The following is a 141,246-nucleotide window of genomic DNA, read 5'->3' as shown; positions in this document are numbered from 1 at the left end:
AGAAGAAAGATATACAAATTATATAATAAGTGATCATCAATAGTAACGCATAAACAAACGGATAATTGTAACTATGGCAGTAAAAGGTTAAAATGAAGTAATGGAGGAAGTGGCAGTGATGCAAAGATTGCAACGGATACAAAGGCTTTTCTTTACTGATCAATTCAATTTGTCACTAGTTGAGAATTCCAAATATGCTTACTCTCTATTCATTCTCATCTCTCTGTCATATTGATCATTTAGGCGAGATCGATGCAAACTATTAATTAGATCCAAATATATTATAAAAGAAATAAAAAAAAAGTGTTCTTAACATTGTTTCCACCAGTTTTATTTTAAAGAAATTTAAGTTGGTTCCATTTTATTTCATCTTTCTTTGTTCTGTTGACTGATACAATAAGTGCTATGAGGATTTAAAGACAAAGAAAATTTGCCAATATAAGGTACTCAAGAAAATACAACAAATACTGAGGTAACCCTTACTAAAACATGAACAATTAAGTGAATGAAAAAAATTAATATTTGGATTTGAAATGACATATAAGAGTGATGCAAAAGATCTATAATTAAAAAACGAACCTTTTTTTCAGAGTAATTAAATTATATATTGAAGTAATATTTCCAAATCATCTTATCTATACTCTTACTAGTGGAAGTAACGTCAAAGCCGCTATTGTGATTACCACGGTTCTCACTGCTATCACTACACTCATTATTAGAGTTATTATCAATACAGCATCATGTAGATACTGTTATCTCTACCAATGCTACTACAAAAATGAAAGAAATCGATGAGGTGCTATTTTTAGGATATGTCAGTGTTTTAAAAGTATGAATTCTTGAAAAGTTAGTTTGATTATCACTTTCTTAATTAGCAACAAATAAGTTTAAAACAATCTTTTATGAGTGAGAAACAAAGGAAAATTGTGAAAAAAATAAATTATAATCAAATATAACCAAACCAAAAGGATTACTACATATATCACAGTCGAAGGATAAATATCAGTGGTCAATATCGGCAAACAATATAACATATCTTGACAAAAATGTAGCGAACAAGTACTCGCAACCTCAGGAATAACTCCTTTTAACAAAAACAAAAGTGCCTAATAAATAAGTATGAAAGAGAGAATAGAAAGTGCTTCTAATAGATAAATAAAGAAACATGCAGAAAGGAATTCGTTCAGCGAATGTCAACATCAGAAGATGCATTTCTCTTTTCTATCTCTTCTTTGAAATTGAAATAGAATTAAATTAAAGAAAGGAATGATTAGCCTACACATGTGATAAGTAAAAATTTAAACCAGTCCTTACCAGATTTAATATGCTCTTTAATTATTAGTATTGTTTTCCATGAAATAACTAATATACCAAATTTGCTCCTAATTGAAGCTGGCATTTGAGATTAAGGAGGAATTCAAAAAACGCGCATGCACAAGATACCAAGCAAGTCACATGCTCGCAATATTTGCTAGCAACCAGGACATGCACCAATTTATCCTCAGCATCGTCGCACGTTGCATATTTCTCGCTCATATTCATTTCCAGAACACTGCCCACCTTCGCCATAGCATTTGCGTACCCGCTTCCGGACACCTCTACCGCATGTTTCAGAACACGGTGACCAATAACCCCAACCTAAAAGCTCTTATTTGGTGCCACTGAGTTCGGGTTAGTTCTGATTCTGGTAACTTGGAATAGCCTCAACGACCCATTTCACAAGACTTCAATCTCTGATCTCACAAGAAAGGATCTAAATGAATTTACCTTACCTCTGCCTTCAAACATTTCGACCTTACCATCGATGATATAAGTAAATACTAGGAATTACATAACTTTAGTTTTATAAATGATATATCCGTTGTTTATGTCATCACTAATAATTCTCTAAAACGGATTATCGCTACCTGTAGCTGATATTCTTCATTTTTGCTTTACGATATTGTTAGAAGTAAAGAAAATCTGTTCATATTAATCATAAAAGAATAAAGGGTAATAAAAGCCTTTTAATTAGCACGACACTAATTAATATTGTGTTGCTATCCATATTTACGGAAGATGACAGAAAAAAAAATCTAATTCAATACCAAAGCTAAATACGAGTTTTAAGATTCTGATAAAATACTCCACCACATTAGTGGAATTTTTATCCTAAATTATTACCACATATTCCATTAGATAATAGTGGAAATACTAGAGGTCAATCGTTTTCGTCATTTCTTAAATTGAAAATAAGCGAAAAGAGTCAATTAAATTTGTGTTTATAAGGTTATGCTCGAATATGAAAGAAAGCAAACTGAGAAAGAAAGTTAAAATTGTCTAATGAATGCAGGCTGTTTTTTTGGAAAGGAGGAAAAATCTGCAGACGAACAGAAGTTACTACAGGAAAATTTGCAGTAGTACGGGGTCAGGTTCAGCAGTTCGCGATAAAGAACCGTTACTGAACAGCCAAAAGCGACGAAGATTTCGTTTTGCAAAACTTACATCTGTCAGGCCGATAGAACTGAAGGAATAATTGGTGCCTGATGCAGTTCTAACAGATGGCTCGGTGGTAACTGGACTACTACCATATGAGATCTTAGCCAAGGTAATAGCACCACTGGAAGAGTACTTACCTCCCCACGAAGCAGTGGTTCCTGATGAAAATGACTTGCAATGTTTAATCATGCACGGTAGTGAATCTTTAGATGGACCATTGCATGTCCCGCGTTGACAAAGTCGGGTACGCCTCTTAAAACCACCACCGCAAGTCGTACTACAAGTGCTCCAATCGGACCATCCAGACCACTGACCAACTGTTGTAGTTCCAGCTACCGTACATAGATTTTCGTTGCAATTTAGCTGCTCCAGACCACTTCCGAAACACCCATTTGTAGCTGAACACTTTCTAAAAACAGTTATAAGCATTATTTGAAATAAAGAGAGAAACACAACCTTAAAATTGAGAACTCTTTCTAGAAATTAGTTAATTAAAACTAACTTCTAATGAATTTACTTCTTTCAGACTTTTTATATGACAAATAAATAAATTTTATCAATCAAACAATACAAAGCACTTAGTGAATACCATGAACGCCTAGTTACCTCTTCCTGGTACGTACACCTTTTCCACAAGTCAAAGAGCATTGTGACCATGCTTCCCACTGCAACCATCGGATGCTAATTTCACAAGGACCCAAATTACATGACATTCTCGATTGTCCTGAACCGTCACATGGTTCCTGTTATTTGAAAAGTGTCTTTCAGTATTTAACCCAATGACAAAATTCTTTACAAATCAGAAAACACACTGCACTTAAATATCATTATCGTCCAACTTTAAAACTATCCCACCGGAAACTATTAAATGACTTGGGTAAGCAAAAAAACATTTCAGTAGTGGAATTGCTCATATGTGATATATTGATGTTAACTGTGGCCGTGCTTTTTTTTTTTGTTAACTATTTACCTTAGTACAATAACGATTTCGATTTCGTATTCCCGGTCCGCAGCTAACTGAGCATTGTGACCACTCGGTCCAACTGCCCCATAAACCAACTGTACCCGTATTGCATTCACCCATATTGCACTGCCGTGTTTCCATCGAATTCTCTGAACCATTATTCCAAATTAATTCAGCATTCATATTCTACATGATCTAATCTTCCACTTCCGGAATATAAATTCCAACATCTGAATAGTAGCATTAGGATATATTGATGGTATCATAATCTCGAGAAAGCTTTGTACCTGGGCATGAAAAGGAAAGTGAATTATGCGAACTGAAGCACCGTCGATATCGTGCTTGCGATCCGATATCACATGACACGGAACACTGATTCCAAGAAGTCCATTCACTCCAACTACTTTTCTGATCCGACACTGTATTGGTACCGCAAGCCGATAAATTGCATTGAGTTTTCTCAGATGATACGCCCGAACATTGATTTTTTGTATTAGTGCATGATCGAGTCCTATAACCTTCTATATATAGCATTTCTCATCCCTATGTAATATGAAAACTTAATAGCTAATCAATTTGAATCGCTATCATTTCATCAATCAAAGCTTTTCAACTTAATGAAAATCGAGCGTTCATAAGGACTGTTTGCCAAATGTGTTAGTACAATAATTTTTTCTTGTTGTATTCTGCTTATTCATTCGAAAGGATCCATCAGAAATTGCCAGTACATTTAATTTAGAACTTGATCTTCAATATTTCAAATTTAGTATTTCATACGATTAAGAGCTAGATAAAAAATTTACAGAATTCAAAAACTCAAGTTTTGGTGAGCTATTAAATTTATATGAAAACTTCATCAAGTTAAACATGATTTAGGCGGGGTTGAATATATAAGAAAAACTTTCTCTAACAAGATTACCGCTGTCTATAGCCTATTCCACATGTGTGTGAGCAGGATGACCAGGTTGACCAGGATGACCATCGAGCTCCAGCACTAGTTGATACTGCATTGGTTATTTCGTTCTCCTGACGGCACCATTCACTGGCGATAGGACATGATAAGTCACGTGTAATTAATGCATTATTATCGCAAGACAATGGCTGCAAATAAAATGATCAGAAAAATCAGCACAGCACTCTCTACATATGCATAATATCTTAATTAGTTCGTTTCTCCATGGCATCTCATCTCGTCTGCAATCATTATTGAACAATTTTAAAAAACTAACAAGACATTCGCCATCTAAGCAATATTTATTGGTGCCACATGGAGCACCATCTGGAAGAATATCACCAAAAAAGCGATAATTTCGCTGGGATCCATATCGACTTATCACATCACAAAACACCTAAACTGGCAGCAAACTACGACACTTCACGTAATTTTCAGCGAAATAAACCGATAATCCTATCTTTTACCGTCACGTTCATATTTAAAACTAAAAAATTATGATGCTCGTTTAATGTTTCATATGCCTTCACTCCGACTTTTGCGCAGAGATCTATCTCACACGCGGTAACTCTCAAATTTGATTTGAACTTTAATTGTTAGCAATAAACTTTGCTCACAGTTGGATTACTAGTGTTATGTGTTACTAAGTAAATCCAAATTTGTGTTGTCGGAAAAAAAACCTTGTTGCGATCCTTTTCGTAGCAAAATTAGGCGTATTAAATATTTAAGTTGCATAGAATGGAAACCTTGCATGCACGTTGAGGGTAACGAATCAGTTGAGTGCCACTTCCAGTTAAATCTGAATCACTTTTTAGCCTTTTCTGCTGCGTACAATGTTCTTTTATATGCTGTAAAAGAAGCAAGTCAGCATTAGATTTGCTCTAAAAAAAAAACACTGTGACTACACCGCCACATTAGGAAAAAAAGAAATTTACACATGTATCTTCTATGTGATGAATTCTTCGCTCCTTTTCACAACTTAATCATCATTTTAAATTACCTTATCAACAGATTTGCTGGACGAAGTACACAGACGATTGCATATAATTGCACGCAGTGTTGCACCAACGCACTCTGCACCGCCATTTGCTGGTGATGGATTGCTGCAACGCCGAGTGCTTGTAGAAATACCTATGCTACCAGCTATATCAGCGCAGTTACATGACTGACAAGAAATTGCAGACCACTCGGACCATTGTCCATCGATACGCTGCAGAAAAATATTTCAAACAGATATTGGAATAAACTTTAGAGGTTTTAGAGAAGGCTAAGTTCAATGCAATCAAGTTCTTTAAACGCTTATGAGAATGCAACCTGATATCGAAGTAATGGAAACTATGAATAAATAGACTGTGGATCGAGCAGACAGATTCATGCATTTAAGTGCATGAATCTGATTCTTTTAAATATCTAGAATTTAAATAGCCAAATACCTTAGGTATTGCAGTAGGACCAACACCAGGCCATGGTACACACCGACCGAGTTCGCACCATTTCGATGAACCACAAAAAGTCCCCTCAAGAGCTGGATGAGAAGTAATTATTCGACCGAATGATGACTGCCCGCACCACATCATATAACATATGCCGTCATAATGATCCTGTCGTGGACTGATCTAGAGAAAGAAAAATGTGCTTGCAGAATTTCAGCATGAAAGGTTTGCTTCATGCCAGATGTGTTCCTCCACAACATTTAACTTTTTAACAGAATCTTTCAACAAACAGATCAAATGAGCAACATTTTCTGTTTTCCCTTTGATCTCAAATTGTAGTCTATTCATATGTGACATTTAAGTTATTCTTCAAATTTTGTTTATGAGACATTCAGTTTATTACTTCTCATCGCTTTCGTTCCGCTGAAATTTCTTCATTAATTTTTATTTTTTTTTATACGCAATATCAGATTAGTCTCTCCAAACAATTACTCGACTGAATAATCTATAAAATTTTTTAGTTGTCGCTTTTCGATTAATAATAGTCTAAAATGATATTGGAAAATTATTTTATCATCACTTTTCTATCAACTGAAAAGTTTCTTTATGATTTTCTTCCACTCCTCTTCATGGCGAATTCCACTTTAAATTCACTTTATATTAATATTAATTATAGTGATTTTCCACGATGTTTTCAGATTAATAGTCTAAATCCAGTTAATAGTCTAAAAAATAGAAAAGAGATAGCACATGTAAGGAAATCTTAAAGGAGAAGTGAAATACAAACAGGGCCTAAGACAGATTCATTCCAGGCAACTAGAAACGAATTTGCAGAGTTTATTCCTTCTTCTCCCTCAAATACGAGAATGATGTTCATGAAACCATGCATAATCAATGATTCCAAATGGAGAACAGACAAATCTTAAACCTATCTGATAGCTAAATTGAATCTTCTACATAAAATCAGCCAATTTTACTCCCTCTGAATTACACGACAGAGGTAAATACACAAAGAAAAGAATCCCCAAACAACATGAAATTTTGTGCAGAAAAAAAGATCTTTGAAGATGGACCTTGTCTTTGCTGAAAATTATGAATAAAAGGGTTTTGAAGCTTATTTCTAGTTAAGAAAAACGACAAATCCATTCATATTTTCTGCTTAAAAACAAAAGAATGAGCAAAAGTAATGACTGTCTTCACTTCAAAAAAAAATTTTTTCCCTTTTTACTCCAAGTGGGCTTTTAAACCTCTTCCTTCAAAATCATTACAGTGAGTGAACAGTCTCTTAAATTCACCCACATAAAGGATTCTAATAATAAAAAGTGAAGCAGCCTAAAAAGAGAAAGCTTATTTGATAATATTAAGAAGTTTTTGATTCATAATATTTAAAAGATAAATTTCTGTCAGTAAAAAGTACGGGTGTAGACTAAGCAAAAGTTTATTAATCAGTATTACTTCAGCACTATTCATCTTCTCTACATTTTTAATTAGAATTAAAGTTAAAGATTGCGAGAGTTTGTAAAAGGAATGTCAAAATAACTTTTGCTATAATACTAGCTAAAATGAACCATGCATAAAGTTGGATTTTAGCAAATCTAGTTAAAGATAATATCATTGGAAATTAGGAAAGTAAACAAGTCTCTAAAATGATACGAATGACTGATGGTGCATAATTTACCAATTACAACAAATGAAAATAGCTAAAAATAAGATTACTTTTCATAACAGCTGAGAAAATAATAGATAGATTAATTTATTAGAGAATTTCAAACTATACTAAATCAAAAATGAAATTTCTGAAATTCAGACACTGAATAAATGACACTGCATGAAATATTCTGAGATATGGCAGACTAACTCGGGTATTTACCTTCAAGGACAGTAACAATGCAAAAAATAAATTTCCTTAAGTAATAAAGATCGTCTGAGATAAAACTGCTGTAATGAATCAAAAGTATATTAGTGATCTGTATTAGAAAATTAATGAATTATATTAATGATAGTGATGAGAACAACCTGCCGATAGCCTTGACCATGCATTATATAACATTGCATATCTGCATTGTAAACCTGGCCTGGCTTGAGATCTGTTCTCATTGTTAGCTTTTGTGGTAAGTTGGATACTCGTAAACAGTTCTTGTCACGACTACTGAAAAGCATCTAATCTTAATAACAAAAAAGGCTTAAAAGACAAACAAGCAGACTGAATTAAAAATGATTATCCGTGTACAGAATCTTACAAATGAACCACAAGCTTATATTCAAAAAACCAAATTTATTAATGGTACCCACTCGAGACGTTGCAAAAATACATGATAGTCACGTAAACTACAAATTGACCAAGTTACTTTTCCTGGACCTAGTGATGAACTCATGATGTGCTTTGCTGGACAGTATGGCTCGTCATGGCGCATCCCGACGCTGCAATATTTAGCTATAAGTTATTTCACTACTAAGAATATAATTAGACATGAAATCAGCAAATGTTACGAAAGACTTACCTGTGACCAAGCTCATGGGTTCCAATAAAAGCTGAGGTAAAATCGAGTCCTTCAGCCAAAGTGCAACTATTCCACGGATCACACATGCCGTCCAAACGAGCAATACCGCTTATAGATCGTGATCCAGTACCGCGATGAATATCGTACCTAAAGTGAATGTCGCGATATTCAAATTCGCTTCAGCACAATCAACTACCAGACGATCTTATTTAAGGAGATATAATTCCATGTATTTAATATGTGGCTCAACGTTTAAATTTTGTGCTGTTTTTGATTTGTGTTATTAATCAATTTCAATCACATATAAACGCTTCTAGATGGGTCCAGCACTCTGACAAAGTCACAAAAAGAAAGAGTGGTCAAGCATATAATGATAGATGAACCCTGTAAGCAGAAGAGCGTGATCCCAATCACGTGTGCTCAAACTTCGCTGATACTTGCAGAATCGATCCAGGTATTTCTGAGCATGCCCGCTGTTGTGTAAATGGTCTGCCATGGCACTCTAAAATTCATTCATGTTCAGTGCATATTTTGACTTCTTTCCCATGACTTTGATCCTCCATAGCACTTAAAATTCAGCAATTAACTGCTTATTTCTTATTTTTACTGCTTGATATTATAATACTACATGTTACCATTACCGTGGTTCTGGTAATACAGTGATAATATTTTATTGTTGGAAAGGTGGGTTACCCATAATAAAAATTGGACATGCAGAATTGTTTAATGTAAATAAGCCCGTGCTGATATCTGATCTAGGATACAGTATGCTTGATTATTATTTACTGCAAGTAAAGAGCTGTTTTATTTCGACAAACTGTGTGAACGGAGATAAAGAGGGATTTAATTAATATTTAATTATTTACATTAATTATGTGTTTAATGAGAAAAGTGAAATGAACTATTGAAAATGAACTCTATGATATTCTCTATCCTTATACAGAATGATTTTGTTACATTTTGGCAGTTAAAATAAAATGAATAGTACTACCAGTTCTTTCTGTTTTTTTTTAAAAAATAGATAACTTCACTTCAATTATTTTTACTAAATTATCGATCAGTTTATCTTAACAAGCAATCGATAACATTAATCATTAGAATCTGAGAATTGTGCAGAGAATTTCAGATGTATTCGGTCCTGGAAGATCAGAAAAAGCGGAAGAAAAAATTGATACCGGCTGGATGGTGAGCACTTCGAATCTCACTACATGAAATGATAGCTGTGGAATGGCGCTTGGTTGATGGTACATAATTTGTACATTGTTAAGCATTGTTAGCGCATAATCTCGTAGTTTACTAGCTGCATCTACTCCATATTTACTGCTAAAAAGCTTCCATAACATTTCATCCACGAATATTGCCAATTCTACCTGAAAATTAAACTTGAAATAGTTGGTGCACAGCGATACAAAACTTTAGAGACTATGGTTAGAATGGAATATTTGAAAAACTGTGAATTTTGCGGATTCTAAGCTGCAAGATATGATACCTGCCGAAGTTACGAAATGAAATAGTCACTAAATGCACAAAATCCCATTCCAACTTGTTGAAATTTTTTACACTTTAAATGGAATAATGACACTACAATTTATTATCGCTAATTTTCTTTCTTTTTCCTCTTTTTCTTTATCTTGAACAATCCCCCAAAGAATGTCTTTCCGAAATGATACTACATTTTTTATTAAAAAAAGTGCAATTTCATATTAGTTGTTGAATAAGGCACAATTCATTTGTGCATATTTGCATTCTTGGAATTTTATATTTCTAAAAGAAAGCAATGTGTCATTTAGCGATGTGTCGTCCCTTTCTGATAATTTAGTACCATTCAAATTATCCTTCTTACAAATAGTTATTTACACATCATTGAACTCATTTAGTATTCCAGTTTTCTCATATCTCATCCGTAATAACGAAGTTTTGCTATCATTAACAATCAATTAATCAAGCTTGCTGCTAAAATTACTGATGAATCATTGTTTACTCTTAGATGATGAATTCAAATGAAAGCATTAATTGTTAGGAAACAACTATTTAACGAAGTATTTCCTTTCAGAATGAATATAAATTGTTATAAAAGATTGCTATCGGTAGCACTAACAATATCAGTGGCTACTTTCCTCTTATCTATGAAATAAAAAAAGTAGTGTAATTAGCTCTATGAAAGTAGCAATAATGAAAAAGTAATGGTAATTAGCAGTTAGTAATAATAACTTGATTGATGATACCTCTTCCTCTCTATGAGTTTTATTCCAAAAATATTTTAACGATTTCTTTCTCTTTTGCTACTTTATTCGTCTTTAAGAGTTAAAAGTTGCAGCTAGGAAATTAATATGGTGGACAGAATCTTAAAAGTGTCGGAAATTTGAATTAAGGTTTTAATATAAATTATGTTAAATAACTTACCTACCGATCATCCAAACTCATCTTCTATTTTGTTATTTTTTGAATTATTAGAATAATTTTCTTTTTTGAAGAATATTGGTATATAGTAAAAAAATGTGTGCAAATAAGATTGCAATGTTAGATGCATATCAATCAATTCTCATAAAAACTTATGAAGTTGAAATTTTATGTGCACTGAGCCAATCTATCTTGCACTGATCAAAATTTCAGGCATTACTTAGATGCTGGAATAATTCCATTTGAAAACAAACAATGAGTTCGCCTTCCTCGTTCAGACGTTGTCCAACTGTAAACACATCTTCGCTCACTTCGTTCTCACCCTCGGCGAGTTCAGTCGATGTAATTGTCGATTCCAGGCCGCAAAATTCTTTTCGCGTCACCTCGCGTTTGTAGATAACATGCAGTCCAGGATCTGAGCCTAAATATTTATGCCATTTAATTATGTAAGAGTGATTAAGGAAGTTTATCAAGACATTCCCTCGTCTTTTTATCGTCATTAGCATTTTACAAAACTGCTTTTCAACTAGGTAAAATTGGCAAGGCTATTTAATAGAACAGTCCTTAGGAAGTCGTAGAAAGTACCTTTCCGGTTGTTCTGATCAAATCGATGAGCGTGACGATCGGGTAACGGATGCAACACATAAACATCATCTGTCACTACAATTATACCTTTCTGAAAAAAAAAAAAAATCTATTCAATATCTTAAATTAAAAAATCTTTTAAATTACTACTATAATTGAATATTTGTCGCCAAGTTTTTCAGTGCTTGAAAATTTGAGTAAAGCATCTATTGCTACATATTTCACGAAAATTTTATTATTTTTCTCTTTATAAAAATGAATATTTATGTTAAAACCTCATAATTTAGCATTTCCTGTGCACATTCAACTTTCAATTAAAATTTTTCTCTAAAAAATATATCTTTAGCATAAATATCTTTGTCATACATCTGTCTCTTTGTCTTTTTGAACCATTGCATTTTGTCAAAAAAAATGTTAGTTCAAAATTGAAACAAAAAATTTTGATACTTTCTAATACCTAGGCCTATGTCAGTCTAAATCAGAGCCTCTGTCAACTTTCCTAGCAAAGTTTGATTTTTAAACCATTTTCAATTCACAATTCTTAAACTTAGTTCCGTATACTATACCTCATCTCAAAGGACAAGAAGCGATAAATATTAAACTTAATTTTATATGTACTAAATAAATTTAACATAGTAAATTTTTTAGGAAAAGAAACAACGAATGACCGAGAAGTATTTCTAAAGAATTTTCGCAATCATATTTATACCGCTCATAAAGTTCGCCTGTTGCTATTTCACATAAGTGTCAGTTTCGCAAACTTTGCCCGCACCAGTATTTTCATTTTTTACTAAACCTTACTGTCATCCATTTTATTTTCTTCCATTCATCCACCCTTTCCTTTAAGGAATCAGAGAACGAATTAAAGAACATCAATTAGATTCCAGAACACTTTCTTATCTTTCAATCCTTCCGTTTTGCAAAATAATTTCAGATCTCCGACAACCAGAAATTGATTTAATTAAGGAAGTAATATGAAATTAATGCAAGCTGTAATAGGCACTGACGAGATTCCCATCACAATTGCTGATAGCTGCGTACACATCCTTTGATTTGTGCTGATAATGACAGCTGATCGGTGGTAGTCCAACCTCCAATCTCCCACCACCATGCGCATTCCGGAAAACGGTCTTCAAATGCGGTGAGACAAGCGATTGAATGGTCGGTTGCAGCGTGAAGTTTACTTGCTTTCCATGAATAGTTATGTGAAGCAGCTTTAATTGACCATCTTCTGAATATTCCGCTTCTGGATATAATTCTTCATATTGAGGTACTGTAAAGACATATTATGAGAGGAAGTGTTCTCAATTTTTAATAGCATTTAATTAAAACTAAGAGAAGCTTTATGTATTTTGGCTTGACTGGTTGATTTTTTTCAAGCTTATTTTTCCAATCTTCCAACAGCACTATAGTACATTTGATGTCGCATCATTTTATAAAGATGTTCGGAAATATTTCCTTCCGATGGTTTCATATATGTGCAATGTATTTTTCACAGTTACAACTTAATTAACGGACACTCACCAAAACAAGTTTGCAAAGTTTCTGTAAAAGAAAAATAAAAGAAAAATGTCATATAGCATTGAAATTGCAATGGTTTCTAAACAAATAAACGCCCTAAATCATTCCTAACAGTCTTTTGTCATTTAATGTAATGGTTAAATCAAAGGCTTTTTTATTAGATATTATATTCAGTAAACAAAATTATTTGCCGAAGTTTTAATAGAAAAAAGGAACTTTTTAGTGTGTATTATTTTTTATGCAAGATCAGAAATGCAGATTAAATTTACTTAATCATATATTGTTAACTGATGTCTTATTTTACACTCAAAACTGCATCAATTTAATTAAAAAACTCCTATTGTTGCAAACGAAGGCGATATTGGTACTTCATCTGCCGACTTTTAACCATAATTTATTTACCATCAAAATTTATCAGAGTTTACAAGCGTTTCTAAATCTCATAGTAAGGAAATGAAACCATTTTCGATAGTTACGCATTAACGTCTTCCTCATATAGGTCAAAGTGTATGATAACAACTCATAAGTTTTCTGTGACTGAAATGTTGGTGCATGGTACTACATCAGTATTGGACTTAAAAAAGCAGTGGGCTTAACATACCATCAGGGAAGGTATGAACACCAAATGTATATCGCAATTCTTCCGATGAGAGAAACGGTGCTGTTGTTGATTCTGTTAACTGTAATTAATAATTTTCATTCTGATTAGAACATTATTGTTAATGGCACATTTATTTCCTGTACCTTTTACAATTCCTGTTCAAATGTTGACACTTCATCGTCCTCTACACAAATCTCCTGCTTATTTAATTATTCCTTACACTGCACTGAAAAATCCATCGCATGCTGTATGCCATTTTATAACATCAATATTTTAAAGATTGACAAATGAATGATGTTATGTACTTATTTTCTACATATATAATAGTTATCCATAATTTTATATACCAATAATAGTAAATAATTTCATATTTGTTCAATGTTGTAATTGTCCATCTTGGTATTTAAGTAATATTATGTTATAAATGTTGAAGTGAAATAAAATATCACAGTTAACCAATGCTTGCAATTAATTGCGAAGCATTGAATTCAAAGAAAGGATTAGGAACAGGAATATAATAGAAATAAGACTTTGAATTCAAGGTCTAAAACAAATAAAACGATCAAATAATATACTTCAAGGTCATTTGTCTTGTTTTTTGAGCACTTGAAGTCATTTCTAGATCAGAAGTCATCTCATTTTGTTATAAGTCTTTATAGCGCTCGTCAAATTTTAAAGCACTACGACGATGTAATGATATGCATTATACATGTATATAGCAATGTAATATACAATAATAAACAGACAATAAAAAATCAGGTGAGAAAATATTATGGAGAAAAATGCGAGATAATCTACGATAAGGATAAATTTGGTAAAATAACAAAATGAGTGGTAATATTTGAAATAATTATAAGCAAGTCGTTGTACAGCAAAGAGTAGTATTAAAATTACAGAAAAAGGAATTTTGAATCTTTAAATAGAATTAACTTGTAGGAATAAAACAATTTTAAAGCCAATCAAATGCCAAAACGCTTCTTCGATAAAGATAATAATTTTTCAACATCCGACGAAGGATTTATGTCTAAAATATTCCGGTTAAAGTTCAGATACTCGTGTTGGTCAACGCAAGTCAATTATCAACAATCTCATGACACAGAGTCAACCTTGACACTTGATAATTCATCACCGGAAATATGATGCATTCGCCGTATCACCGGAAATATGTTTTATTTGCAAAAATGCACTTCGACGTGCATTCAGAGCATTTTCAAAAGACATTAAAATGTCTCTCACACTATCAATTTAAAAAGAGTGAACATAACTAAAATCTGTGTTTAATTTTAAAATCTTAAATATAATGTTTTAAAGTAGGAATTATGTAATATTTTTTCAGACTTTTAGCAAAATAGTAAAAAAAAATGTATTTTTCCATTTTCTGCGCAAAATGTAGCGTAATTTTAAATCCTAAATAAACAAAGAAATTAATGACTAATTTATGAATAAAATTGCAAAAAATGAAAACATCATATATTTAATATATTTGTAAGCAATAGATATTTCGTTATTCTTCTGACAACTTTACCTAAGATCGCCACTTACTCCTTCTACACTAATAAAAGTAAAAACGAAATTGTAAAAATTGAGATAAAATCGTGATGGAATATTGGAAAATATTGCTGAAAAAGGATGATTTTGAAGAAATAAGAAAGAGATACTACACTCCAAATAGAAAGTACGTTATAAGGAAAGAACAATAATATTTGGAAATATGAAGTACAGCTATAAATATTTTTATCAAGTAGTGCCTTCAAAAAAAAAAGTTGCTTATTTGCATCATTGTACTGTACAATGATGTAAATAAACCATAATTCTAATAATTGTGAGATTGTGGTACTTATCAACAATATATCTAAATGCTTGTATGATACCTACCTGGCAGTAAAAAGTGAGAAGGAAAAAATGGAAGAGAGATGAGAAAATCACTTCCGTTCCCTTCACACATATAATAAGCGAAAACAATGACTGTTGCATTGTTGTTATTGTTGTTGTTGTTGACTGGCTGAGATGGAAATGAATTGTGTGTGAAACGCCGTGCTTTGGCGCTTCTTTGATATCGAAGATGCAAAAAAAACAGTGCTGAATAGGAGGTGGCACTTTCCACTGTTGGCCTTAGGTGTCGCTACTCACCGTGTCGTGTCTGGTCGTTACCGTTATCGATGTCGTTAGTGTCGCCGCTGTTGTAATTACTATCTTTTGTTTTTGATAATGAAGTTAATGATAGCAATATAGCAGCGCTTTGCTATTCATTTAATCAGTTGATAGTGATGGGGATGGCGATGGTGATAATGGAGGTGATTGCAGTCAAAAACCAGTGAGAGTAGAGTAATTTTTAATTTGGGAAATGCGAGATTGGAAGGCAGAATGTGAAGAAGGAGGAAGAGGAAGAGGAGGAGGAGGAGGAAGGACAACTAGGGGAAGTGAGTTCAGGAGTTCGGAAAGCAGGGAATCATAAAATGAGCAAGATGTGATGCAACAAGGAAGATTTTTGTGCAGGAAAAGTCCTTTGGTGGAGAAGTAGGAAGAATAACTATTTCAAATTAAATTATCGTCCTTTTCTAGTCCGATTAATAGCGATAGCTGCTGGAAAGTGCCGCAGATTTACAAATATTCTTATGGAAATTCTTGCGATCTTGCAATTTTTTCTCTGCGAAATATATTTTTATTTTGGAATGGACTAAAATATATTAATTAAATAAATGGAAGCAACTGTTTCGTCCACATAGTGGACTTTCAGGACAGTTAAACGAGGAGACAGAATTGATTTAAAAAAAAGAGCACTGGGTAACCTTCTTCGCAAACTATCTCATCGATAAATCAAAGTCTGAAAACGAAGTTGCAATTACTGGTCATTAAATAAATATGTGAAGCAAATTAGTTTGTTTGGATCGACTATTGGAAATCTCAAGTCAATCATATCTGTAAAGTAACTGTACAATCGTTTGTTTAAGTTTTCAACATGATAAATTAAAGTTTCCATGGGGAGAATATCGGTGTCAAACTGTGTATTTCGAAAGATCGTCGCTTTTGGTAGTATGGAAGAGAGACGGAAAGTATTCTTGCAAGGTATTTGACATCACTTATGCCTCTCTGAGTATGGTGTGATGTGCATGTGCGTGTGTGTATGAGTGCGTGTGTATGTGCCAATACGAGGATGTATTTATATATCGTCATTACATATACCTTTTTTAAAAAATTTAAAACGGCGACTTAAAATAATGATGATCTTCTATCTAAAGAACAAAGAGTGTAGAGTAATTGTGAGTGGTTTCCAAAAGTAGAAGAACGGTCGCGACAGTGTTGGTAACATATTATAATGTCGTAGAGATTTTTGCTCATCTCTAAGAAACTTGAAACTTTGATTTCTTGAACTTAACACGTACAGAAAATAAAGGATAGTGACAGAAAGTGGTTGTGTCATCAATGGTGTCCCTCGTGTTTCCTCGATTTTTTTTTCTCTCTATTGTTTCAGCTGTGCAATTCATAAAAAAAAAGAAAAAAACGAATTACAAGAAATAGGCTGAAAAAAACTCTAAAACGTGTTTGAAAGAAGCAAGCAAAGAAAACATTCAAAAAAGCATACAATTGAGATCTACAAATTTGTTCGATCACGTCGTCTTTATACTTAAGAATACATTTATTTATAGAGTAGTTGAATAAAGTGAAATAATGTATTAAATTACCGTAATTTTAGCCGTTTAGTTTTTGATACTAACAAACAGGACAACAATTTTAAAAAAGTGCATTTTCAAGGAGAAAAGTATCACTGTAGACAGAGGCGCAAAAGTTATTCTATGTTTTGTGCTTAAGAATAAACTTACCGATTACTTTATTTTTTGGAAAAAATTCTCTTCAAAAATTAAAGCGACATTCTCAACAGTCGAAGTGAGAAAAGCACAAACATAGAAAGCGCCTAGCTTCAATAAACAGAAATAGTAAGATATCAATATTATCATTGCATAAATTTGGTATTATTTAATTAATTGCTTGAACGATTTTGATTAGGCAATTATATTGAATATGTTGATACAAATTTTTTCCTTTCACTTTCCTTTGCACCCATAATTACTCGAAAATTGGAAAATCGTAAATTGCGTTTATGAAGCAATTATTTCAATTTTAAGATAATTTTTGGAACATCCTAAAGATGTTACCTTTTTGGTTCAGTTTCTTCTTATTATCAAAAAGAAATAATTAGAGTAAATTCGGTGGAGAAACTCTATTAATCATTTACTATGTTGCTCACTTACAGTTTGTGACCTCTTCAGTTCTACAAAAACAAAACTATCAATTAAATTCAGGATTTTATCTTTTATTCTTAGCAAGGTATTGAAGATAAATTATTTCAAGTAATATTTCCTTTATCTCAAAAAGAAAAAAATTTTTTTTCGACTTAGAAATTTAGAAAACGATTGCGTGGCGAAACTCTGAAAGATAGGACAAATTTTTGATAGAGCATTTTCCCCTCATTTGTGATTTGATCAGCAAGATAAGCTTGACAATTTAAAAGCTTTTTCAGACCATTGCATACAAACTAATAAGTGACCAATATTTCTAGGTTAATAATAATGAAATACGATAAAATAATCCTTTTGGCAAAACCATATTTCTTTTTGTATTTTTCTATTATTATTATTTCTGCTGCAATTACATTAATATTCATTTCCGGCTGATTACCGATTTATAAACATTTTTCTGTCATCTGTGATTTCATTGTTGTGATCCAGCGGTAAAGACGCTATTATATCGTTTATCGAGAACGTCTTTACCGTCACGTTTACCGTTTCCTATCCTGATGGTGAAACCTAATTAATGCATATGTTTTGTGACTCAAATTCTTCATTTCTTTTCTTTACTCTCTTCTTGATTGCATTTTCAATTTTATTGCACAAAAACTTTCATCTTGCAATAAAAATTTAGTGCAGAAAGAGAAGGAAATGAAAGATTTGACAAAATCGTTTCTTTCTTTTTGATAATTGAATGGATAGCAAATAATAGTAGAAAAAGTGAAATACCGAATGATTGTTAATATTGGCCAGAAATGAATGAAGATTTATTGACTTTAGATGTCTCATTGAGATTAACTCGAATGATAAGCTATTGAAACCCTAAAAGTCGTCCATCGTTTTCTACTGATTGTATTAAGCATCACATAATATATAATGCATACAAATGTGACAAACAAATACATAAACAATATTTCAGACATGCTAAAGATCAATTTTGTATATACTTTTTTAATGATTTAATCATTCTCAACTACAAAAATGGCCATCAAATTTCCTCCTTGAAACTAATAATAAACAATTCTAACTTCCTTTAATAAAAAGGCTTCCATCACAAAACACTAGCATATTTCAAATTTTGTAATAAGAAATTATCAGGAATGAGTCCTTCAAAACTTTCATGTAATGCATTGTAATTGTGGATTCAATCATTAATTGACGGAAGCGAAAGCCTTTTCGCAACAATGCTGTGCACTTGTCAATAACTTACTTACCAATAAGCTTCTTTCATGATGAAATGAATAGTTAGAAAGGAACTTTTTTCCTAGAAAACTGTGTCTCACAACTCATTTAAATAAGTTAGACAATAAATTTTGAAAAAATAATGAACTTTGAGCTATAAATGGACTTTTTCAATTGCCACTCAAATAATTTTTTACACTGATATTCGTGAAAAAGTTCTTTTATATTCCAAGGTTTCATTGGTGATGGAGAACTACTGAGATCATTTAAATGACATGTTTTTTAATAATGTCAAAGATTAATTTGTAATAGTTCTAAATTGCGGGTATATAGTTGTGTGGTCCATTATTGGTCACAGTGATGTGAATCTTTAACATTCATTAAGCTTGTAAATAAGGAGTAACAATATAATTCAATTGTCATCAACATATGCGACGATCGTAAATATAATAAGAATGAAAGCAATTTGCTTCTTTCACTTAGCAATATGTAAAATATGTGAAAAAATTTTCAATAAATATTAGTAAAAGATAATGCAATTCAGAAAACAATTGAATTAATATGAATGTTAATATTTTCGATACATTTAAAATTTCGAAGCAATGAAATCATAATTACTGATGGCGATTAAAGTCACTTCTGTTATAACTGTATGGATTCGATTATTGCTTTGACTTAAATGATTTTGTTGGCTTTTTTGAGTCATGAATCCTAAAATTGGGATCTCACATTTATATCTACAGCTTCCCTATCGTACTATTTAATTGATGTTAATATGACTGCTTTCCGATGTCTATTCCAAAGGTTTAGCTAAGATACTGAAATTTTGAAATAGCCATACTCTATCATTATATGTTCTCGACGTATTTCCGTGACATTTAATAATTGTTAAAATCCCTTTTCAATATCGATTACAAAGTACTTTTCACAATTTCTTTCAATAAAACGAGGTTTTTTAACTTCATTACGCATTTACAATTTACAAGTTGCAAATAGATAACTAAGAATTAAATATTTTAGTTCAATTATTTATAATTTATCTGACCTGATCATATACGTTTTCTTTCATATAGAACACGTTCTATCAGTTCACGCCAATTCTATTTGATACTGTTTATAACGAAAATCTCAGAATAGTTTTATAATGAACTTAAAGGACAATATCGAGAGTGCTACTTGATAGTTAAAAAATATTTGAAAAAAGTTAATGAAATAGTTTGATTACACCAATGCATATGTTTGGGAATGTGATCAACATTTAAGCACTGTATCATTTCAAAGTTTCAAAATCCTCCTTTCCTTGATCTCGCCCTAATGATTTCAATGATCATTTCTCTGTTCTAGTAATAGTTCAAAAGATTTTTTTAAGCAATTTACGAATTAAAGAATAATCAAATTATATTATCTATGCATAAATGGCGGTATGATTTTGATTGGAGCGATGCATGGGAGAAAATATCAAAAATTAACATAAAGGTAATTCAATTGGTTAGAAGCAAAATTTGGAATTGCAAAAAATTAGAAGCTTTAAGTAAAAAATTAATGTACAAATATTTTTAAGTGGGACAACCCAGTTTTTTAAATAGCTTTAAAAAACTTGGTCCAAAAGAAAACCTGCGGTAGAAGGTAAAATTTACCTGCTTGATCAAAATAATGAAACATTTATCGTCTTAGTTCAAAAACCGAAAAGCTGAAAATTGGAAATTATATTGTGGAAATTTGATGCGAAGAAAAAGTACAACAGACAAGTATAATGAACAGAAGAGACGATAGATATTGCAGCAAATTTGTCGAAATTCAAGATGAACAGTAATAAACAGTTCCAGAAGCTTCCGGAAAAAATCTGCAAAATATTTTTAAATAAATAGAAGCCGTTAACTAAAAACAAAATAAATAGAAACTGAAAGCTAAATGAAAATGTTACAACAAAATATAAACATTTTTATCTACTTAAATTTCATTCGATGGAAAAGATTGAGGTCGAATTTTTGAAGTGTATTAGTTACCTTAAGCAGATATCAGCAGTATTATTGATACTAATAAATTACTAGTAGAAGGAAAACTAGAACATAAAAATAAAAATGTTTTATACTCTTGCTTGATCTTTGAAATTTAGAAGACGAAATTCTACTACTTTTACCTCTTTAAAACAATTACCCTATATACCAGCATAATTGGATGAAAGTCAACAGTGATAATTAACGAACTAAATCTCTAAGAACAACAGAAACCAATCATTTTACAATTTATATAATTCGTGGTGTGCTATTGGCGCTCATTTCTGACATTTTTAATTTCAGATTAATCAACATGACATCAAGCTAAGTTCTATCAGTTTGCTTTGCATGATATGTACAATTCTACTGTCTAAAAATGCAGCTGTAATTAAAGCATTTTTGAGACATCAATTCCAAATAGTTATTTTAAAATGTTGTGAATTTTGGTAAAAAACTGAAAGAAAATCCCACAAAATTTTCCACTCAATTATTTTCAAAGTCAATATTCAATTGCTGAAAGAAGTATGAGTTAAGATTGTAATGCGATATTCAGAAAATTCTCAAGTAAAATGTTTGAATCTTTCAGAAAAGTTAAACTTAAAGCATTAGTAAAAGAACATGAAAAAAGCATGAAGAGAAACAGCGAAGGAGCAATAAGTCTACGACAGTGGTAGTCCGATCCGAAAACAAAGTACACAATGTAAAAACTACAAATCCTCATCATCAGCTTCCTTGCGAGTGCAATAGCATGCCAAACCAACTAAAATTGCGAAGAAAAACAGGGCACAGAATAAAAGCATCCAAGTTGCTAACTGAAAATTTAATTCAATATAGAAACCAAATTTGAAAATATTCATTTATTTCGAGTTTCTTTTTGTCCATCATTACAATTCTTTTCAATCTACTGGTCAGTTTCAAGTAGTTCCATCTTTTTCGAAGGCATTTTTTACTTAACCCATCATGAATGTCAAAAAAGTTATGGAATTAAAATAATTCATAGCACCTAAACTACAATAAAATATTTGCTGATTGATCAACTAAGATGTCCTAAAATAATTTCGAAACAAACTTGATAGTCGCCGAGCTGTTTGTCCAGTTGGGCGATACGATGTAAATTTCCAACATCGACAGAATCTAAATGACGAGCATACCAGTTCCAAAAAACATGACCTTGCCATCGGAAACCAACATTCATTTCAGGACTGTCAGTTATCGACAAATAATTTAGTTCATCCACCTTCATTGCAGTCCAGTTGAAGGAAAATCCGGACGATTCCGGTGTCGGAATTCTGAAGTATATTTTTCTTTTCATATAAAAACAAGAAAACGTTATCAAATTTCTAAGGAAAATCTTGAAGCGACATTCTGCTCATTTCCTCTTTTCGATTTTTATATAAAAAATCTTTCAAAGATAAATGCATAAAAACCACAATTTTAGTCTTTATATGATAGTTGGATTCTAGAAAGTATTGTAATTTGTAAGATATCTTAAAAAGGGATATGCAACAATGTGTAAACAAAAAAAAAACTCGTCATTTTCTTTTTGTTTCTTATACAGAAGAAAAAGGTGAAATAAATGACATTCACCAAAAAAGTTCAAGAAAGTGCATAAGAAAGAAATTAATGAATTTTCGGACAATTTGAAAACTGTTAGCTCTCTACAAGAAGTTACAATTTGATGAAGTGATGCCATATTCTTTCGAAAGGAGGCAAATATAGTTATTATCTTTAAGCAGCATTTACTTAAACAGTAAAAAGAGATAATTTTTGCTAAGATAAATCTGATTAAGAAGCATAATTAGGAAATAATTACTTTTATTATTATAAATACAATATTTTTAATTTTAGATGAACCATAAAAAAATGATTTCCATAGACTTTCAGATGATCTCTGAGGATTGAAAAGCTAATGGTATCTCACCCGGTCCTGGCGAAATTGATGATAAGTTCAGCAAAAATTTCTGTTAGCCTCCGATCCAACTGCCAATTTCGATCACGCCTTTTGACCAGAAACCTTGGTTCAACATCAAACAGGAATATTTCATCACAGCCATGAAATGCTCCTATACAAAAAAAAAAAAAAAAAAAAAAACGAGAAAAAATTTAAATATCATCCAATAGCTTTGTAGTTTTATCTCCAGTTTCGAGTATTACTGAAATAGGATAACAATCGATAAGAAAAACAGAAAAAATGTTTTCCGGCAAGGTCAAAACATCCAACAACTTAAGGTATCAGATGTTTTGGCTTTTTCAGGAATGCTATTTTCAGTGCAAGCTCTTCCAGCAGTATTTGTCTTCTATTTGTGTATAATGATGCAATATTACGTAGAATAGATGAATAACTTTAACTAAACAGCGATTGGGATATTTATCGGGTAAGTAGTTTTATGAAAAATAATGTCTCATTTTGGTGATAAGAGTAAAAGTGGAACGTACTGTCGTGATCAAAATTTTCACTTATGTGATCGAAAGAATATAAATAAACAGGTGCACCGCCTTTGGCATAATGTGTCGCAAGTCGTGAAGCCGGCGCATCGTACCAAAAATGCGAATACATCTGCAAAAAAAAATTGAACAGTTAACTGTTGTCATCCAACAATATCTGGTTTATGACGCGCAATTGTTTCAGTAGAAACTTTATGGCTACGGGAAATGTAATTTGAGCTCAGAATTTAAATATGTGAATTTAAATAAGGTAGTGAAAGAACTAAAAGTAGCATGCATGCACATCAGCTTCCTAAAAGTAATCAGTGAGTCGAACTGATGTTAAATTGCCGTAATTTTGGCTATTTATTTTCCGATATCAGCCTCCGACACCCTTACATTACCCACCCGACACCAGTCCACTTTCATCTTTTAATGCTATCCGAGGTTGGATGAAAAGTTGGAATTGATGAATTCGACAAACATTCAACACGGCATCGTTCAATACTGATGAATCCACAGCGGGATTAATTTTCGACCAAATATACTCATGTTTACAACCTTCCATTATCAAACGATGATTTATAAAACCGGAATATGAAAGCGTTAAATTTTCAGCCATTTCTTCCGCAGCAGCTCGTGTCAGCGCATTCATATTTGTATTTTTTTCATTCAAAATCACTGAAATAATAGGTAATTTTTATCAACAATTGTATTTCTCAAAGCAAAGCACAACAAAATGCTTTATTTAAGTAGTCAATTTTTTTTTTTTTTTTTTTTTTAAAGAAGAAAAAAGAGAAAGTAACTGCTAAATTAACTGATATTTATAAACCAAAGTTAATTGATATTTGTCAACTTTTTTAATGAACTTTCGACAGTTCTCTCAAGAGTTAATTAAAAAAAAGTTTGTAAAAATTTATTAGAACAAATTACGGAATTGCAAAAAACAAACAGATTTTCAGCGAACTTTCATCTCTGGTTGTTCCAATCATCATCGGCATTTTTCGTCTATAAGTTGCAAGCATTTCCGGCGATTCCGGCAGTATGCCACCAATACCATCTACTATTGGTACAAACTCTTCATAATCATCATACTTTATCCTCTGTAATTTCAATAAATATTGAAATCCATGAAATTTGATGAAAATAGCCTAAATCAGATACAATTAAACAAGAAAATCAACAATTTAATATCAAATCCATTAATTACAAACAGGTATAAGCACTTGCAGAGGTATCGAGGATTTCATCCTTCAACTGTTTTTTGAAACATTCTAAAAGTTCACTGGAATTAAAGGAACGACAGTGCAATTTGCGATCTAGGATCCATGTAGCATTGACGGCAGTATCACGGACGGCACCAGGTGATAGAGCTGTACCACTAAGCAGGGCGATTTTTTGAAACAAACCTAAACAACATTTGCGTCTATTTTTGAAAAGAAAATTATATATGTTGTAGTATTTAACTTCTTACTGAAAACCACCGACCACTCAAAAATATGAAAACTAGAAGCTGAAGCCATGACAAATTTAAAGGCCATAAACAGAATTCCGTATTTTCTCTAACTGGAACATGGATCTAAAATTCACCTTCCGCACGGGGTGATAAAGCGAGAAGGGAAACACTGGCAGCACCACTACCATGTCCCATCAACAGTACATTTTCAGGATCGCCACCAAACGCCTGAGCATTCAACTGAAGATTTCTTTTCTTAACAAATTACTCAAACAAACATTCCAATAAACCCATATGTCTTAATATTTTTTTATTTCTCATTTTTTTTCCATTGCACATTCCATTACGAGAAATAAAGCGAACATTTCATTACGTTTTTACTACAAGAAGTTTAATAGTTGAAGTAAAAAAATTCATAATAAAATCATATAACGGACCGTATAAATATCAAAAAATAACCAATATACTTTACATATATTTTTTTATACTTTTTAAAAATTCTTTTTACCTTTTTTTTAAATTTATTTTCTTGTTGTTACAGAGATATTACTCAGATAATCAAAGAGATATTACCTAACACTAATATCAGAGATATTAAGATATTACCTGATAGTTTATAAAACAAAGTATAACAGCTATTTTAAAATGGAGCCTAACCTTGACCCATTTGAGAGCTAGAATTTGATCCCAAAGACCATTGTTTCCTGGTATCACTCCATCGCCCGTCGATATAAAACCTACAATGACATTTTATATAAAGTATAATCCGACGAAATGAAACAATGAATAAAGTAAATAAAATAATTTATTTGAAGTATTTTCTGCTTTCGGTAAAATGTAAGCCAAAACAATAGAAAAAAACACGAAAATAAATTGATTCATTATATTATTATAAACATGGAGCATAAGTGGTGCGCAAATATATGAACAACTCACCGAGTGGACCAAGTCGATAATTTATTGATATGAAGACAATTTTGCGTGAAACAAAATTAGTAAGAATTGCCTCCTGCGATAAATCGGAACTGGAACCCGACTGAAACTCTCCGCCATGTATGTAAACGATCACTGGATATGTATCATTGGTAAACTAAAAGCACTGGCATCATTTTATTTTCAAAATACTTGAACTTCAGAAAAATATTTTTATATGTTCAAATTAAAAGAAAAAAAAAAAGGAGGAAATTTAGTTTTTTAGCGTTGTAAACCTTTAAAAACCATCATTCAAGCTTTTATAGAAAAGTAAAGTGAATTCACAACTCTTTTTAAAATAGCGACATAAAGATCCGTATTGTTAACTTAACTCGGTTTTTCTCCTAAAAGTTCCTATCTTCGTTTAAGTTCATGCGTGTTATTGGCAGCCTACTCAAAAGAATTTCAAATTCTTTTCTTTTTCTGTGTTTCGCTATGAATATATTTTCTGCAATCGAGAAATCATTTTATATTATCAATCCTATTGATCATCACGTTTTCACTTTTACTAACATCACATCTAGAATGTATCTCTTCTTTCCTTAATCTAGATGCCAAATTAAGCTCAGTTCTTATCATTCCACTGCAAAATGGTCAAAAACGCCACTATGCTTCATTATCCCATTACAACACTCCCTTTATAAAGCATCTCATTTATTTAGTCAGATAAATTTTATCAGTCCTAGTGCCTTCGATTCAAAGAAATGAATCGTATATCGATTAAGCCAATTTGAGTAAGTATACCAGGCCTAAAATGCATTAAACAAATATTTTGAAAAACATAGTGAGCGATGATTATGTCCCAGACGCACGATCATAGCTTTTCATTGTGTAATGGCAATAGCCATTAATTGCAACTGCAATTATAATTGATATAGTTCATTGATTGGTTGCTGTTTCACCCGAAAGGAAGCTATACCTGAGGGGGAGCGAAAACATTGAGGTAAAGGCAGTCTTCGGAGATATGAATTCGGTAAATATTAACTGGATCTGTCTGACGAGTTCGAGGTTTCTGCGCGCACATGGCCGAATATTGAGTTGCATTCATTACACCCCTCCATTTCGCTGGTGGCTCTGGCATCTAAAAATAGAAAACATTAATAGTTGTTTGCATGCATAAACAACATGCTATAACACTCTTTTAATAATGAAACCATAAATTTATTCTGGACAAACTCCCTTTTCTCAATATTTGGAAAAACTTGAAATTAAAGTTGTAGGCATTTTGTTATAGAATTTCTAATAGCCTTAAGAAAAATAAAATGAAATTTAATTAATGGACAGCGAGCGGTTTAAATGAACGGTTGTTCAGGATTTTTCGTCCAATGATGTTTTTGGAGAAGAGAATGAAAAATATATAGATTATTAGAATCTTGAACAATTTACACAAAAAAAAATTTTTTTTTTAAATTTAATTTACAGTGCCGAACTGAATGAAATATGGCTAATTTATTTACTTGATGTTATACAACACTGTTGCAGAATTACCTGAAAGCGAAGCGAACCAACGGGTGGTGCAGCGTAAGGAATTCCTTTAAAAACTGCAAAATCGTTTGCACCAATTGTCTATAAAAATATAGCATTTCTATGTAATATGACATCTTTAGATGATTAATTTTACTATTTTTAATTCAGTTAAATAGTATTAACAGTATATGTAATTATTGCTCATTATAGCTTCAATATTATGCATAGATTTGAGGTTGATTTTCATCTTATAAAGGAATGAGAATTGAAGATTTGGAAAGAAAACGTTTTGTCGTTTATAACTTAAAGAAAGACTTAGGAAGATTTTTAAGACTAATATGCTCCATGGTTAGCGTGTAGGATGTAAGCCTTTTAGAAGCTTTGTGCATTTTGCTTACCAAATATTCTCCTCTTATGGAACCGGAATCGATGGTAAGCTCAATTGGATGTGTTTGCCGGATAGCACCATTGGAAAGGTTCAGTAGATGTTGAATGACACCGAACAAGCATATTGTATAGCATCCTATCCCAACTTGCATAGCGCATTAGCAGCTGCTTGTCATGTCTTTACTAAACATTTCCATTCTTTTCTACTTTAATTTTTTACTTTTCTTTTCAAGATTTCACTTCCAAGTTTTTGTTTCTTTCACAATTTTTTAATTTTTAAGAAATTCTGAGTGTTGAGAAGTATTTGATACGATTGTTAAATTAAATAAATTTAGCTTAATTAGAATTTCTTAATCGAGGAAAATTGCTTCAATTGCTTCAGCAAGAAGAGTAGTTATTTATTTTGATTAATAAATCACCGAGCTAATAATTCTGATCAAATCGGCTAGCCATTGGGAATAATTTAAAAAGGAAAACAGTAGGTATTAACTGCAGAAATTTGAAAGGGCAGTGTATTTTGTTAAGCAGTGGTGTAGTGATAGAAGCAAAAGTAGTAGCGGTTTTGTCGCAATGGCAGTTCTAATAGCAGCGGTGATATAATAGTAGCAATAATTGTAAGAATGTTTAATACAAAGTGAAAAAAGTTCAATGATAGTTACGAAGAATGAAGATTCATTTACCGCATGATGCATAACTAATAGTGAGATTAAAGGTCCATGTTCAGTGATATTAAAATTGTGAGGAAAGGAAAAATTTTAATAAATCGAATCGATTTAAGAAAGCATAGGACAGTGGGCACTTATTCTGATGGGCAGCTACAATGCAGTAACAAATAAGGACACTTGTCGATTTGCCTGAAAGGAATTTTTATGAATTCACATTTACTCCGTAAAATTCGAAGCACTAAAAAGACACGACTTGACAATTTGTTTAATAATTCTTTGATATATCTCCATCATTGATAATATGGACCATCTTTACAACATTCTAGTTGTAATTACAGGGTATATGAACAATTAATTACCCGAATTTAAGAAGATAAGCTACTAATTAATATTTATATTCTTATTGGAAATGAGTAAGATATAGCTTGAAGCGACTAACATAAAGTAATAATTTAAGAACCATTCGGAATATTCAATTAAAATTAAAATTCTTCCATTCCTCAGTCAATTCCTCAGATTTTCCTTAGAAATTGGTAAGAATGGAATAAAGAAAAGTCACAGAGTAGAACCATTAATTCTTCTCTAACTATATACGAATAAAAGCCAGTTAATTGGAAAGAGAGTATTTGCTTTGAAAATGTTGTTATCTTCCTTTCTTCTAATTTATCAGATCCATTGAAAACAACATCCTTCAAAACAATTTTAACGTCATATAGTGGTAAAAGATGTGATTCATTCGAATTTTTGTTAAATTAGAATTTCAGATTAGTTTGAGACTAAAAAATGATTCATATTATGAAATGTATGATGTGTACGAAAGTATATAAATTCAGTACTCATTAAACAAAAGTAAAAAATGAATTTTGACAAGGATACAGAATGCGCTTGAAACGTTGCTAAAAACAGATGAAAATGGAATGCATAAAACAGAAAGCTAACTAAAATTTAGTGTTTTGGAAGATTTATGAAAAGCATGAATTGATGTACTTCTCTGCATTGGCTTCAAAAAACTTGTTCCCTAGTGGTTCAAAAACAGAGAAGTATTCATTCATGCTTAGCACAATAGTACCACATCTTTTTTTTTTAAAAAAAAATAGCATTAAAATTGAGGAGATCAAATAAAATTTTGAAAAACTAATTCCAAAGGTACAAATTTAAAGAGTGCTTCAAGAATTTTTCAAGCGATTGGAAATCCGAATGGAAATTTAAAGAAACTTAGGGGATGCATAAAAAAGGATGAAAGCAGACAGAAAAAAGATATGGTTAGGAGCCTGGAAGCAGTAGTAGCTTCATCGATTCTCAGTGGACTTTCAAGTTTGCATGACATCACACCAATATTCTGCATTTTTTTCTTTCATAACACATTTTATAGACAGTGCTTGGCTTTCTTTTTTGGAAAAAATCCACAAAGAGCAGTCAGACGCAATCAGATATGCTTGAGTATATTATTGGAAGAAAGTCTAGGTTGATGACGTATATATATATTCAAAACCCAAACACACTCTCAAAGAAGAAGCACCCAAACCAAGTTGTTTTATTAAGAAAATCTAGAAATTAAAAGCTAATTCCAAGTATGAAATTACAAGAATTACTTACATATTCGAGAAATTCGTTTATATATTCGAGAAAAAGTGGAACAATTGCAAAATAAGTGAGTACTTAAATTTTCGCTTTATTAATTTATTTTCAACACTACTTTTATACTGATGTTCCTAAGAATTTTTATAGATTTAAATAAAAAAGTAAAGCGATCGGTGCTATGTAATAGGAGAGTCTTGCTAATTCATCTTGTGGCTTTGTAGTCGATGTCGTTATGTGTGCATAGCAAGCAGATATTTCATTGCAAAGCGAAAAGACGCTAAGAAAGTTGCAAATGTCATTGATTCCGGTAAAAAGAATCAATGGCTTGAAATGGCTGAATGGATGTTTGGGATTTGAAATATTTCATTGCAACGCTTTATACTTCAAAAGAGTTACTCTTGAAATCTATAAACCAGAAAATTGTTAGGAGAAGCATGACCTTTCAGGAAGCCCCATGTAAGGGTTGTACCAATTTGAGTCAGGTAAGAGCTACTTGCACTACAAGCACAAATAGCGAACCTTCTTAAATCATTTTCTGCTTCTAACACTCCGAAAAATTTTTATATTACAGAGCAATGACAACAATTAATGATCTGTACTTGCAATAATTTTTCCTCAAAAGAAATACTGGAAACGAATTTTCTCTTGGAAAAAAGTGGAAATATCAGTGTAAGCACAGCAAACAGTGATTACAAGAAATTTTGCGACATTAGTTAGAATCTGAATCCACTTAACTGAATGTAGTAATGTGGGACAGAATGGAGAATTAATGAGACTTCGTAAACAAAGTTTTCTTGTCTCACTCCGAGCAGCGATAGTTGAACATTCCATACAAAGAGTAAAAATGATATGCATCATTTGCGAGCTTGACATGCTGAGGGAAATACTGAGGCTGGAAGAATTACTACCGGAAGTTAAAAAACAACACCGCATTTCTGAATTTAGCATTTAAACTGATGCCAATCCACCCAGCAATTGATTGCCTGTTCGAGTACTTCTACGGACGAGCATGCGCGTATCTCTGTGCGCATATGTGTGGGTTACATATATATGTGTGTGTGTGCATGTGTGTATATTATTAAGCAATTTGATTATACACTTCTAGCACCCGTTGTTCAGTGAGACACTTCGTCCAAATAGTGAGGGCTAGATGCGACACCTGATTTCGCTTTGCTCTGTCCAAAATGCCATCTCCCAAAATGAGAAATGTGCGACATATTCTCATTCTCATTATCATTTCATCCGCACCACGAATAAATCAATTTATTCATGAATTGTGTTCCAAGAATAAAATCTCAGTATGGCATTTAGCCATAACGAAGATGTGTAGCTAAAAGCTCGGAATATGATCAAAGTTGACCTTTATTTATTGCAGGGAACAGTGAGATAAAATTATATTGTAACTATTTTAAAACGATAGAATTGCTCATGAAGATCAGAAAGTGATATTATTTAGTAAAGTGAGATGATTACGGTTGGCGTTTTACTGATGAATATGTACAAGCAGTTTAAATTGTTTTTTGAATTGTTTGTACCATGAGAATATTGGGACGCATAGGACAGAAGTGCAGCGACATGTCCAGTTTCAGTCTAATTAGGACTAAAATGAACACAATGGTCCTTTGGCTTATACAGCTCAATCAAAAGTACCATGTATACACAAAATTCGAAAATAATTTACTTTTCATTGCAAATAACAGATGCACATTATACTGAATTTTCAAAATTTTTTTCATTTTAAATTTCACTGGCATGATCGCTTCTGATTCATTTATGCAAAATATAAAATAAATAATATCGCTGAGTAGAGATTATAATGAAAACAACTAATAGCGCTTGCCATTGATTTTTATTAACAAACAAAGTTGATGCTGGTGTACCTGTATGCAACGTCACCTGTACAATGTACACACACATATGTATATGCATACATGCACACACACACACACACACACACACTGAAGGAAGGAAGTGTACGCGGCTGCAACAAGGCAAACACACGTTGGTATCGAAATTGTTCAGTATAGACAAGCAATTTTAAAAAATGGAAGCAAAGAGAGAGGAATGGTTGTCAGAAAAATGCATCTGTTATGTTTGCACGTTGTTATAACTCTTTCATTCCCACTTCCGTTTGATGGGATTTATTTGATAGAATTTTTACAAAATTTTGAAAATGTATAAATTGGAGTCTGATATAGAATTGGGGAGGATGTGTCCGTATGTGTGTTCGTATGTTGAATTACTTTTTGTTTATCCAAGCAGCTTTTCAACCATGAATCTGACTAATTTTAAGTCCTAGAAGTTTAAGTTTTATTTTAATTTTAAATTTTATTAAAATAAAAGTTCCTGAAAAGTTAAATGTTCACAGTTAATGATTAGTTTCATGATTTTAAATCAGGAATCTGTTATTGTCACATCTGTCTAAAAGAGTAAAAAGACTGATCTCTAAGATTATACTATCAAGGAACAAATGAATTTGTAAAGGTTATAATCCACAATCCTCATTTTTTTCAAAACAAAAGATAAGTTTTTGACCCGAAAGTAGAAAAAAATTTAGAGATCTTCTCATTTTTATCAATGCGACTACAAATGTTGCTCAAATATTGGCAGCATACTTTTATTTCATTGAAATTTGTTTGGTATTGCAAGAATGCAACAATATTTCAATCACTTCATTTATTTTATAATTTGTAATTTACTGTGAAAAACTTGTCACAAAATATTTCGATGGGAATGATAAATGATGTAATTCCATCGATCCAATCTCTTGAAATTCTTCAAGAAACAAATTTTTTAAAGTTAAAATTAAGTTTTTTTGATTTTGATTTATCAAAGTTTAAAAGTGAGAGATAAGCGCACTATATTCTATTTGTTCTTTGAATTTTTTAACTTTTCAAATTTTGTGCTCACTTTACATAGTGATGCACTGATTTCAACTTATCTCTTATCTCTATCAATTTTTCTATTTTAATGGTCCTATTATATTGTATTCTTTTGCGTGGTGAATACAAAAGCAAAATTTTTTAATCGATGTATTAAGGCCCTGTGAGTGAGACTTTTGTATTTCATTAAAAAATCATCATCAATCAGTAGCATTTTACTTGGTATTTTTCAAAATTTAGTCTTTCTTCTCGGTGTCTTATTATTTCTGTTTGTAATTCCTCTTCCAATATTCTCAAATTTCTGACAAAGCTATAAAATTTAAGTTTAAATAAATTACAAACTAGAGTAACATCCTTAGTGAAATTTAGTTAATATATCATTGCAGTTCTATTAAACAATAAGAAACACTTCAACTTTTTATTCGAATTGTTATTGGTTATTGGTTAATTTTCATTTTTCAGCTATTTTTTTTTTTTTTTTTTATTTTCAGCTATTTTCAATTGTACGTAACTGTAGAAATTAATCGTTTTTCACTTTGGTATCAATGGCAATCCGAGCCCAGTAAAGGTTGATTGCATGGGTGGTATCAATGTACCTACCTGTAGCAGTCCGAGCACAGTACAGGTTGGTCGTATGAGTAGCATTTTCCTACTGCTACTGCCACTAGTATCAGCTAGTGAAGAGGAAACGCACGATCGATTCCTAGATGGATGCAGTTCTCATTGCACCAATAAATTCGATCAGGTTGGATTTTACCAAACCTTTTCGAACTCTTTTCACCCTTTCAACCACAATTTTTTCTTGCGCTTCTACATGAATACTAGTGGAAGTGTAGTTACAGTGAATTATCTTTTTCTTTTCCGCTTCTTTCTCTACCAAACAAAAATGCTGAAAAGCAAGAAAATGGATTTCAGATTATTTGTGGGCTAATGAAATATGATAATGTAAAGAAGTATCACAGGTAATTTCAACCAGTTTTAAATAGTTTTTTTTTTTTAGAATCTGTCGTGTTGGAACAAAACTGCAGAATTTTTTGGTAAAACACTTATGGGTGTATTTTTACGATATGTTACAACACAGGTTCATTTATTTGTTTTATTAAGCACTGCTTAAAATATATTACTAAGCACCGCTCAGTAACATACTTCGACAGCAACGAAATGATAATAATAAAATAGTTTGAACCAGTAAATTGGATATTAGCTAATAGATCATATAAGTTGGCCTATCTTCTTTAAATGTTCTTCAATAAAAATTTGAAATAAATGAAAATACTATTTATTTATAAAGGATCTCCAAGAATCTTAGAAAACATAAAATATTTAGACAAAATGCAATAGCACGTAACTAAGATTGGTCTGGTTATTTTCTACTCATCCTTTTTATTCTGCTTAATTACCCAGGTTTAATGGTTTTAATTTAAGGCAAATATTTTAATTGCAACAAAGGAACATCACGGAAAGTTGCCAACCCCTGACGAAATAGCAAAAGTAAGTTTTAATGTTGCGAATTAAATGACCATATTTTTCAATTCTACATAACCTATTATTTCATGCAAGCTTTTCTCCCCGACCGATCCATTTCATTATCCTTAACTTGTCTTTCCTCTAAAATTACTTGTCAATGTCCACTCACTTCGTCACCTTTTTTTTTAATTTTTAGAGAAGTCTCGACAGAATGACGAAGTATACGGAATACTATCATTTTGATAATGATAGTGGAATTCTGACGACAGGAATTATCAGTAAAACTGTAATGGCTTTTGTTGCTGCCTCTTTCGTAAGAACAATTTTTTTTTCAGCTATTGATAGTAGTCTTAGTGATGACACTTATAAATAAAAGTCAAATCATTTTAAACGTTACTATTCAACTAAAATTTTTGGGCACTAATTAATGTCCAATAATTTTCTCGCAGTTAGCTTTATCGAAGGAACAGTAAACGTGTTAAATTAGCAGGGACAATCAAGCTGTAAAGGTTCGGTTGGTAGTAAAAGAAAATGGTGCTAGCACAAAGTGGTGCTATGCTATTTCCTATCTAGTTATAGAACTGAAGAAAAAAGTTAATTTTCCGTAATCTAATTAGTTTTTAAGTAATTATGAAAATGAAATTATCAGAATTACCATAAGTAATCCTACCTAATAGTAATCTCACCTACATTTCGAACTTGCTACAAATTGATTGAAAATGCAGTAAAGGGAATCATGGAATGATGTTTAGTAGCGATAATAATGTAGCGAATGATGCAAATACCTAAAACCATCCATCTTATCATGTTTAGCTGTACTTAAATTTGAATTTAGCTTTGTACTACAAGTTGAGTATATTCAAATTGTAAAGCTAACTATCTCATAATAAATTACTTTGAAACTGATTTTCAGGAAACGCTTCAAACTGGAAAACAACCAACTTTGTTGACATGTCCGAAAGGCTGTGAAAGGCCATCAAATTTTTGGTTATCATGGAGTTTCATATCTTTGTCGGTTTCTGGCATTCTAATTGCTATCATAATAATTAAAACGTTAGAAAAAGATCGCATGGATCGCAAACATGTCTTAGCTGAAGGAACGGTCAAAAGTGATGGGTGCAAAACGAACTGAATTTTAATTGAATTTTTTTTGCTTTAGGTTACGCTTTCAACTTTCGTTTTTGAAATGATCACATATTGCAGAGAAAAATATGGAAGCATTTTGTAACTATAAGCAATTTTTATTTTCAACTGTTAGAGTGATTTTAAGTGGTTTTAAATGTCTTTGTTGGTATTAAAAGTTGTAACAATATCTGAAAGAAAAAATCAAATAAATGACTTTGTTTCAAGAGGATAAACAGATCTGGATAGAAAGGAAGAGTTTTAAGTTAATCTTATAAGCTTTAACCATTGCACATTCCTTAATATAAATGCAGTTTCATCAATAAATTCCCTGGTTTTCTACCTTTTACTTTGTACTTACTTAATTTCCTTTATAATTGTTAGATTAAATTTCACTTTAATTCTTTTAAGCTATTGTTTTCTATTGATTTCGCCTCTTTTTTGTGTCGTTTTCATGTTTTTCTTTTTAGTTAATTCCTCCCTTTCAATAGTTAGAACTGTTTAATGAATGCTTGTTTATTCTATATGTTTCAAAATCTAAGTTATAATAACTTGTTTAAAAGAAGTAAGTAAAATGTTATATTTTGATTTTCTACCTGAAGAATAAAGGAATGAACACAACTTCTCATGACTTAGAAAATTCAGCAATGTCGGATGGTTCACTTCATATATGTTAGCAGGCTCACTGTCCCATTTTCAAAATTTTGCCAAGCAGAACATTTTGCGATACTGCTATGCACTATTTTTTTTTTAACAAACTCTTTCAAAATAACCTCTTTTTATAAAACGTCAATAAAGGATGCAGTACAAATCGTCCTTTTTTTCAAAATAAATTCTCTCCAGAACCACTAGAAATGTAACCTAAACTATTCAGCCAGTTTTTTTTCAAATCATTTTTTCAGAAAAGGATTGAGATTTAACAATAATTTATATTTTATATACCAAAAACTCAACTGGACAAATTTAGCATTTAAGCGGATTGTTTCTTGTAAAAATAAATTCAAAACATTGCTTACTCTAATTTTGATCTGAAAATTTTTTGTACCTCGAAAACTTACAACTCTCGTTTTTCGAGAAATGTTTGCCACATATTTTTGTAATTTGATAAGCACCTTGCATCTTCCAAATTTATTCGAGTTCAGTTTCTGATAAGAAAATATTTCGATACTTGAATGAACTGATAAAATGCTGTTATCAAAGAATCAGGTATACAATACAATATGTATAGGAAATGATTGTTATTTACAAACATTTGTCGACTACAGATATGCCATATTTCATCTGGCAAACCATATTTACAGGTACTTCAAATTTTGATGTCTTTAATACGAATTATGTTTGATCCAAAAAAAAAAGAATATATTAGAGTATGAGTTGTCAAGTAACATGGAATCATTGTTACAAAATTAGTAGTAGCATTCTTTTGTAGATTAGAAAATCAGAGATTATTTTTAGAGAATTATCCCATGTCTTTAACGTATGAGAGTGAATGATTTGCCTCAGAAGTTCATTAGATTATAAAAACAAGAAAATTCTTTTTATTATCATAAAAGATCAAACTTTTGGGCTACCATTCTTGTCTCAATTTTAAGTCTAATATTTGATTTTGCTAACATACTACAGCTCTAAGCCTTGTGAGGGTTTGCGCCAATGATATGGACACATACGGACGCGAATTTGTTTTCGTATATCCACCGAATAACAGTGGATCTATCGGGATGGAAGCTACATTAAGTATTATCAATCCGAACACAAAGCAAAGTGCGAATGTCATCGTTGAATATCCTGAATTTGATACTAATGGTGATAATATTACAACAACACGACATACCGCAAGTCTGGTTGTCAAAGTACTCAGCAGTGTCCTGGTACTTTCTTTTTTCGTTATTCCCTCAATTCAAACATACGCAAGTGAACGTCAGATCTGCGTAGTCCTCTTCAAAGTTTTTTTATCGATGTGCGATATGTAGTACCCATAATTCTGAAAAAAAATTAATTCTGACAGTGTACCCTTTATCACCGGTAAAAAAATAGTATATTTTGGAATTCCTAAAAGATTCCGGGCACAATTTCTTCTGAGTTTTTCCGTTCTCCCACCCAAGACGATTTTTCCGAAGAATTAGTCTTTGACTAAAATAAAGCTTTAATTTTATAGATGAAAGTATTTTTTGGAAATCTAAAGTGGAATCGCACTAGTTAAAATGACATTCGGCTATACGAAAATATCCAAATAAATTTGTACAGCTTCAAGTGTTTTTCAACTATTCTTCAATTCCAATCGGTTTTTCAGTTCAAATTTAATGAGTCAGTGATTCTGAATAACATCAATGATGGTTTGCATTCATACGTAGATGCCCGAATTGTTGTCCACTCCACCATTCTAATCACTCTTATAGCACATAATGTAGATATCAGTGGTGCACGCGACAGCTTCCTTGGTTTTTTTTTCTCCATTATTTCATTAAGTAATTATAATAACTATGAGCGTATAATATGTTTCAAAATCAAACTAAAATTCTTTAAGAGTTGCTATTTGAAATTTTAACGAAACATTTCGCGAAATATTTCTCATTTTGCAACTTTTATTCGAGTGAATTCGTATTAAAATTAAACTTTCCGAGTAATTTTAGTGTTACCAATATCAATGGCTGGAAATCATTATGCATTTACACTTCCACCATCATCAGCATTAGGTTCAACGATTGTTTATTTTCTGCCAGTGAAAGCTAAACATAATCAGTATGTTACAATTAATTCGATTCGCAGCACATCCTCTTGTTCTTGCAAACATACTGTACAAGTTTGTTTTCTTTCACTGCTTTTTAACAAATTCATTTATATATGCAATCGGCAATGTTAAAAGGATTCTATTATGCAGTAAATTTACATATTTTGTCCTCACCTTCAATTTTCCATATCATGGGAAACAATATTACAGGTAGGTGAAATGTTGGCATTCAGTTCATCAGAAGAAAGTATAACTTTATGGGCACATAGTAACTTCACATTCGTTATTGTTGCCGCTGTACGTAGACTGCCAACAGCAAAAGGATCAGATGTATTCGATTTCGGATGCTTTATGCCAAGCTCAGTACCAATAACGGGTTTGTTGAATTTATTATTTGAAATGTATTTCTCAACTCTCTTTATAAGATCCGACCAACTTAGTACGCAGTAGTTCTATAAATAAAAAACTAATTTGTAGTTAATTGCAATTCCAGAAACAAATCGTTTTTCTCTAAAGGGAAAGATTAGACACTGTATTATAGGCTGCGATAAGTTAAAAGATAACTACGTAATGCCACTGCTTACTGGGAAACATCACTTGCTTACACCGCTATCCGTAGAATGCAAATCAGTGGAAATTTCAATTCATGGTTCGAATAAAATTGTGAAGACAAAGCGCCTGATATCCACTTTTCCTGAAGCAACCAATTCTATAGTACTTGATGAATATGGAAATACGGCCGCAATAAGTACTACGTATGAATTTGCAGTGTTTAGATAATAATAATTTTCACGCATTCCAATGAAACAAATCACTTGTGATATATATTTTTACCACTTTTTACCGGAAAATATCAGTTCCTTGAATACGAAAGAAGAAAAAAAGAAATGAAAATAGTACATTGTGACATAATCATTGCTAAGTTTGATAAATCTGAAAAAAAGTTTTCAGAACAGTGTTAAATGTGATTCGTTATGGTGGATACAATGTTGGGACACTAAACTATGAGGAAGGTGGATACCTAGATGAAGTACCAGCCATTTCACAATTCATTTCCGGAATGATCCCGGTTATTATACCCAGCGACAGCAATCAAGTTACTGTAAATCTTTTCAATATATTGTAATTGTAACAATTACAAGAATTAATCGATATATTACAAGAAATGAATATTCCCTGCATTTTGATGCTACCTAGATTTTTTACGTGATGCAAGTATACAAATGAAGTATGCAGCATGCGACATGATAATCTAACAATCTTTTTTTCACTTCCTAATTCATTTTGCAATGATAGTGCTAAAAGAAAATATTCTTTCAGGTGATAGCAGACTATAAAGCAATGTCAAGTGCTTTCTTTGATAGTGAGATTAGCTTATCATTTGCTACACTACCATTTTTAAATGGTTCACTATATTATTCATCCGGCACTGTATCCCCCGGTTTTCACTTCTTCTATGCCGATGGTCTGTATATTATCTTTATTAGTGGTCGTATGAATAACAGCGCTTATGGATTTGTCCCGGCTTTCAACAGTAAATTTTTATCACTTGATTTGATCAATGTGTCTATAATAGCTGTAACAATTGCATACTAACATTAAGAGAAACTTAGTCACAAATGGTTTTTTTTAATCTGTTTATCCTCTTAACTTTACATTTTCTTTTCTATCTCTGAGATGATTCTAAGAATTTTATTTGCAGGTCGAAAAGTTGTCAAAATAGATTCTATTACACGTGAGTCATCTGGACTTTCATTATTTTGCTAATTGGTACTAGAAACTAATTTATCGCTTTTGTTTGCTTCAGCTTCTTTTACAGAATTTTTGGATGGAACGACTACGACTAAGAAACAAACATTGGTAACTTCAGCAGTGAGAGAACTTATTTCAAATGATAATATCTCCACAAGAAATCATACGTCGTACACCCGCTGTACCTATGGTAGATCTAAAAGTTTATCAACCGAAAGATTTCTAATAAAGGCCTCTTCTCCATCCATTTCTATTGAATTGTCTTTCTCTATTTTGCTCATTTGTATATTTCATATCTTCATCGCATGAATGTAAATGTTGCAGCATCACTGAAGTCTGAAGCAAACAGCAGAATTTCTTTGTAATAAATATTCAAATTTAAGATTTACATGTTTTTTTTAAAGCATTTCTATACTTCAGAAATGGTAGAAAGATTTCCGAAGCATTTTTACACGATGAAGTAAAAATTCTTTAGGAACATCAAAGAGAACAAAATTCTCTGATAACCTCAATGTGGCTTTCTCCAAATGCTTATGTCAGTGTTTAATGCTTAGTCAACAATAAATGCTAGATCCTTTATTAGTCGCTATCCGATTCCATCTCAGTTTATTATTTCAAGTCATTAGATAATACTAACAAATTTAATGCTAAGTTTTTAACTTATTTTTTTATTTTTTCTTAACTTTTAGTTTAATTTTCAATTAGGCAGTAAATTAAAACATTTAATATATTGAAAATATTATGCTCTTTTTTTACGGTGGATAAACGTATGTAGTTTTTTCAGTTGTTATAGATAATGTAATCAAAGAATTCTGGCCTTCTCCTACCATAATTATTTGGAATATTAACGTACTCATAAATATTTATGAGTAATACATCCGGTTGGCAAGATTAAAATTACTGCTTTAACATCTTGAACAGAGTTTCACACTGTATTCAGATACAAACAAACAATCGGAATCAAAAAAACAAATAAAAAATGAACTCTGTTTGTCATTGCAGATGATGTTATTTAAAGGTACAGAGATTAGCAACGTTCTCCCTTTAGCTGATGAAATGAATTCACGCTATTTACAACTGGTAACACACAGGCGATTAAGACATTTTCGCTTTCAGGTAGCATTGAAAAAATTAGTAGTGGTTTCATTCATTTATATTTTTTTTCAGAAATGAAACAGTTCAACCGCTTACTTAAAGAAATAGCTAAAAGTGGATGGAAAGTAATGTATTAATAATAGATTAGTAAGCATTCTGATAAAAACAGTGGTGAATGTCGACCTAAAATCCACGTATGCAAATCATTATTCTTTGCAAAAAGCACTGATCATGAATTTGATGGAATTACTGTCTCATCAAGAGAAGAAGTCGAAGGTGTAAACTTACTTATTTTGTTAAAATTAATAGAGAACTTACTCCACCTTCGTATTGCTAATTCATTCATTTCACTGATGTGATTATCAACATGTCTCGGACAACAACTCTAATATAAATTAACTCTAATAACAGAAATTAAATTTTCCCTTGGAAAAAGAAATGAAGTAACTAACAACTACGTTAACCTCACATTTCTAATATCTATAAAAACATCAAATTCAGCCAAAGCGGCAACTTAAAGTGGTTCTTAAGTGGATTTATAAATTATAATAACTTTTCTTTAAACTATGGAATAGTTCAAAAAGGATTTTTGCATGTAGATGTGCGGCAGAGAGATATTGTATATATAAAATAGGACATGGGAAGAATATAAATAAGGCTAGTTTACTTGCTGAATACAGTGCATGCGTTACAGATATGATTGCTAGTATTATATCATTTCTTCTTATCTATCACTGGTAATTCTTGATCTTTTCAAATGAATTTAACCGCTATTTGAGCATCTCTTTGGTTTATCATATGCTGAAATACAACCAAACCACATTGTTTTTGATCCCAAATTTGTGAACCAAATATTATGAGAGCCCGACCTATAAATAATTTTGCTGCATTAAAATTAAAAACATTCTGAACATCAAAAAATATATTATAGCGCTACTGAAAACTCTAAGTTATTGAAACTTTTCAACAAACCCAGAAGTTTATTAAAACTTCTTTATAAAAAATCATTCGGAAATTTTTTTTTTTTGTTAGTTTGTTAATTTCGATTTTTTTTTTTTTTTTGAAAATTTAACAAACACTTCAAAATTTATGATTTTAACTTTTTCAATTTAAAGTACCTTAGATACTTTCACTTTCATTTAGGATCCATTCAGCCTTTCTGATTCATTATTAAAGTATACAGACAAATAAAAGTTGCAACCACCAATACAATAAATTCGAAAATTGTTAGTTTCGAGCAGCTAATTTAAGTTATATGTAGTTGATGATTGAATTATCGAACTTTATTTCGCATGGTTGTATAAGAAGCCATTTTCAGAATCAGTCGAAAACATCTTTTGACAATGAATTATCTCTTGCGATTATCATTACTAAAAGAGTCTTATCTTACCTGCATGCAAATACATAAATAATATTAGCAGACGCGAGCAAATATTCGTGATCGACAGTAAAATCCCTCGCATAGTATATGTAAGCAAAGGCATTGATATTACAGCAAGCGAAATTGCAGCAATATTAAGTAGAGTAAAGTGAAAGCAGAACATACTAATTTCAACAAACTTCAGGCTCGATTGTCATTAAATTACCTCACAACTGGCTCTGATGATAATATGCTATGAAAAATTGGCACAAATTTTTGCTGACCGATTTACAAAGTGAATTTGTTGAGCAACGATCTTATCGTCACAACCATTGTATAAATCGTGCCCTTCCTTTATCGTTCCAACTGATAGAAATTTCGTTTTATTAAATTACCTTTTTTAAAAAGTGTTTCAATTTTCAAGCTTCTGGAAAAATTATCTACTTTCTACTTTGCCTTTTTAAACAATCATAATAATCAGAGTTCGGTAGGCAAGAATTTGTGTAAACACATTTTTTTTTGGCTTAAATTTCTTTTTTTTTCTAATTCTACGCTTAAATTTCTTTTTTTTTTCTAATTCTACGCTTAAATTTCTGTTTTGCTCTTTTGAATTTACCTACGATTTTGTTATTAATAAAAAGAGGTCTAAAATAACTTTGAATTAAAAGTCCTTCTTTAAATATATGAAAAGCAATTATGCAGGCAGTAATGGATGGATGGCTGAAGTTCAATCCCTTCAGTTGCGCAATTCTAGAAATGATCATCGATGATCCTAAGATGATAACATTCAACGACTATTTATTGCAAAAACTGAATCAAGTAGAAAAAAATAGGGGTTGAGCTGGTACCTCTTATTTACACATTTCAATTAATTTAAAAAAGGTTATATATCATTTTTTTATTTAACCCCATATTTGGATGGAATGAAATCGCTTTCTAGAGATCAGTAATTGTCGTACTTATTTGACTGACTGATAAGCTTCTATTTTGCTGCGGTAATAAAAACTAGTAAAATGTTTTTACTTGGCACATTCAAGTGATGTCCAATTTTATTACCTTAAAGTTTCAAGAAAAATGCCTATAATTTAAAATTCTAACTCTTCCTTATTATTAATGTTACAAATTATATAACTGTCCATTTGCTTACAAATAAGCTGACTTTCTTAAGGAGTTGAATCTTTTGTAAGAAAATAATTTGACAGTGAGTTTGCGAGAGCACCTTTATCATCACTATTAATCTTTCCATTTCTCTTTTCTTTTTTTCTTTTCCATATCTCCTTTCACGAGATTTACGCAATCCAAGGATGGCCTTAACTGATGAAGGGACAAAACACAGTATAATAAAAAATTTGCGGCTCTTCTTTCTTGATTCATATCTCACTGAAAAATTAGATTTTTCCACGACTAAGATTAATCAATTTTTCATGGTACAAAGTCATAAAGATTATTTTTTTTAAAGAAATTTTAAACTGCTTAGATATTTCAATTCCAGGAAATCATTCTTTATACTAAAGAGAAGATATGAACAAGTACTCATTATAATAAACGCATATGTATAATTTGACCACTGAGGATGCAAAAAACTGAGAGGAACTGACTGACTGATAGGATTCAGACTGAATGAACTTTGTGAGACAGTTGAAAGCCAATGAAGGTCCTTTCCAAAATGCATAATTTTTTGCCTCTTGTATGTACTATATTCACACTTAACTCTTCGTAACAATACGAGAATTCACCTCTTGTCAACCATTCAACAAATGAATTATAACGTCTGTTAAATGCTGATGCAAGAAGAAACATATGAATAACTTTCACTTCCGTCCAGTTATGAAATAAAGAACTCACATACGAAAGGATGATAGCTCTTTGCTAAACTAAAATTGGAATTTATAAGCTGAAAAATCAACTAAAGTTTAACTTACTCTTTAAATCTATTAAAATAGTTTTAGGTTTCTTACAAAAATTCAGTTTTAAAAGCTTTTGACCTTATAAATGATATTTCAAACAATCCACTGAGAAATGAAAGAAAAAAACTCGATTTTGAAAAAAGACCAGAGAATACACAAGAAATAAAGAGAGACGATCTGTTGGTCATTCAGACAATAACCATCACTTCACAATACCACTGTCAGCACGGCTGCTTAATTTTAAAATGGTTTCAATTATTTTTTGAAGTTATTCCAAGTATTTGTGAAAGAGAACAGAAATGTAAATCACAGACTTCTAATGAGATTTCTCTATGATGAGGAGAAAATGAAGTAAAATAATGCAACTGTTTTAAATAATGACACCAAAAGTATTTTTAGGAATACACTAAATCTACACGCAGAATAAATAAGTGAATTAATAATAATTTCGTGTATTCGATCATATGCATCATTTGCTGCCAAAAAACAAAAGTGGCTAAAACGTAGCCATAAAGCAAATAAAATAAGGTTGAACATTGACTTGATAATTGGATATTTATAGTAAGAGGAATTCTATTCAGTAGTAAAGGAATTTTTAACGATGCAGGATAATGACAATTTCATCTAAAGTTTATCTTAAAATCAGTAGTGCTCACTTAAGCAGGTAGCAATTTAATATGGCGACATGAAACTTACTAGACTCTGACTACCAGTAATATTAATTCATGCCGACTTAATTAATTAAAACTACTGGATTCAAAGAATCAAATTGATAATCACATGAAGATGGAAGTCATTAAGAAGGAAAATATGATTGGGATGCAAGGAAACGTTGTTCCATACAAATGAACGGTATAAATGATTAGCGAGCAAATATTTGAAGTTATAAGAGATTTCATATGACGGAAGCTATACCAAAGACAATGTGTTACGGAAGTTAAGTTGATATCGTCGAGTTGCTGATCATGCAGTGACTGAACTGAAGGCCGGAAAAAGGAAAGTTGGACGATAGCCGTGAAGGTTAGTGAAACCTTGGCCTCGATATATACAGACACATGTAGCTTTGCCTATCTACTCCTCGTCTTTTCGAGGTCGAAAGTTTGTCCCCCATTCCAACTTCGACCCCAACCCAATCTTCCTTTCTCTTCGCTTATCAAGGTCAAGAAATTTACGGCTCAATCAAGGTTGTATTTGCTTTAAAAGTCCATTACCTATATTTGCATAAAATTTTTTCACTCTTCTTCCTTTATTTTATCTTTGCATTGCATTTTTAATATTAAAGATTTCCACCACTTTATTCCTAGCAGTTTTATAACTTTTTTAAAAAGTTAACCACTTTTTCTTGCAAATTTCATATCTGAAATAAGTTCTCTCAATTGATATATGATCCAAGGGCTGCTATACATTTCCTGCAAAAACCTTTTCTCACTCAGTAACAAAATTTTGGTTGCTATTATTGAAGGCCATGAATCTGTTCCGTTCGGGAACGCTCGGATGAAATTGTCATTCATATTTCGTCGTCATTGTTGTCTCCATCAGTGTCATCAAACACTAACTGTCCTACTCTTCCAGGTAGAAATCGACGAAGGCCTTGACCCCGAGATATTTGGGACATGGTGACAGTGACAGTTCACTACCACAAGCGAGAGCAACCCATCACTCTTCCCATCTTCTCCTACCCTACGTAATTCTCCGACGAGTTTATTACTATCATTACTACTTCCTCTTCCTTTTCCTTTTCTTTCGCTACTCATCCATCTTTTCAGCTACCTGCACACATCTGTCTACCTATCTATTGACAAAAGCTGATCGCTAAAGCTATAAGTGTTGAAAGTTTTGATCGAAATAGATGACATTAATGTGCTCACTCATACGCACCAAACATTTGTATGCATGTGTTTATGCATTTCTCTTTCCTTGCAATTTGATCTCCAATGGATGAAAAGAATTCTCGACGATGGCAGTGCTGATGCTACCTGGTGATTGCAATTGTCCCAGGGCCACTTAACCAGCTCTTCTCTTTTCAAGCACAACTGTCACAACCGGTGACATTTCTGTTCACCAATACGGTGGTCTCTGAGTTGCATTACCGCTTCGTCCCAACCCACCTCCACCCCTTCCTACTTGTCTGTTAATTGCAAGAAGGCATGGATGAGCAATAGTGATGTAGCAGCTTAACTGAAGGAGGTGCATGTGTCAGGTCCGGTATGTACTTTTGTTTGTCTCTGTGTGCGCGTTCGCTAGTTGCTTGATACGACGGCATGCATCAAGTACCACCCACTTTTGCAGGATGATGAGTCGTTGCATGTGATGCGATTTGTTGCTAGCTGCTGGTTCGACTTCCTGGATACCTCAGATTTCGTTCATTCAGCGACGTTCTTCGACTCTCGTGATAATAATTCCGTGAAATGCTTTGCTGGCTTACCAGTCCATACTGCAATTGCTTTCACTACTCGATGTGGTTGCTTGCAATAATAGCAGCTCACCTGTCATAAAAATACAGGCCGCTGTCTACTAAAACCTTCATTGTATGTGTATATTTGTCTGTTAGTAGCAAGGTCAACGCAAAATCAGAAGAGTGACAACGAAGGCCGGAGCGCCGAGCGAATCATCGGCAACGATTGCCATCATGGTTGGCATTGAAACGGCCTTGAAGCTGGACGATCTGAACTGTAAGCCGCAAATCGAGTACGAAAACTGCCCGGTTTGTGGGGATCGCGTGTCCGGGTACCATTACGGACTGCTTACCTGCGAATCATGCAAGGTTCGCGTAATAGTTTAAAATTTCTCCAAATGATTTTATGCTACCATAATCATTTCATGAATTGTTCTATTGCTATTATACGATTACAATATAGACTTAGATGATTGTTCCAAAAAACTTAGTTAAGCTATAGCACTCTTCCTCTTTTTCCAAGTAGCACTAGCTTAATGAAGCATATTCACTGTCTGTTCTCAATTCTTTCATAATACCGTAGTCGAATTCAAAACCATCTGACAACAGCATGTGTAGAAGCAACAATGCTTCTTTTCAACCAATCGTTAATCAGCAAGCCCTGTTTCTATGCTCTTTCGAAATTGTTATCCTTATAATGTGATAGTGTTATTATATGAAATTTTATTTTTTGTATATTACTTGAAATATTTCGAACTTCCTCACATTTCTGAAATGTAAAACAAAGTTACATCATAAAACTATTTTTACGCATAATTCAGTAGCGACATAATCGCTTTAGGTGTGCTTTTAAAATTTCCCGTTGAATTCTTTCAAATTTCACTACATTGGAGTTGAATTATTTTTCAGATTTTTCATTCTTTGCATTATTTTTGGTGGGCTGTGGAAAATCATTTTATTATCAGTGACATTTACTTGCAGGACTATTCTGCAGAAGTCATAAATGTCATCTATCAATCATTTTGTTTCAAATAATTTTTAAAAAAGTCCGTTTTGTCAGAAATCGCTCTTCATTTAAAGTATCATTTGCTTTGTTGTCTTTACTACAAGAAGTTGACACTGCTAAATATTTTAGTATTCGAAGTATTTCATGCCTAAAATTCCAGATTTTTGTTCGTTGCATATATGTTTTTTTAAATAAGACTTTAATTTTCAGGGCTTCTTTAAGCGAACAGTACAAAACAAAAAGGTTTGTTTTCATTCATTTTTCAGAATTATTTAACATTAAAGTTAAAAAAATCTTTTTTTGCCAAGAATTCGATTTTACTTATATCAGTGGTCAGCGGGTCAGAATTGCGCAGTAGATAAAATTAGCAAATTTACAGCAAAAGAAAATTTATTTCATCCTTTGTGCTTCCAGATGAAAATCTTATAAATTATTTATATAAAACAACTATTCACTTTGCATGTAATCATCATAATGATTTATTTTTTCAATTTGAAAAATATTTGTTGTGTACGGGATTATCAAACTCTGTTGTCGAATTATGTTTAATTATAATTACAAAAATTTCGAAATGTCTAGTTTCCAAGCATAGATTGTCAAAAATTTTATTTCAGTCATATCAATGTTCAGCAGACCAGAATTGCGCAGTAGACAAATCATGTCGAAAACGATGTCCACATTGTCGATTCCAAAAATGTATACAACGTGGGATGAAGGTTGAAGGTTAGTAATCAGCTAAATAGAGCACTTTTCAAAAATTTTCTTCATGTTTTCTTAACTTAAACTTCATGATTATATAGGTGCAGAGTTATTCAACAAATTTATCGAGTTTTGATCGTATTTTTCACCTTTCAATTTTAAGAATTGAATGAAAGTTTGAAAATATTGCTTTAATTCAATTAATTGAGCAATACTTTTGAGTTTCTATTTCGATGTAATTCCATGCAATAATTCCATTTGAGCTATATTATTTAGAAATTCTGTAATGAATGTAATGACGGGTAGATGGAAAAATTATTTTTACTCCTGGGCACATATTGGACCATCGAATTACACTTTCCTTATAATATTTTTCATTGAATGGATTTACCTCTTCCAAGGATCATTTTCATTTCTTAAAAAGAACGAAATAGTAGGTTGTTGAATTAACGAAGCATTTTCTTTTCATGCGGTATAATATTCTTTCTCTGCTTATCGCAATAATGACTAATGTATACCGTACCGTTTGTATCTTGTAGATGTATGTGTATGACAACTTTTTGTTTACACACTTCAGAGTTCAGCGCATTCCAATTGTATTACCGTAATATGGTGGGAAATATCACTGCGTACATTATCTTTATAGGAATTGGGGAACTTTAGACATTATCACTTAGCCCTCAAATTATTGAAATGAACTAAGGTGTAATTGCAATGTAATCGAAAATTTATCATTTCTAAGCTAACCTAAGATGTGCTCTACAGACAGGAAAGAAAACATAAAATTGAATCAAATAATCGTCATATATATTTCTTGCTAAAGTGAGTGGTACAGTTGAAAAAGTCACCCACAATTTTTGATCGCTATATTACTATTAAAGCGGCTTCTAAAAAGACTAGGAATTAAATTTCTTCTTAATTATTGCCAGCTGTTTGAATTTTCTCTTCCTTATTAATAACAATATCATTGAAGAATTTCTTGTATGAAATTCATTTTACACCAGTAGATGTTGACGAAATTTTCCCCCAAATCAATTAGACACATAAATTAATCCAGTTTTCCATCTTCACCTTTATCCAACCGTTATGATCCAATCATGTCAATGTCATCTTAGGATTGCCGTTTATCATACTCCTGTAAAAATTTCAATTCTACTCATTTTTTGAAAGGCGGCACTGTAAGATATGAACTGGTTAGTGGTTGCAGATAGTGCAACCAAAAATTCGTCCATCAATTTGAAACTGGAAGTATTCGAATAGAACTTAGGAATAACACAAAGAACATGAAACTGAGGAGTGGAAATGATTGGCGCGCGCGCCTTTTTTCTGAATCAAGTCGAAATCTCTGCCTCATATTAAACAAGGAATTTATCTATTCAAAATATTCAAATCACTAATTTTTAAATATTTAAATAGTTGTAGTAAGCAATGACTTAACAAGCAAGCATGTTCTTCATTTCCTCTTTGTCTTTAAGAAAGGTTAAGACAAAAGAAACTACAGCTAAGATATTTTCAAAAAAATAAAATATAGCTTGATACACTTACTGCTTCAAATTTCTGTTTGAAAGACTTAAAAGGAATTACTATGAGAAATTTTGTAATCTTTATTCAAAAAGACTATTCAAGAATATGGGCAAAAAATAAAAATTATAACTTTGAGTTCTCAAAACTTACAAACTCATAGCTTCAAAATTTTTGACTTAGAAAATTTCGGAATTAACAGCAGTTTTCAAAACTTTGTTTTAGTGATTCAATCAATTCAAATCCTTCAGAAAGTTTATGGCTGACAACAGCGGCTCGATGAATATGATGGTTACTAGCAGGCTGGCTGGATAATAATGACCGGTTTTTTGTGCACACACATGTATTTCGAAAATGAAATTGTCGCTATCGACAGTAGGGGGTGGTGGGCGCTAGGTACCCTCTTCCTCAGTATAAGAATGTTTGAATAATATAGAAGAGGGGGACACAAAAAGTGTTTCAAAAAATGCGATCCATGGCATGGATGATACTCCTCTACCCACATCACACAACGTACACTTTTACTTCACAAGCACAGACACTATGATCGATTTTGAAAAGTTTTAAATGATTTCCACTCCACTGCCATCATTCTTTACAAAAGAAACCAATAAAGGTTAAAAAAACGAAAGGGAAAAAAGTTGAAACACGATGAAGAGATTTTACTAATAAACATGATACGAAATTCTCAACTCACAGATATTTCATCTGTTAGATAAGCTGGTGGCCTCAAATAAACCCAAAAGAACTATGATCTCATGATCATCTAAATCGGTTGTGAAAATAATGATAAAATAAGTAACATTGAAACCGTTGCAAATTAAATCACATGCAGTGCAATTATGAAAGAACTGAAAAGTAAGGACCACCACATCTAATATTCAGAAGTTCATCAAAATATGATTCTCGAATATTGTTAATTAAATTCTAGCTGACAAGTTTACATATTCACCCAGTAATAAAACTAGAACTATCGAATTAATCAGTTATTTTTCTGTCTATTTATAGAATTATAAAGTCTTGTCGAAACTGTATTAGCTCTATAAGGATTTAAGGAATATCATGTATGTAATACATTCATTTAGATATTCATGTTGCATATATATTTGTTTCTATCTAAAATAAATATTTTTCGTACTGCTTTTTGAAGTAGTACATTTTTCGGCTCTTCATTTGCTGTTTCAAACTTTGTCTTTTTTTGATTTCCGAAAACGAATTTTTTACGAATATGATGCATGGAATTTTGGAATCTTGGGAAATTCATGAAATAAAACTTCAATCTTGTGTTATCTAATTAGTTCTGAGTATTAAATTTAAAAAAAAAAAAAAACATCACTCTCTCTCTCTCTCTCACCTCTTATTATCAATCAATCCTTCACCCTACTTCAGGCTACATTGATTAATGCATTTCTATAATGCAAAACATAGTATGTAACAATGGTTTCCTTTTCTAATAGTCATACCTTTCTCCCTACAGACTCTCTTAATTTGCATAATCCATCACTCGTTGTACTTACCGTGTCCTTTTTATTATTCGGTCAAATTTATTTATTATTATTATTTTTGTAATAATATTGAAACTGTAGGATCCCGAAGAGATTCGTTTCATTGTTCCTTTTTTTTAACCCAAAACTCATGAATTTTTTATGTCTAATAGGTTTTCAGTGATGACATCCAAACTGTTAGTAATAATGGGTAATTAACCGTAGTAAGGGTATCATTTTTTTCTGGAGGGAAGTGGTTTTTTCCGGAAAAAATAATTTCATTTTTTTTTGACAATTTTTCTCCTTGCTTTCTTCCTTTTCACAGAAATTGCCAGTTTCGCTCGATTCATTTCTCTTTTTTTTCTTTTGCAATCGGGGAAAAATAGAAATTATTTCGCTTTCCTCCTCACCCGACGTTCTTTTTAGCTGCTAATTCAGGGAGGGACTTTTTTCTCTCTCCTTTTTTCTATGAAAAGTGCCTTCTTGGGGAGGTTCGTTGACTGATTTTCAAGGAACAATGAAGAAACAAGTTTTTTAATCACACCTGAAGATTTTCATTATCGATTGAAAGGATGAGGGGTTATTTTTTATTGCATGACTGCTGTATGACGCATTACTTTAGTCTACCAAAATTTCGAATTTATATTAAGCTTGAGCTACAGTGAAAAAAAGATATATATGCATATCTTTTTTATATATAAAATCAAATCTCAAATTTTATATCTTTGTTTATCAGTTACATATATGCATTCTATCAAATTTCAAATTATATATATGCATAAGTGCAGAGCGCTATATGTCACACTTTCAAAAATGCTTTGAATGAACAAATGACTAACTATATAGTTAATTCACATTCACCTCTTAAATACACTAACTACCATCTCTGGTTATCTCTTTTATTACTTGCAAAAAAGACCATTCTTAATAGATCTCTTGGCCAAGAAATGTCCTTTTAATTGCTGCTAATTGTTCCGCTGAACTGCAGGAAATTCATCATCATACGACAGTAGTAGAAACCTAACTCTTTCCTCATATAAAGGATGAAAAGAGTTTTGGGAAAAGAGATATAGAATAAAAAGATGGTCAACAAAATGCATGCGCTAATTACTGGAGCGAGAAATGAGTGCTAGTTCACTATGATCCGATCTCAAGGATAAGAGATGAGGGTAATTTATGGGGAGATGAATGCAAGGAAAGGTGGTCATAGAAAATTTGGATAGGAAAAGAGTTTTATGGAATAAATTAAAGGGATCTGGTTGTATAGCTATTATCATTATCGCTGCGCAGCTACTAGTACCATTACTATGAATGAAAGGATGAGGACAGAGTTGTAAAGTGAATGAAAACAAAGCTCAGCTTGTTGTCCACCCAACCATATACCAGATGGAAACAATAGATGTTGACCTCAGGATGTCCTTTTCGGCTCTTCTATTTTCATACGACAAATAGCTGCACATAGATGACACTTTTCGACATGTAGTTTTATCTTTGTGAAACACCGATCCTTAAAGAATATATGCTAATTGTAACAAATAGTAAATAATGAAAAATGCAAATAGCGCCTGAAAGCGTAATATTGGTGTGATATTTGTTTAAAAGTTTAGATGGAAAAAACTGATGAATTGAACTGATATTATTGAAAATAAAGTAATCCCTATCTAGTGATTAATTCTTTTGGAGTAAAAATATTTGAAAACCAGACAGATATGAAGATATTCATGTTTTGTAAAATGAATTTGAAATCTAAGCTATCTCGAATGAAAATGATTTACAGCAGTTCGTGAAGACCGTATGCGTGGTGGTCGCAACAAATTTGGTTCATATTATAAACGTGATCGTGCACAACGAATGCAACGTATAGCGCTACGGGCTAACGGGACGCACAATTTTTTCAATCAAAATACTACTGAACAACAAGTTTCTAGCAGGTTTGTTTTTATACTTTTCGAACTTGATTGGTCACTATGAAGTTTTAGTATTTTGTTATCGTATAACTGAGCAAGTATCCTTACATTTCTCCTAAATTTTTTACTTTCTTTTTAAAGTACACCAACTGGATTAGCAGCAACAGCGGCTGCAACCGCAGCAGCTGCTGTACACGCACAGTATTTCGACACAAGTGGAACTCAAAAGTTCAAAAACGATTATGATGCATTACTACAATCGCCGACGCTTTCAAGCAGTACGCAGCCTCCGACTAGTAAGCTTCTAAGCCTCGCAGATTCTTCAGTTACAATGGATAGAAAATCATTGCGCCACTCAAGCTTCAGAAAACACATAATGTCAACATACGTTTAAACAGTTTCGATTCCATAGATCCATGCTAAAAATGGCATATTAGTAAGCATCGTTTGTGATGGACTGAATGAAACACTTCCATTTTCACAGATTATCAATTTTCTTCTTTTATCCCTTTCTATAAAAGTCTAGTAAAAGTATCCTTACTTTAAAGTAATTCAGAGTGATCACTTTCGTTTTTTTTTTCTTTTTTTCTTTGAGATGAGATTTTAATTTTTTGTTTCAACAAAAGAAGTCATGATAATTTCTAGATTTTATCACTTGCTTTAAAATTTGTTTAATTGCTTTGAATATTTATAGATTATGTGATGCCACGACCGAGTGCATATTTGCCAAATTGTGATAATTTGGCTGCTTTACTGGGTTCATCGATCGACGACCCGTTATTACGTAGCTCATCTTTTCCCATCTATTCATGCGTTAAACCAGAGCCTTTTGATGGTTATACTGAAGCCAGTGGGTGTTTCATTTCTAGCCTTTTGTAAATTTAATTTAAATAAGAATTTAATTATGATACATGCCTTAGAAAAGGCCTTATCTTCCAATCTGACTTTCGGAGTATGGCTATCCCGAATTTTTATGGTTTTTATATAAAAGGAAGTTTAAAATGAAAATTATCATTCAAGAAATTTTGCAATCTATATATTTTAGCTTGTTTTCATAAATGAACTTGTGTTTGAACTTCACTTTAAAAATTTTAGATTTTCCACAACCTTCGCTTTCTACTGATTATTCACCATTCTGTCCACCAACATCATCTTATACAGCGATGACAGCAATGGCACCGATAGCGGTAGCAGCAGGAACTCCTGCACCTGGTACCACAACAGATCGTTCCTCACCACTGCTTCCCATATGCCCGTTACCTACCGAAAAAACTATCGACAGTGTCTTTTATGCTCCAAAACAAACGGCCCTTTTGTGCAGCTGTACAGAATCTCTGATGGACCCGAATCTCCTTATACATTTATTAGGTAAAGGTGACAAAACTCGAGACGCATTCCAGTTCTGCAAATCGGTTATCGAAGAAAGTCTCAATTCGATTGTTACGTGGGCTAAAAGTGCACCGTATTTTGAGCAGTTACCGGTATGTTCAACGAAATTAAAATTAAAATTTGTCAAAAAACTAAAATAGTTACGTATCAAAACTCATTGAAAATCAAGACTTTAAGAAAACTTTTGGTTGCCAATTATTTTACACACTGATGATAAGCCAATAATCGTACAATTTTACTATAAGCTGAATCATAGCAAAACAACGATTAATTTTATAGAAGTATCGAAACTAGACATCGAGGCCAAATATTCATTTTATTTTAACATTATTATATGTTACGTTATGATTCTTTATTGTATTAATTTTACTGCTTTCTAATACGCTTTAATTTACACGGTTACTGTGATTGAAAGGAATTTCCCATATCACATCATTATCGTCGTATGCGAAGAAGCATACACTACGATTTTGAATATTTTTTAATATAAAAACAAAAAAAAAAAAAACAGATTACAGTACCTCAAAGCTATTCTGTTTTTGTTGTTATTTTCTATCATAGTCCTAGAAACAGAATTGGTTCGGATGAAGGCAATGTTGTTTTTTAAAAAATTAGGATTATTTCTAAAAGGAATTTATTGACATGTTCCAAAGGATTCTTGCTTTTTGAAAAGGACTCTTGAAATATCCATCAGAATTGTCTAGAAATATTTTTATGACATTTCAAAAAACATTAGCTTCAAAAGTTCATCTCAAGGAATAAGAATTTTAATGTTAGTAGTAGTTCACTTGTAAAAAAATTCAATCGAAGCATTGTTTTAAAACGCGTTCCATAACAATATAGTACAGAAATGGTCTTTAAAATAAACTATTTTTCAGGTCGATGATCAAATAGCATTAATTTATACATCCTGGGCACCAATTCACGTTCTTGATTTCACATTTCATATTCTTCACAGTCATTTGCCTATTTCTATACAATTTGGCAATAGTCCGTTAGTTTTCATTCAATATTGCAAACATTAATATAAACCTATTGCCAAACTTGAAAAGACTCGAAGAAGTTCTGCCCAAGCTTTCTGAATTTAAAAAATTCTAATTTTATCCTAAGTTCCTCCCTGGAAATAGTAATCGAGGTGGAAACTTGGCGCTGTTATAGTAAATTTTTATAGATTACCTGTGTCAACTATTTGTTTAATGGGTTTTGATACATTGGCACCGAAGTTCAATGAATTATGCAGTAAATTACAGTCACTGAATTTCGATCGCTGTGATTATGCAGCATTTAAAGTGTTAACACTCTTCGAAGATCGAGGTTTACTTTCAACTTTTATCGGCTGTAAAACAATCCAATTCATTTTCTATTAAACATCATTAAAGAGCGCCACTTGTACTTTCGGGTTGCATTTACGAAATACGGTAGAGGCAAAGAATATCTCTACTGCTTAATAATATTCTAATTTTAGATACTGATTTTGAATGGATAGGTTATCATAACTGAGGTTAAGAACTAGCAGTAGTCATTCAGCTTAAGCCCACTATTCCAGATAACGAATAATTCAGTTCGCTAGCCATCAAATCACTCGAGATTGCCCATATAAGTAGAAATAATAGCTCTCTTTTCTGTCTTGACTCCACATGAAGCAAGTTTTGCAACTTTTTTTGTGTACATTCTTGTCATGCTTGCATATTGTATAGAAACGTCTTACTACAACTATAGATTAAATACAAAGGTATGCAAATTACAGGTGAACGAAGTGCAGTAAACAACTGCGCTTTGACAGCTCAAGTTCACGCATCGGTACTCACAGCGTGGGCAGCGTATCGTTCCGTTCCCAATGCTACCGATCATCCTTTATACGTTGTTTATGAGGAATTGAAGTAAGTTTATTCAGGAAAAATAAAAAATAGAATTTGAAGAAAGTTGAGACAGTCATCTTCTTCCTATCATCAATGATTAAGGAACTGTTTCCTGAATGAAATTCAGTGTAAAGATGGCATGATATAATTTTATAAATCGCTAAAATACTCTGAGACTGGTTGCTGGACTTATATAGTCTTAAGAGAGTAGCTTTTGCGATGGGCACCACATTCGCTTCTCAAGGTTGTGAAGGAGGATTATTTCTGTGCTCTTGAAAATAAAGCACTCACTACAGTGCCTGAAGAAAGCGATATATAGTGCTAAAAGTACTTGAATTTTTGCGATATTCGAGCACTATTCTACTTGAGCATGATGAGCTGTATCGCCCTTTGACCTCTCTAATTAGTAGCGCGGTACCGATTATTTTTGACACATGCCAAAACCAGCAATTATCATCTTCTCACTTTGTGAGACCTACGATATTATGGAAGTGATTGAAAGCTTGAGAACTTTACTACCATCGTTATGCACTTTTCACATATTACTACAGGGGTTTAGAAAAGAGAAAAGAACTATCATATATATATATATATATATATATATATATATATATATATATATATATATATATATATATATATTATTCTTATGACAAATTCTTGGAGCAGATCATATCTCATATCAAAAAATAAATTAATATATCTCTGGACCTTATTTGAATCACTGAAAAATCATTCTTTTTAAGAAGTTCTTCTGAAATGCACTAAAAATAATTTCTGTAATGATATTACACATTACCGCTAAATGGTTTGATAAAAATCTCCTTCTCTTCTGTTCAGTCTTGTAACAAATTTATTTTCATTTCAAATTTGTAAAAGTTTCAGACTTCTTGCACGTCAGGCAGCTCATTTGCTCAGCAAATATTCGACAGTGGGAATGGAAGAAAATTTGCTGAAAGAAATGTTAACACGCAAAGAACACCATTTAGTATCTCAGCAACCACCATCATCAATACTACCACCACCGCAACAATATGCATAATTAGAAACTGAATCAAATGTGCGCACTTGTCTTGTCCTCGCTTCCTCTAAATTGTGGTTTTTTTATCGAAAAGCTTGTCCCCCCGAAATTCCAGAAAACAAAAACCTTTAACCAAATTTCTTTCATTGCTGAGTGTTTCTTCTCCGTCATTTTTTCAATTCCTACAAATTTGCACAAATGTATCTGAAAGCATTTATCACCTCCTCATCCATTTTATAAAGTGCGTACAACTGATCTCGTTAGGAAACTCGGGTGCGGCAATTCCGCAGTAAATTAGCAGGGAGCCGCCGTGGATGCAATCAACGAAAATCCACAACATATAGAAGAAACAGTAATTTAATCCAACTCATTCCAACTTATCATATTTCATTCAGTTTTGTTCCAGTTAAAATTTTTTTAGTCAGTCGTGTTCCATTCAGTTCTACTTCAAATCAATTCAAGTACGGGCCGTTAAAGGCTTTGTCCAGTAAATTCATTCAGGCTAGTATTTCGTTCAGCATTTTGTTGAATTTATTTCCTGTTTAAATATCTCATTCAGTATTATTCAAGTTTGTGGGCTTTTTTGCTTTTATAGTATCAGTTTTGCCTGATATCAGTATTCCTACTCCATAAATTTTGTTCCTTATTTTTACGAGAATCCTAAAAAATGAGTCTTGACTTTTGCTTTAATTAATAGATTTTGGAAAAGCTATAAAAAACAGGAGAATACGCGGGAATAATGACCGTAATTTATCATCATTTACCTTTAAAAATATTAACATCTACACTTTTTACCCCTTCTATTTTTTATATTTAACATCTTTTGAATTACATGATTTTTTGTCGAAATCTTGTAGTTTGTAACATATCTTGTCCTTCCTGATTTCTGATCGCCTCATTCATGCACTACCAGTACCGTTCCTGCATACTGCATACATTCCAATACACCGCCACTTCCTTTACTGTTATTACTGTTGTTGTTTTCTTTTATACAAATACCACCTTCTGCGAATCCTTTTCGACTTTTTTAGCTTTATTAATGACTCAAGGAAGACAAAGAAAAGATGTTGACTCAGATTTAGCAAGAGTCGAATTTTTAAATTATTATTTATAAATGTATGTAATTTTGGGTTTAAATGCCAACTATTACTTTGATTGCTATCCATTATTTACATTACTGGTATTTCGCTGCTGTTGTTATTTCTAGCTTTGCCTTTTTGCTTTCTGACCTTTTTAGTAACATTGAAAAAAATGAATCGTTGATGAAGTGAAGTACAACTAAATTTCGATTTTATTGACATTCGAGTAATTTTCTCCACACATGTTGATAATATATCACCTTTTAGTCGCAGATTTTTTTTTTAGTGCACTAATAATACCAGGAAATTAACTTAGAATGCAAAAAGAGTTAAAATTTAAGTGGGGTATTTTATAAAAAGAGTTACCGCTTACTTATTTTTCCAAAGTAAGTGAGATACAAACATTTTTTAGCGGATGTCACTAATTTATGTGAAACTTTAGATCTAGCAGTTCTCAGTGTATTACAAAAAGTTAGCTTGTTTTACCTCTTTTGATACCGTTCGAACGCCAACGATTTTTGTAATTTCATCCATTCTTTTACGTCTCTAGCTTTTTTCCAAAAAATTTTTGTATAAGTTTCCATCAGTAAAGTGGACTAGTTAATTTTCTAAAACTCGATCGTATTATCTAAGTATTTTTGCAGTTTTGAGAACTCGTCGAGTGATTTTTTTTCCAAACAATATTCCACATTGCTTGAAAATGATTATTAAGAAAAATTAGCGTAAATGAATACTTGCCACAACTAAACCAAAGTTTAAGTTTTATTAAATACTTAATAATCAATTACTGCGATTTAACGCATAATAATTAAGAAAAAATCATCTACACTCCTTTATTAAAGCTGTAGTATCAATGAACAAGTGTACGCTCCAAAAAATTTAGTCTTATTTGAGCAATAAAAAAGTTACTATCATAGTTTGTTTGTTTAGTAAGTTTTCCTTCAAAAATGCTATAAATTACAATTTTTAACAACAGTTGTTATTGTTGGTAAAGTAAATTTTATTTAAAAATTTGTTTCTGTTCTGAATTAGTCACTTCCTGAGCATCGTCAACACCGGTCGCATGCATCTTACACCCATCTATATCTGATACCAGAGTTTTCTACGGCACGATCCGGAATGAGTGCAGCAAATCAAGGAATGCCATCCGAAATTGATCATTCAGTAAGGTATACAAGCATGGATTCCATATCGTTGAACTGTGAACAGTAAAATCAAAGTTTGAAATGTATGCCTAATATGAATATATGAACTATTAATGAGGAAATTAACAGGAAGTAAAAGATACCTCATTGAAATGCAATGTGTTATAATACCAATCAAATATTCTTGCTGACTGATGAAATTTGGTAACCAGTGGTAATCTCTAAGGAAATTAAAGACAACAGCTGGCATCCAACAGCAAACAAACACGCCAACCATTGCAATTAACATACGATTCGTACGTAAACGTCGTTTTAGTACTTGTTGTCGGTAAAACGTTTGTTTCTTGAATAAGGTTGTCTAAAATTAAAAATAGTTATTAAAAATTGATAAACCGAGAAAAAATAGAACAAGACTGCAAATTACATGAAGGTTAAGTATGATAGTTTTGTTTGAAAACTAGAACTCTTTCATCATTAAAATATTTTCTCAGCTTTCTTTCTACTTCTTACAAGACATTTAGTTGGTTATTGATGAAATTTTTTGTCTTAAACATGACGGCTTCTGAAATGTGATAAAATTTGTCTTTTATTTCACTCATCCAAAGATGTTTCTGCCCAGTCCTTCAAAAGTGGTCACTTATAAGAGGAATTGACCGTAAATTTAACTGAAACGAAAATTAAACTAACTTTAGTAAGTTTTAATGAAATCATTGTATAGCAAAAGAAAATTATAGTAAGTGGTGCAACGAATTGAAAAATGAATACAACCGTTCCTGAAACTTTTAAAATTTTTGCTTGGTATTTGCAACTTTACTTTGAACAGACGCTAAAATTATCAGCAGCATTGGCTTTTGAACCTGTTACAAGTAAATTTTGAAAATTGCTAAATGAATTATTGTTCTTACTGCGATTGTGCTGTCATTGTCCTCTGTCTTTGGCGAACAAATAATTAGAAAGTTAGATTGAGAGAGCAGAGCAAACAGCTTAGTAAATTATTTGCAAGATGCTACTGAAGTTTCTACAGTTCAGGCATTGATAACTTATCCCTTATGGTATGAAATGTTGTGAAAAGTCTTGAAGTTTCCCCTGCCAATAATTGCCAAAAGTATAATAATAAACCATAAATACTGCGGCCCATGTTATCAGAGCTCCAATCTTCGGTGCAAAATTGGCCACAAAAATTCTCGTATTTGATAAATCTTTGCTTAATGAACATAGGCAACGATATCGCTGTTGCCAAAGCAAAATCCAGACCAATTATTTTTATTGCTTGCCGTTTTTGAATTGGTCTACAAAATGTCATAATACTCGTAAATGCAAGAAATAAAACATTATGAAGTTTTTCAAGATACAAATTGCTCTCTTGTCTTATAAGACATTCGAATTATCATATATCATTTCTCTTTCATCTTTTCATGTCATTTTTTTGTCAATTTTAAAACCTTTCTTTTATGCTTTTCTTCTTTCTGACTTTAAAAATTCTTGCTTCGAGCTTCATCTCTTCTATCAACATAACTCTTCCTTACACCTTTGCTAGCTTCTTTTCATTTGAAAATATTAGTTTTTATCTGAAATTATGGTGCGACCACTGGCATTTATTATAAAACTATTTCCTTAGCACCTTACAGACAGTTAGAAATGAAAACAACCTATTTAGAAGAAAATAAGAAGTAGATGCAATTGTTAGAATTTCAAGAAGCAGAAACTTTCAAGCCTGTTAGGTTTAATATAAGACCAAAACCCGACAAATCTTGCTAAAAAAACTTTTGAAAAAATCTTTGAAGCTTGTTTTCGTGGTGATGGCAAAATAGAGATTGTATCATTTATTCAGTCTAGGAGACTTTGCTTGCTAACAGTTAAAAAAAGGAAATTAACAGATAGTTATAAGTGACCTTCTGAGCTTTGTTGAGTAACAATAATTTAGTGATTTTGAATCCTTCTTCTACTATTTGCTTTTGCAGTTTTTAAAAATTTTTAAGAACTCTCTCCAAAAAGAAGAAAAAATTATTTCATTTGACTCCAAAAAAATATTTTTTTTTATACATATATTTTTTTTTTATACAAAAAATATTTCAAAAAATATTTTTCTACCAAGTGGGAAATAAGAATTATACATATGTTAAAGCATTCAGATCTTAGTGCTCTCCATTTCATTTTTGATAAGAATTAATGTGTTATTCGTTTCGAAATTTATTCAAGATAACAATATACGAAAATTTCTTGAATTGCCAATTTGTGGTAATACAAAGGATTTGTTTTTTTCAGCAAATGAGAAGAAAGGATTGGAAAGAGAATGCAAAAATTCAATTTTCTTATTTTCTTTAATGAAATTAATTAGGTAGTGGTAGGGCAATTAAATTAGCAATGTCTAATTTGAAACAAACAAAAAGTTTAACTGTTTATTATCACTTATGATAAAGAATAGCTTTGGAGGAAAAATCAGAAATATCGAGGAAAAGACAGATAAAAGCTTTGAATTGTTGCTGAAGAAGTTAAAGCAATAAAAAGATTTCATTTAAAAGCTATAAATGATATTTCTTGAGATAATGGAAGTAGAGCAGTAATATTGCTTTGAATCGAGAATAAATTAGTTAAGCTAGTGGTTATTTCTTTTCCGGTTCTCTCAGAGGAAAAAGCGACATACATTGTTAAAAGAAGTGTATGAATTGACTTTGCAATTTAATTAAATTGAATTCAGCAAAAGAATTCGTGATAGGATCGCCTCTATGGTTATAACTAAATGTTTTTATTTCCATTTTTAAAAATTTAAGCACCAAACGAATAAAAGTGAAACATTTAATAAGGTATCATAATAAGTAGAAAATTGTTCGAGTTTCGTTAATATTCTCATTTTTATAAAGTTACTGCAAAATTGCTTACCTTTTTGTAGGAAAAATAATTAAAATATAACGATCAATAGCTATAGCAGTGAGAGTTAATGAAGAAAAGCATAAACTTGCACCCTGAAAGCATCGGAATTTATCGTAGAAAAGATTTTGGAATGAACAAAGTCTCATATCAATTATTGCTCTTTATTTAATAACTGAATTCAAATTTCGTCCAAGAATGATTTGAATTTCATGACAGAAAAAGACAAGTATATAAATAATCGAATGGACGTAAAGAATCGAAACTGACTTGTATTAAAGGTATGAAGTAACAAAGCAATTCACCAAAAATCCATATTTTGCTAAAGGCTGTAATTGGTGTTACTGTTCCGGAAACAATCGAAATGATTATATCTGTCACTGATAGGCTGATAATAAACAGATTACGAACTGACTGTAGTGATTTGTGTCGTATCAATGATAATATAACTAATGTATTACCAAGAACACCAAATCTGGAAACTGCTAGATTATGAATTTATATGTTGAAAAAGTACACTGGAAGAAATCAAAAAATGAACTACTTCGTAAAACACTGTTGTTGTCAATAACTTTTGCATGATCTTGCTAATAAGAATGATCAGAGATTCGTTATTGGTATTTTCAATTTTTAAAAATTATATTTTAACAGGAAGGAATCCTTCGCTATTTCAGCTATTATACTGTTATTTCATTTTAATTCTCGACTTGAGCTTTGAAGTAAGGAAACATGGAACAATATGAAAATTGAAAACTTTCCACAATTTTTGTAAGAATTGTATGACTTAAAAATAAAATTTAAACTTAAAATGCTCCACTGAATTTTTTTTTTTTAAAAACTAACATGATAATAAGTCCGTAGATGGCAAAAAAAAAGATCATTGTTGGTAATAAAGACGTTAAGTCGGAATGATTCATCCAAAGATATTCGTTGATATCAACACACGGAGTTTGGGTAGCACTTTTATTGCTGATAATGAAACTACTATTAGCGGACATTCCGAACAAGAATTCCGCTTCTATTGCTCATCCAACAAAATAGTTTCTTTCACTGCTTATTATTGTATCCGACAGCTTAAAATTTACTTCTTCTTGAAATAAATTTCAGAATATCGCCTCGAAAAAAGGTTCGCGATATAATGTAAAGAATCTTATTTAGGGATTAGTAGTGGATATGCGAATTTGACTGGGACTTAAATCATAGAAGATTTCAGAATATTCTTTTGGAAGAGAGACGTGTCATCATCGATTGGTCACTTCTTCGCGGAACAGCGTAAGTAATTTCTGACTACTGTGGATATTTTCAGTCGAATGATATATGTGATAGAATGTATTTATTTAACTTTACAACTGAACTGGCTAGCCTTAGCCAACGCTATTGAATAGCGATAGAAAAAAAGAGAAAAAACGGATATCATGAATTTTTCCCTTGTCTACTACGAGAGACTGTCGTTTAGATATGCGTGGAAAAGCTTAAGACAAGAATTAAGCATCAGTTCCTAGGCGCTTAAAAAGTTAAAAAAAGTTTTAACACTTTTAATATTAATTAAGGGCTGAAGATTCCACTGCTCGAATATTGAAGCATAAATTGTAAAGGACTTCTAGGAGACTTTCTGAATCTTTTTTCTAATCGGAGAAAACGTTTTTCTCCATTCAGTGACCTAAACTACTGGGAATTCCTCATGTACAGAATATAATCCATAGATTCTAACCGTTATAATCATTGAATATTTGACGAATTAGGTATTATCGCATCAACTATCACTTCTGCAAATAAAAAAATCATTTAGACTGCACAAAAAGCAGTTTAAATGAATTTTCACTTCGGTAAATAGATGTATGAATCGATACACATTCTAAAAGCAGTAGTATAGGTTTGCGAAGGAGAAAAGATGAAGAGATAGCGAAGTTGGTTGGTTTTGCGATTTCAGTACAAAACAAAAATAAACTTTGATTGTTGCATGTGATGCGAACTATGTATTAAAAATCCTAAAGCATTGGGACAACTTTTGCAAAGACTGAATTTATTTGCAAAATCCTTCTCGGATGATAGTATCTCCTCTTCAACAGTGCAGTATTGTCATATATCTGTTGCAACCTTGAAATAACTGGTGAACAATCATAAGCATTAAATGAAGTATAAGTAGTGATTGCAAACGATAAAAAATATATTTTAATAAAAGTCAATAATACATCCTTTGTTTTGGAATGATCTTCTACTTATTATTTACCTGGCCAGTGTAACACCTACAAATGAATTCTTATTAACTCTTTACATAATTCTAAAGTTGTTTTTTCGAAACTAAATTGTTTAACTACAACATTTGTTGTTATAAATTACATTTGAAATGACTGCTATTAATATTGCAGTTTTTCACTCTTATGAGAATCTCAAACAAATCTCAATATACTAATTCTTCAAATTTTAATATAACTTCAAATTCGCCAGCAGCAAATTGAAACCATTTGAGAAGGCAAGATTGTTTTACACTTCATCACCTACTCAATTTTTTTCTTTTTACAAATACAATAGTTAGTAAACGGAGAATCCGGATATCCCTCTCAGAAAATGGGAACAGACTAACAGGCATTTATTTAAAAGTTGAAAGCAAGAAATGAGAACAGAATACAGCTGAATTAAACAGAGACTTGCGATGACGTGGAAATTCGGGAAATTAAAAATTTATCTTGAAATCGTCAGCTATTTTACTTACCATCTTTTGAATGTTTTTCATCTTCCACTAATTCAGTAAAGGCTTCATTAGCTGAAAACATTTGACAACAGGAATTATATGTAAAGTGAGCAAAGAATATTTTAAGCGAAAAACTGATTTTATTTTATTTTAAATTTCATACTGCTTTAAATGTAACAGCCAATCGAACAATCAGCAAACATGAAAGATGATAAAACATAAAAAATAGATAATTGTTAAATAGAGAAAAAATGAGGAAGAATTGAATTTAGTAAAATTCCTATATTGAAAGGAAGAGAAGTTCTACTTTGATTATGTTAACAGTTTATCTTTGTTTACTTTGTTGTTCTCAGGTGATTACCGAAGTCACGCCTAGCAGTTTCAACAAAAGGCGCAGTGCATACCCAAAGACGGCTGATTTTTCTTCCTATTCCTCAAATTTCATAGGAAAAATAATTTTACAATTTAAATTTCTATTGCAACCCCAATATTTCTAATATCCTAATTTTCCGAAATGATGGTGCTGAATCGTTTTCCAATCTGTTTTTTAAATTTGTTTTACTTGTCTCACATATTTTTCCAAAACCTTATTAAGATTATTGAAATATCCTTTAGAAATAGCTCTATGACACATAAATGCAACACTGCCATTTGGATAAATACATTGGAATTGAAGTTTTCGAGATTTAGATGTTTTAAATTTTGTCAATTTTCTTACATTTTCAAAAAGTAATAAAGCAGCAATTGTCATCGTTGTTAATTTTTTGTTTAAAAATAGTATTGATTATTACTACTAATTACAGTCTGTGCGCTAATAATTACAGTTATCGAAAAAAAATTACTGCCGTGGTTGATCAAGATTGAAAGACTGTTTTACAATATAAGATTCCTTTAGAAAACAGGAATGACAACCTTAAGAAATACTTCTGACATAATTAGGAAGCGGAAATCCAAAAATCCTATTTCACCATTCAGTTTGAAGACGAAGAAACTTATCACTACTGTTATCACCACCACAGTTTAAACATGAAATAAGCTACAATCAATAGAAAAGTACTAGAAATGAGTTTTGGAAATAAATCTAGTAAATTCTAAAAGGAACGAGAAAGCGCCTTCAATGAGGCGTAAATTTAACAAATTCTAAAAGCAATGCAGAGAACGCTTTCATTTCCAGCCCGTTTTTAATAGCCGTAGAGTAATTAATAAACTTACATTTTTTTTTTTTTTTTTTTACAAAATACATTACAAAAAAGTTTTAAAATTACAATTTTCACAATGTTAAATTTACAATGTTTTGCAGTCATAGCTAACTTATGGGTCTAAAAAGCTTAGAATTATTTCTCTGTTAAGGTTGTGATCATGACATAAATCATTACCTATGGACATCTGTTGTGACAGCTCTGAAGACTCTTCCGTGGCGTCATCTCAATTGAAAATAAATTAATGAGTTCTTTGTTAAATTCTTATACTGCAATAAGCGGTGATGACCTCGTAGTTTACCTAAAGTCCGATATATCTTGCTTTGAAAATTTCCTCGAAATGATAACTAAAGATTTGAAAAAATATTGAAAAATCGAAATATGAGTTTTAGTCTTAATTTTTAGTTTTATGAGATCGAAATATGAATGATCTGACATAAGGCGCAATTCATTGTGCTATGTCCGAAGCGCAAATAAAAGAATAAATAGGACAAAAGAAGATGTACTGCTCATTTTCGAGTGTATTTGCAGAAATTAATGAGAGGATTAGTTAAAACATATGAAAAAATCCAAAAAAAAAAAAAAAATCATTTTTATTATTTGAGTTTCGCTTCATCTTGCGCGCTTCGCTTATTGCTTTTTGAAAGTGTCAAAAGCCCAATTTCTAATCATTTGTTAAAGATTATATGCTTGATTAGCATTCATGTGAATTCCTATTTGAAAAGCTTTAAAAAGAAAGAATTGGCTTCAGAAACAGCAAACTCCAAAGTAAAATTGCAAAGATAGAGCAATGTGCTACCTTTGAGATATTTTGTTTCTCGGTCATTTCCAAATGTGAAGCCGTTCTTTCTATCTTTTTAACAAAAGAGGTGGATTAATTCAAATCTTGCTAACTTGTGCGAGTGGAAAGGAAATAAGTCAATAAACTGGTAGAAAATGGAAAGAAGATGAATTGAGCCTGATTTTGCTTTTTAAAGTGAGACAGATTATCACTTACAGAGTCGTGAAAAAAACAGATGTACGACCATAAAAGATAAATGGTATTGTTATGTATAGGACAAGTGCACCCAATGATTATTGTCACTTTAAAATTCCCGTAAGTTTTGCTAATCTTTTGGGAAGAAAAATAAAATTCCATGGTCTTTCATCTCAAAATTTGAAAAAAAAAATCTATGGAATTATGGTCTAACCTAAAAGTGCAGTATTTATGGATAGTTAGTAATGCTGGATCCTAATTTTGCTTTAATGAAATTAAAATTAAATTATACTAGTGGAAATGGTAAGAAAAATAATGTAATAGTTTGCTGAATTAGATTTGCTATTAAAGAAAATGGCATTAGGGAAGTAACAAACATTTAATAAATAAGGAAACATGTCAGAGTATGACTTTTGACATGATTAATCTGTATCACTCATCACTTTATATTTGTGATAACTAATTTATTCATTTCCAGTTCGATCATTCATTTCTATCACCAGTGCACTACAACATTTGGAGTTTTGAGATGATGATATTATTGTGAAATCAGTAAAAATATGCATTGCAAACTGGTCCTCTTCTCATCATTTTATTGTTTTATTATAACTAGCTTAATTAATATATTGTATATTAAATTTGATTAATCATCTACTCACCAGCTTTATGCCTTTCTCAAAACTTTCTCCCAGAACAACTTTTCCACAAAAGATACGTAGTTTTTTTACAACAATGATTTTCAAGTAGTTTCATCTTTTTTTTTTTTTACTTCATTTAAAAAATGAAATTCGAATTAGTGATAGATGAATAAGTCTAGATATCCTTACACGATTCTAATATAACGAAAAAACTTCCATGTAATTTTTCTTTTTTATGTTGTTTTTTCTGAATTGAAAACTAAGAATTATTGTTTAACTTCATTATCTTATAACTTACTGTTACAACTCATTTCTTTTCGTAATGAAAAAAGACACTAAACTACTTTATTTCTTATTTGGAGGGATTCAAACAATATACTTCATTCAGTTTGTCTTCAGCAAATTGATATGTTCTCAGGTTAGATCGTTTGCTGCTACAGAACAGTTAACAGTAAAAAGAGGATGATGCCTTATTGTTTGAAATACGAACAAAGTGACATTATCTGTTCGCATAAGATTTCCCCAACAGTGCAGTATCAGCACAAAATCTCGCAAAAGTTTGTCTTATATGCAAGTTAAGACAAAGATATACTTTTACTTCAAAAATAGATCATTGAATTAAGCATTTCAGATCAAAATACGAAATAAGCGGAATCTTTTTAAACTAACAAACAGTGCGTCTATACTGTCAAAAGTCATCTACATAAGACGAGGAACGGCAATGCTGTATTTGTGTTTCAGTTTTAATATGTGTAATCCAAATCAAATAGTAAAGTTGAAGAGCCAGTAAACATGATATCTATTTACCAAGTTTGATAAAAATATCATAAAGAAAGATATAATTAATAAACCATATGCCACAGATAATTCAAAAAGAACAAAAAGTTTTTTTTTTTGTTAATGATTCAACTAAACTAAAAATTGTTCATGATTTTCTTTGCAGTAAGGATTATTAGGTGCTTTTTTTTGTTACTGATTAGTTCTGCGGACGAAAATGGCAGAGAAACAAAACATTTCGTTTTAATGAATAATGACATTAAATTCCTAACATTCAAGATTCATGCCTTAAAAGTTAAAGGTGATGAAATTGAATCAACTGCTCACCAGAAACAGTTTTCTGAGCTGATTGCTTTGAAATGCGTTACTGTTAAAATAGTGCAATTAAATTTCGTCACATCATACTTTTAGAATGCCTTGCAATATTAAATATTCACTGATCATTGGGCTTTCAAACTTTAAAACTGGCATAACTATTGATAGTCAATTTAGAACTTTCATCTTTATCACAGATAAAAAAAAGATGAGATAAAGGACTAGGGAAGCCATTTTTTTGAGCATATACAAACATTTATTTGCTGATAGACGAAACATGTACTGCACTGATATTATAAAGTATATTATATGGTAGATAATACTACTGTGAGATTTATAAATTATTCAATGAATAATAGTAATCGCTAAAATCTTGTTTTATTTCTAGTAATATTTAAAAAATAATTAAATTAATTGTGTTATTAAAGAGAAAATTTTTTTTTTTTTTTTACGCCTGTGGTTATTTCTGTGCTGGTTTGATGACATTAAAACAGTCATTATGAATAAGCCATTTCCCGTTTACTTTCTTCCAAATTTGCAAGTAGGCACCCGATTCTGGTCCACGTGTACCATTTAGATGGTAACTTCCACGTTCAAAAGCCCAGTCACCAGCACCATTTACTTCTTCTGTTATTATCTGGAAATTTTAAGAAAAGAGTGAAACTGGAAAACTATGGGGCTTAGGAAACGTTATTCTGAAATTTTGCAGTCTTAAAATTCCGTTAACTTTTAAGGATTTGCTATTCCTATGTATGTGCTTCCACATTTTATTTTGTTAACAGAACAAAATCACTTTCTCTTTTACATTATCATTTTTCGAATTTCTTATATGCTTTAAATGAAATTCGATTGATTCCAGATTGGAAAACTCATGAATCTATTTGAAAAATGCATTAAATAATTCACCTGGCAACTTTTAACACCTTCCGACATATCCTGCTTGTAATACAATTCAATTCCTGAAATTCAAAATAAACGTTATTCTAACAAAACTTGGTCACATATTTTTTCTCAATGATACCCCAACATTATTAACTTTTACAACTTCTGCAAAAATGTTCGAAGACGCTTCAACGAAAAGTCTATTAGTCTCTCCGTGATTCCATTGCAAAAGTAGAAAGAACGATTCCACAGCCACAAATCAAATTTTCTGTCAACAAGTAACTTTATTAAATGTAAAATCTTCGGAGTCAGTCGAAATTCTTTCTCAAATGTTTTCACTTCCATATATTTGAAATTCGACTCTTCCGGATCGATTTAAATAAAGTACCTGCTCGTCCCTTAACGGGATCAATGCCATTGGGCATGAAGTAGCCCTCCGGGTCGTACAATGCAGCAGCACCTGCTGCATCACCTGAATTGAATGCTTTCATGAATTCCGCCTGACGTGACTTGATTTCTTGGAATAGGACTGCAATTTAAGTAGCGTTTTGAATAATGTGATGATTTAAAAAAGAGAAAGTTGTCCCATATAATTTATAATAATGATTGATAGGCTCGTGCAAATAGTAGCCATGACTCCAGTCTTGACTGTATGCTATTCTGTTGCATGGAAAACAAATTGCATTCTCTAAAAAACTTCATGATCTTAAATTTTTATTCTATTTAATTGTTAATGCTTAAAGATATAAGAGGTATTTACACAGCAAAAACCAAAAATGTTATGTATCAGTAGGAAATGTTACAGTTTATTTTGATTGAGTTTAATTTCCCATTTTAATTAATTGTTCACTGATTCATTCGTATCAAAATTTAGTAGGAAGGGCAGTCTTGGTAAGAAATGCTAATGTAATAAAAAAGTGTACTGCTTAAATACTTGAAATCTTAGGTAATTTCAAAATGTCTAAGGGATATGATGAGGGAAGGGAAGTAATATGGTGTTTAATGATATCTGCTTTAAATTGAAACTAATGTTTCAGATATTTTCTAACCTGATAGTTAAAAAAATGGGTAAAAGTGCCATAATAAAAATGCCATAAGAAGCAAACAGAAAACTCCATTACCCGGGTTCAGATTGTTGAGAATGATAGAACTGAGCGGTATATCACGAAAGAAGTTCATTGTAAATAAAAGGAAAACTAATCAAAATTAAATTACTACATACCACTCATATCAATCAATGATGCTGATGATTGTAGGAATGCTTCAGGAATTCTCCAAAAGGAAACGAAGTGGATGACAATTAAGGGAGCAAAGCTAGAGGTTTATTTGAAGTGGTTTGCTTTTGACAGCTTTTCTTCACTTCTTCAGAGATGATTGCTTATATAGCAGAATACGAAATAAGAAATAGGATGAAATTAAGCTTTGCGCTGCAGAAAATGGGGCGGAAGCTAAGCAGTCCTGACGGCAATAGTAGGGGTATAACTCATTCTTCGAAGCTTAACTAGAAGGAAAAGCTTGGTTTAGTTCTATTTATGAGGGAAATTTTTGAGAAATAATTATACTTGCAGCTGCACTTAAAAAGAAAATTGTTCATGTATTCATATGTTTGTCCAAGTTCATTATCACAAGATTTGGTCCTTGGGCCACATCAACAAAAAAAAAAGGTAATATATCATTTTGTCCAACCTCGTTTTCTTCTCGTGTTGTATTCGCCTATAAATGAGTATTGCTTAGCCTTCAATAAATTTTCTCGGCTTTCCTTTCTCAACTTCTTAGCATTCAGTAACACGTACAATCCTACTTTAGAAAAAAGAACTGAAGAATTTTATACAGCAAAATTTTAAAGATTTCAGCTATAACTTCTTCGTAAGCTTACAAAAGAAGCAATTGATTCTTATAACTAATGCTTTGAAAAAGAAGGAACTTCTACAAAAATGAATTCTTTCATCTACTCTAGATTTAAGGGTTGATAAAAAAAACCATAACAAATACATTTTCTTCATCAATATCATTTATTGGAATAAAGAGTCTCATACTGGCTCGATCCAAAAACGTGAAAAAAAATGCTTAATTGCGAACAATCCGACACATAGCAAATTGTAGACATATAATATCAAATCAAATGAATTAAAAGAAGAAATGCTCGGTTAATATGATAAAATTAGCCTTTCTCAGAATAGCACGTTGGTAAGACATTTTGCCTTATTAATATGCTGTTTGTAAATAAGAAAACAAAAACAAAAATACGTTACAAGCTACTAAATAAACATTGACGACACAGTGACTAATAAATAACATACAAATTTAGTTCCGTTGTAAACAAAATGAAGTGAACAGAAAAAAAAAAAACATAGATGTAATGTCGCCATAGGTTTTAACAGCCAGAATATATTTCAATGTCTTTTTGGCAAGCGACAAAAGAAGGTCAGTTTTAAAAAATTCTTATTAGATGTACATTGCTAAACTAGTTTAAAAAAACTAAGCAAATCCTAGTCCATAATTAAAATGAATTGGGAAATTAATTATGTTGTCTTAATTTTATTGCTGGTCTATTATGTATACTGAATAAGCGAAAAGTTAGTTCGATGATCAAAATGATCAAAAATAACCAAAATGGCACTGCTAGCCAGAACACTTGGATCATACCAAATTTTAATCGAATATAGAGCAGTACTTCGAAAATAATTTTGAAGACCAGTAATGCTGAAAAAAAAATGTGTTCTTATAAGAATATTCCATGGTTTTTTTTTTCTATGTACTTTAAAACAAATTCTTATCTCGATTTTAAAAATCTTGGTAAATAATTAAGACAAAATAGGCCATAATCTTGAAGCTATAAGTTATTACATGAAACAATCGCACAATACATTTTTTGCTGATTTAGAAAACTTCGCAAAGCTGCAAATCTTTTTTGAAAATTGTAAAATTACCAAATACGACAGCAGAAGCTCGTTTTTCCAGAGGATAAATGTATGTTGTCATCTGATACGGTGCATTCATATCGTATTGTCTTCGTCCTATACCACAAATCTGGTAGTGGCGCATTATTCTGACCACTGCAGCAGACAAAAAGAGGATGTCAAAAAATCCTAAAATCACAAAAAATATCGAGGGCTCGCCATCCAGACCACCATCCTGAAAAATTCTAATTCACTTTAAAACAGAATCCTGAATAACTCTCTAAAATTATTTAAATGTAGTGAAATAATGAATAACTAACTAAATAAACAACTAGAAAGACAAGAGCAAGCAAAAGCAACAGCCATACGAACAGCGCTTTGTGTCCCGTACCCATATAGCCCTTCGATGAGCACAGATCCATAAAAACCTATATCCGAATATAACACATTAAATTCTGAAAAAATGAAAAATAGATTATCCAGAAAATCACGGGTAACCTAGTAATTTTATTTTATATTCCTAATGAAATAGTACGAATAATAAAAGAAGTCAATACACACCAAAATTATTCTGTAATGCATCAAAGTTATTTTTTTTTTTTCAAAACAATTCCTCCGGTATGAATTCTTAAATTCATTTCTGCAATAGAATACAAATATTTAGAATGAACGTGCATTACATATATTTAACAAGGTTATCCAAAAAACTGCACAATGTAAATTTCTTTGATTTCATCGAACTGATAGCGTGACAATTGTGTTGTTGCAAAGAAATTAAAATTCAAGGAACTCCGAATGACCTCTAATTTATATTACACTCCTGAGACTGATAAAGCAGCAACAATTTCTGCACAGCATACTACCAAATTTTAGGAATTCTTTGCTACTAATTTAAACATATAATATTTATTAAGACTGCAAAAAACGAACAGAACTTAGAAGCCTGCAACTATTAATCTTTAAAATTACCATTTGACTCACATCTCAAGATTTGGTAATCCCTTAAGGCTTATATAATATCTAGAATCGCCTTCAACTTTCGCACAATAATCTAGTACAACTGTCGTTAAATTATGCTTTGAATCATCGCTCAAATTTCCTATCTTCTACCATGTAGGCAGTTAATCGTTTTTCAGTAACTGCGGCATATATGTAAGGAAAAAGAAAAAATGAATAGGTAAAAAATGGCGAATACGAGTTAGAGAACAGAATTACTTGTCCCCTGTTTTTTTTTTTTTTTTTTTTTTTTTTTTATTTCGCAATAAGCAGGAAATTTGAAAATGAAACATACGACATTAAGAAAAATTCCGAATAAAATTAAAACATGAAGATGGTTCTTCATGCATCCAATCAGCATATTTCTGAATAAAAAAGTGACAATCAGAAACTGACAAGTATAAAATTCCTTTAAAAAAAAGGAAAAATTAATGCACAACTATATATAAGTTTTGAATCAAAATGCTAACAATAAGTTGGTACGAAAAGAAATTAAATATCAGTTCTGAATGTAATTTTTTTCTTCACTTCAAGAAGAAGTGATTTCGTCATTTCAAATAAAAACTATAGTTCAAACTTTTCAAATAAATATTAAATTTGAAGATCAAAAGGCTCTAAAATTTGCAATAAAAATGACTACTTTATGACCTGAAAAAAAAAAAAAAAACCCTGCTCTCTTTATTAAACACATTTCGAAAAATTGAAAATCATTAGTAAGATTCTTAAGACCTCAAATTAAGGATTCACTTCAATTGTATTATTTTTCCGATAAATATTGTTTTTAGTAAAGTTATCCCGAGAAGATCTGGAATTCTCTAATTGCCCTAATAGCTGTAACTTCCAATTTTCTAATAAACTGAGAATTCCACTGAGTCACGGACTTCATTTGCCTCAAATAAATCTTCAGCCATAATCTTTATTTACACTTCGCTGAGGTGCTCCACTAGAAATCATCATCAATGTTTCCAACAAAGCATTCGAACATTACCGCCATTCGTATGTTCAATGCATATGTCAGCTATCTTACGAAGAACCTCCATCTTCATTTTTTTTATATTCAAAATAGAATTCATCAACATTAAAAAACCATTCTATTTGAACAAAGAAAAACTTTTCCAAATTTCTCTTACAGCAAATTTTCCATGAAGCAAGAAAAAGCTTAAACGAATTACCAGATTTACTGTCTAATTAATAAACTCTTTGATGTGAATCAAAGAAATTTTCACGCAGAGTATTATCAAATGCATCGGAATGTACCAAAGACACATAGAAAGATCAGAGGGCAAAGATCGTGAATCTAAAAGTGGATTCATTGATCGTCCCGAAAACATTCCAATTTGGGTCTGTAAAAAAGAATTTGAAATTGAACTTATAAAAAAAATTGAATTTATGAAAATAAACTGAAATGAAAAAAAATGAAGACAAACAAATAAAACGGTAATGTCTTCTTGTAATTTTCAGTTAATGTAATAAAAACAAAAAAAAAAAGTCAAATTTAAGATCACCAAATATCTTGTTATTTGCGTGGTCAGCAAATTTTATCAAAGCGGTTTGAGTTATTCGACATGCAAAATGCACTTCAATTAACGTATCGTTCAAACTAGCTAAAAAAAAGAGACATGAATACTTAATTTTAATTCGAATCAAATTGTTTGATTAAGTGATACATGATCTCGATACTATCTTTATCTGCACAAACTATGGAGCGCTCAAACTTTGTATTGTGTCTTGAATATAGGGTTGCTTTTAAAGTTGAAAATTCAATAACAAAAACAGTTGTATTGCAACCGTATATTCAAGATACAATTGTATCGTAGTGTAAGAGACAAAATTTGCTCAGCATATCAAAAAAAAAAAAAATTAACAGGCAGAAGTGAATCAATAACTGCAATTCCAAGCGCAACAATTTAAGCATATCCATCTAAAAGATCTGATGGGCTCTGAAGTTTCTAAAAAAAATAAAATCGAAGTTTCTAAAAAATTATTTCACTTTCTTATTCCTTCATCACTTCGAAAAAAATTTGTTGACTTACTTCCCCACAGAATGGTATTTCATGAATCTAAACATTTTAAAGACAAACAAAATAAAAGCGAGAATCTACATTTTGGAGTAAATATTTTGTTTTTATTCAAAGTCAAAAAAGAATTTATGTTCGATATTTGAAGACAATGAAGACACAATTTATTGGAAATTTTCCTCCACATGACTACAGCACAGTGACAATGAGAAGGTTCTAAATACTGATTTCAAATAATATTCAAATAAAACAAAATTATCCACATTCAAAAAAAAAAAAAAAAGAACATACATGATCTTCCGAAGATCGGCTACAGTAAGCCACCGTTATACCTTTTTGTCATCACTTGTAGTAGATTAGGAGTGTAAAAATTTCATACCAATTTGCTTCAAATCTTTCCCTAATGAGCTGAAAAAATTGAGAAATGCACAGTGCATAAGTAACAAATCTCAAAAAATGTTAATTTCACAATTACTCAAGCCTAGAGTAATGAGATCTCAAAATCCTGTTCTGAGAGCATGATGAGCCAATACTGACACTTTTTTCTCACATAATTTCTTCCCATCTTTTTGTCAAAAATATGAACAACTGAAAGACGAGGAGTTCAACCAACTGAGCTCCACAAAAGATCCTCTGCAAATCTATTAGTCTTAAAATATAATTTTAAAAATAACCTAGAATCACTGATTAAAAACTATCGCTGTTACTACCAATTTCAACTTGAGTTCACAATCATTTCAATTTTCTAGCACAAATTCTCATCACTCTAATTTTACCTTTTCATATTCATCGATGCATCAATTATAGCAATAATGGCTGGAAGTTTAAGAACTGACTGTTGAGAGAAGTGTGAGCTCAAAAATCCAGAACCCATCGCAGAAAATTTATATCCAAAAGATTCGATGCTATAAAAAATGAACAAGAAATGCGTTCAATGCTTTTGTTTTAATTAAGCGATAGATGACTTACTACATAATTATGAGCAGAAAAAATTTACAGTCCGAGCTTCTAATTTTTTATCTTTGAAGAAAACTAAGCATTAATATTCGATTTTCCTGAACTGGAGATATAGAGAACAGAGCTGCAGCAACATGATAATTTTCCTCCGTTTAACTCAAATACTACAGTTCTACTCTAAACGACCGAGAGATGATTAGTGTTCACCTTACAATATCATCAAATGAATATTACAAGTGTACAAAATAATTTGCGATGTGCCCGACTTCTGTACAAAGGATAATCATTTACCTAAAGGATAGCTCGAATACACCACTAGCTTTGCAAAAGCCACACAGATTGTCAAATCCATACCGAAATCCTAACACTTCTTTAAATTTGTCTACACTAGATTTCTTGTCCTGATTAACAGAAAAAGATATCGAATAATATGCATGTGAACTCATCAGAAGGCTTTCGTATGTTTTACATACAAAGCTAACATTTGATTTTGCACATTCTACAACAGTAAATAAGAAACATCGACGATTGTTTCTATATTTTTGCACCGAATATAGCTTGTGAAAAAAAAAAAAATAAAAGGAATCATAAAAAATGATCAAAAATAATAGACATATAAAAACTAACATTTGGCTTCCCATCGTTTTTTTTTTTTTCGCTTTTACGCTGACGTATCTTAACAAATTTGTCACTAACTGATGAAGATACTTCACTATCACTGGTACTGAATCATAGTTTATCCGGTCCAGTTGGTGCATAACGGCCCGCACGGAAAAGTAGTGTGTAGTGTTCATATACTAATATAGCGGTAATTTGTTGAAATACTAATGCATTAAATCGATTGAAATGCTCAACAAACTGAAAATATAGATAAATAAGAGATTACCAAAAATTGATTTGAGAATCCTAGCTTTCAAACTGAACATGAACATGTTAGCACTTATTATTTACTAATATTACAAACAAGATGATGGGAATGATAACTGCTACATAAAATGTCGAATTTACCGGGAATGATATATAATATTGCTACAAAACGAGGGACTTGTATCTTTACTCACTGTACAATATAAAAAGTACGAAGTATGCACAACCTTTAAGACACATTTGTAAAGTATATGAACTTGATTGTGATAATAAAACTTTATAGAAAAGATATAAAAGTAACAACAAAAAAAAAAAAACTGGCACGTTACAACCAAATCATACATCACTAATTTTCCTATTTAATTTTGGCTTCCTTATCTTCATCCTATGTTACTGAAAACATTGGAAATTTTATAAAATCTAGCAAAGCAAAATATGTTTCTTGAGGCAGAGAAAATGATTTAGTTTACTTCGAAATATTCATTCCTATATACAGATCTGTCTAGTTTCGCGGAAAGTGTCTGCCGAATTCTATCAATCAGCATCTCAAACCAGGAATCGGACAGAATTCGATTCCGCACCAAAAATGTTTTAACTGGCATCATTAGCGCAATACAATCTTTTAGGGCGGCATACTCAAGACATTCTCAGTTCATTCACACCAATAATGGAGATGTCTATCAAATGTGGAAATGCTCACCCGAGTAGTAGCAATATCAGGATTCCACACATAACAATGATGGGCACGTTCCGCGAAAGACTAGTTTCGCGGAACGTGCTCGCCAAGTTACCAAGTTACCGAACGACGACCACAGTCCTCGAATTATGAAGTTTCCCAGTACTAAGAAAATCTTTAGGTATACTAAACAGTGAAATGGAGGTTAAAGACTTGTCAAACAAAAGTTTTGTTTCTATTCACAGTTTTTCTTCTTTTTGACGATTTGAAAACTTCTTAAATCTGATCTTTCAGTACGGCTCTCTTATCGGATGGAGTTAAGATAGCCCATTCTTCGCCTTATGTTCATTCTAATTATGATTACAAAGGAAGTCCATCAGCCAACAATATCAAAACTGATCATAATACATTCAGTGCATCACACTTTCTATTAATGAAATAATGCACGCCACAATTTCGTCTCTCACATGTTAATTAGCTCTGTGAAGAGGCAAATATAGCGTTTATTGAGATATTACGTTTAGAATGAGCTCATTGTACTTTGAAGAAGTATCAAAAGCAGCCACAGAAAATATGCTTGCAAATAGATATTTCAATTTGACAAGGTTGTTCCGCATGAAATTTAGAGTTTAGAAAAAAAATAATAAGAAGAATAAAAATTTAGAAAAGAGGTCTGAAAAAGTATAATAAAATGAACTTGTAGAAGCACAATCTAAATAAAACATCAAAAAACAGCTAACGATCCCTTTTCATTAAGGAGAAAGGCCTGAGTTTCGGGAATCAAAGATAGTAAGATGATTGAGAGAAGGGACTCCTTTGTTCACCTTTTATCCGCTCAATTACAGGTATTTTAAGTTAACAAAAAGAAATTATTAAGCATATTTCCGTCTACCAATAAATATATGCATTTTACTTTTCGCAGAATTTGCGTTTCCTTTTATGCTTATGATATTAAATGTCATTTTATTTGGATAGTTGAATATTGTAAAAATGAGCCAGATTTTTTAATTTGATTATAAAAAGACCTGTTTTTGCCTCCCTTCTATTAATTAAGAGTATAAAATATTCAAAGAGTGATAAAGATCATTAAGCTACTCAGTAACACGAATGGGAAAAAGATTTTCATTGCTTTAATGAATTTTGAGTTAAATGATTCTTCATTTAGGTCCTCATCCCTGAATGTCACCTTCTTTCAAGCTCCACTTTCTTCTCTCCGTAATTCCATTATGAAGCAAATTGCAGGATGAATTCGACGTAGAGAAAGAAAACAATGAAAGATGAGGGAACAAGAAGCAACGACCAGGACAAAAACATAGTACGAGACAGCTACGATAACACGAAAAATACTCCCTCTCTCAGAGTTGGGAACTTTTATTTACCGCCACCTCAGAAGCAACCTCCTCCACAATCACTGCCATATCCGCCTTTTCTGCATAACATATTTTGCGGTTGGCCGATATCACAGACACATTCAACGTGATTTTTTTCAGTTTAAAATGTTATAATTGGCGGGAGGTACTGGCGCGTTATCAGAATTAGGTTGGTGGTGCTTGTATGGCTATGGTTATTGGTTGTTCGTCATTTGACCAGTCCGAGTATCCTGAGGGAGTGATGACTTCCTCTCCTGGGAGACATGAATTAATAATATATGGAAGCTTTATTGATTCATTGTCAGCATAGTTATTGTGTGTATAAGCTGTAGTGGCGAAAATGACACATAAATCTCTTCCTTAAGGACTGTTCTCCACTGCTCTGTTTCTTTCTCGATAATTCACAAATGCTATACAAATAGTATATTTTCAGAGTACTGCCATCTTGAAATAATGTTGCTCCATCTTCTTATCTCTCTCACTACATTTGAACTACTTTTTTGATTGAAACAAGGCTCCACAAATATTTTGCTGAGTTAGATAAGTTAATTATTCAAAAATATGAGAAGTAAAAAGGGATAGCACTCACTTTACTTATGATAATCCATCTGTATGGACGGATGAACTATTCAAATTTTGATCTGGTATGCTTCACATATTACCATATTAGAGATGTAATTTTCGGATGGAACTCAAGTTTTCCTTTGTTATTATGATTCACTTTAAACTGACTGAACAAGAAGAAAAAATGGTTAAGATCTGATACAATTGAGATGACTAGTTTTGTGAAATGTAGTAAAATATGATGTTAAACGCATTTATAAGTTAGGTTAGTATTCCAGTTTGTAAGAGCTAACTTCAAAATACTATAGTCCTAAGCATGACTTCACACTCGTTAAGGAAAACTTTGAAAAAATCCTTCTATTTTAAATTTCAGTCAAAATCTTGCAATATGAATAATTGGTTAACAAAGTAGAGTGAATAACACCATAAGCAGCCGTAGATTTGCGATTTATTTACCGATTCATATTATAAAAAGAAAATTGGTTCTGCAAAAAGGAAAATCGTTCCAAAGAAGTTATTATTATATATTGTCGTAGCTATTTTATATTATCTTTGATGAAAGTGTGTTGATTTTAGCTGTTATGGAGTATCTGCTGGATTCCCGTGTGTTTAATTATCTCCCATTTACGATATGCCCAAATACGAGGAAGAATATCATATCAATAGTGATGAAAATCGTTACAGTTAACATTTATTCCTTCTATTTCATCACATTTGTGCTACATTTTAATTATGCAAGACTACTGTTTTTTGAAGTTTTCGTTTTAAAAACACTTCTTAAACAATCTGGCATTGCTTTTCGTTAAGATCTGTAGCTATAACAAGACTTGGCTTTTAATATAGAAAATTTAATTCTCTTACATTGTTTTCGTAGGTGATTTGCTGACTATGAAATGTCCATGAAAGATAGTTTCTGTGTATCTTCTAGTTTACATAAATATAGGTACGGGTTCAACTTGTATCATATTCCATATGTGGGTGTTTGTAGTTAATATGAAACTTCGATTAGATTTATTTAGCATAAATATTTTCACTTTCGTTTTTTCTTGCATTTTGAAGACTCGAAAAAAAATTTTAGAATATGTACTTACCTTAAACCTTTGGCTTTTCATAATTTCCAAGATGTTCACAGGCGGCGGATTGGTTATGTAAAACTCGGGAACTACAGCCATTGATAGAAAATCACCCAACGTTGGTTGTATCAGAATTCGTCTATACAGTGCTTTGGTTATTGTCATTCTTCTGTGGTAATATTTTACTGTATAATTCCTTTAAACTCTTCTGGGAACTATGTTTCAAAACATCAGGACTTTTTTTAAACACTTTCATGAATATTAGTTTTTTCTTAGTTTAACGGTTCGGTCGTTTCTTAGGTTCGGCCACTTCTTAGTTACACTTCCACTCCATACTATTCTAGCGTGATGGACAAGTTTCAAAATTTTAAGCTCTACGTTATGGTTCACGTTATGTGTACACATGGGTTGGTGTTTATTTATTGGCCGTCTTTACTGAAAGTATAAAGTTTGCCGATGAAAGTATGAACGTTATGTTCTACAGTCAAACAATGTTAACAGTTATGGGGATGCGCACTCCGCTTTATTTATTATGTGGTATCTACCACACATTGTTTTACACTTCATATATTATAGTGAAAAGGTAATTCATATTTCTTTCGCTAATTCATTTCAATTTCCACTTTCGAATTAATATATTGCTTCTTATATTAAAGGCGGAGTTTGATTACATTGCAATACATGCTGTTTTTTTGTGTTTAATATGCAAGCTTTTGCAGAATTCGTTTGAAGTGGTGGGGTGAAGCTGCAGCAAACGGTATTCTGGTATTCTTGTTGTCGTTGCCCTTACAAATGATGGGTACAAAGTTGCTTTGGTGGCAGTGGTATAATGGTGACCCACGTCTCATAAACACGTATGTACATAAATATGAATGAATATGTGTATATTCCAAATAGCTATCTCCAGTTTTCCATTATATTATCAGAAGCATTTTAAATAGCATTAACAAACTACTGGTCTTTAAGAGAATTGTTCAGATATACATTGCTTGTCACTATTTACTTTTCTAGGTTTTATTCTGTCCCACTAGTTGTGTTGGCATGGTATGCAATACTAGGGACATCATTCAATGCCAGTTTATACTTGTTTCGGAAAGGACTTCTTCGGAAAGAATATGACTGGAAAAGGTTCTAGATCTTTCTTTATTTTTAAATGCTTTTTATGGGTAGTGCTGTTTATCTTTTGACCGTTCGGAAATTTTAATTTTTTCTCTATATAGCTAATCCGTTTCAGTTCTTGTATATGGTAATGATTTAATGATTTTGCACTCACTAGCATCAGTTAAATTAAGGTGGTTAAGTAATTATTTGTAATAGCCTTGTGCGAATTAGATTATTTATGTTATAGATGTAAAACTAGAATTTGCGGAAAGCAAATAGGTTTTCAGATTTGCTACTGAATTCTTTTGTGTATTTGGTGCAGCTTTGTTTGCTATTTGCCTTGCTACATTGCAGTACATAATTTTCTTCCACATTCTGCATGATATTTTTCAGGTAAATTTTTTTAATGAATTTGTTTCTTCTTATTTGAGATATAATTCCTCAAATGCGTAATTACTTTTTTTTCAGATCCATTCCATCTTTCCACTGGCACTTCTGCTTGTTATTTATGCAATTACAGTATTGAAAGCACTGCTTAATTCTAAAAGGGATTATGACTTGCTTGATATAGGTTGGGAATTTACCTTGCACATTACACGGCATTTTAAATAGATAAAAATACTGATTTGAAATAGGTATGTGCATAAATAGGTTGTTATTATATATATGTATATATATATATATATTGCAACAGGAAAAGATCAGTTGATCGAAATTCCATTGGGTGAAAGATGTATTCGTGCACTTGCTGAACTCTCAATTGTGGCAATTCATTTCTTGCTTCATATGTTATTGGCAGTATTTAGTTCCCCTGAGAACATCATTTCAGAAGGTATACATCAGGCGGTCGGTTCGTGTGGTGAAATGGAGCAAATTTTTTCACCTTTTGGTTTGGTAGGATTTCAGTTTACATATCTTTTATCCACTTATAATCTTTTGTAATTAGTCAGCTACAAGAAAAACTGGCTTTGCTGATTTTATTGTATCCCTTATGAATTTCATTCTGAGCGAAATCATAGCGTTTTTGTATGTATGTATGTTGGAGTTTTATGGTTTTCAGCCTTTATACCGCAGAAAATATTTTTGTATAGAAGAACAAAAACAGAAGCTATTCGATCTTCATTGTATTCCCGGCGGACAGTTGTCGGAAATAGTAAGCGGTGAACCATTAGAGTACTATGCAATTTGTGGCACGAATTTCGAGAATCGAGCAGGATATATTACTTTCATATGGTTCATCTTATTGGGCTTAATAACTTGCAAATGAGGAGTTTATGAGTACGAAATTGAGACGTTTTAGATTACTAATGAAATGTAAAAAATAATTATTTAACTAATCAATAAAGAATATTAGATTGAATTTTTTTTCTACTTCATTGCTAAAACATTTTTGTGAAGTTTCAGTTCTATATAATATTTTATTATAGGGTATATTGTGTCATGGTCCTTTTCATAATCTTTTATGTCACACTTCTTTGTGTAGTTGAGGTACTATTTTATCTTTTCTTTTTCCACTCTAAGGGTAGTTTTGAAATTTATTTGCAGTGTCGGTTTGCTTCACTCTAAGATTTCTTGTCATAAAAGCCACTTACTACTACCTTTGCAGATCAATAAACCAAAAGCATGTTCTTGCACCAAAACTATGCAACACAGCGATGATAGGTACGGATTCAAATCATTGAAAAACTTCAGCTTATATGAAAAAAAGTTGAATGATAGATTTTCGCAGCGAGCATTGGATGACACTGAACTTCGGCATCGGTTAACTCCTGTCAGTAAAAAATCACGTCTGCCCATGCCTAATCGTTTAGTGGACTATCCTTCAAAATCGTCAGCATGAGCTGTTTGGACATTCGCTCTGATATTATTGTTCTGTAGATCGAGTTTAATATTGTTGATTTTTCCGGTGTTTTATCAAGAATTTGAAAAACTGATGAACTTATTTTGTTGGAAAAGTGAAAAATTGAATTTTAGTTATGCATAGTTACTATTATGATGTCTCCTTTTGTGTTCGTTTACACAAGCGCATTTTGTAAAAAATGATGCTTTCGAAATCATGTTTTAGCCTAATTTGGCCTGCTGATTTGTATCTTAGAGCTTTTTTATGCTTCATTTAGTTAATTTAGTAACCAAACCGTTTGTTCATTTATTGGTTGTGCACCATTTCAAGGATATGCGTTGTAACTCTATTTCAACTCCTTCATATAAATATTGATTTAGGATTTTTCGACATCTGATGTTGTGCAAAATATCCGAACTGATTTCAGTTGCACTTGATTTACGTCATAAATGACACTTATTTTTTGTTTGAAAAGCTAATAGCTATTATAATTAGATAAAGTTTAATTTAGTTTAAGTTTTTGAATTGATTGAAGGATTTTTGTTACCTTTTTACTTGCGATGAACAATTTCGGCTGTTTTTTTTTTTGTGCCATTCATAATTTCAGTGATCATTCATATAAATAGTTAATGGTCACAATTATAATTTGAAATTTCAGTTGCAGTTTCCTTTTCAGTTATGTGCATAATTTTAGGTACCTTCGGGTAACATGTCGAACATCACTCGAGCAGAATTATGTTCTAGAAACGGAGCAACATTGGTAAGCACTTTTTTATATGTATAGTACATGTTAAAGTATGGAACATTAAAACATAATACTTATTCAGAGAAATGAACTGTAAAAAAGGTAAATGAAAGAAAAAGAAAAAACAAAATTAGGTAGAAGTTTCACTTGTAAAAAACTGCCGAGTTAAAATAATTAAAAATTTCACTTACAATACTTTCATTTTTTCATGAAATGCTTTGTTCCACCACGTTCTCAAACATTTGTTTTTATTTCATTAAAATTAACAGTTCTTCATTATACATTTGTTAAGTTTGGCAGATATCGAGTTCGCCTATTAAATACTTCCCAGTTGCCTGTAATTAGCAGTATATCATGGATGATGGGAAAGGAAATCGTGGTAATCGGTCGCCTTTTAGAATCCGATTGCGAAGTTTCTTTAGTAAGTTTTCTTGTGTGCGTTGACAAATCTTTTGAAGTCGGACCGTATGGTTTCATTAACAGGGCTTCACAGGATGTATATTATATATTTAATTGGATGGATGTAGGGATTATGGTGAATAGAAATGTCTGAAAAAAAGTTCTGACAAAGTATTATATATTTTGTCGAATTGTTTAAATTTTTCATTATTTCAATTCAAGGAGAAGCAGCTGTAGTATTTTTTCTATAAAATTTTTCTGGGATAAGCATTTTAATGTTTATTTGTTCAGGCTACGGATGAAGAAAAAAGAAATACCCTTGTAGATTCCAAAGATCAAGTGCAGGATTGTGAAGGGCAGTGTTCCGAAAATAGTTCTGAGCTTAGCACTTCACCTCTGAAATATGAATTTTTAACTTTATCGAAGTTGCAGGTTTTTTGTTTATTTATCTTTTGGTAAGGATTTAATTTGTAAATGCATTTGTGAGAGATCATCGTCCTTAATTTCACCGTTATACGTGAATTGTTGGAAGTGAAAACAGTTTTGTGTATAAAATTTAGTTATAAATCATTAGATCATTAAACTTATGTAGTCTTAAAGTCACAGACATTGTTTCATGTGTTACTGGAGTATTCATGATTATAAGTGATACTTTGTATTGGTGTTTTTGATGGATTTTAGATAAAGGATGCACCGAAGATTTTAATCGACAAATATTGTTATTCTTCTACACTAAAACAGTTTGCTCTGTCTTCGCTGAAAGCTTCAGAAGCTCGATCTCTTGCTGGCATGTATGCTGTGTTTAATTCAGAATAATTCATAATGGCTTGTTCATATTTTTGTTTTTGAGCATATTGAAAAACTTTAATTAGTAAGTATTTGAATTTAGGTTTATTACCAATGGCGTCCCATTTGATAGGGAAACGCTGCCAAATCCAGATATTTGGATTTCCTGTGATATTAGTGACTACCTTCATACATGTTGGTTTGGTATATGTAAGACAAACGATGGCATTGCGACTTACCATGCTAGAACATTGCGTAAGTTATTTTCTAGTTTATTCTCTGTATAAATTATGATGGTACATACAAAAATATTGCATTGAAATATAGATTAATTCAAGTGCACTTTGTACTATTTTCTATCAGCTGCTAGTTTAATCACTGATCGCTTAAGGAAAATAGTGTAGGACAAACTTTTTCAGCACGAGATTACACAGACCCTATCAAATTTTTGGAAGATTACAAAGAACGTTTTCGTGATTCCTACAAGGCAAGTTTTGTCTTTATTTCCACTGGCGCTCTGCTAGGGTAATTTCTGTGTAATCAGTAATACAACCATGATATTAAATATTGCTTCAAGAGAGTAGTGATATGTTTCCCAATGACTTTGTTCTGTGCTGCTTAAATTTTTCAGAGATTTAGGTCTCTCCAAACACAGCTTATTGTGTGTATGATGTTGTTCCGAAAACAGTTACAACCAATCGAGACAACCAAAACAGATTGTCTGGATTTGTAGAGCTTCATGTATCATGGACATTTCTAAATATGAATCATTGCTCTGATGAAATACTTTCGAAACCTGTTCCGTCAGCTTCGGTCGTTGCTGTATGTTTCAATTTTGACAAAAAATTAATAATAGACAACTTGATATTATATTACCATTATTATTACTAATTATTATTATTGTTATTATTATTATTATTATTATTGTTATTATTGTTATTGTTACTATTATTATTATTAATTATTATTATTATTACTACTATTAATTATTATTATGACTCCGGAAATAATAGGAAAATTTGTGAAACTTTTTAAATATTTACAAAACTATTAGATCCTGTTTTTCTTAAAAGCTGATTTTATATTGGAAAATATTAAGTTCATTTACAGAAGATATCACCAGGTTGGCTTGATGTACGCTTGCCACACCTTGGTTTAGTTGTTGAGCTGGAACTGGTGCTTGCCTTAGGACGTGCATTGAGAACCGGCAAAGTGACTTGGTCAAATGTGGATTTCGAGCAAATACAGGAGGATGAAAAGCTCATAAAATCTGCGTTACAATCTCTGCTTAATCAAACCTCACCTTTTTCTAGAAGTATGTTAAAACATCTATAATTTGTACAAAACATAGACGAGAAGCTTATTAAATTTGGTTAGATAAGCAAAAGTTTATTATTGAAATTGGTTTCGAACTTTGCAAGCGAGTTAATTTCGGTCGAGTTATGATACTCTGATCTATCTGAGAAAAGACTAAGTGTTCGAATTATAGACAAAGATTTGGAGGATATTCCACTGGATTTACCTCAAGATTTCACGGAAGAACTGTGGCTCATATTGCGATACTGTCATTCAAATCAAGATCTCACAAAAGCTTTAAAATATGTTTTTGATGCTTTGAAAGGAGGATATAAAAATACCTTGGTTAGTTTTCTTATCGAGACATTAGATCTGCAAATTGTTCTGAACATGTGAAAAAAAAAAAATGAGGAGTTCGTGCTAATTTTAGGTACTTACAAATAATAGATGTACGATGGCACGTTTATTGCGTGATGCATGTAACAGCGACTTGCTATTACCACGTTTGGAGGGCCTTACACCGATACAAATTTATTTGGAAATGGGTCTGGAGCGGTTGCGAAGAGCTTGTATCGATGAATTTTTAAATAGAGGTTACTCTTTGTATTTTTTATTCCATAAGCTTTTACGATATGAAATGCAGTCCTTAATTCCATTTCAATTCATTCACAGAGTATTTTGGGTCTGCTGCCGAAATTGATGCTGTTTTTGATTGCTGCGCAGGGAAAGAACCACAGGATCAGGCCGATGCATTATTCTTGTTCTATAATAGTCTTTTGGTAGTAAATACATGTAAGCAATATCTTAGATTGGATCGACATCATATAAATATCATTGCAAGGTAAATTACATATTTTAGTGGAATGGTTGTATCTAGTGCTGTGAAACCAAAGCTTTAATTTAATAGCATAGTTGAGATCTAATCGCTTAGAATATTGAATTTGCATTTCAATAATTATTTAATATTTTTTCTGTTTTAATTATTTTTCCTCTGCGCAGGCAAGTCCTTGAACAGTACAGCAAACTGAACATATCTCCTACGGCTGATGACATAACCGAACAAATGATTGAAGAGATGACTTTTACATTAAATTCCAGATTGTCATTTACGGACATCTTCAAACCTGTACATGAAAAGTAAACTTTCACCCCAAAAATGTCACGAAACTTGCAGTACAACTTGTAGAACCAAAAAAAAAAAAAAAATCGAAGTTCATTAATTTATGCCTCAGATTTTTTTTATTTGAGTAGGAAAATACATAGATCAAAATTTATTGCATATGAAAGCACAATTTGTAGTGCATAACTGAAACCATATAAAATCTTTTTTCAGTAGATTTCCCAAAATTTGGAAATCAGAAGTTACGGTTGAAACGACTAATAAAGAAGGTTGGTTAGCGCGCTGCATGATTTTGTGTTCACGTACTTCTTGGTTACCGTTTATCAAAAATCCTGGAACTAACGATGTTGCATCTAACAGACAGAATGCTGATGGGGGAAATAATATTGTAGAACTCGATAGCGCAAAGGTTTTTTTTTTTTTTTTTTTTTTTTAAATTGGAATGGTCACAGTAATGATTGTCAAAATCGTTTATCTAACCAATTCAGCACATGTGCATGTTTTTGTGGGCATTATCTTCTTGAGAGTCGGTAGAATCATAATTTTGAATACTTTTCTCTATTCTTAGTGACACTCGAATTATATTGGTCCTTTTATGTTAACATTAAGCATTCCTTTCTCGCACATAGCGCACTTTTTTTCTGAAAATATTTATCATTCACCACATCTGTACGAAGTTTTCTTGTTAAGTATTGGTCGTGTAATAAATGTTCTGATCACACGTCTTTGTTAAGGAAGAACTGATTCTAGCATTGATAGTATAGCATAGTATAATTATGGAATCCTCGTTTTCAGTTTCTTTTCGATGTTACAGACTTTAAAAGTATTAATTTGATATTTGATATTCTCTAATTGCATGATGTTTGTTAATTGTACATTTATAACTTATCATCCGCTATGTGAATGTATTTGCTATCTTTGGGCATCTTTCTGATCTGAGTTTTATTGATGAATTCCGATCTTTATTTGTTTGAACAACGAAGTGCTAAATTTTTACATTTTTATATGATTTTCTGCTACTAATATTTCAGAAAATTAAGGACCAGACAGTGCTTCAAAATTCCATGTCAGAAAAAATTTTTTGTTCAAGCGATGAAGAAAAATTAAAACTGCATGCAACTCTACGTCATTACGAGATCAGTGTCGTTACCGGCAGTTTCACCACGCCATTATCAAGATATTAATATTATTTTAATCTATCATTGTTATTTAGTTAAAGTACAAGAGATTATTAGAGAAATTCTTAAATGTAATTTGAGACTTCCATAAACAAAAATCAGGGAAGATATGACAGGGTTAGCCAATTTTAAAAAAGTTCAAGACATGATTTCATTATGGCGTATTGAATTGCTATCAGTGTTGTCTGAGTTATTTAATAGCCCTTACCGGTTAAGAATGATAAAATGAAAATTTTAAAATTCCAAACTATTGTTGCAATTGGTAGTGAAGCAAATTGATATATGCATTATTTCATATCTCACACTGTTATTATTAAAGTTATTCAATAAAAATTTAAGTCAGCTTTTCTTACTTGTTTGCGATCGTTGATACTCCACTGGTATTTTCATATTCTCTGTCTTGCTATTTAGATTTACATTTGGTTTTTTACTTTCTGTCATTTCTATACCCCAAGATTTACAGACTTGTGTGAAACTACTGTTCTTTCCAATTTAAATATGCCCTTGCAAAGATTCCAGTGATTGTATAATGATTGCCGCATAGCGCTTAAAATGTTGTATGTGTTTTAACGGCATGTAAATTCGAATTACAATTTGTCATTTTGACTTCAGGAGTTATGATGAAAGGTTGCGATTGGGATGGGCTACATGAGTACGAAGCACAGTTTTTTGGTTTCCTACCAAAAGGATTTACGGATGTTGGTTAGAATTTAATAAGTTTTATCCTCTTGAGTGATTTAATTTTGGTCTCAACAGTCTAGGTTGTTCCAGTATGAGATATATGTGTGAGTGATGTAATGTTTGTTTTCGGGATGCAGTAATTATAACACTGAGGAACACAGTTTCCTGGAATTTTGGGTAATTTTATATCCAATAGTTTAAAGACTCTTAAAACCAAACCGATTTCGAGAGCCTTATTCTCATTCTATTTTTTTTCAGTTTATAATTTAATTCTGGAGGAATGGGCAGAAATTGTTGAGGAAAAATTAATGTCTGAATTGCCACTTGATGGTGTGAGCGGTGAAGTGAAACTGCATTTGAAAATGGAGCTTGTCAATATGATTGGCAAAAACAATATTCTAAACTCGCTCATGAATAAACTGGAGGTTATATGAACATTTTACTGTAGATTAAGTAGAATTTGTAATTCAATGTTACCTCTTATTCAAATCATTAAAAGTTTAGTCAGCATGACGACGACCGTTGTACTGAAGTTATTAAATTGCTATTTTATACTTGATTTATTGATTTTAGAAAGCATAACTTTTCCCAAAAAACAATTTTACTTTTAACCAACACGCACTGCTTGAGCATGAGATTCCAGGCATATACGCTGGAATACGTTTTTCGCATACCTGACGAAGTAACACTTCCCGAAGATAGACCGAATTTAGAAATGGATAAGGAATGGTCCGTAGAAGTTGCTGATATGCGTAGGCAAGAACTTGAATACAATATTGTTAAAGTGTGTTTTTATGAATCAAGACATGGATGATGTAGTTGTGAAATGGTAATTAAGTTCTAATCACGAGGATGAAACATGAGGGGAAGATATGGAAAATGTTTAATTAGTAATCTTCCTTAATTATCAAAACATGGATGTTGTAGTTGTGAAATTTTTTTTTTTTTTAGTTACGTTTAGCCAACGAATTGTTCGACAGAGAGATCACAAACAACCTGCAAGCGATTCAGTTGTGGAAAGCTGTGCAAAAGATTAGCAATGGTGGTAATTTCACGCCCAATGATTTTCCTAAATGGGTGGAATAATTACTCTAGAATTCTGACAGCTCACTAAATTTCATAACTGACAGCTTGTTATCTTTATCTATTGAAAAGTCATAATGTTGGATTATATTCGTTATAAGTACAGTTGTGTGTGATCTCCTACGAAAAAAAAAAAAAGTAAAACTGTATTTCCCTATCAGTGACAAACTAGTTAAATTAACTATTTACATAATTAAGCAGAAACTCAGACATATTTGGAGATCATGCATTATACAACATTGAAATTGGAATACTTTTCGTCGCTTTAGATGTGATACGTTTTGTGAATTAGAAGATGGTTTAGCCTTATATTCAATAACTGGGAAGTCTGTAAATCATCTCTTAATTCGTGAGAGTTATCTCCCGTCGTTCATGACGTTAAAGCTTTCTTACAAAATGAAGTGTAGAATAAAATGAAATATTTCAGTTCTCTGGACTGTAGTGTATTTTGGTAACATTTGGCTAAATTTTGTAACATTCCACAGGAAAGACACTATCAGCTTTCTTTGTTAAAAATATGGCAGGGACTATACAAAGTTTTCTCCATAACTTGCCGAAAGGATAAAACGATGAGCGCTAAAACGAATGCAAACCGTTTTGAACTTGTGTTTATGTGGTTGCTATAAGAAATCAATCTGGGGGAACCATCATCAAATATGTGGAAAAAGAAGTTTAAAATCCGTTATGATTTGCAGCATAGTGCACTGAGGGGGATATAAAATGGCAGTAATTATAACACACACGCTAATAGTACCGTTTGCGCTCATCACGAATTTAATATATTAAGTTAGCTTTTTTGCAAATAGCCAGATAGGTATTCTAATTATTAATCAGAACGATGTTATCCTCAATGAATGAAATGCTGAAATCGAAAATAACTGGCCTTTATTATAACTTCACTACTTGTAACATTATCTTGCATATACAAAGCTATAAGATGTACTTTAAAAAAAGATTAATAAATAGTTTTTCATGACAACAAAGAAATTAACGACTCGAAATAAAGAATTATTAGGACGTCGTTTGATTCAATTTCTTTAACAAAAGTACTACTAAGAAAGATTTTATCCTTTTTTGGAATGCAAGAACTAACACAATTATTGCAGAATGAAAAAGGAAAAACAAAGCAAAAAATATACGTGAAAACAATATGTAAGAGGTTAGCGAAAGTGATGAACAAATAAAAAAGAGTTTTGACCATCATTCGAGAAAATCACGGAAGTTCTAAACGGGGTCAGAAGTTTTTCGCAATTATGTTAACACATTGGAAGTCAACTAATACTTTTTATGCATAAAATAAATTTCGTGGCCGTTATGCTTAGGGCATGGTAATATTTGATTCAAATTCGATCAAAGAAATGATTCAATGGAACCAAAAAGGCAAAAGAACAGTGTAAATTTGCTGATTTTTTCAAACTAATGCCGACACTCGACTCTCCATATGATTTCGCGCCAAATTCAAGCAATTAGAGATTCTTCGACTACAAATTTTAGTGAATATTATTGCAGTATTGATTTCTGAGATTTACATTGTGGAAGGTTGTCTCTCGAAGCATATTCCTGTGCTTTCATCGGCCTTAAATAAAGTAATTTTAATTTTGAAATGCTTTTCAAAAAATATAACTATTTTTTATAACTATTTCAAATTCTATCTCAAATATCGCATATACCATCACTGGACATATGGAACTAAAGGAAGGAAAAAGACATATGGAACTAAAGGAAGGAAAAAAAAGAAAAACTCAGGTGAATTTTGTAAACTAGTACTACTTCCTATCAATTTTGTTCCAGATAAAGAAAGAAACGAAAACACAGTTTTATACGAGGAATATATCTTACAAAACATAACTTGAAAGACTCCACAAAAATAAATAAGAAAGTTTATTCCGATGATCTCCGAACCTGGAAAGGCTCCACGGAGAACGCATTATTGGAGAAAAATTCGGTTGGCAAGCAAGAATTTGTCGAAAGATCGATATAGTCCGGCACAGCTGCAGTAATTTCAGAAACATATTATCATAGCAGAAAGAATATAAATATGCAAACAAGAAATCTTATTAATCTCTCAGCACAAAAGAATAATACCTGGATCTACAACATCCAAATCAAGTTCTTTTTCTGCTTCAGCTATGATTTGCCCAGCTGGTGTAAGTACAAATGATTCGACAGAATTCAAGAATGAGCTTGAAATCGTCATATCCTCATCGATGTCACCAACGTCTTCTGTATAATCATCATTCAATCCAGTAGCAATGCTTGATGAAGTCAACGAAATATTCTCTTGCGAAGATGCAACTGGAATATAGGACCCCAGCTTCGATTTACATTTTGCTAAAAATTTTTTGATGTGCTTAAATAATTTAAGTTTAAAATAATAAAATAAAATAATTTAAGTAAAACATTTAAGCAGAACATACACAAAGGAGAAGTTATTCCATCTGAACGTATTCATTTATTACTTTATTGCCTTTACCATTCTCTTTTTGTTAGATTATTATGTATAAACTTATGTTACTACGTTGAACAGAAACAAGTTAAGCCATAATGATTCTATTAATTATCTTGCAAAAGGGTAAAACGTTTTAAAAATATAAATTTGATACGAGCAGTTATACATGCATTATGAAGTTCCTTCAATGTATTTGCTTCAACGGAATCAATTACTTCGAAAAAATTATGCTAGAATCCAAAAAACACGCAACAGAACATGACCCTCTATTAAGAAGTGCAAATATGAAATACCTGCACTGGATGGCTTACGACTTCGTTTTCTTTTTCGTGTCTTCATAATATCAACATTATTAACTGCTGCATTTTCTAAAAATTCCACAATAAAACAATGTCCTCTTTCTCTCGCCACATCCAACGGCGTACGTCCAAGCTAGAAAATTCCATAATTCCAAATATAAAACAAGAAAAACTGTATATCCCAATATTCTTTCTTGCAAACATACTTGGTCACTTATTTCACTGTTTGCACCAAACGACAACAATAAATTAACCATATCCAAATAGCCTTCACGGGCAGCCAAATATAAGGGCGTTTCTCCCTAAAGTTTCAAAATAACAGGAATATTACCTTTCAAAAAACATGGTACATGGCACAATTTGATAGATATGAGCCTTGATTATATCAGTTGACCAATGCAGTCAAGTAGCAATGAAGAGAACGACTAAAGAACCAAAACAAAATAGTCAACCTTGGTATCTTCGGTATCCAGTTTAAGACCAAATGAGTATAATATTGGCAAAAGATTGACTCGTCTGTTAAGTGCAGCATAATGAAGAGCAGTACGTCCAAAAATATCAGTCAGAGTCGGATCATCTTTTTCGGACAATATGTCTCGAGTAAAAATACAACCATCACGCTCTGGCTGCTTCTGAAAAACCGCTATAAATGATGCAGATTTTTTTGACATTATATCGTTTTCAAATTCTTTCACATACCAATGAAGGGTCGAATTCTCGGTAATTATTAGAAGTCATTAATCGTGATACACCATTTTGTCTGGAAATCAAAAAATCAGATAGGTACTGCTAGAAAATACCTAGAAATAAAGAAAAAAACTTGAAAATAGCAGATCTTACACGTTTAATATAGTTCATAATATATTATTTGAATTAAAAGATTAAACAAAAACAGCTGAATAACTCCACCGAAACCAAAAATGACATACGAAGAAATCAACTGTGGGGTGAAAGTATCATTTCGTACTTTTGTTTGTCGATAGTACTCGGTGTACATGAAATCAAGGATGCAGCGTGCACACAGATCAGAGACGTGAGCAAATTTGACAGTTAAAGTAAGTGGTGTTTGCCCCAAGACATTTACAGCCCGCAACTATAAAAATTTATATTTAATAAACTTTGAAAATAATAATGATAAAATAGCAAAAAACTGGAAATGTCTATTTCAGTAAGACCAAACTGAAAACAAAATTCTCCACAACAACAGAATTCACGAAGGCATGAGAAAACGGTATCAACTAATAGTGATAATACTCGCCTTCAAACATCAAACTTTTACCAAGCATTACCAAGCTTCCGGAAGCTGCATACATGTGAAGCAGACTACTCATATGTTTCCTTTTTTGATAATCTTGATCATAAAACACCTACATTGCATCGGTGAGTACTTAACAATAGACGAATAATCTGATCATTGTTAACAACCACAGCATGATGCAAAGCTGTATTCTTATCCGAATCAAAACAATTCACATCCGCTCCATGAAGCACCAAAAACGATACTGCTTCAATATCGTTACACTTTACTGCTTTTAATAAGTCTGGTCCCAAATGACAGTTCTCATTACCATTATCTATAAAACTAGCATAACAATTAATTTAACTGTTCAAACTTTTGCAACATGTTTTAAAATTCGATTCAATTTCTACATCAAAATTCAAAAAAGCTTGAATGTCATAAAAAAAATCGAACAAAAATTATTGGAATACAGTACAAATTCAACCCGTATCCTTGTTTTTTATTTAATTTGTTTTTTTCCTTCTTGTTATCTGAACTAGCATGCTATAAGTATTTTAGAAATAAGGCAAAATGAAGTAAACAGAAAGTGTTTCAGTATATAAAACTATATGAAAGATCAAGGGAACTCACCGCTGAAGTAAGCATCTAGACTAATAAGTATCTTCTGTTCATTGTTTTTTGCTGTTCGGTAATGATTCTTGAACTAGAAAAGATGTATCTATTCATAACTGAATTAAAATTGTGCAAAATCTAAATTGCAACATTACAAACTAACATCTTTTGGCTGTTCTCGCCTGCACGAAGTTGAATTTGAGAAAAGCCTAGACAGTGGTGGTAATCCATCCCTCCGACAAATATCCTCATTGAGAAGGTAGTCTTCAACGGACGATACTGTTGACCAACTCGTGGCATTACTTTGCAAAGAAGCTAAAAAAAAGTTAGATCATGTATTTTGATTATAAAAACCTAAGCTTCTGAGCAATAAATTTATGTAAAATATGAAATACAGTTTGTCAGCGAGCTGTTAACAAAAATTCAGATCATAGTGTTTCCATAAGTATAGCAAAATCTATTATGGGGATAAATGACAAAATGAAATATAACTAGCCTGTAGTTCTAGTTTCAACCAATCGACTTCTATATTATTTACATTATATTATCAGTGTAAATAACACAAAATTATCATATTATCAACCTATATTAAATTATATTATCAATATTATTATATTATCAGCTTATATTAAAATAAATTTTATTATCTTACAATGAAAACAATGCTTTACACAGCAGTTGAAAGCAAAAATTTGCAACCATTTTTCTGGTTAGGTAATAAGTAAATTTTAACGATTTTATAAAAATGATAAATAAATATCAATAAAAAAATAAATAAAAAAAACTAATAAGATGATAAATAAATACTCATACAATTGATATAGATGTTACAGTATGTTTTGGGATTTCACGCATTAGGAGGTGAAATTCGAAAAACAAGTTGCAAAAACTATTGCGTATCGTCCTACAGTAACCCTTATTCATTGATATATTAATCAACTAGTGTCACACGTTCGTACTGGTTGAAACTAGGTCAATAACAATCTGAACTTGAAAGAACAAAAAGCTAAACCTCTGACAAACAATTTTGATTATTATATTTTTTAATTTTGAAACAAGTGTTTTTAGTTATGAAAAAAAAGTAATGCAACAAGAAATATATAGTTACCCACAATGTAAATTAAAAACAAAAAAAAGTCAGATAAAATAAACTCCCTTATGTATTGATTTAAAAAAAAGAAACTCGGACCATCATATTATTAAACTGCGGCTCATTACTTAGTTTTACTTCCATAATTTATTAATAGTGTGTTCGTTATTTGTCTTTATTATTTAAGGTCCACACTGCATTCAGATGGACACCAATTTTTCCTATAGAGTGACACTTCTCATTGTGCCATTACTATCATAGCTTCCTCCTTGTGTCAATTTTAGTTTTTGGTTTCTTTAACTGCTTTTCACCAGTTTGTTTATAGGGACATAAACCAATAACTTGAGCATTACTATCATAACAGTGACTACTTATAACAATGTCTCATAGAATATTTCATTTAAAATGACTTTTCATAAATATGTTATTACCTTCGCAATGAGACAAATTCATTCAAATCCTCCTATGTTATTTGAAACAACTAAAAGTAGTCAGAATCTGAGTTTAAAATAACTAGGACTAACACGGTACTTTCCAAACAGGAGCATGATTTTTCCCGATATTCTGTCTCTTCAACACATCAAAAAATCCATAAATTCCATAAAAACATGATAATATCATTCCAATGAAGACAAAACACGTGATGAAGATGGCAAAAATCGGAAGAGAGCGACTTCTATCACTTTCTACAAAAAGTCCTTCAACAGTGACGTCACCCAAGCTTATTCGATTCTTGGCCTAGAATTAAAATTTGGCAATATTGCTTTAAATTCAAAGTGAAAAAAACTCAGTGGAATGGAATTAGTGATACAAATATGTGAGAAAACACAAAAGTTGAAAACTGGATATAAGAACAACCTCATCATACAAAGCGGTATGAAGATAAGCGACCGCACCAAAAATGTCAGTGAAACACGGTAAAACATTTGTCGTGTTCAAATGGAGACGTTGTTCACAAAATGTCGAATCAATATCCACGTAAAGTAAAACACTTGTTGCATTCCTGAAAATTTTTCAAGTTAAGACCTGGCTTTATAAGTTTTCGCATTATTACTAAATTAGAAAGTTAGTTGCTCGAACTTTGTGAAGATGAACGAATAACGACAACTATTCATAATGCAGCACGGAAGAGCTAGAAACACGAAACTGAAAATTATTAATAACCTCAGGACATATTAAAAATATTCTCATAAAGCACATAATTTAAGCACGGTCGAGATAACAACTAGAAATCTTTGGATAAGGAACATTAAATGCACGAACAAATTACTATATATATATTCATTACAAATCTTTTTCAAATTAATGTACGCAGTGAATATAGCTGTGGAATATACAGGAAGAAAGTGTGAAGATCCGGTTGAACGTTTTAAAAATTATTTAAATCAAAATAAATTAAACAAAAAATTTTATTTTACCTTGACATTTCCCACTCCCTTAAATTGATCTCTTTCCCAACTCCATTTTCAAATGACCACTCATAAATCCGAGTTTTATTGTTGCTATCTAAGGCCAAACGTACTGGATTATGTAGTTTCTGAAAGTTTGGACTACAATTTAATTTTTTGTTGAGTTATGTAGAAAATGAAATAGGAAATTCTTACTATTCTCTATATTAGATATTTTGCATTAATGTACCTATGGTCTTATTCATAATATATATTCAACAATTTTTACAATGCATAAATTTCACTCTTAGCAACTTATCTGAGCAAGTTTTGCAAGAAGTGAATATATTTTGTCGAGAATATTAGGTAGTGGCCCTTCGAAAACGATGCCAATGGTACTACTATCCGTTAGATCACGAAGAAGCATATTTCTATCACAATCCATACCATCATATCCGCATTCCGCCACTGCACATTTTTCATCACATTTCCCATCCAAATAATGCAAAGCGCAGTAATCAGAAAGTCTAGATGAAATGACACATTTTTTATTTCTTTCGAAAAAAAAAATGTTGGTTGGTAAAAATCAAGACTTGATTAAATTTGATTCTGCGATACCATGCGACCAAATCTGTTTACGACAATACTGCTGTCGCTTACCTACATTCTTGCGTACTCACAACACAATCGAAACCATCAAAAAAACACTTCTCATTATTACATTCCTCATTACATGTTCCATCAGCAAAACGCAGTGCACAAAATTCCGGATGTTCTTCACATCCAGCTCGTAAATAGTCATCTCTTTCTGGCACATGTCTCTCACAAACTTCGCCGCTAAACCCTAGAAAAGGAAAAGTACGGGACTACAAATTGCTTGAAAAAGAACAGATTATACCAAAGCTTCTGACTCCATGACGTTTTAGCGTGATGATCAATGAGAAAATAATTAATAGACATACCATCTGTACAAAAGCAAATACCATCAATACAAGTACCACCATTTCTGCACATGTTCCCAACCTTACACCTATAAACAACTGATATAAATTTTCAAAAAATAAAAACAGACTATGGAAAATTAAATGCTGATTTGATTTCAAAGTTACAAATTAACTTCATAAAGACAAATAAAACGGTGCATTTCAAAACGTACCGCAAGAAAAATGCAAACTAAGATAAATTAGACGTGGTGATGAGATACTTGAAATAAATGGAAGCATAGTAGCAGAAATTGACATAGCCAAATTATAAAAGTATCCTCATAGCGTAGATTAAGTAAACAAAATTTTTTGAAGACAATGAACAACAATAAAAGAATAAACCAACTTATCGAAAGTATATTCGCAATTATGACCGAAGTATCCCATAGAACAGTGACATATAGCAGATCCATTTATACTTACACAGGTACCTGCATTGCAGTAATGAGGAAATGCCTCGCAAACGTTAAGAACTTTTTCGCATTTTTCACCACTATAACCTGCTGAGCATGAACACTGAAATATTCCGTTTGTCCTCTCAAGAGAATAAATTATTTAACAATTCCTTTTAAACAACATTCGATTAATAACGAAGTGAGGCTCTCCAACTCTTACTTCGTTAATAATGGCTCAAGGCTTAAATTTTTTTTTGTTTAAATTTAAATACTGTACGAATTTATGTAAGGCCTTCTAAGAGCAAGAGAATAGAAAATCAAATATATTTCACGTATTTCATGCTAGATTTAATAAACTGATTTAAGAAATATGGGAGATAAGTCATCAGAGAGAGAGAGAGAGAGAGAGAGAGAGAGAGAGAGATTTAAGGTATATTTAAATCAAATATATTTAAGAAATCAACTTACACAATGTTTGATAGAGGAAAGACAGGAAAAAAAAAACAAGGAAGGTAAATAAATTCCGAATATGTTTCATGTTCTATGGTATCAAGTCATCGATGTAAATAAAACTGACCGCGAGAAAAAAGTGAGTCACAAATACTTAAAAAGCCAATTGGGATATGAAGTATACTTAACATGAACATGAAAAAAATATCTTGGATGAGAGAATAACAAAAAAGTGCAGCATGACGAATGCAAGTCCCATTACAATGACATATAGAAAAGTTTCACAGTTAACACGATTTATAAAATAAGGTGTAGTGATTTTCTGAATTAATGAATGAATTTATCTCTTATTAAATCACTTCATTAACTTAATTGAAAATAATTAGGATAAATGCAAAGAAAAAAGCTAACTAAAGTTGAATGAGCTTTATTCGTGACTTGTTTCACACACACTCCACCATTTAAGCAAGGCTCAGCCGGGTCGAAACAGCTCGGCAATGCTAGCAAACAGTTTAGCAAAGCTAATGCAACATTTATTAGCACCATAGCGACACAGCACTGAAATAATATTCTCAAATATTACTGACCGCTGACAAACTACTTCTTTTCGTGAATATGATCTTACACTATCGTTGTTACATATTGTCATAACTTATTTTTCTTTCAAAATAAAAACCACTGACTATATTTAATATTGTGCACTTTCCACAACGAACTTGGCTGTATACTTGTTTAGCTATTAGCAACACAGGTGTAAACCAAGTGAAATGTAACACCACTATCATTTTGCTTCTGTTACATTTTATTATTTACCAAATGCCATTTCAACTTGAACCCCTCCTCAACTATAAAACCAAACGCTGTTTCTGCAACCTGCGGTTTCTTCCATCTCCAACCATCGTAGTTCGCTAAGTACAGTAAGACCACAACACCACTGACGGGACTTAACCTGGCTCATCACCCAAACAGAGGCATACTGTATGCGCTGCTACTACTTTCTATCTCTCCTGCCACTAAACAACTAGTCGGGAGAAAACAGCCAAAGGCAATTGCTGCCGGACTTCTCGCACTTGCTAACGGCTCCTAGCATTGAAAGACCCCACGTAAAACACGGCTCCCAGAATGAAAAAAATCCGTTCAGGCAGTACTGATTAATTAATGTTGAAATGCTTTTTAGAACTGCACTGCGGGGTCCCATGTCAGTCTGTTCAAGCATGCTCATACAATAAACAAAGGAGCTATTTTATTTATTATTATTATTATTACTTCTAAATTATTAAATTAACAATAAGATGTTAATTTATAATTTGAATAGTACATTATACTATCATAGTTGGTTTCTCCCCCAGATCGATCAATTTCTTGATATTATATAAACCAAACATTTCTTCCTTCTGTTCTTTAGAGTTTCATTTACAGTGTCGATGCCTGATTTAATTCTGGGAACTTTGTGATCGCAAAGATGAAGTTATTTAAGTTACTTCTGAGCCATCGCTGTTTAGAATTGTTTGAAGGAGTTACATATCTCTAGAATCATATTAATGAATTCTCAATGAATGCTTTTCATTCCCTTTATATTTCATTTCATGTCATTTTCCCTTATATATATAAATATTTCACTCACATAAAGTCATATTTTCTGGCATTCTTATCTTTCTATTTTGTCTTCTATTGAATGGCTATTGTGTCATTGCATTGCTAAAATCTCCCGACAAATAACATTCTCATAGCAGTATTGTGTTTTCCGCAATGCGTATTGGATGAAAGTGGCCATATTATCTCTCCCGCTTTCCGCGTATTTGAATGTCAGTTGAAAATAAGGATGGCTGGATGAACAATAACTCGAGACATCTGATCGAAAAATATGCTGTGTAGTAAGGTTTAAATTTGTTCTAAAGTTTAATATTAAAATTTCGATGATGGGATGAGATTGTTGTGAACCGGAAGTACACGGATAATAATACAAGAAGATAAGCTCCGGGATAAAACTGTAGAAAAAATGTTTTACGTTTGTGGTCCACTATTTATTATTCTGAGGAATCTACTGGCTTACATATTTCATCCAGCGTGTCGCATAATATGAGATCCCGGTATACTGCACATCGCACACCTGTTGAGTGCTCACTGTACTCTTCCCTGTAAAAATTATTCCTATTCTGTTCAATTTTATCGTATCTTTAAGAATTTATAAAACATTTTTACGTTCCTCATAAATAATTGTTATATTTTAATTAAGAGATTCCTTAGTTAGCATGTCCTGTTTTAATTTTGCAGCAAAACTTTGAGGATTAGAGGTGCAATAACTGTATATATGAATTCCGTTGTAAGACTTGTACTGGTGGATAATATTATTAGCCAGGTCATATTGAAATACTAGAGCAAGATAATTACGTTTTTTTGATATAAAGGATATTTAATTGTCACAGGAGAATGGAGCTACTTTGCAGAATAAGTAACACAAAGAAAGTGGCAGTAATCTTGCGTTGAATTTCCTGGATGGAACACGTTTCTCTCTCTCTTACCATGCAGGTTTCTTAACCGATCTCCAAATTATGCTTACAAAATGAATGCATTTTCCTTTCTAATCCATGCAAACGAGGAAAAAATTCCCAACAATTTTAGCACAGTAGAATTTACACATACAAGCATTTCTTACTGAAACTGTTTGTTATGAAGGTCAATGATCACAGATCTGCAATTTTCAATTCTTCCAATTCCCAATATTTCGATAATGTTAGTATTCGTACTAGATCGTCTAAGTCTATTTATTTCCATTCTGCAACTTCTTTTTTTTCTTCGATATTATTTTATACGAATCATTTTGTGCTAATTGTTATCAAAATCATGATTTGAGAAGTCTGTAGAATTTTTGAAAGCATATTACTCATTATGTTGTAAATTAACAAATTACTTTAATAACAGTACAACCAATTCGACGAGCATGCTTCCCTCACCAACTTTATATTTATTCTTAATTAGGAAATTACGATTAAATATGAAACTAATTCGCTTTCTTCCTCTCACTTCTTCAGCTGAATCTTATCCTCTGTTCATAACTAATGTAGAAAACAACTGACTAAGTGTGGTTAGATGCTTTACGGAATAATTTTATCCAGTTCTCCAAAAGTCAAAATTGACAACGTTGTTTTGTCAATAATTAATAAAGATTATAAAATGCGGAAAAAAAAAATTAGTTTACATCGAAAATGGCAGCTTCAAGTTCAATTGCAATGGCTTCTAAAATCGTTCTGCAATTCCTGATAACATTGATTTTGCACTGCTAAAGAAATGGCCTGGATCATCTTTAAAACATTGATATCAGGAAATAATATTTGCAAAAGAATTCGATAAATTAGTAATTATCTGATTCGTATAGTTTATAATTAACAATATATGTTGTTAAGCAGTTAACTTATCTTTCTAATTAACTTTCATGATTTTTCATTGATTTAAGTGACTTGTCATCTAATTCTGACTGGCATAGCCTACTAACATTATGGGATAATTTAATGTTGCATAATTAACAGCTGGATTTTCATTAAGTGGTGAAAATATTTGGTACTCATATAAAGCATGCATTTTGAATACATTATAGAATATGTATTTATACCAAATACTACGAAATCTTTGCAAATAATAGTAGACTTAATTAAAAACAATCATTCAATGTATTTCAACAGTCCGGAGAAACATTTAATCACTATCCTAATATTAGGAACGCTGAAACCGATTAAACTATTTCCGTATCCCGCTGACATAATAGTATTGTGCAGTGATTCCGAAAATGGATCAATAACACGCATGATAAAGTGTTTTCGAAATCCGTTTCCTGCATTTCACTCAGTATTGCTGCAAAAATTAGATGTGCTCAGTTAATAAGGCTTCCCTAATATGTTTTCTAGAACTTTACTTCCATTAAGCAATATTATTGACCATTTAATTCTTAGTTCATTTTTCAATCTCGAATAACCAGACTTTTCGCAAGTATTACACCTTGCGATCAATAAGATGTTTCCATACAGAATTCATCTAATTTGAAACGAATTTGTGAAAATTTTGGAATTGATATTCGTTTTTTACTCCAAGATGAGATGACAAATAATGCTTGGGTGAACTGGGGAAGAGAATGAGAAGACTTCATTTAAGAGATCCTGTCTAAGATCATTAATAAAAGTATTAATGGATGAAATAAATTTATAGTAAACAACAGAAGACATCCTTGAACATCCAAGAAACAAGTCTTGTTTATCGAGCAAAATTTACAGTAGGAGTGCTGTAGATTTTTCTTCGTTTACTCGATTATACTCTATGTATAAACTAAAGTATTAAATCTAAATGAATTAAAAATTTCAAATCATACTCTGTCGTGAATTTGAAGTCACTCTCTGATCAGAGTAGACGAATTAGGTTAGTTAAGTTCACTTGACTTACGTGAAGTTTGTAGAACTTGAACTGAAGCTTTTGCTTCTTATCTGCAAGCGAGATCAACCGACAAATATATAGTGGAGTAATTGAAACAGCAAAGGAGTAAGTGGTACTGTTGAGTGAGTAGGAGGAAGAGAAGACTGCACCGATCGTTTCGTTGTTGTTATCAGATTAAAGAAGGCTTTTAAGGATGTAGAAAGTGGGCTGGGTTGGCTTAGCAGATTAACATTTACAGTGAAGACAGATGTACATTTACTATTTGAGGTTTAGATAAAGGATTCATTGTTTCAAAAAAAAAATGGGATATAACAAAGGAATAATGAAGTGGTTTGTAGTGATGAATCATTAGTATTATTCTAAACACTTGTTGTGTAATAAAAACTTTCCGGTTTTCCGACATTCCTTGCAGCTACTGTATTATCAGTATCTTTTGAAGCACCGAAGCATAATCCAGAAATTTGTTTACCCAGTTCACTTCGACAATTCACTAATAATTCTGGATTTTCTCGACGAAAATTCGATACACTGATTTTAAGTTTACTGGAAATATTTGCATTTGTAAGATGTAACTTGAGAGAGAACAAAACATTTCAAATTGTGTGAAATTTCATTATATGATTCAGTTCATAATTACTGAATTGACATTGAGAATTTACAACATCCTGGAACGACGATTGCCCATGTTTTATTCATTTGTTTCTTTGAAAAGAAAAAAGTTTCTATTCTAAATTAATATTAAAATGAATAATTTTCGAGTCTGAGGAAGTTGTGACTGCATCAATATTTTTTCGGAAACCTTCAGAAGTCTTTAACATTATCTAAAAGTAGAAAGTTGGTGAATATTAGCATGATAAGCAACCATCATTTGTAAATGAAGAGAAAATTAGAACCTTGAGACTTACAATTCTATTGAGTGTGGTCCATGGGTAACAATAAATGATACACGGCATTCTTCTTGACGTAACATCTGTGTTGAAATGTTTATTCTGGCATCAAATATGAAACGAGATGATAGCACTTCATTTGGCTTTTTTCTTGGAATTGATTGAAGAGCCCTATTTCACTTGAATGAGAGTCCGATTCGTATTTTAAAAGTACTAGAAATGATTGACCAACAATTCTTTGATTAGTTTATATTGATTATTTTTTTGCATAATTACTAAAGATTTGAATGTAGTTAAAATTTGCATTAACATTTTATTATTAAAAATTAACGCAATGCAATTAGGGTAATAATCGCCTTTTTCTCCTTGTCTTGTCACTTTTGCTCAGGTGGTAGCTTCTGGCGATAGCTGCAGATGGACTAAAATTTTTAAAAGCAGAAATCAAGAATATTCTATATTTAATGTGGAGGAAACATTACAATAGTTACATCAATGAAAATTCGTCAAGATTTTTGTTAAATTTGTAATAGCATGACAAATGTTATGATTAAGGAAGTTGCTTTGAAAGATTTCCTTTTCAGACTTAAGTTTCAAAATTTTTCATCTTTTTAGTATAAAAAAAATGAAAGATGCATTGATTATGGATTCTTTCAATTTAAGAATTCATCTATTACTCCTGTTAAAATGAAAACAATGTTTTTTCAAAATAATTTGGTATTACCTTTGCATCTTACTAATATTTTGTTAGTTTAAAGAGAGTCAAAAGTCTACCACTCACAAAATGTGTAGCTTTAAGTTTAAACGAAACAAATGCAAAGGAATGAAAAGTGAGAGAGATTAACCACATTATTTTACAGTAAATTTAAGAAGCGAACAATTCATGACACGGACGAATTATGGTTGTGTTATCAATGACAAAAAGTTATAGTAGGACTTGCTTTACAGTGTTTTCTTCTTTACTTTGTTAAACGGCTGTGAGGCCATTTACTTTTTCGGAATATTCTTTGCCATATTTTGCTGGAAAAAGACAATTTTGATTCATGTAGAAAATTACTGAAAAACAAAATATGTTTTAAAAAAAGTTTGCTTCAGATGCTAGGTAAATTTGGACTTCTGGAATTCATATAAATATAAGCAATCCAGTTGTTTGATGAATTCAGGAAGTTGGAATATAAGAATGAACAAGGAAGAGTTATTCCACAAGCTTGCTACTTGTTTAAAGGCATTCTCTATTTTGATGATCTGAGATAGGCAACCGCTGACATAATTGGACTGCAGGCATTGAATTTCTACCGGCGGAATGCTCGAAATATGATTTCGGTCTGGTTGATTTGTCAAACACAAACAGTGCCAAATACACAGCATTAAATGCAAATTGGCTGAAATTAATAATACATTTACATATTGCAGAGTTTCATGGTTCTTAATTAATTTAAAGATTCCACCTAAACTTAAGTAATTTATTTGTTGTGTTTTAGATATACATTCAAAACAGATTGCATATCTTTGATAGAGAAAATGATTAGCGGTGGAATCAGTGGGAAAAAATGTGAAAGTGAATATGTGGAAATTAAAAATAGGAACATTATTGCGGAATCAGCTTTTAAAGCAAGATTTTATATTTATTGTTTATAGGACTGTTATTTTCCTTCTTTTCCAAGGTTTCATGTAAAAAACTAAAGAGTTAGCAATCCCGTTATGGAATTGGGAGGAATCATTGCACAGATATTATTTCCTGAAAATGCATGAATCTGAAGAGTGGAACAGAAATGACATGCCAGAGACAATCTACTTCTAGCAGAAGGGCGGAACAATTTGCAAATTGGCAGCAAGAACTATTCAGTAGATGTTTTACTTTATTTCGATTTTTTATTAAATTTTTGTATTTCAAAATATGATACTACATTCATGAATTTAATTCTTTTCAGGAAAACTAAGAATAACTGCTAGTTAATAATTGGACAGTTCCTCAATCTTTAGAGCGGAAAACGTCCTGAGGTAGTTATGAATTAATTTATATAGAAATTTCATGCAACACCTGAAATAGAGCGCTTGTGCAAGCATTCGTGCTGAAAAGTGAAGCGCTTCTTCATGAACATCGGGCATTCCGAACAATATCACCAATCGATACATGTTCTCCGGTGTGTTCAATATTATGCAAATCAGTGCAATTGCTAACCATCTCCACAATGTGCGGCTATGCTTATGCTGCAAAGTTTGCAAAATTACCGGATTATTTATTCTCACCCCTGTTTCTTTTTGAAAATTCAATATTGCTAATTTGTTCCATTGATTAATGCATGCTCATTACTTTCATATGATTTAGCCGATTATTTTTCTATGGAAAACACCTGGTAATACATGCTTTCCCGTAATGGAAGCAAAATAACTACTTGACTTTGCTAACCCACTGAATTCTACTTTCTTAATTCTTTTTCTTAATGATTGAGGACAATATTATTTCCTCATTTTTTAAAATAAATAAACATAGTTAAATTCACTCGAATGAGTGTCTGGTTGCTTCTGGAATATACGCAAGCGATAATTGGAGGCTCAAAAGTTTGCTCAGATCTTTTTTGTGCTGAAAATATTTGCAGTAAGCCAGTATCGCACGATCCCATCCTGCAATTATTGGATATGTGGACTTAGTGAAAAAGTCAAATGCTAATTTTGTTAGCCTTTACTTTGCCAAGAATTACAATTTCGTTGCTTTAATTAAAATCAATCAGGAAATACAGTTATAAATTTTTAAAGTCTAACTTTATAGGATTTAGTTGCAGAAGGATAGCGCTTGCAGTCTAAACTAATGAAGATTTGAATTTAGTTTTTATTTTTTGACTTTTCAATTTCAAGATAAAACAAAATTAGTTATTTAAACTCAATATCAGTTTTGGATTTAGGATAATCTATTTGAAACATATTGTATGATTATTTGTTGTTTTATGCATCAATAAAACAACTCACGTGCTCTTGATGAGTACAGAAATATCCATAACAAAAATAAGCAAGCAAGGGACACAAAATGACCAAGCACATTCAACGATATGAAACAGCCGATTCCAAGTAAGTGATCGAAAGAGCGCTTGTTGAATGCAACCGAACTGAGTGGAATGAACTGCCAATAGAAGCCAGGCATTCAGCGCCAATGATACTATCTTCAACATATTCATTTATTATAGTAGCATTCAACTCTACTGTTTTCTGATATGGTAAAAAAATGGATCAACTAGATAAATATTCCTCCACTCTTTCGTGTATCGATCATTTCATGAAATTACTCTGCAGAAATAGTAGAGAAGATGAGAAGAACGATGGGAAGGGCCTTTGATCATCGTTTCCATCTCAACAAAACTGTGTAAATAATAAAACTGACTATGATGAATGATAAAGCTCGATATGGCATTTGCCACAGTTGAAGATGGAAGAGTGGGTGCCTTATAGCGAGGTAACGAAGTGTTGAAAGCAAAAGCCATGACCAAACAGAAATACCCGTTACTGTATGCGTTAAAAATAATACCGCCTGCAATCCATATTTATTGAAAAATCCTTAAATAAACAAAGACAGAGTAAAACTGCTAGAATGAAGAAAAAACACTTTTCATCTGATATATAAGCAAATAATTGACAAAAGTCAGAAAACAATTAAGGCTTGAATGAATATCATTTATTCAACTTTACTAATACTTTATTAGCTCAAACCATATAATTATATTATATCTTTAATCTACCAGCCATAATGTTTGCATGATCTGCTTGTTTATTTAAACATAGAACGATCTAACATTGATCGACTGTAGTAATGAATCAATGCTATATGCTATAGGGTTCGAGTACAAATTTTATGCACAAATAAAAAATTTGTAGGAGGATGACCTGGAACGAATTAGATTAATTAACAACGAAGCTGAAAAATGAGACGTGTAGTAAGATTTTGATTAATTTTCAATTTTTACTTCAAATATTAAATTTTTTACTAAGATTGGAAAAAACATTTCATCCCGCACAGATTAGAGATATTCTTCTCCTTTTATCGGGATAGCATTCGATGACATGTATAATCCCTCCACACCAACAGTGTAACATATCCATCCTAACTTTCCCTTATTTTAAATTCATTTTAACGTCCATGACTTAACCTATAAAATGGGAAAATGAATTTATTCTGTTTGCTTTGCATCTTTCTCTAACCATCAGAACCACTTATGCCTCACCTACTTTTACTTTACACTAACTTTTCCAAATAAATAAGATTTTCACTTTTTGCCAATTCTTTATCATCTACAGTAATCTGAAAAACAGGACAATTTTGCTGAGTCTTCGATTTCCAGCCCAACTTTCTCCCATTCACTTCGCCAATTTATTCGGACTATTTTTTCTGAGCTTTTTCGAATCAGAACTACATTTTCTCTGAATCGTAATGTTTTCATTATTATGAATCACTATTCCTTATTTAGTTTGGCTCTTCTAAATGTCATTGACAGCTTAGAGCAGAGCAAAAAATTAAAGATAATCAGCGTTGTTCTATTCCTCAACTTTCTTTACTACCGCTTTGTTCTAGTGAAGTCTGGCACATAAAATATAATTTAATGCTATCGTTGTATTCCAAAAAAAGTTTCATTGAGCTATGATCCTCTTCGAACACATCTTACCCTGTAGAACCAGTTCATTGGTAATACTAGCCCGATTGCCAACCAGCATTTCCACAAGAATGGACTGATTGACGTTCATTATTTATTTTGCACAAAAACTTATCTATAACTTTTCTATTTGCCTGAACTTCAATTTTTTTCACATATGATAAGTCAGTAGGTAATTGCATTAAGTCTTGAACAAGCGCTCAATAATTTCATCAATTTCCATTTTAAATTCTATTCGATATTTGTCTGAACAAGTTGTTGTCGATGTAAAGTATTTCTTTCATTTTAATTAATTCGTCCCAGATCTTTTCTTTTGTTGATTTCTTTTCCTCTCTGTTTCTTCCAACTTTTATCTCAAAATCAAAATCTTTTATCTCAAAATATTCGATCGGAATCATCGCAGAAATGTTTTAACGCTGCAACTAATCGAGATGATTACAGCTTTGTTGTCAGTTTCGATGTCCAAAATAAAAATTTGTAGTAAAATGAAGCAAAGGGAAAGACTTAACGTTTCTGATTATGAAGAAGAAAGAAGATGATTCAGAAAGTAGGAGAAAACTTAGTAACTTATCATTTACTGAACCCATCACTATCCCTGAAGTAATAAAACCCATTCTTCTAGCTTTTTGTTTGTTGTTATATGACATTAATGAATTTCAGGGATATCTAAAACAACAAACGATATTTTGCTTTTTTCGTATGCTTATCCGTCGCCTATAACTCCTTAACATAATGCCTGTTCAATGCAGGTATATGGGAAAGGATTTGTATTTTACTATGGGTAAAAGCCGAAGAGTCAGCTTTGCTTCTTCCAGTTACCGACTATTCAGTTATTTAAATGTTTATTTTCAGCAAAGGCCTTACTGTTTCTATCACACATTATAACTATGATCTCTAAATAAACAGTATTCGTAAAGCTACTCCATCGACTAACCGATGTATGTTGACATTTGTGTTCGGTGAGATGCAAAGATTAGTTCTTTAAATTGAAAACTGCAAAACAATTGTGATACCTTACAAACATAATGCATAAGTACTTCATCGCTACCAAGTTGTGGGTATAATTGCATAAGATTCTGCGATAGTATCAATAATAAAGAACAAAGATCAGCAGCTGCCATTGAGCAGAGCGCTATACCGGTACCACTACGATATCTTTCGCTATCATTCCTGAAATGATATGAGCATATTTGTTTAAAATCGCTTGATTTCTTCGACTATTTGTTGTTTTTGCTATAAAATTAATTAGCATAACTAAGTTGTAAATTAGTTAGCATAATTAAAGAAACTTCGCGGACATAGCAGTCTGCTGCAAAATTCAACAAGTATATCAAATTTCTAGACTTTAAACAAACAGATTTGCATTACATTAAAACACATCAGATTGTTTTAAAATTACTTTATGCAGTTGATAGAATAGAAGTGCTGAGAGATTACTTTGCTAGCTTTTTCATTCGAATCAGCACATAGATGTTTGCTGGAATGCCAACAATAGCAGCAATGAAGTAAATAAGTAATGTCACCGCGGCGACATTCCTCACAATTGGATCGTTTGCCAAAAAATCTTGTTCATCTAAGTACTGCAATGAAATTACGTTATTAAACTTTCTTATCTTTCCGCAAGTTTTTATTGATTTTCTTTTTTCAACATCATTTGTTCTGGAAGCAACTGCAGCTTTTTATTACAAAATCATGCACTGATTTTAATGAAATGAAAGAAAAAGGATAGATTTAAAAAGATTTTAAATTAGTTTTTATTTCTTTATTTACATTTTCTCTATTTCGGATTCTGTTTCTCTATTCTTTTAGTATTTTTCATAGGTTATGAAATCTGTTGTAAAAAAATTCATTGTGACAAATTATTTAAATTCTTCAAGCAATGAATTCAATTTTATCCGTTACACATTAAAATGTTTGGTTTTTTTGAAATAATAACGCTTTCCATAAATAAATTTTTTTTGTTTAAAACAAAACGAAAAAATTAGGTGTTGTTTATGGCTTCATTTCAATTTGTGATTTTTCTATCACAAAATGGAATGAATTATCGGACTATTTCGAATAATTTGAAATGAAAGTGCTCGTGCTGAAACATATTTTAGAACCAATCCATATTCATTGTGTTCCTTCACTTTGCATAATCCGACAAAGTCGGAAAGCCAATAAACATCATTTTCAATTTATTCTTATTGTCTGAAGAAACACAAAGAAAAAACATACGTCTAGATTGTAAGGAATTCATTACAAGTCTTCATAAATCTAGATTAATTATAAATCTCTAAAATATTTACCCACAAAATTTTCTAAGGTCTGTAGATTCCTATAAGTAGTACTAGAAAAATTGACAAGTTTAAAAAAATTTATTTTTTGTTTCACTTTTTGTTTCTTTTGGAAACAGTTGAGGAGAAAAATTTGACAACTTGCAAAAATTCGATTAATTTTGAATCCTTTATTTTTTGAATATTTCACTAATTTTTACATCGCTGTGTTTGAATACAATACCAGTTAATTTATCCGTTCCGGCCCTTTTGTTTCAACCGCCTTCCATCTCATTGAAAGCATAACAATTAGCTTCATCAAAGCTTTGGATTCACAATTCTTTTGAATAAGGTCTGTTTTCCACTGCAAATCAACTTTCTCTTTCGATTTCAGAAACTCATTAAAGTTTCTGTTGCCTTGCGATCTAAGCTTTTCTTATCTCAAAAAATACAATTCTTTTTCTTGCCTTCTAAGTTCTCTTTGCAAATAAATATTGCATATAACTTAGAATGTAACTAATATAAGGATAATTAGTCAATAGACCATCGTTTGTTGACGAAATTTTTAGTGTTATGGTTCATTCCGCATTTCAGCATTAATCCTAGAACGAACATTTGTTTATTTAAATATTTTCTATTCATCATTTGTTTCTTGTTCTCTTTGTTCTAATTTTAAATATATTTAACATCTTTCTAAATCTCGGCTACTTATTATTTCACATCATTCATTTATCACAAGTCTTTGCATTTTCTATTTGCAACCTTTGGATAAAAATTTCATTAAAGTATATCACATCTTAAAAAAGAAAAATCCTCTGTCACTTGAGATAATTAATTGTTAACAACAATAAATAATACTATTGGATTAACTTTGATATGATAAAAAAGATCACCACTTAAGTTGATATTCAACAATTATAGTTTATTAAATTAAAGAAAGTGCTAACTTCATAGTAATCGTAGCTAAAATTTGTAGAACTATCATTGCTTACTATAAGCTCGCCAGCATCTTTCATTCTGAAAACTCAGATTCCTGATTGTAAACAAAATATTGACACTATTAAACAATTTCTAACTAAAATGCGAACGAGGAGAGAAAATCGACGAAATAATCAATTAAATAAAGTACGTGAATACTTATATATGTACAAGAAAACACAATAATAATTAAAAAAAAAGTTTCAGACAACAATTTGATATTATTCAATACTAAACAAAATGATATATGAAAAAAAAAAAAAAAGAAAATCTCATAAATCCAAATGATATTTCGCAAGTGATATATCAAAAAATCTGCATTATATTTAGAAACTTCTGGCCACAAAACCAATTTCTACAATTTCATTTAATGTTAAATTTGATTCAAAAAAAAAAGGAAAAAAAAATTAGCCAAACGAATTCATTAACGATTTACGAAGAAAATCTAATCTAAACATTAAAATGTTTTTGACAGTTTTATTGTTGTTGTCCAAATCGTCAAATATCTAGATCTGATTTGTTCTTTGCTGTGCCGTATTATGAAATATCTTCACTCTTGGATTGCGGAAATGGCCCAAGTACAATTAGAAACTTCTTAAAATTAACTGAACTTTTTTGCTTATTGCTTTACCAGCATATACTTAGTTCATGAAACGTCAATTTACGTTATTTGAAATAATTATGAATGTAATATGGGCAATTTTAATATCATTTCGTTATTAGTATTAATTACGTGTTAGTTGCACATTATTCTATTTCATTAAGAATATCGAGCAAACTACTTTCATCCCTTCCTATTTGGTCATATTAGGATCTCTTAGTGACTAGTTTTCATGATCAGACTGTTTTCCAACTTTTGCTTGGGTCTGTCATTTCTAAACAACTGTAAATAATGCATTTGAAAATCACATTCGTATTCTTGAAAAGTTTACTCTTTTTGTGCATTTATACTTTTGCTTCAAAACCCAACATAATTTAAACAATATAAAAGAAACAGTAAAAGAAAACTCTTATTATTGTCAAATGAATTGAAATTAAAAGAATTTACAACAAAGAATTTAGATAAAAAATTTGTAAATTAAAAGCCGACCATACAGTTTAATCATAAAGTTAAAAAATTCTCTAATCTCTATGAATTAATTTTGTTTTTTCATCTTTTTAAATTTTAACTTAATTTAAACTGCATAAAAGATGCATTACGGAGTATAAACTGATCATCTTCGAAAACTGTAGAAGTAGATGAATGTAATTAGTCTAATTTTTGGAACAAAAAGGGAACGTGTCACGAGAGACGTGTTTCTTATAGAAACAAATGTATTTGAAAGAAACAAAACGACAAACAATATTTCACAATGGGGAATGCAAATAATATACATTTGTTATTTGTCAAGTTCAATGATCAAATGAAAAAGGAAATGTACAGGAAACTCGAAACCTTTTCAAAATTCTCTTTCCAAAAATTTTGAACCTTTCAAGTTGAACCGATTGGAAAATTAACATACTTTTGGGAATTTATATTGTACTTTTGACGGTAATTATGAAGTTCTCGTTGTTGCAAAGAAAACATTGCACATTCCGTTAGGCCTGTTTATTTTATGCTGCCTGGCCCTCACCTTTCGCTTTTTGCTTAAATTTACCAAAGTCAAACTTCGGTAGTATAGCTTTTGCACAGTCATTCACACGTGATAATTAGTCTATGAGTCGAAATTCATGAAGTTATTTCGAGATAAATAGAAACAGGGACTTATGCATCTGAAAAAGAAAGACTTCGCGAATCGTTTGAAGAGCGTAAAATAGAGAAGGTTTATTTCAAAGGCTTTAATATGCTATGGTTTTGCAAAAGCTTTTGAGAGAGATTAAAAGTTTATTAGATAGATATCTCATAGAAGTATTTGATAAATCTCATTCTAAACCATTTTTTGCAGTCCAAAAAAATGAAATTTTTCAACAAAAAGTTCTTAACTTTTGATAGGCCAAATCTTTGATTATTTTGAAATAAATGAGTTCATCCACTATCGGAATTCTCTGCTTTCTCAGTGTAATTTTCAAAAATTACACTTTTAATGTTGCTCCTTTCTGCCTTCATTCGATTGATCTTTCAATAAAATGCACTAAAGCATTCAGCTATTAAGTGTGAATAAGCAAAATAGAGACACTGAAGTGAATTTGAATGAAAAGTAGAAAGAAAGGAATAAAACCACCAGATGGCAGTACATAATAATGGGAGGAAATTTTAGTAAATGAAAAATCCGCGGAATGCCAAATAAATTTTACTAACAGCAGCTCAGAGTACTTGGTGCACTTGTGAGTAGAAACAAAGCGCAGCAGTGCTGGACGAAATCGAACGGTGTCACCAGCACTCCTACGAGCGTCACCAGCACTCTTGCGAGGTGTGATGAAGGAGAATAGAATGAATGAATGAAGGATGTATGTGGTGGCATTTCTCCCACTTCTCCCTTCAATATTTCGATTGTTCATTTATCCAAGATTCTTCTGGTTTTTCTGGAAATTAGTTTTGCTGCTGTGCATCAGCACCAGAATGCGCTTTTGTGCTATTCTATAAATTTTAAGCCGTCTGTTACGCACACGATTATCTTTAATCTTTTTTAGCGCCTATCGCACTGCCATTGTATTTTCTTCCCCGTCTGTTCAAACTCTGCATCTACACAAAGGATTCCGACTATTCAATAAGACTTCCCGGACTAGGCTCGCTTCTCTATCTTTTCTCTCCAAAAAGATTTGTAGTAGCAGCTATTGGATGATTCCGTTTGCGCTACTCCAGACAGTATTACTACTGACTTTCTAGAATAAAAAGGACGCTTGTGCTATCAGATCAGTAAGGTACAGGACGGAGAAGCAGAAAAATGATAGACAGGATTGCTAGAGATAACAGTACTGAGGGAACATTTCTGCTACGGGTATGGGAACGTAAAAGGAGTGACAAGAGTGATAATGAGTTAACTGCAAGGAGATGCGAAATGAGACAAGTTGGATACAATGCTTACCTTGTTGATAGTCACGGTTTTGTGTTTTGTCATCAGTGTTACTGAGAAACAAAACGACTATGAAACACAAAACCGTGATAGCAGATGTTACAAAATAAAAGCGATCTATGTTCGTGTTTCGTATCTTCATAACTGTTTGTAATATAAAGTATTGAAAATACTTTATAACTGATAATGGCGTGCAATATATCAGTATATCAGCATGCAATTTATTTCAAAATATCAAAAAAATTTTTTCGCATTAATTTTTTCCCACAGTTTTCCGAAACTGGAAAATTGATTGCAAATCTTTTTGCCGCACTAATTTTTAACCAATTCACTAATTCAAAAAAACGTGAGAGAAAAAATAATGTAGAATATTTTTTGCAACGTTAACAGTATAAACAGGATGATGTAGATTCGAACGCATTTTAGATTCGTTCTGGAATATTATTAAATTCCAAAATTAGTACCGAACTTGGAAATTTTGTTTAAATCGATGAACAAGAGTTGAGAAGTAATTCTTCATTCATTGATACTTTAATATCCTTAGTCAAACGTAAAGCTGCTGTCTGATGACCGTGCGTTTAGCCGGCCGATGTTCGTCTGTAGATTTCATTAAATATGAGGTCAAGTTGGAAGAGGATTTCAATAGCAACTTCTGAGAGAGAGAGAAACTGCATTTAAATCGCAACCAAAGGAAGTATCCAGAGTATATGACTTCAAACACATCGTAATTGAATGCCATGAATATTTTCCGTAAACACTTTTAGGCTTAAAAGTAGTAGCTGTTCAATGCAGTCTAGTGAATGATTCCTTGAAGTTGTCAAGATCATTTGACCTCAGTGCAGCCTAGTGAATGTCAATATCTAATGAGAAAAATGATAATTAAAAAGTTAGTTGTGAGAAAAATTCTGAGTAAGCAACCATTACTACTGCAAACAAACAAAGCTTTTATGAAAGAAGTGGAAAAATCGTTTTAAAACTTCATTTAGTTTTCAATATCATTCGCTGCAATTCTCACACTATCATTGCTCTAGCTTTGTTGACTATACTATTAGCATAGGCATAGTGTATCTACCAGCAAAAGGGGAAAAAATGTAGATCTATTTTGGATAAGCAGAAGTAATCTAGCTGTGAAGTTCCAAGACCCAACTTTGCCAATTAGATCTGTGGAATATTACCGTATAGTCGGAAAATGTAAATATATTCAGTGGTTAAAAAGTGAAAATAATGAAAACCATGCAATTCTTGCTGTCAGTTTTGTTCAAATCTTGTTGATGAATAGATTCGACAGTCGCACAGTTTAAAACAACTTTTAGAAGTGTATCTCGCGACATAATCCAATAATATATATATATATATATATATATATAGATAGATAGATAGATAGATAGATTAGTTGCTGATGGAATGGAAAAGCAGAAGGTAGAGTCTTACAGGTGGATGTGCTGAGAAGATAAAACTATCTATATCTATTATAGTTTCAACAGCAATAAATAAAACTTGCAAAGATCAAAGTGATTGCGAATAAACTAAAAGTAAAATAAATACGCTACATCTTTGTCAGAAAAGGAAGTTACGCAGTTATTATGTGAACGCATTTCAACAAATGCACAAAAATCTGGTTAATCTCAGGATTTTAATTGTACATTGACTGCAATCTTCTCGAGAATAATCATCCCCAGAATGGAAATTTCTGTCGTTGTGACATTTTTGAAATCGTTGTTTTTTTTTTTTTAAATGTGTATTTAATACATATGAGGCCACTATAAGATAATTCATCCACTGACACATAGATTACCTGTCTTCATCCACCCATTCATTTACTAACCGGTAATCTTTACTGTTGATCCACACCTTTGAATATATAGGTATACATGGAAACAATTTCAACGTTTTATGTGCCATAATGAGTAAAATGCATTCGACTCGTGGCACGGCGAAATGATTTTATCATATAAATCTGAAATTCATTCCAGACAAAAAGATAATACAGTGAGAAATGTTCAGCGGTAACTCAGTGCACAGTTGATGTAAGTTTGAGTTTTATAATGAAAAGATGAGAATTCCAACAGGAATGAGAGATGCTTAAAAGAATGGGTTGGAGGAGGAACTTATTATTCACTCTTCGACTGTTCCTATTACCGTTTTATAGATTAGCTTCATTCTGCGTAGCAGAAACGCTGCAATCAAGAAAATTTGAACTCAAACCTCAAAACTATGTAAAAAAGATTATTTTAAACATTACTTTACTGATGATTATTTGCACTGAAAGTATGCATAAATGCTTTACAACAGGAAAAAAAAAACAGTTTGAAATCACGAAATAAGTCTGGATAGAGAGATCATGATGAAACAAAGGCACTGAAACAGGAGAGCAAATATTACCTATTTGAGAAAAATAACTTTCTCGCTTGCACCTGAAAAAGCAGAAATAAAATAAAATAGGCTCGACAACAAAAGTACTTCTTGTTGTCATTTAATACCACAACGTATCTCAAATAAAAAGAAGCTAATGAAAGAAATGGTCGCTAAAATATGCTTGAGCATAAATTAATAAAATGTATGTAACAATAAAAGCACATGATAGAAACAAATACACTTGATAGGGGATAAATGACATAAATGAACTTTTATCGAAATGATTTGAATTCTTTGAGAAGTGATGAGACAGTGAAACTAAGTGTTAGTTGGGATGGACTCTTGATTAATCAAAAGTTATGTATTTAACACTCTATAACAAATACTTCTAGTAAATATTGGCATACAAGAGAAATTTTTGCATAAGTAACGATGCATAAAAGGATTTGAAATCTTAAATTTTTTCTCCAATATCTTCCGAGTGAGAACCATATGAAGTTTGGTCATGTAGGTTTCGCCATCTATCCATTTTGATCTTTTTTCATTCTTCAAATTATAAAAGGTAAGGAAATATGCATCTGTGAGTAGATGTGCAGTTCTTGTCATAATATACAACATTAATATAGAGGAAAGGAAACTTTGTCTAACTTATTAATTCTAAACGAGGAAATCGATATGGGTAAGCGCCATGTTCGCATAAGAACAAGCAGTAACACAACAGAAGTAATAAACGTAAAAAGTAAACAAAGGATCAGTAAACAATTATAAGGTGATTCTATCTCAGTAAGACACTTATTCAATGTTATGATTAAAACAATTCAAAATTTGCAGCAATTTTCACTAAAAATCGGTCTTAAATCTTTGCTGCACGATATCTTCTGAGTTCATTTGCATCAAATGCCGTACGTTATTAACGAGCAGAGATATTTTTAAGTTTACACAAACGTGATAAGCTAGCATAATTACCCACACTAAATTAAGACAAACAGGGGCGCTTTTTTTCTCATTTGATTATTAAAATTGAAGAAGGCCGAATAAACTGAAAAACAGCTGTATCAGCTTAAAACTTCTTACAGATAATATTATTAGGATATCTGGCATCTTCATTAATGAGCACACTTTTGATCATGGGAACCATCCCAACGATTATTAAACTTTCTTCCTCTACAAAGAGTGGTATTATTTAAGTAGCATTTTTTGAGTTCTTCCCATCATTTCTGTTCCTCAAATCATGCTTGAATACCCATGACAGTGTCAAAAATTGCAGAAAACTCTGAACATCTTACACTTTCTGCAAAGCATTTGCCCAAGTTTAGGATCAAATGCAAACTTATCGGTACGGAAAGTTTCCACAATATCTTTCTAGAAAACAAGACTTTCGTATATTTATAAATTCTTTTTCTTGACTTTTTTACATAGGCGAACAAAGAGAACAAAAAAGAGTTGAAAGATATTTAGTGATTCGTTTATTTGTTTACGTTATTTTGATGCACAGCTAAAGTCTAAATCACACTGCTACGCAATCTCAAGCAGAGCAATAGGAGCAGTTATCCACCAGCTACTTCAACCACATCTTTTAGGGTTTAGGGTGTGTCGAATGATGCAGCGATTGCAACGACTCTAAGTTTGCACTTCAGTTCTCATTTCACCATTGCTTCCCTCACTGAAGACAGGAATGCAGTCACATGTGTCACCTCACTTCATCTGACCAATTCTAAGGTATCCCGAGACTTCTCTTCCGATCACGCTACTGCAGCGAGCATTGTCACCCCTCCTCCGATCTCTCCTTGTTGCATCGCTCCATACATGCTCTAACAATAATCGATAGGTGTGCATGTGTGTGTCTGCGTGTATGGTGTGCGTGCATGCTGTGTGTGTATGTATATATGGAGTGGGTGACTGGATATGTTCGAGGTTTGGTGGAAGCGTCAGTGGTTGATCTGTAGCAGGGTGCGAGTGCCAGTGGTGCGTCGTGTACTTGCCACTCTCCGGCTACTTTTTATTTAATCCATTTTGAAGTGAGATAGACAAAGTTTACTTGTTCATTTGCTAAAATATTGTGTACAACCTTTTCCCGCAAATCCAGTGCAGGACGTTGAGTAATGTCCGATACGTATGATTACACGTTGGTTAGTTGTGCAAATAACTACACGCTATCTACATCTAAGTAAAATTACTAGATGGCTCACTGGGAGATCTGCGACTAGAAGGAGACACGTGCTGTTTGCATAATGTGACTTTGTCCCCATCGATTTTTATCCCTTGCGTGATATGCTATGTCGGGACTAATCAATTTTTTCATTTGTAAGTATAAGATATACTTGTCAACAAAACATCCATTTGGTTTTTTTTGTAGCACTTATTGCCGAAATGAATGGTGATGAGGACGGAGAGATCCGAGAAAAAGTGGAAAAATACACACGGATGTTAAGCTGTGATAATAAAGTTGGTGAAAGCTTCATTGTTTCCTTATCTTGCAGATGTTTGCAAATCTGTGTGTATTTCGTAATCTGGTTTAATGTAATCTAGACTTATTGCTAGATCGTATAGAGCATTCTGAAGTTAAATTCATCACAAAATGTGTTGCTTTACTACTTCAGGATAAACAGGGATGACAAGCACATTACAGATTGGCCATGCTTTGAGACGCTTAGCAAACATTAATATGACATTGGAGCTATTATCGGAGACAGGAGTGGGAAAAGCAGTAAATCAATTGAGAAGTCACGAGCAGTATGGCACGAAAGCATTGCAAATCGTTGAAAAATGGAAAGATATAGCACGGAGTTGTGGCTTGAAACAACGAAAGTTTGTAATTTCTAATGTGTTTTCCAGAAAGAATACTTAAAAGGAGAGATTAGTTTGAGTAAATATAAGAACATCTGATGAGCAAGGTTTGAGTAATCTAGCAAATATAAATTTTAGGAAACGATTTCTTTCACCGTGTTCAGAAGGAGAAAATCCTCCAAAAAAGTCAAAGAAAAGAAATCGGAGGAAGGAAAAAGAAAACAAGGGTGAGCAAGAACCAGATGATTGTGCTGATGAAGTTCACTGTAATAAAATTAGGGTAAGTTATATTCGCTGATTACGAAAGATTTTTTTTTTTTTATTTTTTCTTATTTACTAAACCACTTGAATTACAGTTTATAGCTCTTGGGTTTCTCCCGGGCTCAGTGTTCATTCTGAGTAAGTTGCAAGATTCTAGTAAATCTTGCTATACATCGACATCGAATGGATAATATGGAATTTTTTTTCTCGAATGGAAATTTAGTTATATAACGTTTTTATATCAAAATCATACACTTCTGTTTCAGCCATCAAGTAATGGACTAAAAAATGCTTGCTCAGGTTTGAGCTTTGCAGACATGTTAGCTCGGGCTGATATCGTTAGACCTCCTAAACTCAAGAAAGTGAGAACTGATTGTAATGATTGGAAGTCATCGAAAGTGGATGTGAACTATAAACCATCCAAAATATTAAATTTTGAACCCGTGCTGAAAAAACACAATTCTGGTATGGTGTTTGGTGGCTTCAATTAGTTAATGATTATACATTTAATATTATTGGGATTCGGTACGAATTACTATTATGTTTCATGTCAATTGTTTAGGCGGGATGAGGATAAGAAGGTGCATAATACTGTGACAACTTTTGTTAAGGAATTGCATAGAAAGATGTGAATTCTATGTAAACCACTAATTTTAGATGTTTTTCAAAAATGGCTGCTTTTTAAATGGATTTAATTATTTTTCATTTCTTTTTTTTTTTTTTCAAAATATTGAAACACTTTTTCAGACATGTCCAAGACATCTGTGATGGATGCGTTAATGTTTAAACCACGTAAATCAGTGTGTAAAATCTATGCGGGACGCCTGAGAAATGATACTGCTAAGGTGGTGCCAACGTTGCAGAATTTATGTATTAAAATATTAATTGCTAACATTAATTGTGAGTTGTTTTTCACATTTCAAAGTCGTGTGATGGGTTTGAAATGCTACTTGTTCAGCATGAATTGAATGCTTGGTATTGGTTTTGTAGGTTCAGGAAACTGGAATACCAGCTATTAAAATTGCACCCTTACCTAAAATGTTTTGAAATATTTCAAACTAATACATTTTTACGAAAACTTTCGTTCTGCTCTTTATTCTAACAGTTTTTTTTTTTTGCATGCACATTTGTAAGTAAATGCATTTTTTTTTTTCGTATTTACTTCTTTTTTTTGTACCAAAGAATTTTATAATTTTGTAAATTGTAGCTGACGTATTGGTATTGGTCAATTTTATCAAATAGTTGAAATGAATTAAAAATTCTATTTCCGACTGCCATTGGTAGTCATTCCACATAATCATTTTTTCAGCAATTGAAGAAGTTGGCGACACGCCATATTTTCTGCTGAAACCAGTGCTTGAGAAATGTTCCTTGAATCAGTTATGTTTGATTGAAAGGCGAAATCCGGTAATCATAATGAAACAAATTGTAATGAAGTATAAATTTTAGCTGGATAACTTGCATGAGAAACAGTAGTGATAAATAATTTTTTTAGTTCATAGAAATAAAATTGAAATAAAATGATTAGTACTTCTTTCTACAGCAACTAATGGAAGATAGTGATGAATTGTGGGAGCGGATTGTAAATCGTGCTTTTCCAAAATGTGAAACAACAGATGACGAAACATGGCGAGAATGTTATTATGTTAGTTTTTATTTTATTTTGTTCCGTAGCATATTTGATTAAATGAGGATGCAGATGTTGTTCTAAAAATATGGAACGGTTCATGCAAATCGTGTTGAGTTAATGTGTAAGAAATTTTCAACTACTAACACTATTGCATTGTAGCGCTTATGTGAAGAAAATGAACGTAAACTGAAGTTGCTTTCAACAAAAATAACTCAGCATAATCGAGAAGCAACTGCACCGGTGAAAACTGCGCTGCTTGCGGATGCAAAGGCCCCACGTGATGTCCGTCGTCGGCAAATACGCTATGGCACTCAGCATGCTAGCCATCCGTTACCATCTGCTAATGAGATTTCAAAAGCACGCAAGGAAATTTTTGATAAAGGTTACTCTCTGCCATGCCTTTTTATACTTATATTTTATTTGTTATATTCGGATTCGCTTGCATCCGTTTAAGGATAGGTTCTGAAAATTTTTTTGCAGTTTGTTGTTCGGTTGTAAGAGATTGCTTAGGAAGGACGTTTTAAATAAGGGTATTCCAGATTTTCCAGTTTATTACCGCGTATTATAATATTTGTAGCTTGAAACTGAACATTACATTTTTATTATTATCGTGTAGATTTTATACACCGTTTGTAGTTTTTTATGCTGAATCCACCTTAAACCAAACCGTTGTGATCGCATATCAATCTAGTTACTCTGTTTCCTGGGATTCTCGACTACTCTTTTGTTTTCATTTCAAGAATAGATTTTTAGTATTGTGATTAAATGAAAACATCTCAGTTGAGAAAGCACTATTAATTAGCTTGTAATATACCTTTTATATAACATATTGCAGGAAACAAAGAAGCCTTGACAAATCTACCACAAGCAATTAGAAACACCAGTTCTTCGTTAGATTCGCACTCAGAAAAGAAGAAAATGATACCGAAAAAAGGAGCATTGATGATAAAAACGCTAAGAATGCTCAATGTAAGGCGCAGAAAATAGTTATTTCTAGGCTGACTTGTGGAAGCCAGAGGTTTGCAGCAAATTGGAAAAAATGATATATATTTCTAAGCAGTGACCAACTAATTATCGAAATGAAGTTCTTGAAAGCTGCTAAATTAGCTTTCTGAAACAGTGAATTTCATCTTTTTTTAAATCATCACATGAGACGTTGTAACAGCTTCGATGTTACTATATTGGCTTTTTTTTGGTTATAGTTGCGGTGATTACAGTTCATTATTTTATCTGGTTTTTGTCTTAGTGAATACAATTTTATAGTAGATCGCTTCATGAATTATTTCCAGATCATTCGTATTGTCAATATTACATTTTAATCTTTTTTTGATCATTACGTATTCGGGTTCCTTGTTCTTTCTGGATGATCGATGTTTGACAGTTTACTGCCACATTAAATTTTGCTGACAAAAAAAAAAAAACTGAGCATAGATTATTTGCTGATGCTTATTAGCCTTCCTTATCTATAATATTATTAAGACAGCAAATATTGTTAGGATTTCATTGGTGCTAATGTTTTTTTACCACTTCATTGTACGGCAAAAATCTGTTGCTGTTGCGTGCCCTAATAGATCGTTATCTTTGTTCATTTTTCGTTTCTCTAAATCGCTTCGTTTTCTTGGCGTGAAAAATTTTTATACTTTTGTATTATATGTGTATTCATAATATAGCTGGGTAATTTTCCTAATTATTTACATTTCGTTTCAAAGAAATATTCGGTCATATTGTTTGTTATTCATTGCAGTATGAATAAATATGTTTTAACTCTTTTACTGTATGAATTTTGAATTGGGTTTCTATCTTAAATATCCTAAGTCATTATCTACAAATCATTCAGCCATCATCAGCAACTCTGTATTGAATGAGCATTATTATCACTGTGGAATGACGTTATGGTTGGGTGTCAGGGACTTGATTATTTTGTTTTTACTTGTTTTGTCGTTGCTAACTACTTACTTTTTCAGTAATGTACGGAGCCCTTGCTTATGTGAGAAAATCGGGATGTATTTAAATTTCAATGAATTATTGCAAATTTGAGCAACATTAATTTTAGTGATTATCCTTTTTTTGTGGCAAATTATCTTTGTCTATAAGACGAACCGATGATCATGCAATAACATTGCATGCTGGCGATTAGAGATTATGTTTATCGATAGGTATGGCTCCTATTGATGGCTTGACAATTCCTTGGGTTATAGCTCGTTGTACTGCAAACATCATCTTTCGAAGAAGCAGATATTCCGGGTGTTAACTTCTGTAAATTGAGTTTCTGAGAATCAATGTCTAAAAAGTACGATACATCGTGTGACTACATTAGAAGACTTATTTGAAGTTACGTACAATTTACGATTTGCAAACCAGATTAATTGCGCATTGCGCCTCTCTCTGTTTTTATATTATTGGCTGTAAAAAATTTGTTTGCGAAGTGTTGCTACTGAACTTTTTCCTGTGATTTGCCCTCTTTTTACTCCTGTTTCCTTTAAATTTAAACTGACGATTTTTCGCCCTGAGGATTTTTAGTGAAAATTTTTGGCAGTAAAATGTTGCACTTTTTCTTAAGGACTTCAAAATAACATTTCAGAAGTTTTCCAGTCCTAAACTAGTATTTTATCTTTTTTATCAAAATTATGTCTGGTTAACGTTTTTAGAACTTTATCGGTTACAGTATAGTAACCGCAGATTCCAAAATTTTCAGGAATTTGATTTGTAAAGAGTGCGTATTGTTTACGTGCTGTATCGGCGGCAGTTAACTGTATCAGTTTCACCCATTTTATCACTAATCCTTCATACCGTTCGCAATTTTCAGGTCATTGTTTTTTTCAAGTTTTTAAATGTTATTTGATTTACGGTTGGCATTTTTTCTGAAATTAGACTTATCGTAGTTTGGCCACTTTTGCCATTTATATCGTTTCGGTGTTTTTTTCAGATATGAATGGTTATTATCGGAATGGACCACGTTTTGATCGTATCGATCAAGATGAAGTTCCTGAAAGCAAGCACACCGTATTTATTAGAGGCCTTCCTGGACATATTAAAACGGATGAAGTGAAGTAAGTTGCCTTAAAATTTTTATCCATAACAAAAATTTAAAAAATATTAAATGTTTATTAGAAATTTCATCGAAGTGACATAAGGGGAAGTAAAGAATAAAAAATTGTTTTACTTCTCATGGTCTAGGGACAAAAGTATGAGTATGATCAGAAACAATGGCTAAGAAAGGCAGAAGTCTGTTTTCCTTCCTGTGTCTGATTATCTAAACCAGATGTGCATTCACCAGAATACCTTGTATAAAAAGACTGGTAATTTCTTTACTCTACATTTACTTCCGAACCTTCTGCTGGTGCTTTATTCTGTTATCTGTTATCTCGAGATGCAGTTTTACGGTAAAAAAAAAAAGGTAATCAATGGATCAAATTGTTGATGTTATTACAGGCGAGATTTAAATTTTGTGTTATCTTGAAATACTTGTATGTGTTACTTCCACTCTTCTTTTTGGAACGATAAGGCGGAAATCTCTGGTTTATTTGAATGAATTATTGTCATACATACAGCAACATTTTCATCGAATCTTACTCTCTTGGCTGAATTTTGTTTGTGGAGAAATACACTTTGTGCTGGCGCAGTTACCATGTGCTTACCTTTGAGTAGGGAATTTGCAAAAATACCAGTTTATTCTCTTGGTTATTACTCTTGTTACATTGTCGATTTGGATTAAGGTAAGTAAAACGAATTGAAGCAAGGATTTTTTGTCTTGCCAAAGTTTTTTGAAACTTTTTGATATTTTACTTTTCATTGGCTTGAATACCAGTCTTACTGTATTTATCTCTCCATCCATATTCTTTTCAGGGATTTTTTCGAAGACCATGTTGGACCATGCTCATTTGACTTTATCAAGCTTTCACAGGATCAACTGAAACTATTTGTGGCTGTTCGTTTCGAAACGCGCGATGCTGCAAAAGAATGCATGCACAAGTATATTTTAACTTTTCTTTTTACATAACAATGACTTCTCGTATGCTACTAAATTAGAAATTTTAGAAAAGCTTGAACTTTTTGTTTGAACTGGATTTCAGATACAAAGATGGTGATGTTCTTGGTTACCCAGTTGAAATGACGTGGTTTCGGGATATTCGGCGCTATGTGTCATATCAACAAAGTCAAGGTAATAAACGTTTACTTTCCATAACAACAATGTTAGCTAGATTTTTATTTAAAACATTAAGATAAATGATTTTTTCTGTATCTGAATTGTGAATTGTACAGCGAATGACGATTGTAGCAAATATTATGATTCTTTTGAAAAAATATTCTTGCAGGTCTTCGACCTGCTAAAATTCTTCGTAATCGTGGTTATAGTGGTCGCAATCATACTAGCTACGATCGTTCGTCAAGAAATGATTATAGGTATAGAGATTTTACATAATAAGCTGTGAATAAATACCACTACTTTCAATACTTTCAAGCTTAGGGTCTCAAAATATTCACTGAAGTATATGCGAAATCAGGATATAAAAGCGAACTAAATTTTTTCGTGCCAGCAGCACGTCTATTTGGTGGTCATTTTTCGTTGCACGTAATGGTACTTTTTTAATTTATTGCTGCCTCTCTCTTTAAATTTTCTGCAGAGAGAATGAAGTCAGTTTATTTTGATTAAGTGATGGATTTTATGCAAAATTTTAGCTGTAAAGTTGAAAAACATTTGTTTTAGAGATGATGATGATTATGATAAAGGAAGCAGAAAAAAGTGCGCTTCATCAGATGATGAAGGCTCTAAAAAGTCTCGCTCATCCAGGTGTTCATTGCATTTTTTTTTTTTTTTTTGTTTTTTTTTGTTTTTTTTGAACGTCAGCAGCACATTGCGTTTTGTTGAACCTGTTCATTAGTAAATGCACTTTTTACCGCTTTTTTTCAGTAAAGCTGTTTTTTACAGTCTGTGTTGTAGGTCTTGGAAATCAATTTGAATTGTTTTTAGTTCGTCACGATCACCAAGTCGTGGTCAGCGTCATTCATCACATGAACGTTCAGCAAGCCCTGGTAGTCTCAAAAGTCGGCATAGTGAAAAATCTCACCGTTCTCAATCTCGCAATTCTTCATATTCGGCACCGAGACGTTCTTCCTCAGCTGTCCCACCAGCTCCATCTCCACAGTTTAAGCGAGAGGTCACAGTTTCGTATTGTCTCTAAACTTTTAATTTGTATTCTCGACTATGTATTGCATTCATTACTCAAACCAAATTTTGTGCAAAAGTACAAATATGGGTAACACAGTACATGCTATCATTTTTTCTTTACGTCAAGTTATATTATGTAAGCTGGTTAGTTTTTCTACACTGTCTACATCAAAATTTTTTAGGCTATTGAAAAAGGTGAAACTCCGCCACTTCCACCATTACCTCCTCCGCCAAATGCAAAATCTGACGATGTAGAACCAAAGAAATCGAGCTTGGTTGGTTATTATTTTGTTATTCTAATATATCAGTTATGTTTGACAGAATGATATAGATTAAAATATTGGGATTTTATTAAACTATGACCTTTCACATCAAAATAACTATAGTATCTATTCACACTTAAATAACCATAGTGTCTATTTCATTCTAAAATTAATCTGTCGAAAATGCAGTGTAAAGAATAATGTGAAGTAAAGTTAATTTTTATATAAAAATTAAATTAACACTTCAAAGATTGCAAATGAAAACTTCAGACAGCAGCATTGCGTTGTAGGATATTGCAAGTATTTTTAGAAATTTTTTTGCTTGGAAATATTTTTTCAGTGAGATATTCGAAGATTATTTTAAATATTAGTTGGAAGATTTTAAAAAAAAAAACTATTTTTTGAAGATGGTTTTGAGAAATTAGCAAAATTCTCTTCAATTTAAAATCGTGTAACTACTCAGCTATGCAACTTGAAACGCGATTAATGAGTAAGGCATGTGAAAAATAAAAAATTGTTGATCTAACTGATATGAATAGAAATTCTAGTATTTTTCCTTCTTTAGAACTGTAACTATTTGCTAGGGTTTAGAGTGATTCGCAGTCTCCTGCTGAACGTAAATCGCGAAAATCGAAAAAAGGCAAGCGAAAGCGTCGGCGTCGTAGTCCATCATCAAGTACACCCAATTCAGTTAATGAACACACTTCCGATGAACTTAGTGAGGGCGAACTTCGGAAAAAGATTCTAAAAAAGCGAAAAGAAGTTTTGAAGGACATGGAAGAGGGTTAGTTTACTTTAGTAAGTATAAGTTAGAATCCAACAACAGAGAATTTCAAATGATAATAGTATAGACTTGATAAATTCAACGTTTTACGGATTTCTTTAGCATCATTGTAAAATTACCTATTAAGGTTTGAAGCCCATAGTAAAACCAACTTTGGGAAAATGGGAAGAACAGGAAGCGGAAACAACACTGCTACAGAACACCACATTAAAGTTCGGTTTAGAAAGCATGGTAAATGTTGCACATTAATTCGCCTTAAAAACATCTAACTGTAGTTTATGCTTAATGTTTCTTTCAAGCTGGCAGTTTCTGTTTCTATCATTTTGTATTACTGAAAACATGTAAATAATTCTGAAGTTCATTTTTTAGTTTTCCTGATTTTTCTGTGCGCAGCTTTTTCTGTGTTTTCTACTTTTTAGGAGGATGTGCCAAAACGAGTTTTGCGTGATACAGCCCATCAGTTTCAGTCGTCAAAAAATGTAATTTCGCAAACAAATGCAAGCATGCTTGATGGGATTGGAATGGTGAATTATCTTTCTTATTTTTTCTGTGAAATGTCCTTCAACTTATTTTTTTTTTCAAATATGCGTTGATATATCTTGGTATATATATTGATGAGTTCTAACTATAACTTGTGAAGTGCATATTTTTGTGTTTTGAATAGTGCAACTGTTTAGATTTTTGCAACTGAAAATGATTTTTGAATGCTTTATTAAGTGTCAGGAATATTCTAACTCAGTACTTTGATTTGGCGTCACATATTTCAGCATGCTACAATGCCCCAAGTGGGAATTGAAAATTCATTTTCCTGCAAGAAAGGAGCAAAAGAATTAGGTAAACTCTTGTACCTGTTATATATATTATGCATTCAACTTTAATGTATCTTTTTCGGAAAATTTTTGCTGGCAGATTTAAAGCCCTAATTGAATTTGTCGTAGGAATATTGGAGGATCTTTTTTATAGGGAAACAACTGGATTTGCCAAAAAGCGAAGCACCATCATCGGGTGTGCTATTTAGCAGTGATATTGATACCTTTTTGGGGAAACGTGAACAAACCGGTCCAATAAATGATCTCAAAAACACACAGGTTCATTTAAATCTATTAATGTCATGAACAATAATTATTTTCATAGGATTACATTTGCTAACAAAAGGATAACACGAACCAAAAATGAATTTGGATTAGTTAACGTTTTGCAATGTTTTGCTTTCTGTTCTCATCAAAATGGTCAATAATGAGATGAGATAAATTTATCTCATTTTTGTCTCAATTTCATTATCACATATATTAATCACCCAGCGTCTTCTTCACCACCAATATCAAGTAATTCGACTTTCACCCAAAGAGTGAATTGGACTAGACTCTGTGCCATCAGTGCTGTCATCATTGTAAGCCATTGAAAGGCACTCAAAAACCAAATGAATTGTGTTTGGAATCACAATGTATGATTGGATGTCAAATGATCTGTCTTCGAAAGGATAACTTATGCACTGATGTCCTAAACAAGGCATTTTTCTATACAAAAAATGAACGAAAATTTATAGAGACTGAGGAATCACATTAATTGGTGCAAGTCTGTTTATTCTGTAATGAAATATAACCCAGCTGCTGGGGTACATATTGGAATACAGTTTTATTTCTACTCGTTTCTCTAGGTCACCTCAACATTCTAAGGCATACAGCGAGGTGTAAAATGTTCCCTTGTTACCTAAATTTTTTTATATTCTTTGCAATATATAGAAAATCAATTATAGAAAATCTCTGAGCGCAAATGATGAATAGTTTAGTTATGATATGTCAGTAGCATAAATCAGCTCTGAATTGAGAGGGATTTTCGCTTTTCGATGTTGTTTTTGTTGTTGGGTCCAAATGCAGCAAGGAAAAATTGAGTTTAAAGTGAAAGTGGTATGACAATGGACCGCTGTGCATATGAAAGGCTTTAATTTAAAAGTTATATAATTAGAACACTTGACTTCCCGTGAGATTTTATGTTTATGATTATGGTGCTGTTGATGTCTTTAAACGATGTCTTATCTTCTGAAATGAAATTCTATTGAAACTTTTTGTACTGCTTTCTAAAAAATCGTATTGGAAGCGTGGGTAGCTCTATAATTGGAGTGTTTTATATGTATTTTTCCAGACGAGTGTTTTCGGCGCAGCTCGTGGACAACAGTTGATTTCATTTTTTGACGATGCCAGTGATACGTTGCAGCCTTCTCAAGGAAGTGAGTCCTTATGTGATTTATTTCGGATAAACTCACGATATTTCCAATATATAGTAACTTCGAGATGACTTTGCTGAGATTATTTAGAAATCTAAGGGTTTCTACGATTTTCTTTCTGGTTTGTTCTTTTATATTAGAAGAAAACTTTTATTACTTGAAATTATTGCCAGACTTGGCAGTTTGAAAATGGTATTGTGCTAGCCTTTTGAGATATGTACCTCTCCTTTCTCCTCATTATATATTGTGTTCATATTTAATTATTAATCTTGTTAGGATGACGTATTTTCAGTTACGTCCATCTGATTTGCGGAGTTATCAAAATTAATTTCGCAATACTTCACTTTCATTATTGACTATCGTCGTCTTTGAAAAGTGCGCAGTAAAGTGTAGCATTATCTTAGTGCCATTTTTGAACTTAAACTGTCATTCTATATAGTCATTATCATCTAATTTATCATGTTAAAAACTTACAGTATCCTTAGTCTTTTTACCTTTTTATAAATGTGTAATTTTAAAATGCTCCAGTATTTTTGTTTGGCCTTCTTTACACCCAAATTTAGATTTCTGTACTCTATGAAAGTGATACAAGGTATGAACTGCTTATTTGATACTTGTTTACGCATGCGGGTGAAGCTTCAGTTATAATTTGCAAAACATTTTTTATTTTAAGCGCTGCGATTGAGCTCGCTAACTCGTCAGTTGAATGCAGAAACAGAACGTGAACGGAAGCTTGCTCGTTTACCACCGGAAGTGCTTACTAAGTATACGACAAAGAAAAAACAACTTGAAGGGGTTACTTTTTTTCAATGCTGTTTCTGTCTTCTGATATGTGAAACTTTTAAAATCGAGGTTGGATGAGATAGATTATTGTTCTTTTTATGCAAAAAAAAAATTTTTTTAAATAACTTATAGTATAGGTGGCTTGACACTTGCAGGCATTTAAAGCAGATCGTGAAACGTTTGGTTTCGTTACGAAAATGTTAATCGAAAAAGATCCAGGTTTGGAAGATCGTCTTTGGTTAGCCCTTGCTGAAGCAATTAAAGATATGGAAGAAGCATTTACTCGAAAAATGGACCAGTATCTTGACCAGTTAATTATGTTTATTTCTATGTAATCTATATAATGAGATATTTTTGGGCATAGATTACTGATTATGAATAAAAGATAAGAAGGGCGTTTGATTCATGTGTTTTGACTAGAATTTCTGGCGAATTTTGCTAATGATTTATTCTTTCAATTCTTATTTAATGGCACCTGTTGTTAAAAAAGCTTTCCTTTTTATATTTTTTATTTCAGCAATTTAAAACTTCTTTGTGCATCATTTTCTGGTTTTCATTAATATTCTACATTTTATTTGTAGTTTTGAATGTTGTTGGTTTGTATTTCTTTCTGCTGCAGAATTGCTCTGAGAAGTATGTTTTTCTGCCTCTGATTTATGAAGAAAAAAACTTATCAATGTAATGTTATCCTGTTTTCTTGGTTTTGGCCCTTAAAATTATAAGGAAATTGAAGCTTAAAATCCCCTTGTTCATTGATTAATAGTGTCAGTTTTGTTGCTTACATGTGTCGTATAAATTTCTTGTAAAATGCTTTGGCAACATTTCATAGTAGTTCTCGTTTATTATAAAGTACTTATTATGACATGGAATTTTATGTCAGCTGTATCGATTCAATATGATGTTAGTAACGTTAGAAATTTGGAATTTTGAATTTCACGGTCTGTACTAGTTCTGATTATTCATTTATTACGACAGATTATCGTCGCAAAAATCATATTTTTAAAGTTAGCGGGCGAGGTTATCAAATCTAGAAAACTTTTGTGCAGTGGTTTTTCGTGAAGTGGCAGTTTAGTAGTTTGTAGTTCTTGTGAATACCAGGGAATGTGCAGCACTTCACATGTGGTTCATTCTGGGAATCGGGAAGAAGGTAATTTGTTTTCAAGTTGTATTTATATATTTTCTCTTATTTGAAATAGTGATTATTAAGAGATTGACAGCGAAGCTCTCGGTAGTTCATCACTGTACTGCGGAATAAGATACGGATGGTTCATGAATGTAACAAGTGTTTGAAATGAAGATGCGGTAACTTATGCTTATGATCTGTCTTTCTATCACCAACAAGTCCCATTTTAATCGTCAAAGAGTTTTTAATCCTGTTTATAATTTCGTATTAAATTTGCAGAAAAAAAAAGGTTGGAGTTGTTCAATAAATATTGTTTACTGTTTATGAAACGGCTTGAACAGCAAGAAATCGGTGTATTGGTTTGTTTTGAGATGCTTTGTTTTTTCGTGTTGAAAATTTGTTTTTATTTTGTTGTTCACAGAAAATATTTTGTCAAAGAAATCATTGCGAAACTAATAAGTAATTGATAAAGATTAGTGCTGAATATTCAATTAGTACAACTTGAATTTAAGGCGCTTTTTAGATCGTTAATGATTTGTTTGCCATTGCAATCAAATATGGTTTCAAGGATGCATGTTTTCAACGTTTCAAAGAAAGTGCTGCTCGTTGGATGTGTAGAAAGCTAGAAGTTGTAATACGTAACAAAGGGTTGTATGGGCTACCACGTAACCTCAATTTTCTAAACATGTGAGAATTTAGTAGATTTATACGTCATTGTTTTCAGAATTTCCAATTAAAGAAATGACATCACTATTCCAAATTTCTTTCAGTAGACGAGGTTCTGGAAAAAGAATTGGAACTGTACTTATTTGTCTTTTATTAAAAAAATAAGAAAAAAACGTATGAAATCCGATATGAAATATCTTTTAGCGAGCGAACTAAGGGGCATTGGTGTATTGAAGTGCTATATAGCATTTTTTTGAATGTTTCGTAAAAGCTGAGGGTATAGTGTTATATATTAATGGGCAAAGCTGAATATTTTTTTAAAGCATTTATAAGTTGTTGATATAGCAGAGAGAAGGGAATGGCTTGAAGATTATAACTTACGATTTCTTCAGTTATAAGTTATAGATGCAGCTTTTCATGTTAAGCAATCTTATGTTTTTATAGTAATACCTCAAATCGCCGTAATGATTTTAGAAAAAAAGGAAGCCCACTGAATCATTTAAAAAAATCAGCAGTGTCGATTAGATTTCTTCATTAATTTATTTGCAGCTTCGTTTATGTTTTCCTTTGATTCATATCAAGTATAACAATCGTAAGTGTCAACGGGTTTGAAAATCAGCTGACTACACTTTTGCAATGAGTATCTCAATAGAAGTTTACAAAAATGTATCCGTTTTTAGGTTCGTAGAAATAGATGATTTGGAATGTTCTCTCGATTATTCGAAATGGTTGGAAGAATTTATGACTCCTTTTTTTCGGTTGATTCAGTATTTCATTCATCGAATTACTCATTGTTGAGAACTGAAATATGAAATGTAGTTTCGTTGCGCTCTGTTTTCTATGTTCTGACGCAATGTTCAGTTACGTTAAATTTGGTGTATAAGAGTAGAACATTTAGCAGAAGATTCATGATTAAAAAGTACAACGATATAAACTAGACAGTTTTAATATCAGTTTATAAGCTGAAGTGTCGACATTTGCTTAAAAACGATATTCTACAGAAATTTGGGTACTGATGATTGTTTAAGAGGAGTAAAGGATGAATCAGTGAGTGAAATAATTTCTACTAGGTTGAATTAAGATGACAAGACAATGTGCTTTTTGTTCTTACTTTAGTTTAAGGTATTTGACTATCAATAACTGGTTATAAAAACAAACGGAGATGTAGTTCAATTATTCCATCTTATTCATTTTATGTCTTTTCTCTTCATTAAATTCTCGTTCTTGCAGAGAAAAAGATGGTATTTATCGCGAAGTACGTCAGCATGATTTCAAGCAGCGAATTATATTAATTCGAGAAGCAGTATTAAATCAAGACTGGTCGAAAGTTGGCGTGTTTTTAGGTAATTATATTAATCGTCCAAATGTCGACAGTTTTTAAAGTTTTACTTTTCAAAGTTCTTATATCTTGAAATTAAATGTTATTTTGAAAAATAAAAAAAAAAAAAAAAAACATTTGTTTTTTCGTTTCACTGCTAGTAATGTCTTTTTCTTTGAGAGAGCGCTAGCTTTGAAATTTTTTTAATGAATGAAACTCTTTCATTACTGTGTTCGAATTTTTATTTTTCATTGCTAGTAGTATTATAACGCTGTTCAAAGTAAGCTGTGAAATGATTTAACTGGATCTTATGGTAGTTTTTCATTACGGTCTTGAGATTATGATTTCCAGTATTGAGACTTTTTAAACCTAACTTTTCAGGTCTCTTGCCTTCTTTTCGACAAAACTTGCGAGACGTTCCTGAAGCGTTCCGTAAACAACTTGGTGGTAATTTGGATAAAACATGTCGGATGTTATTTCCATATGCTTCAACAATATTTCGAGCTGGTGTTGAACGCTTTATGCAGTACGATATCCCACGTGATATGATAACTAAATCGGCAGCAGAATTAATGCTTGTCTTGATTGCTGCTGAACGAAAATACTGTGCAAGCTTTTTTATAATATCACGGTTACCTCGTATTATGTCTGTTTTGCTGTAATATTCTTTTCGTAGCCAGAGAAAATAAAGCGAGTGAGAAAAGGAGTTTAGCACACATTCAGTTCATTGCATTATTTAATTTTAGGCAGTAAAGCAATCGTGTTAAGTAATTGACGATTTTAGAATTTAACATTTGACGTTGAGAATAATTCATTGCTTTATATCACGGAGCTGCTTATATATGCGATAGCAAATGGTCAGAAACAGGAAATGCAAGATTTGGTCACTACAGTTTCATCCTTGCCATCTGTCGCTCAAAAACACAAGGTTTCAGTCGCTTATATTTTTAAAGTGTTAAAGTTTTCATCTGTGAGAATTTGGTGAAATAGCAGACTAGTTTATCAGCATATTAAAAAAAAAAATTGTAGACTAACCATATTATGGGTTTTTATTATATAACTTTTTTCTTTCGGTAGTCTCATTTACAGTGATCAGTCCAATTTCAGTATGTTACTATCCTTCGATCTTACAAAGTATTGTCTCGTTATGAACGTTGGCGTTTGGGAGGAGAAGATGTAGTGCAGAGCAGTTCATTTGATCTGGGGGATGAAATCATTGCAGCTCTACTGGTAAAACTTATGAATTTCATTTTGAAATGTTTTCACTTTAGATCAATAAATTAGTGCTACAGTAATTGAGTTCGTAAAATGCGTGGGTATTATAATTAAATTAATAGCTGATTCAGAAGTAATAATTTTATACTGAAATTTTCTGTGCATGGTTACGTAGCACTATAAAAGTTATTAATTATATTAAAATGACTTCACTTTACTTAAAAAAAAGAAACAAACATAATCCGAATTTAAACGTAACTTATGCTAAGCTTTATTTTATTTGCGTACTAGTGTGTATTGCACTCTTAACCCTCCGGATAGTTTCCTTCAGATCAGTAAACATAATGATTAGGTTTTTGGTTAGGATATGACTGATTGTCACTATTTTTTGTTTTAGAAGGACTATAGAATTAAGAGAGTGTTAATATTGCAACGGTTGCATTATTCTGTATGATATATGTCTAAACTTTGTCCACTTGTTTTTGTCAACACTTAGTAATTTGTTGTATAAGGTGGAGAGTTGCACAAAATTTTCGTCTTTTCTTTATAGCTAGGATTATTTATAGTTTTTGGAGTTGCTTATCATTTTAGGATGTGGAATCTGGTCAGGCGAGTATTTTCATTCATACAGCAGTGCATTATTTGCATTTTGTTGGAAAAATTGATATATTAATGAATGCTTTGGAGGAATGTTGTCATAAAACGCCCTTCATGATTGTTGATTGCTACCGCGCTTTGCTATTAAATAATATGGCTGATGAAGCTAATTGGTTGCTTGATGTTGTAAGTTTTGTTTTTTCCTGTCTTTAATATAGTTGTATTGTTTTGATGCCATATCCATTAAAACGATATTTCATTCCAGCTGGGTTCATATGTTTTTATATAATTCGAAAAACGAACTGCTATTTATTAGTAGTTAAACATAAGTGAAGCAGCTATCGAATGATGTTTTTTTCAGATTTTGCCGCAATGGACCCTTATTTCGCATCCGATTTTATTAGATTGGTTAAAACCGCGACTTCTGAATCCTCACGATTATGACCTCTCAGGAGAAATGTTGCGCCTTGTTTGCAAAACTTTGTTCGTTTTTTTGGATTATGGAACGAATAGGTTTGTGAAACTTATGTGATTAATTAGCGTAATTTATGCTGTTTACAGGATTCAGCAACACCATTCTTTGATCAAACCAGATCTATTAGTTTTATTTTTTTAAAAATTCACTTATATTGACATGCGAAATTTATTTAAATTCATCACTAAATTACAAAGTCTATTATTGACAAGTCCCTGTTAGCTTCGTTAACATTTTATTGCAAATAAGGCTCTAAATTTTTGGTTTTCCTAATATTATACAACGCGGGAAACTTCATGAGTATTCAGGAGGAATGATTGTGCTTGGATGTTTCTGTGGGCAGTGGTACAGCTTGTGCAAGATGATGGTCTATTGCTCTTGCAGTGGGATCCTCGAAAATCATGGTGGCCAAAATTCCATCATGCTGAGTTGTCCGAAAGAGGTGCAGATTGTAGGCATCGAATTTTCATGAAGCTTTACAATTTAAATGTGTGAAATGATACGTTCTTTTCTGATATTTGTGATCTGGAGAGCGTTATAACTAGAGTAGTCTAGAGAAGAAATTTCTTTCAATTCCTGTCAGTGATGATTTATATTTAAGTAGGAGTCTTGTTTGTTATATATATATATATATATATATATTTTAAATATTGTCTAGTAAAAAAAAAGATTTTACAAGGGCTGAAGACTACATGAGTTGCAGAGATTTCTCGTACTAAACCGGGAAGCTCTGCCAGTGGTTAAGACTTCTACGTTGTTCTCTTAGATAGTTTTTTTTTGTAGTAAAAAAGTTGAGGAATGGCGTTTTTTTTTTTTTTTTAGGTTTTATAAATCAGAGAATTAAATGCTGATTCTTTTCTCATAATAGTGTGTGTGTGTGTGTGTATGTATGCGTATGCGACTTTTATATATGCAACAGTTCTCAAGACTCGTGGAAGAATTTCATTCCCAGAACGGATTATTAGCGAAAACGCAATCAGATTTCACTCTTTATTCATTATTCTATCTTTCTACAATCTATATTTCTCCACTCCAAACACCTTCTTTGAACGGTTTATGCCAAATACATATTTAGCAAAAAGCACCGACATCACTGTAGCGATCACCATTCTTTGTCTACCTTTATAAAATTTTGCTTCCTGTTGATTCAAGTTATCAATAACAGTTGTGAACACATTTAGCATTCTTGGGGAAATTTGAGGATGATTTTGTTGTGACACAACATTAGCATTTTTATAATTGTTTCCAGTACTTTCTAATACTGTACAATACATGTTCTTTAGCAAATCATCTTGATCTCATCAAAAGCGAGACAGTTTTCAATAAATCATTTATGTAATGGTATACTTCATATATTGCGGACTTATTTTGTAAAATAAAATTTAATTATGTATACATTAGGTACAAAACATTGCTTTGTTTCTTGAATGTAATAACTAATATTTCTTGAAAACATGATGAAATTATATTGACCAAAAAAAAAATTTTTTTCACATTTTACAGCTTGGAAATGACGCGGTTGAAGGAGGTTCATTAATAAAATAGTGAAATCTTTTTGTTGAAGACTTATATAACGAACTGCTTGCCGCGAAACTCGAAACAAGTTTTGCGAACCTTCAAATTTATTTATATGCTTTGTAAGTATATGTAAGTATAATCTATAACAAGAATACACTGATAATTTCGTAGAGTATGTACGAATAAGATGAAGGAAATGAATAAATTGATGGGAACTTAAGGATTTAAATCCTTTACATAGTGGGCATTCATTTGCAATACTTAAATTTTGGCATACTTACAATATCAAATAAAATTGTATTAATCCATATTACTGAAATTTGTCTTAATTAAACATTCGTTAAAGAACTATAAAACTGTTTCAGGATGCATCATGTAAGCAATCATCCCCAACACTCATTTTCCCATTGTAGCTGAGCTTGTCTGCTTGTCTAGCAATTTTCAACTGTTAACAAAGGATGTGTGTATTGTTACCTTGTTTCCTTTGTTTCAAACAAAATTTGCTTGCAATATCGTAAAGGTTTTCTAATCTAATAATCATTACTATGAGAAACTAATAATATTAAAACCCATCTTGTACTACATAAAGAGTAAAGATCATCTGACAACTATTTATTCAATGTATTGATGCGCTTTTACAATTCAATATTCACTATATAAGGATTTAAACCTTTTGTCTTGGTCAGTTTTTTGTACCAGCAAGTAACTGTTCGGCTGCTTTTCTGCACTCATTTAATTCAGTGCATTTGAATCCTTTAAGCTCCCCATCTTCATCTTGTCCCAGTGTATTGTTGCTGTAGATTAATATCTATGTATTGTGGAATAAAGTTGTTACAGTAGAACCTTCGCTCGATGCATTCATTTATACCAACTACAGTAGTAAACAAAAGGCTCTTGAGTATACGAAAGTCCAATTTGACTCTACTATATAAGATTTCGACTCTAATCACAAGAGTCAGACATCTTAACTTTCACGACATTACTGGGCTTCATGAGATTGTATAAAACGTTTGTAAGTCATTAATTAAATTATTAACTGCAGCTACTGAAAACGTTACTGTTGTGGTTCGTGATAGTCTCTCATATTTTGTTGAGAGAAATGATATTGTCAGTGCTGGAAAAAAAACAAAAAAACAAAAACAAAAGTTTTCAATTGATTGCGATCGTTAGAAGATATTAGTGTATATAATTAGCCGCTAACATGAAGAATGAAATCAAAAACAAAAACTTTTTTGATTTTTGTGTATATCTATAATTCGTAAAAATAATTAAAATTCGTATGGTATGTATAACTTTTCCATGAAGTTTTAGCTTTCTGGTCGATCGTTCACT

General features: G+C 31.8%; 17 protein-coding genes across 20 annotated transcripts; 8 read left to right on the top strand and 9 right to left on the bottom strand.

The window, feature by feature from the left end:
* Positions 1-1,501: 1,501 nt before the first annotated feature.
* Bma-adt-2 (Uncharacterized protein) lies at positions 1,502-15,409 on the bottom strand (the record flags this gene model as incomplete). Its single annotated transcript, XM_043075317.1, has 20 exons — positions 1,502-1,638; positions 2,616-2,887; positions 3,085-3,221; positions 3,449-3,591; positions 3,730-3,953; positions 4,362-4,543; positions 4,672-4,791; positions 5,141-5,242; positions 5,395-5,604; positions 5,828-6,010; positions 7,844-7,976; positions 8,120-8,248; positions 8,329-8,475; positions 8,712-8,830; positions 9,504-9,698; positions 10,983-11,149; positions 11,314-11,404; positions 12,321-12,586; positions 13,436-13,514; positions 15,311-15,409. 20 exons carry the CDS (start codon positions 15,407-15,409, stop codon positions 1,502-1,504), a joined length of 3,135 nt encoding a protein of 1,044 aa, XP_042931251.1.
* A 6,198-nt stretch (positions 15,410-21,607) lies between these two features.
* On the bottom strand, positions 21,608-27,758 carry Bm5445 (Uncharacterized protein; the record flags this gene model as incomplete). The annotated part of the gene is made up of 13 exons (XM_043075316.1): positions 21,608-21,712; positions 21,970-22,102; positions 22,822-22,963; positions 23,337-23,457; positions 23,809-24,005; positions 24,277-24,475; positions 24,555-24,733; positions 24,915-25,020; positions 25,438-25,517; positions 25,717-25,870; positions 26,672-26,833; positions 27,241-27,318; positions 27,618-27,758. The coding sequence occupies 13 exons, from the start codon at positions 27,756-27,758 to the stop codon at positions 21,608-21,610; spliced, it is 1,797 nt and encodes a 598-aa protein (XP_042931250.1).
* Positions 27,759-33,311: 5,553 nt separating this feature from the next.
* Bm9923 (Uncharacterized protein) lies at positions 33,312-35,333 on the top strand (the record flags this gene model as incomplete). The annotated part of the gene is made up of 5 exons (XM_001898132.1): positions 33,312-33,479; positions 33,735-33,815; positions 34,160-34,225; positions 34,398-34,514; positions 35,115-35,333. 5 exons carry the CDS (start codon positions 33,312-33,314, stop codon positions 35,331-35,333), a joined length of 651 nt encoding a protein of 216 aa, XP_001898167.1.
* A 1,257-nt stretch (positions 35,334-36,590) lies between these two features.
* Bm9924 (Uncharacterized protein) lies at positions 36,591-40,112 on the top strand (the record flags this gene model as incomplete). Its single annotated transcript, XM_001898131.2, has 10 exons — positions 36,591-36,624; positions 36,947-37,191; positions 37,614-37,761; positions 37,954-38,123; positions 38,262-38,427; positions 38,593-38,806; positions 39,003-39,153; positions 39,372-39,585; positions 39,754-39,786; positions 39,859-40,112. The coding sequence occupies 10 exons, from the start codon at positions 36,591-36,593 to the stop codon at positions 40,110-40,112; spliced, it is 1,629 nt and encodes a 542-aa protein (XP_001898166.2).
* Positions 40,113-46,794: 6,682 nt separating this feature from the next.
* On the top strand, positions 46,795-57,467 carry Bma-nhr-25.2 (Uncharacterized protein; the record flags this gene model as incomplete). The annotated part of the gene is made up of 11 exons (XM_001898130.1): positions 46,795-46,929; positions 47,777-47,809; positions 48,181-48,289; positions 53,048-53,201; positions 53,319-53,473; positions 53,872-54,027; positions 54,273-54,658; positions 55,445-55,560; positions 55,738-55,880; positions 56,314-56,446; positions 57,311-57,467. 11 exons carry the CDS (start codon positions 46,795-46,797, stop codon positions 57,465-57,467), a joined length of 1,677 nt encoding a protein of 558 aa, XP_001898165.1.
* Positions 57,468-59,900: 2,433 nt separating this feature from the next.
* Positions 59,901-63,536, bottom strand: Bma-npr-10 (Uncharacterized protein; the record flags this gene model as incomplete). Its single annotated transcript, XM_043075315.1, has 5 exons — positions 59,901-60,028; positions 60,790-60,959; positions 62,551-62,633; positions 62,809-63,013; positions 63,382-63,536. The coding sequence occupies 5 exons, from the start codon at positions 63,534-63,536 to the stop codon at positions 59,901-59,903; spliced, it is 741 nt and encodes a 246-aa protein (XP_042931249.1).
* A 6,059-nt stretch (positions 63,537-69,595) lies between these two features.
* Bm3232 (Uncharacterized protein) lies at positions 69,596-70,508 on the bottom strand (the record flags this gene model as incomplete). Its single annotated transcript, XM_001898128.1, has 3 exons — positions 69,596-69,772; positions 70,042-70,094; positions 70,406-70,508. The coding sequence occupies 3 exons, from the start codon at positions 70,506-70,508 to the stop codon at positions 69,596-69,598; spliced, it is 333 nt and encodes a 110-aa protein (XP_001898163.1).
* A 2,389-nt stretch (positions 70,509-72,897) lies between these two features.
* Positions 72,898-73,339, bottom strand: Bm9925 (Uncharacterized protein; the record flags this gene model as incomplete). Its single annotated transcript, XM_001898127.1, has 2 exons — positions 72,898-73,152; positions 73,238-73,339. The coding sequence occupies 2 exons, from the start codon at positions 73,337-73,339 to the stop codon at positions 72,898-72,900; spliced, it is 357 nt and encodes a 118-aa protein (XP_001898162.1).
* A 1,849-nt stretch (positions 73,340-75,188) lies between these two features.
* Positions 75,189-77,646, bottom strand: Bm9926 (Uncharacterized protein; the record flags this gene model as incomplete). The annotated part of the gene is made up of 5 exons (XM_043075314.1): positions 75,189-75,256; positions 75,419-75,517; positions 76,311-76,339; positions 76,708-76,836; positions 77,516-77,646. 5 exons carry the CDS (start codon positions 77,644-77,646, stop codon positions 75,189-75,191), a joined length of 456 nt encoding a protein of 151 aa, XP_042931248.1.
* Positions 77,647-80,946: 3,300 nt separating this feature from the next.
* On the top strand, positions 80,947-84,379 carry Bm18220 (Uncharacterized protein; the record flags this gene model as incomplete). Its single annotated transcript, XM_043075313.1, has 11 exons — positions 80,947-81,048; positions 81,498-81,612; positions 81,811-82,021; positions 82,158-82,292; positions 82,450-82,566; positions 82,827-82,932; positions 83,008-83,110; positions 83,234-83,433; positions 83,600-83,772; positions 83,967-84,027; positions 84,146-84,379. 11 exons carry the CDS (start codon positions 80,947-80,949, stop codon positions 84,377-84,379), a joined length of 1,557 nt encoding a protein of 518 aa, XP_042931247.1.
* A 709-nt stretch (positions 84,380-85,088) lies between these two features.
* Bm7582 (Uncharacterized protein) lies at positions 85,089-89,909 on the top strand (the record flags this gene model as incomplete). Its single annotated transcript, XM_001898124.2, has 14 exons — positions 85,089-85,139; positions 85,417-85,545; positions 85,815-85,955; positions 86,205-86,314; positions 86,413-86,564; positions 86,729-86,805; positions 86,949-87,131; positions 87,420-87,624; positions 87,799-87,950; positions 88,036-88,198; positions 88,278-88,446; positions 88,605-88,742; positions 88,939-89,134; positions 89,757-89,909. 14 exons carry the CDS (start codon positions 85,089-85,091, stop codon positions 89,907-89,909), a joined length of 2,019 nt encoding a protein of 672 aa, XP_001898159.2.
* A 611-nt stretch (positions 89,910-90,520) lies between these two features.
* Bm9927 (Uncharacterized protein) lies at positions 90,521-91,670 on the top strand (the record flags this gene model as incomplete). Its single annotated transcript, XM_001898123.1, has 4 exons — positions 90,521-90,605; positions 90,843-91,009; positions 91,228-91,368; positions 91,536-91,670. 4 exons carry the CDS (start codon positions 90,521-90,523, stop codon positions 91,668-91,670), a joined length of 528 nt encoding a protein of 175 aa, XP_001898158.1.
* Positions 91,671-93,192: 1,522 nt separating this feature from the next.
* Bm14719 (Uncharacterized protein) lies at positions 93,193-101,119 on the bottom strand (the record flags this gene model as incomplete). 2 transcript variants are annotated; one of them, XM_001898122.2, is made up of 19 exons in its annotated part: positions 93,193-93,243; positions 93,570-93,658; positions 93,753-93,998; positions 94,410-94,548; positions 94,622-94,717; positions 94,868-95,047; positions 95,115-95,175; positions 95,345-95,508; positions 95,787-95,989; positions 96,286-96,358; positions 96,431-96,582; positions 97,882-98,095; positions 98,216-98,360; positions 98,776-98,894; positions 99,131-99,272; positions 99,406-99,589; positions 99,708-99,775; positions 100,075-100,244; positions 100,985-101,119. In XM_001898122.2, the coding sequence occupies 19 exons, from the start codon at positions 101,117-101,119 to the stop codon at positions 93,193-93,195; spliced, it is 2,631 nt and encodes an 876-aa protein (XP_001898157.2). The 2 variants fall into 2 exon arrangements, with proteins under 2 accessions (XP_001898157.2, XP_042931246.1); XM_043075312.1 differs by lacking the exons at positions 93,193-93,243; positions 93,570-93,658; positions 93,753-93,998; ... (6 more) ...; positions 100,075-100,244; positions 100,985-101,119 and having other exon boundaries at positions 95,143-95,175; positions 95,383-95,508; positions 98,776-98,783.
* A 4,235-nt stretch (positions 101,120-105,354) lies between these two features.
* Bm9928 (Uncharacterized protein) lies at positions 105,355-105,965 on the bottom strand (the record flags this gene model as incomplete). The annotated part of the gene is made up of 2 exons (XM_001898121.1): positions 105,355-105,538; positions 105,901-105,965. The coding sequence occupies 2 exons, from the start codon at positions 105,963-105,965 to the stop codon at positions 105,355-105,357; spliced, it is 249 nt and encodes an 82-aa protein (XP_001898156.1).
* An 881-nt stretch (positions 105,966-106,846) lies between these two features.
* Bm1673 (Uncharacterized protein) lies at positions 106,847-113,790 on the bottom strand (the record flags this gene model as incomplete). 3 transcript variants are annotated; one of them, XM_043075310.1, is made up of 9 exons in its annotated part: positions 106,847-106,899; positions 107,146-107,261; positions 107,921-108,090; positions 108,384-108,504; positions 108,847-109,037; positions 109,256-109,402; positions 111,533-111,689; positions 111,957-112,099; positions 113,722-113,790. In XM_043075310.1, 9 exons carry the CDS (start codon positions 113,788-113,790, stop codon positions 106,847-106,849), a joined length of 1,167 nt encoding a protein of 388 aa, XP_042931244.1. The 3 variants fall into 3 exon arrangements, with proteins under 3 accessions (XP_042931244.1, XP_042931245.1, XP_001898155.2); XM_043075311.1 differs by lacking the exon at positions 113,722-113,790 and having other exon boundaries at positions 111,957-111,973; XM_001898120.2 differs by lacking the exons at positions 111,957-112,099; positions 113,722-113,790 and having other exon boundaries at positions 111,533-111,640.
* Positions 113,791-120,965: 7,175 nt separating this feature from the next.
* Bma-tceb-3 (Uncharacterized protein) lies at positions 120,966-124,765 on the top strand (the record flags this gene model as incomplete). Its single annotated transcript, XM_001898118.2, has 10 exons — positions 120,966-121,014; positions 121,457-121,545; positions 121,730-121,908; positions 122,026-122,167; positions 122,415-122,613; positions 122,896-123,048; positions 123,458-123,555; positions 123,692-123,793; positions 123,938-124,160; positions 124,614-124,765. 10 exons carry the CDS (start codon positions 120,966-120,968, stop codon positions 124,763-124,765), a joined length of 1,386 nt encoding a protein of 461 aa, XP_001898153.2.
* Positions 124,766-126,706: 1,941 nt separating this feature from the next.
* Positions 126,707-138,891, top strand: Bm6905 (uncharacterized protein; the record flags this gene model as incomplete). The annotated part of the gene is made up of 26 exons (XM_001898117.2): positions 126,707-126,828; positions 127,625-127,750; positions 127,852-127,940; positions 128,095-128,182; positions 128,487-128,570; positions 128,751-128,937; positions 129,131-129,223; positions 129,803-129,995; positions 130,123-130,226; positions 130,415-130,519; positions 130,763-130,829; positions 130,959-131,083; positions 132,138-132,222; positions 132,893-133,014; positions 133,158-133,312; positions 134,085-134,149; positions 134,405-134,484; positions 134,649-134,812; positions 135,472-135,549; positions 136,022-136,134; positions 136,491-136,687; positions 136,894-137,037; positions 137,217-137,339; positions 137,916-138,107; positions 138,283-138,434; positions 138,705-138,891. 26 exons carry the CDS (start codon positions 126,707-126,709, stop codon positions 138,889-138,891), a joined length of 3,240 nt encoding a protein of 1,079 aa, XP_001898152.2.
* Positions 138,892-141,246: the final 2,355 nt, after the last annotated feature.

Source organism: Brugia malayi (genome assembly GCF_000002995.4).
Source record: "Brugia malayi strain FR3 genome assembly, contig: Bm_v4_ChrX_scaffold_001, whole genome shotgun sequence".
Classification (NCBI taxonomy): domain Eukaryota; kingdom Metazoa; phylum Nematoda; class Chromadorea; order Rhabditida; family Onchocercidae; genus Brugia; species Brugia malayi.
The sequence above is the reverse complement of the archived record's forward strand: the minus strand, read 5'-3'. Positions and strand labels throughout refer to the sequence as shown.